This window comes from Haliotis cracherodii, unplaced genomic scaffold (assembly GCF_022045235.1).
Source record: "Haliotis cracherodii isolate W230 unplaced genomic scaffold, xgHalCrac1.p SCAF_14, whole genome shotgun sequence".
In the NCBI taxonomy this organism is placed as follows: domain Eukaryota; kingdom Metazoa; phylum Mollusca; class Gastropoda; order Lepetellida; family Haliotidae; genus Haliotis; species Haliotis cracherodii.
This window is the reverse complement of record NW_027266269.1, coordinates 27,931,155-28,075,333: the sequence shown is the minus strand read 5'-3', so window position 1 is coordinate 28,075,333 and position 144,179 is coordinate 27,931,155. Positions and strand designations below refer to the sequence as shown.

Here is a 144,179-nt window from a genome sequence, read left to right as displayed (position 1 = left end):
TAATTTATGCACATAACTTGACAAGCCTACACAGTCAGTAGCCAATCAACGGAGAGCAGGATCAAAACAATGTTCATTGGACCTGTCAATAAAGGCAAGAGGCGAAAAGAACTGCAACAGTCAGACTGTAACGAACCGGAAGAAATATGACCGGGAGAAGGTGGCTGTTTCAAATTACATGGTCAGTTACCGCCAGATTCTAATGTTACTTCCCTGATTACGGTAAAACACAGTTGGAAAAATGCTAGTTAGAAATGAAACCCGAAGACATGAAAGTTGAAGCGGAAAAAACAGGCGAGCGAGCCTACACGCATGCTGTTTCATTCATTCTCGGCCTTCGGTTTCAAAGGGTCGTTTGGACAATGAATATGCATGAAAGTCGCTAAATGACGGTACACGTGAGCAGAAAGGGAATTCCCTCGACTGTAATATTGGGATTCCCCGATATTCCGAAGTAATAAAGGTAGTGCGCCTCGGTGACGCCCACCGAGGTGCACTGCTTTTATTACTTCGGAATGTAATTTTTTACATTCATTGTGAAATTCATTCATTGTGCAATAACACGTGACCAATTCAGCTAATCAGAATACAGGAATTTCAATGAACACAACAAAAATTTAATTATAACCGCTTGATCGAAGAAATGGATAACTTAATGATATGAACATTTCTTCAGAATCTGGTGTCTGCAGATCTACTGGCAATCGGACAAGCGATCGACCTGGTGTGTGCAGATCTACTGGCAATCGGACAAGAGATCGACCTGGTGTGTGCAGATCACCTGGCAATCGGGCAAGAGATCGACCTGGTGTGTGCAGATCTACTGGCAATCGGGCAAGCGGTGGACCTGGTGTGTGCAGATCTATTGGCAATCGGGCAAGAGATCGACTTGGTGTGTGCAGATCACCTGGCAATCAGGCAAGAGATCGACCTGGTGTGTGCAGATCTACTGGCAATCGGGCAAGAGATCGACCTGGTGTGTGCAGATGTATTGGCAATCAGGCAAGAGATCGACCTGGTGTGTGCAGATCTACTGGCAATCAGGCAAGAGATCGACCTGGTGTGTGCAGATCTACTGGCAGTCGGGCAAGAGATCGACCTGGTGTGTGCAGATCTACTGGCAATGGGGCAAGATATCGACCTGGTGTGTGCAGATCTACTGGCAATCCGTCAAGAGATCGACCTGGTTTGTGCAGATCTACTAGCAATCGGACAAGAGATCGACCTGGTGTGTGCAGATCTACTAGCAATCGGACGAGAGATCGACCTGGTGTGTGCAGATCTACTCGCAATCAGGAAAGCATCTAACAGTGAGCTGATGATCAGAAACGTAGACTGACATTGTTGTCCCATCATCTTTGACATTGACCAGAATGTGAGTTGGGCTTGTGATGACTTAAGTGATCTGCTATTCTGAGGAACGATAAGTCAGTTTACAGCTTCTTGATATATCACCATTATAATATCCTGTTCTGCCGAATACAGACTACATGTTCAATGCTAGATTATACCAGTACATACATACAAGGCGATAACCTGCAAGACAATAGATCAACCTTTCAAGATAAAAGATAAACCTGCAAGACAATAGATAAACCTGCAAGACAATAGATAAACCTGCAAGACAATAGATAAACCTGCAAGACAATAGATAAACCTGCAAGAGAATATATCAACCTGCAAGACAATAGATCAACCTGCAAGACAATAGATCAACCTCCAAGACAATAGATCAACCTTCAAGACAATAGATCAACCTCCAAGACAATAGATCAACCTTCTAGAAAATAGATCAACCTTCAAGACAATAGATCAACCCGCAATACCATGGGATAACCTGCACCACAATAGGTAACCTGGAAGACAATATATCAACTTGCAAGACAATAGATAAACCTGCAAGACAATAGATAAACCTGCAAGACAATAGATCAAACTGCAAGACAATAGATCAACCTGCAAGACAATATATCAAACTGCAAGACAATATATCAACCTGCAAGACAATAGATCAAACTGCAAGACAATATATCAACCTGCAAGACAATAGATGAACCTGGAAGACAATAGATCAACCTGCAAGACAATAGATCAAACTGCAAGACAATAGATCAAACTGCAAGACAATAGATCAACCTGCAAGACAATAGATCAACCTGCAAGACAATATATCAAACTGCAAGACAATAGATCAACCTGCAAGACAATATATCAAACTGCAAGACAATAGATCAACCTGCAAGACAATATATCAACCTGCAAGACAATATATCAACCTGCAAGACAATATATCAACCTGCAAGACAATACAATATATCAACCTGCAAGACAATATATCAACCTGCAAGACAATATATCAACCTGCAAGACAATATATCAACCTGCAAGACAATAGATCAAACTGCAAGACAATAGATCAACCTGCAAGACAATAGATCAACCTGCAAGACAATATATCAACCTGCAAGACAATATATCAACTTGCAAGACAATATATCAAACTGCAAGACAATAGATCAACCTGCAAGACAATATATCAACCTGCAAGACAATAGATCAAACCGCAAGACAATAGATCAACCTGCAAGACAATAGATCAACCTGCAAGACAATAGATCAACCTGCAAGACAACAGATCAACCTGCAAGACAATAGATCAACCTGCAAGACAATAGATCAAACTGCAAGACAATATATCAACCTGCAAGACAATAGATCAACCTGCAAGACAATAGATCAAACTGCAAGACAATATATCAACCTGCAAGACAATAGGTTAACCTGGAAGACAAAACGTTGGCCTCAAGACAATAAACCAACCTCCAAGACAATAGATCAAACTGCAAGACAATAGGTTAACCTGGAAGACAATAAGTTATACTGCAAGACAATAGATCAACCTGCAACCCAATAGATCAACCAGCAAGACAATGGGTTAACCTGGAAGACAATAGGTTAACCTGAAAGGCCATAGGTTACCCTGAAAGACAATACGTGGGCCTCAAGACCACAGGGACTCAAGTTACCTCCTGAGATTTATAAGAACGTAAAACAGAATCAGTCTTCTCCCACTGACAAGGCGTTTTCACAAAACACAGCATGTATATTTCGAACACGAGGAGAATGTAAATAGATATTATTATCTACACGGCATCCTTGCTTTGTCAGCATGTTTATAGGGTTAATCTCTTTGGTCATGGGGATGAGGCATTTGGCATCGGATAAAAAGGTTCGTGGTTCGAATCCCATGAGTTTTTGAACGTTTATGACCAATAAAATGTATTGATTGAAGAAGAGGCAATAAGTATGTACGTAACGGTAATATTTATGGGTGACCAATTTCATTATTACAATTAGAGGCGGGGTAGGTTCTAACACCGTTATCAAGCAAGTGATATACAGAGTGTGCTTGACAAGTATATATATATATGTAAGTATATATACATACATACATACATACATACATACATACATACATACATACATACATACATACATACATACATACATACATACATACATACATACATACATACATACATACATACATACATACATACATACATACATAGGAGGCAGTGTTCATACAGTAGAGTAGATATCAGATGTTACACTGGAGGGGAGAAGCATGTTATGTAAAAAAAAAAAAATATTGACCGGCGGAGTCATTAGTACAAACAAAAGGGTGAAGCCGGTAATATAAACAAAAGGATTGTGACTGATTGGGGTCTTTGATGACTTGATGGTAAGCCGGGGGTGATAGCCTTGCTCGCGGTTGATCGACGGTTGGAGTCTTTTGATGTTGATGGCTTCTTCTGATTTTGAAGTCTTTGAGGTTGGTGGTTTTAAGGCTTTGACTTTATCCTACTGAGTGCTGTGGCTTGGGTTGTCACGGATATGGTCTGATAGAGCTGACATCTTTGGAGACTGAGCTTTGATGTTCTTTAATTCGATTTTTCTCCAATATAAGCTTGTCCACAATGTGGTACTTTACTCCTGATGGTTCTAGTTTGTGGCTTAGTACTCCTAGTACGTCTAAATGCCCATCAAAGAAGAAATAAGTATGTAATCGCTACCTGTAGGAATTTCCTTTCAAGATCAAATCGAGCACACTGCCGCACTGCATGGCCGCGTCCCATGTACTCTAGAAAGGTATTCCCGTTTATGGAAGTAAAAATTAAAGATTTATAAAAGTGGATCCCATGAAGAGAATCTTAGTTTCAGTCTGAAAGTATCTACCATCACTAATACATGTCCCAGACATAGTTCAATTAGTCACTTACAAGAACGATACATTACAGAAGACAATGGAAGTGTGACATTCACATTTTCAATGATTGTTGCTCTGCGACTGAAACAATGCTGATACATTTTGACATACTCGGCGTGTGTTTCAGGATCTTGGTGACTATGGTCATTTCCTATGAAAGATCACTCTAACACAACTCACGTCTCACACACGCAAGGACATGTGAAGATCTTCAGCAACCCATGCTGGCCGTAAAAAGCGACAATGCTTGTCGTAAGAGGCGACTAACGGGATCGGGTGGTCAGGCTCGCTGACTTGGTAAATGCATGTCATTGAATCCCAATTGCGTGGATCGATGCTCATGATGTCAATCACTGGATTGTCTAGTCCAGACACGAGTATTTACAGAGCGCCGTCACATAGCTGGAATATTAGCACGACAAGCAGACACGTAATGTATAATGCAAATGCATTAGAGTCAGGTTGGAATGTTTTTGTTCTGTTTAAGGAAAGCGATATTCAAAATCTCTAATCCCAAATCAGATTTGGAGCCGAGAATATTTCTCTATGAAAACTTAATGTGGGAGAAGGCTCGAAGTGATGCAGGACTCAAACGTTTACCACTTCATTGAAACCCACGAGCACGGATATGGTGCTGACAAAACTAAAAACATAATCGGGGGGAACCAGGATTCGAACCACAATCATAGGTTTCTGTCATCTCCGAGGGATGCAACTCTGCACAGCGAATCACGGCGCCATAACGACTTGGCCACCCGTGCCCCCCTATGTTATCATCTGTGTTACTGCCACTGAGGAAGTAATTTACCCATTAAACGCCTTTTTGGTGCGTAAATGTAGTTTTATGCCGCGGTCAGCATTCCCTTAGCTAAGTCACAGGGAGTGGTACATTATCGAGTCTGCACTCGACAAACACGTGACCGACAGCATAAGCAGCGCCATCGGGTCATATAGTGAGTGAGTGAGTTTGATTTTAGCACTACTCCAGCAATATCACGGCGGGGCGGGTCATATAGACACGCCAGAGTCCCCACGAGGATGTACTTGGAATTGTGTATGGGGTGGTGCAGTTATGCCGCTTACCGACTTTAGTTTTTGTAAGATTCAAGAGTCCCTGCAATATATGAAGTACTGTCATGTTAATTCAGGTTAATTCCACTCGTCTAATAGTTCGTGGTCTTCATCAAAATTGCAACAAATTTTAAATTCCTTTCGACTTTATATCAATTGTACAATAAACTACGTTTATAACGAACACACGTTTAACAAACTTACGGATATAACGAACTGTTTTTTGGCCCAGTCCATTCGCTATAACTATGTTGTATATGTGTTTATGTCGAAATATGGTTATTACGAACTAAATTTAGTGGTCCCTTTAAGTTCGTTATAACCGTAGTTTACTGTAATCACATTCACTGAAAGAATGTGTGGTGAGGTCTGACCAATGATGGGGGCATGGGTGGGCCAGTCGTCTAAGGCGCCGCGATTCGCTGTGCAGAGTTGCGTCCCTTGGGTATGCCAGAAACCTATAATTGTGGGTTCGAATCCCGGTTCGCCCCGATTATGTTTCTAGGTTTGTCAGCACAATACCCGTGCTCGTGGGTTTCACCTCTCAGACCTGCATCAGTTTTTAAACACGTCGCGATATAACTAGAATACTGTTAAAAGCGGCGTTAAGACCAACTCACTCACTCACTCTTATAATTACTAGGATATGTAGTATCACATCAACAAAAGACATTTCGTCCAAAATAAGACTGCAAAGTCACCAGACATTTCAAATTCTTATCTATGCTGAAGAACTGTAGGAAAAAGAATTAAAATGATTTTGGACCATTAGGTGAGTGAGTGAGTAAGTTGGGTTTAACGCCGCTTTTAACAGTATTACAGTTACAGTGACCTACGTAGTATTGGCAAATGGAAATGATCATGTCTGCTGTGGAGTAGATGACAACATATGATGGGTTTTAATGGTTGGTGTCATGAGATGGTGGCGTAATAGGTCGTTAAAGAGGTCGGCGGTCAAATTCGAAATTTTCAGCCAACGTGACTAATATCGGGTAAAAACCTTCGAGGCATGCTTGTGATAAGTCGACGAATGTCAGATTTACGTATGTTGTTCCACTCCCTTTTGGAGCTTGATTTCTTTGGAAATGTTCTTGCCACCTAGATCACGTACTTTCAGAGCCACACATTGGTATATTTTGCTGTAGTTTCACCTCAAGCAAACATCCCCCCTACTTTTATTTCATATGTGCAAAAACCATAAAACATACTCAAGATGACAGACTAGATTTTTATTCACCATGAAAGCGCAATAAAACCATTATCTATTTGTTATTATCTGATATGGAAGTAAAGTACTGGGTAATTATACCTTTATCTTATCTAGAAATAAAGTAGTGGATAATTATATCATTATCTTATCTAGAAGTAGAATACTGGGTAATTATACCATTATCTTATATAGAAGTAAAATACTCGGTAATTATACCATTATCCTACATAGAAGTAAACAATTGTTATTATCCGATATGGAAGTAAAGTACTGGGTAATTATACCTTATCTTATCTAGAAATAAAGTACTGGATAATTATATCATTATCTTATATAGAGGTAGAATACTGGGTAATTATACCATTATCTAAAATAGAAGTAGAATACTGAGCACTTATACCATTATCCCATCTAAAAGTAAAATACTGGGTAATTATACCATTATCTTATATTGAAGTAAACAACTGCTATCAACTGATATGGAAGTAAAGTCCTGGGCAATTATACCATAATTTTATCTAAAAGTAAAGTACTGGGTAACTATACCATTATGCTATATAGAAGTAGGATACTTGATAGTTATGCTATTATCTTATCCAGAAGTAAAGTACTGGGTAATTATACCATTATGTTATATAGAAGTAGGATACCATTAACGTATCCAGAAGTAGTCCTGGGTAATTATACCATTATCTTATCTAGAAACAGAATACTGGGCAGTTATACCTTTATCTTATATAGAAGTAGAATACTGGATAATTATACCATCATCTATAAAAGAATAGAATACTGGATAATTATATCATTATCTGGTCTAAAAGTAAAGTACCTGGCAATAACATCATTTTTTTATCTAGAAGTAAAATACTGGGTAATTATACTGTTATCACATCTAAAAGTAGAATACTGGGTAATTATACCATAATCTTGTATAGAAGAAGAATACTGGATAAATATACCATTATCTTATCTAGAAGTGAAGTACTGGGTAATTAAGCCATTATCTTTTCTGCACGTGGAATACTTTGTCATTATACCATTAGCTCATAGGACATCAGAATCCATACCAAATGTCACATTACCATATTTGTTCCTAATCAAAGGTCATCTCTGCCAAAAGCAGCGTACGTTGTACGATTGCGACTATGACACGGTTTTTTTTATTGTCATGGTGGGGCGGTCGGGTAGCCTAGTGGTTAAAGCGTTCGCTCGTCACGCCGAAGACCCGGGTTCGATTCCCGACATGGGTACAATGTGTGAAGCCCATTTCTGGTTTCCCCCGCCGTGATATTGCTGGAATATTGCTAAAAGCGGCGTAAAACCATACTCACTCACTCACTATTGTCATGGTATTAGAGAAATGATACTCTCATGCGCATTTAGGTCATTACCTGTTTTCAAAGTCTCCGATTTTCGTTTGACAACATTCATGACATGAATATCCATGTCCTCAGCACACGTGTAATACAAAAGTCCAGAATAATATAACATGTCAACCATTCGACACTGGAGTGACACGATCTTAGATACCTTTTCCGTTGTCATCAACATTTGATACATATTTCGTCCCGAGTTATAATACAAGACATTTTCATCCACATCAAACGCTAGTAGACCTTTGCGTGAGGATTCTACACGGACATGTCCAGTAGACCTTCCCGTGTAGCTACCAAAAAAGATCTTATGGGGCATGGCTATAAAAAATCTCTTTCTGGTTGAGTCTACAACCATATCTGAAGTGGTAGCCGATGGGGCAGTGGACACAGCTGCGAATGAACTGCCATCAGTTTTCATCCTAATGATGTCGATCGCTTCGAAAAGATAGAAGACACTGTCCTCGTGTGAGACACCAACTGCAAATATGTACTTGTTGACATCATCAACGGCGATGTGATAATTAAGACGCCCTTGATTTATAATCGTTTCTTCTCCACTGTTTACATTGATAGCAATCAAGTCCCCCTTTCCTTTTGCGACAACGATCGCCTTGAGGCTGGAACTGTAGGCTATATCAAGTATCTCCTCGTTCTCTTCACCCCATAGTGCAAGTCTCTGTCCTGAATTGTTCCTAATGTTGAATTTATAGAATGGGGCTTTCAGGCGCTCGGCAGAGGGAGCCATCAGTAGGCTAGTCCTCACATCCGGGTTCCATTTCCCTGCACCATAGATGCCTAGAACGCCAATAGCAAATCGGTATTATTGCCGTGGTCATAAAAAATAATCTTACAGCAGATTATTTGGTTTCTGTCAGCAATTCGAGACATTTATTTCTAGATATTTAATATACGGAAACGTGCGAGGGTGACAATATATTTAACATATTTCTATATTCTTAAAATATTGGGTGGTTAAGACCTTATTTCACGCAATGAGGTAGCTTTAGAAAGCGCGTATGAATACAGGGTTTGATTAAACCGCCCAACTTATCAAATAGTGCTAAATGACTTGCAGCCATGTTTGTCTACAGACCCACAGCACTGGAAAACCCCTAAACGAGCATATTATGGTTAATTGAGAAAGAAGGCGTGGTTCATAGTGAAGCTTGAAAGTAGTTCCTGGCAGGCGGTTACATATGCATATTTTTCGGGTCCTGACGCCAAGTTTATCGCAGTGGTTTATCGTATTGAGAACGCTATTTATTACATGTCAAAACGTTTTTTGTGCTGTGTAAAACCTGAGGAGTTAAGGATTTTCGTAAAATTTTGTCGGGTTTTTTTTTAATTATAGCCTCCCGATCCCCTTCAGCATAGTGGGAGTGTTGCCTGACCCCCCACTTTGTTAAAAAGGACTTACCGCATTCGACGTAATAAGCGCCCCGCTCTAATAAGCGCCCACGGCGATATTTGTTAATATATTGGCTAGTGAAAATCTTAATTAGCACCCCTTCTGATTCATAAAAGTACACAGGGCTAGTTATTCGTGCATATTACGTTTGTTATATGCACCCTTAATTATGGGCAATTAAATTCTGGAAAGAAATATTCTGATAAGAGCCCCCTATTACTAATTTTGAGAGCGCCCTGGGCGCTTATTATATCGAATACGGTATTTCAAACACATTTAGGGTACAAATATATTTAGGCACCAAAACGCGTTTAAATAACCGGACAAGAACAAAACACTTTTTACTGCGGAGTTACCAATAAGAGCCCCCTATTTCTAATTTTGAGAGCGCCCTGGGCGCTTATTATGTTAAATACGGTATATCTTTCTACTTACGTTCCGCACATTGCAATCCTCTATTCCTGCTGTGTACGAGTCGGGAATACTGCTGGCAGCTGGTGATTGTTGTATCCATAACAGTACCACGCTGGAGGTACAACGTACAACTTCAATACAGTAAACTACGGTTATAACGAACACGCTTATAACGAACTGACCGATATAACGAACTTATCTTTTAGTCCCGGCCATTTGTTGTATATATGCTGTATATATGCTTATAACGAACTACGGTTATAACGAACCAAAATCAGTGTGTGTGTGTGTGGCTGCTTGTGCCAGTCCGGACTGATGCCGATTTATAGTGCTATCTCACTGAGATACCATGCTGCAGTTTAACATGAATACCCCACTCAGACACAGTATACTGACTCCGAGACGACCAAACCTTGTTTTAGCCCCTTAATGCCGAGTGCCAGACAGGGTAACAACAAGTACCATCTTTAAACGCCTTTTGATATGACGCGGCTGGGGATCGAACCCCGGACCTTCCGCTCTCCGGGCCGACGCTCTCCCACTAGACCACGGAGGCCGAACATGACCACCCGGTGAAGTTTAGTCGCTTAATATGACAAGCTTGGGATATTTCACCTGATACCCATCCGTCTCATTATCTGACCAAATACGAAGTATATCTTCCGATTGGGCCAGTTACACGCCAGAAACCTATGTTTGTGGGTTCGAATCCCGGTTCGCCCGATTATGTTTCTAGGTTTGTCAGCACAATACCCATGCTCGTGGGTTTCACCGAAGTGGTAAACGTCTAAGACCTGCATTACTTCGAGCTTTCCTACCACATTAAGCTGACACGCCGCGATATAACTGGAATACTGTTAAAAGCGGCGTTAAACCCAACTCACTCACTCACTCACTCACTCACAATAGAATAGGTCTTGAGCAACCCGTGCTTGCCTTAAGAGGCGACTAACGGATCGGGTAGTCAGGCTCGCTGATTTGGTTGATGCATGTCATCGTATTCCAGCTACGTAGATCGGTGCTCATGATGTCAATTACTGGATTGTCTGGTCAAGACACGATTATTTACAGACCGCCGTCATATAGCTGGAATATTGCTGAGTGAGGCGTTAAACAACAAACAAACAAACAAAACAAACATATTTACCAAGGTTGTAGTTTCAGGGAGAGTCTGTTCATCATCAGCTTTGGTGTAATTTCTGTCATCAGTTACTCGGCAAGATAACTTGTCCGCTGAATAGAAGCACAATGGCTGTCCTTCTATTTGGTTGCAAAACTGTTCACACATTTTTGGTCCGAACGGTTGTTTGTGTATTTCAAGCATAGTGACGACAATTGGCAGAAGGAGCGAGACATACACCTCAAAATACATATTTAATCCTAAATCGGAACCTGAAAAGATATTTAGTTAGACTTAAAGAAGGTTTAGGTTAAGGTTTATCAGCAGTTTTGTCACCTTGATATGTATTTCAATCATGTCGTCACTTATCACGTCAGGGGCGGTCGGGTCGCCTTGTGGTAAAAGGGTTCGCTCGTCACGCCAAAGACATGGGTTCGATTCCCGACATGGGTACAATGTGTGAAGCCCATTTCTGGTGTCCCCCGCCGTGATATTGCTGGAATATTGCTAAAAGCGGCTTAAAACCATACTCACGCACTCATATACGCAACCAATTGTGTCAGTTCTATAAAATTAATATACATATACATCATAATGGTTTTGGCACGGACTTGGGAGCTGACTGATTCTTATCACAGACGAGGGCTGACCGAGAGCTAGGTGCTGTCCTGGAGCCGCTATGAGGTTCGGACAGTGGTCTGCTGACGGGGGCTGCGACCTGAGCTCTGGTGCTCGCTTATTACAAGGAGAGGGAACGACCGAGAGCTAGGCGAGGGTCCTGGGGCCGCTGTGGCGGCTCTGACGGTGGTCTGCGGACCGGGGCTGCGACCTGAGCTCTGGTTTAGACTTGGGGGAAAAGGGACACTCTAGATGAGGGGAAATAGCCCAAAGCAAGTGATTGGAAGGGTACCCCCTTACAAGAGGGAGTGCCCCCGGCAGAAGGCGACGTTCTTTAACACTTGAGTGAAGAAGTAGGAATTATGAAACCCTTTGCTGCGTTGGAGTAGGATATGCTTGGTCAGGCTTGTCCACAAATTCCATTAATTGGCAAAGTTACCATTTAGAAGAAAAACATCTACCCTTTTCACAATCAAATGGCATAAATAAAGCGACAAAACCCTTTCCATATCCAATAGAAATCTTTTCATAACGCGGTGTCGATTGTACGATTCCGATTTTATCATGATCATGTGTTTATGAATCACTATCAAATAGTGATGACACCAGGTGTTTATGAATCACTATCAAATAGTGATGACACCATGTGTTTATGAATCACTATCAAATAGTGATGACGCTAGGTGTTCGCGAAAAGGTGAGCGTATCCTGCTCCACCGGTGCCGCTCGTCACAAACACATGCGAAGGCATGGCTTGTCAACTACACATGGCAACATGAAAGAAGCTTGAAGATGTTTTTGGGTTGTTTTTTTGTCATAAGCAATTCTTTTTTCTGGAAATATATTCGATACCAACTACCGAAGGACAAAATGCAATGAATTGTTTTCAAATGAAGTGCAACAACTAAGTTTAGAAAAGATTGATATTTTATCGACATATACCGGATTTCCTGTCAGAATGATTTCGGGAAATGCGGCTTGATTTAAACATATTTTATTCACAAAAGTGAATGAGATTGGGAACAAGTTCTCCAACTTAGTCCACCTTCTCCCAGATATTTACACTATTGATTTACAGTGTGCACTAAACATGAACGGAACAGAAGCAAAGAATAGAATAGGAACGAACTGTAGGAAGTGAAATGTGAGAAAAATATAGTTTACATAAATGTCTTTGTATTACGCATATAAAACTACAGTCACACAGACAATGCGACCGCGATGCCCCCTCTTGGCGATTGATTTCCTTTGCGACCGACTGGCGATCGCTGAGACCGGTGCAACTACTTCTGCCCATATTTGGAATTAGGGTATGATCGCCGATCAATCAGATATAGGTTTTGCAACTTGTCAGTGATTGATCTGCAACTGTTCACCGCAGATACGGCGAAATGTTTTGCAAATGGTTGAGACCGATCGGTGACGAGTCCGATATTGCAAACCACCTTTACCTCAGTCCAGTATTACACACCAGCTTTAGCTCACTCCAATATTGCAGACCACCTTTACCTCAGTCCAGTATTACACACCACCCTTACCTCAGTCCAGTATTACACACCGCCCTTACCTCAGTCCAGTATTACACACCACCCTTACCTCAGTCCAGTATTACACACCAGCTTTAGCTCACTCCAATATTGCAGACCGCCTTTACCTCAGTCCAGTATTGCACACCAACCTTACCTCACCTCCCTTACCTCAGTCCAGTATTACACACCACCTTGACCTCAGTCCAGTATTACACACCACCTTGACCTCAGTCCAGTATTACACACCACCTTGACCTCAGTCCAGTATTACACACCACCTTGACCTCAGTCCAGTATTACACACCACCTTGACCTCAGTCCAGTATTACACACCACCTTGACCTCAGTCCAGTATTACACACCACCTTGACCTCAGTCCAGTATTACACACCACCTTGACCTCAGTCCAGTATTACACACCACCTTGACCTCAGTCCAGTATTACACACCACCCTTACCTCAGTCCAGTATTACACACCACCTTGACCTCAGTCCAGTTTTACACACCACCTTGACCTCAGTCCAGTATTACACACCACCTTGACCTCAGTCCAATATTGCACACCAACCTTACCTCAGTCCAATATTGCACACCACCCTTACCTCAGTCCAGTGTTACACACCACCCTTACCTCAGTCCAATATTACACACCACCTTGACCTCAGTCCAATATTGCACACCAACCTTACCTCAGTCCAATATTGCACACCACCCTTACCTCAGTCAAGTATTACACACCACCCTTACCTCAGTCCAATATTGCACACCACCCTTACCTCAGTCCAATATTGCACACCACCTTTACCTCACTCCAATATTGCACACCACCTTTACCTCACTCCAATATTGCACACCACCTTTACCTCACTCCAATATTGCACACCACCTTTACCTCACTCCAATATTGCACACCACCTTTACCTCACTCCAATATTGCAAACCGCCTTTACCTCAGTCCAATATTGCACACCACCATTACCTCAGTCCAATATTACACACCTCCTTTACTTCTCTCCAATATTGCACACCACCCTTACCTCAGTCCAATATTACATACCTCCTTTACCTCAGTCCAATATTACACACCACCTTTACCTCAGTCCAATATTGCACACCACCCTTACCTCAGTCCAATATTGCACACCACCCTTACCTCAGTCCAATATTACACACCACCTTTACCTCAGTCCAATATCACACACCACCTTTACCTCAGTCCAATATCACACACCACCTTGACCTCAGTCCAGTATTACACACCACCTTGACCTCAGTCCAGTATTACACACCACCCTTACCTCAGTCCAGTATTACACACCACCTTGACCTCAGTCCAGTATTACACACCACCTTGACCTCAGTCCAGTATTACACACCACCTTGACCTCAGTCCAATATTGCACACCAACCTTACCTCAGTCCAATATTGCACACCACCCTTACCTCAGTCCAGTGTTACACACCACCATTACCTCAGTCCAATATTACACACCACCTTGACCTCAGTCCAATATTGCACACCAACCTTACCTCAGTCCAATATTGCACACCACCCTTACCTCAGTCAAGTATTACACACCACCCTTACCTCAGTCCAATATTGCACACCACCTTTACCTCAGTCCAATATTGCACACCACCTTTACCTCACTCCAATATTGCACACCACCTTTACCTCACTCCAATATTGCACACCACCTTTACCTCACTCCAATATTGCACACCACCTTTACCTCACTCCAATATTGCACACCACCTTTACCTCACTCCAATATTGCAAACCGCCTTTACCTCAGTCCAATATTGCACACCACCATTACCTCATATAGAATACTAAACGAGCTCCCGTGTAATACCAATTTTATGAAACGAGTGAATAGTTCTGGTATCTGACGAGCGAAAGCGAGTCAGATACCACAACTATTCACGAGTTTCATAAAATTGGTTTTACACGAGAGCGAGTTTAGTATTTTATTTATTACTTGTCATTTATAATGTTTTTAGACTTATACTGTTGAGTGTAAATAGGCCGACACCTACACGATCCATGGCATAATCCAATTGAGTTTAACAGAATAATACTTCAAACACGTCAAAAGTTGAAACGTATGAATTTAATATCATACAATGGTCCACCTTTAGAATTCAGGCGTTCGTCCCACAAAATTATCGTAGTGCTAAGGCTATCACAACTCACATAATTTAACTTAGACTAAAGATTCTCGTTGCGCTAGAGTACGATCGCCTTGTGGAACGGGGCCTTGCAGCTCAAAGTTTACAATGACGTCACAATACCCGATGACGTAATTTGTTGAATTTTGTTGCAAGATCCATCGGCGGGTCAAAGCAATGTGACGTCAGCCTAGCAACAAGGTTGCTGGGGTCATCGAGTGTCCATAAGCTCCTCCCAGTGATCTATCATCTCCACACGCAATGTCGTTGAATACGCCAAGGGATGTTGAGAGCTTTCAATATTTGTTCGTGAAACGTGTTCCGAGAGTACATAAGCACGCGTTTTGGTATTACACAATGTGTAATAAAGCTGTATGTTTATTAAACGGGTGATCTCTTCACGGGCAAGTAATAAAGTCCAATATTACACACCTCCTTTACTTCTCTCCAATATTGCACACCACCCTTACCTCAGTCCAATATTACATACCTCCTTTACCTCAGTCCAATATTACACACCACCTTTACCTCAGTCCAATATTGCACACCACCCTTACCTCAGTCCAATATTGCACACCACCCTTACCTCAGTCCAATATTACACACCACCTTTACCTCAGTCCAATATCACACACCACCTTTACCTCAGTCCAATATCACACACCACCTTTACCTCAGTCCAATATTACACACCACCTTTACCTCAGTCCAATATTACACACCACCTTTACCTCACTCCAATATTGCAAACCGCCTTTACCTCAGTCCAATATTGCACACCACCCTTACCTCACTCCAATATTACACACCTCCTTTACTTCTCTCCAATATTGCAAACCACCCTTACCTCAGTCCAATATTACACACCACCTTTACCTCAGTCCAATATCAAACACCACCTTTACCTCAGTCCAATATCACACACCACCTTTACCTCAGTCCGATGTTGCATCCCAGCTTTCTTCTCGTCAAGTGACACTGCGACAGACTGGATGTTGTTGGTGTACATTTTCCAGTAATGTATACATTATGCATTATGCTAAGATACTTTTCTGATCACACCTTTTAGCCACATATCGTGTTACTGAGAGTGACACTGCACAATTAGGATGAGTGTCTTGGTCGGTGTTAAATGACCTGCAATGTACATGGAGAAGGGATTCCACTTCTGTGTCTACTTCTCTTGTAAAATATACATGAATATCTGAACGTCTTAACACACCACCTAATTGCAATCTTCAGACAGGTAAGCACTTCTTATTTATGTCATCAACAGACAGGTAAGCACTTCCTTGTTTTCATTAACAGACAGGTAGGCACTTCTTATTTATGTCATCAACAGACAAGTAAACACTTCCTTGTTGCCATCAACAGACAGGTAAGCCCTTCCTTGCTGTCATCAACAGACAGGTAAGCACTTCTTTGTTATTTCATCAACAGACAGGTAAGCACTTCCTTGTTGCCATCAACAGACATGTAACCACCTCCTTGTGTTGTCATCACAGACAGGTAAGCACTTCCTTGTTGTCATCAACAGACAGGTGAGCACTTCCTTGCTGTCATCAACAGACAGGTAAGCACCTCCTTGTGTTGTCATCAACAGACAGGTAAGCACTTCCTTGCTGTCATCAACAGACAGGTAAGCCATGCATCAACCAAGTCGGCGAGCCTGACCACCCAATCCCGTTATAGTCGCCTCTTGCGACGAGCACAGTCGCCTTTTACGGCAAGCATGGGTTGCTTAAGACCTATTCTACCCCGGATCTTTACGGGTCATTTGGCTGATGAAAACGGTTGTGAAGATAATATAAAGGTTTATCTCACACTGCCACACCCACATGCATGAAATCCGAATTTGTCGTAGAAGACACAACATGAAGCTATTCCTCATTACTTAATGCCCCAAATAAGTAACTTACGTTTATAAAAGAAATTAGTGTTGTGTGGATGTAGTTTGTAATATGAAATTCGTATGATGACTTGACTTGTCTTATATGTTCCCGTGACGAGTATTGGCAGTTGGCTCACCAGGTTCACGGCCCATATATATAACTTTAGTCGCCGTTCTATCAGATATGCGACCGCCTCCGTGGCCTAATGGTAGTGCGTTTGCCCGGAGAGCGGAAGGTCCGGGATTCGATCCCCAGCCGCGTCATACCAAAAGACGTTAAAAGATGGTACTTGTTGTTACCCTGTCTGGCGCTTGACATTATTTATACTGGTCGGCTCGGAGTCAGTATACTGTGTCTGAGTGGGGTATTCCTGTTAAACCGCGGCATGGTATCTCAGTGTGCTAGCACTATAAATCGGCATCAGTCCGGACTAGTACAAGCAGCCACACACACATACACGTGCATGCACGTCGCTATATAAGTGCAATAATCTTGGACACGACGTTAAACCCCATTTCACCTCACCTATCAGATATGCATACTTTGGCATGGCTTTGTCCCAATGGGGGCGGTCGGGTAGTCTAATGGTAAAAGCGTTCGTTCGTCACGCCGAAGACCCGGGTTCGATTCCCGACATGGGTATTATGTGTGAAGGCCATTTCTGGTGTCCCCCGCCGTGATATTGCTGGAATATTTCTAAAAGCGGCGAAAAACCATACTCACTCACTCATTTTGTCCCAATGCTGCGTCATTTACTCCTGGTATTTCCGGCCACACTAGTTCGCACGCTCAAGAAGTGAGGACTTAAGTTGATACGTCCAGGATATTCTTGGATGGGTTCTGTGCCTCCCACTGGAGCAAGTCCCGTCTCCGGCTTGGTAAGTTTGTGTCCCAGGGTAGCCTGACTGGGCTGCGGAGTTGAACGATCATTTTCTTTGATCTTTTTCAATTGATCTTTAACCCAGAAGTAAACCAACTTCGGGGGTTCAGCCCTACCTGGGTGATGTAACGTATTGTTCAGGGGACTAAATCCTCCCTGTCTAGGCGCACCACGGAGAGGCGTACATCAGTAGGCCATTATTATTATTATTATTTTTTATTATATTTATTTATTTTTATTTTTTTATTATTATTGTTGTTGTTGTTATGAATTACATATTAATATAGAAAATGAAGCAAAGATGGATTGGATGATCCTGGCACAGTCAGGCTGGTTAGGCTCATCATCAGCTCAGGGCCCTTGGCCCCTTTACTCACAGACCAGATCAGCGAGTGGGACTTCTTCCAGGAAGCGCTGCCTAGTCGAATCCACTTTCGGAGAATTCCTGAACACTGCAGCCTTCTGCATTACCCAGATTGTCAGAAGGGCTGTATTCCTGGTAGCAAACCCGGGTACTCTCCCAAATGTCAGTCAACAGATACCAGACCTAAGGCACCGAGACCAATGGGGAGTCGGGCAACTTGCTACTAGGGATGCAAGCGTGACGTTTCGAAAGCGAGGTCCGCATATATGCCATGTTTTTCAATGATATATATGATTTCATTGGAGTTATCAAAAACGACAAGTCCAGATCCATTGGCCTGGATAGGTCTGTATTTTTCCATAATGCCCCAAATATATAGGCGTGTGGGCGTGTGGGCGTGCGGGCGTGAAAGGAAAGCCCAAAATTGCGTAAGTCTTGGACGTTTTCTTAACACCTTGGTGAAATCAACCAACTCGGGTATGGTGCTGACAAACGTAAAATCATCACCAGGTGAAATCTGAAGCTCGAATCCCCGGATCCTGGAAAGACAAGGGGATACAACTCTACACAGGACTATTTCATCTGCGCTTTGAATGTTTAAAGATTGTATACCTTTCGCTGCAATACCAACCAATTCATGTCGGTTTCGATAAATACTTAGCCGGAAAATTTCAATTCAGTTTATTATTCAGATTATTCTATAATGTAACCGATGCAATGGTAATTTAAGCTTAAATATACATTAACTATTCAGTAAAAACACATATATAAATAGTTCTTCCCAGTTCACAAATACACAACAGATTTTGAATAAAAACAATAATTATTTCATTTACTTATCCAAAATGTAGGCTTTCCTTACCACTATCAGAAAACCACTTAAATATTTCGAATAATTTCAGTAAAACATGTTGTTTATGCCATTCCTGTTTCCACGCCCATTATCGACAGCCATCGTCGTTGGTACGGCGTGTCACAGTCTCCTCACCCGCATCACCATCGTCGTGGACGGTGGCGTAATGGTCGGCAGGGGTGTCACTGAAACACGTCAACGATACTCGTAACGTTACGTCCTCGTAGTCACAGCATTAATTATCGGGTTAGCCATGCTATAAGCACAATTGTGCCACAATACACGTCTTAAAAATATGCACAATGCATTTCCTATTTAAGAGTCAGTGAGTGAGTTGGGTTTACCGCCGCTTTTAACAGTAATCCAGTCATATCACGGCGTGTCAGCTTAATATGGGAGGAAAGCCCGAAGTGATGCATGTCTCAGACTTCGGTGAAGCCCACGAGCACGGGTATGGTGCTGACAAACCTAGAAACATAATCGTGGCGAACCGGGATCGAATCCCGGTTCGCCCCGATTTTGTTTCTAGGTTTGTCAATCATAGGTTTCTGGCGTGCCTAAGGGACACAACTCTGCACAGCGAATCGCGGCGCCTTAGACGACTGGGCCACCCGTGCCCCCTCCTATTCAAGAAATGACTTGGGGCGGTCGAGTAGCCTAGTGGTTAAAGCGTTCGCTCGTCACGCCGAAGACCTGGGTTCGATTCCCGACATGGGTACGATGTGTGAAGCCCATTCCTGGTGTCCCCCACTGTAATATTGCTGGAATAATGCTGGCGTAAAACCTCACTCACTCACTCACTCACTCACACTTGTTTGTACGTCTATTTAAGAACTAAACGACTCGTGGTCGTGCGGATATGAATTCTTCGTTAATGGTCAATTCATTACACTTCTAGATCCGGGGTAGAATAGGTCTCCAGCCATCCTTCCTTGCTAGCGGGATATGGCGGTCAGGCTCGCTGACTTGGTTGATGCATGTCATCGTATCCCAATTGTGTGGATCGATGCTCATGATGTCAATTACTGGATTGTCTGGTCCAGACTCGATTATTTACAGACCGCCGTCATATAGCTGGAATATTGCTGCGTGCGGCGTTAAACAACAAACAAACAAACATTACACTTCTCTTTCGTCCGGAGGAGGTGATTTTCCGCTAGTCACACATGTAACTTTCTAACCTGTGGTACAGACACACCCTGGGCAGGCGTCGGACCCGAGTTTGAATCCCAATTGACAGTGGATGAGACACATCACCCCAAAACATGACTTGCTCTTCTCAACCGGTGCAGCTGAAACAAAGTCCCATTTGACACTTTGTGGAAGTTCCCTAGAGAAACCCAAACAATCGGCCAAATTGTTTGGGCTTCGTAACAACAAAACCAAAATGTGTCCCACGAAACTGCATAGTATCAACGACACGTGGTGTAGCTGTCTTATGTCACCTGCATAGGGAGATGTCAGCACGATCTCCAAGGTACTGGAAGATGTTTTGAGTATATATTATGTCTCTTCTATTTTGCAGGTGCTCTTGTTACCTCTGTCAAGGTTAATGAGGTACTTAACATTGTTGTTAGCTCTGTCAAGGTTAATGAGGTTCACAACATTGTTGTTAGCTCTGTCAAGGTTAATGAGGTACATAACATTGTTGTTAGCCATGTCAAGGTTAATGAGGTACTTAACATTGTTGTTACCTCTGTCAAGGTTAATGAGGTACTTAACATTGTTGTTAGCTCTGTCAAGGTTAATGAGGTACTTAACATTGTTGTTAGCTATGTCAAGGTTAATGAGGTACATAACATTGTTGTTAGCCATGTCAAGGTTAATGAGGTACATAACATTGTTGTTAGCCATGTCAAGGTTAATGAGGTACATAACATTGTTGTTAGCTCTGTCAAGGTTAATGAGGTACATAACATTGTTGTTAGCCCTGTCAAGGTTAATGAGGTACATAACATTGTTGTTAGCCATGTCAAGGTTAATGAGGTACATAACATTATTGTTAGCCATGTCAAGGTTAATGAGGTACTTAACATTGTTGTTAGCCCTGTCAAGGTTAATGAGGTACATAACATTGTTGTTAGCTCTGTCAAGGTTCATGAGGTAAATAACATTGTTGTTAGCCATGTCAATGTTAATGAGGTGCATAACATTGTTGTTAGCTCTGTCAAGGTTAATGAGGTACATAACATTGTTGTTAGCCATATCAAGGTTAATGAGGTACATAACATTGTTGTTAGCTCTGTCAAGGTTAATGAGGTACATAACATTGTTGTTAGCCATGTCAAGGTTAATGAGGTACTTAACATTGTTGTTAGCCCTGTCAAGGTTAATGAGGTACATAACATTGTTGTTAGCCATGTCAAGGTTAATGAGATACATAACATTGTTGTTAGCTCTGTCAAGGTTAATGAGGTACATAACATTGTTGTTAGCCATATCAAGGTTAATGAGGTAGTTAACATTGTTGTTAGCTCTGTCAAGGTTAATGAGGTACATAACATTGTTGTTAGCCATATCAAGGTTAATGAGGTACATACTATTGTTGTTAGCTCTGTCAAGGTTAATGAGGTACATAACATTGTTGTTAGCTCTGTCAAGGTTAATGAGGTTCATAACATTGTTGTTAGCCATGTCAAGGTTAATGAGGTACATAACATTGTTGTTAGCTCTGTCAAGGTTCATGAGGTACATAACATTGTTGTTAGCTCTGTCAAGGTTAATGAAGTACACAACATTGTTGTTAGCTCTGTCAAGGTTAATGAGGTACATAACATTGTTGTTAGCTCTGTCAAGGTTAATGAGGTACATAACATTGTTGTTAGCTCTGTCAAGGTTAATGAGGTACATAACATTGTTGTTAGCTCTGTCAAGGTTAATGAAGTACACAACATTGTTGTTAGCTCTGTCAAGGTTAATGAGGTACATAACATTGTTGTTAGCTCTGTCAAGGTTAATGAGGTACATAACATTGTTGTTAGCTCTGTCAAGGTTAATGAAGTACACAACACGTACCATACACTGCCGCCGTCAGGAGCACGACCAACATCACCAGTGCCGACATTTTTTTGGACGACCTGTACTGGAACACCTGTGTATTCGCTTTAGATAGAGCTGCACCGCCTATCTGTGGACTGCACCTTGTGTGCTAGTCACGTAATATTAACTATAAACATGAGGTTAAGAACCAATCTGTCAGTCCCACGGCAGATACATGTCAGCTTTTCTATAAACAATCGGCTTGTTGATACCTGTACTTTAAAAATAAGCGGCGCTTAAACCTCAAAGATGCATTATATTCACAATACAAAATTCAAGGCAAGGCTAAACTTGAATATGACATATTCAGTCTGATATTTGACAAAGTGGCAATTGCTTTTGGGATGGGAGATTGTGTGTTTGATGGATTGGGTGACTATATGCATGATGGATTGTGTGACTGTGTGTGTGATTGATTGGGTGACTGTGTGTGTGATGGATTTGGTGACTGTGTGTGTGATGGACTGGTTGACTCTGTGTGATGGATTAGGTGACTGTGTGTGTGATGGATTGGGTGACTATATGCATGATGGATTGGGTGACTGTGTGTGATGGATTTGGTGACTGTATGGTCAATGGATTGGGTGACTGCGTTTGTGATGGATTTGGTGACTGTATGGTCAATGGATTGGGTGACTGCGTTTGTGATGGATTAGATGAAGATGTGTGTGATGGATTGGGTGACTGTGTGTGTGATGGATTGGTTGACTCTGTATGATGGATTGGGTGACTGTGCGTGTGATGGATTGGTTGACACTGTATGATGGATTGGGTGAGTGTGTGTGTGATGAATTGGATGAAGATGTGTGTGTTGGATTGGGTGACTGTGTGTGTGATGGATTGGGTGACTGTGTGTGTGATGGATTGGTTGACTCTGTATGATGGATTGGGTGACTGTGTGTGTGATGGATTGGGTGACTGTGTGTGTGATGGATTGGTTGACTCTGTATGATGGATTGGGTGAGTGTGTGTGTGATGGATTGGATGAAGATGTGTGTGATGGATTGGGTGACTGTGTGTGATGGGTTAAATGAAGATGTGTGTGATGAATTGGGTGACTGCGTGTGTGACGATCCCGGGTAGAATAGGTCTTCAGCAAGCCAAGCTTGCCGTAGAAGTTGACTTTGCTTGTCGTAAGAAGCGACTAACGGGATCGGTTGGTCAGGCTCGCTGACCTGGTTGATGCATGTCATCGATCAAAATTACATCGATCGATGCTCATGATGTCAATCACTGGATTGTCTGGTTTCGATTATTTACAGACCGCCGTCATATAGTTGGAATATTGCCGAGTGCGGCGTTAAATAACAAACATATCAATAATAATGTGCATAATTTTAATGCGCACCATCCTCAAACTAAAGCATGCTCAAATTGCTACATTATTAGGGCTGTCAATTGATCAGTGTGCTCATTCTCAATTCCTGGGAAATATACAAGCCAAGCTGCCTCATGTGTCACATGACCATCTTAACTCATTCTACTGGGTACCCATTCACCAGCATATACTCACAGTTGCAACTGCAGGTGGGGCAGCCGTTGCTGTCAAGGACGTTGCCGAAAGGGCAGTAGATCATACAGAAAGGGCCGCACGCAGCCCGATCACTCGGGGCGGCTGAAAGTAAAAATAGGAAGCAATAGTGACTTCTCTAAGAGGCATTTAGAAGTTGGAGCACTAAGTAAGGATAAGAGATACGGGTGAACAACTTCTATATTACATCTAGGAGCGACGTTTTTGGTGTAGGCTTTAACACCGTTATCACGCAACTTGCTTGATTACCCCAGATCAATTTGTCATCCTGCTTGATAACAGTGTTAGAACCCGCACCGAATCGTCACTCCTGACTGTCGTAAAGTTCATCATCACTGCATCTTATTCTTACTTAACAAAGTAACTTTTGTGTAAGATATTGACAATTTACCATTGTGTGAGTAGGAATGCAATAAAAGAAATTGGTGTTTTCAGAACGTGCAATGTCATTTTTGGGTTAAACCTGAGGCTGAGGTTTCCAAAAATTCCAAACAAAACCAATAGTTACTACAACCTCACACATGTGTGTAACCTCGCTTACGCACATAACCCCCTACAACCCCCGACTCTCCCCAATGCAATTCGCCATGCAGAGTTGTATCCCTTTGACGAACCAGGATCCAAACAAACAAACATATCATTGGACAGTGGGCGTTGTTATACAACCAGTCCTGGTATTACTTGTTCCCGTATTTAGGAAATCATTCCTTCCCAAAGAGTAATATCATTTATATGAAAATTTATCATATATCTACAACACTTTCATCTCATAAAAAGTGTGGGTTGTTTTCTGGATTCCCAGCCATGGAGGTATCATGTCTTCCTATCTATGTTTATAGAGAAAGCATTATCGGAATAAATGTAAACTTTGTCGTTTGTATAGCTACCAAGTGCGAGACCCCTGGAGATTCCGGGGTAGAATTGGTCTTCAGCAACCTATGCTTGTCGTAAGAGGCGACTAACGGGATCGGTTGGTCAGGCTCGCTGACTTGGTTGATGCATGTCGCTTCACAATTGCGTAGATCGATGTTCATGATGTGAATCACTGGATTGTCTTGTCCAGACTCCATTATTTACAGACCGCCGTCATATTGCTGGAATATTGACCCGTTAAACAACAAACAAACCAAGTGCGAAGGGATAATTTCCTATGCGATATAATGATATGCAGTAACTATCGTCGTAAGAGCGATCGCATTGAAATCACCACACAGCCGCTATTGGAACCAAAAGCATCGTTACCGAACACATTCGGTCATATCCGTTAAATTCCAAATTTCAAAACAACATTTATGTGGGAAACATGGTTGATAGTATCACAGAAGAGAAACGGGAAAGAGTTTTCATCAACGCTTGTTTCCTGAGAATGGAATTCTAATTCAGAGGTTAATGCGCATTGAACGTAAATTATAATTCCCCTTTGATTCAAATTATTCGTTTTCAGCATTTTGTATTGCATTATCTACGGTGGCCCATAAGGGACATAATATTTCCACCGCGGTGTAGATAGTTTTCACCGTGGTGGGAACATTATGACCGCGGTGGAAATTCTTTTTCTGTATTTTCATTTTAGTTTTTGACATTTTCGCCTTTGTTTATGACATTTTCGTTTTTGATTTGGACATTTTCATTTTAGTTTTTGACCTTTTCGTTTTGGTTTTGGACATTTTCATTTTAGTTTTTGACATTTTCGCTTCACTTTTCAGCTATTCAATATCTACTTTATACATGATTTATCACATATTTGTATGACAAATTGTGTTAATTTGCAAAAGGTTGCGATAAAAGTAAGTGAAATATCAAAATATTGACTTCATGTCCCTTATGGGCCACCGTACAGCAACAGTAGGCAATTCGTGTGTGGCTGAATGGTGCTGAAAAAATAATATTAATTAATACATATACTTATTTATTTTATTATAAACATATACCATTACCAGATCCCGATTGCTGGGATAGTAATAATGCCCCTTTATTTGGATAACTGATGCAAGAAGACACGTCTCCAACTTTAGATAACAAAATTCTTGCTCAATATCGCTCAATATCGTGGCTTTTATGCTTTATAGTCAAGACTTCGAGAATGACTGACCAAAAGACGTATTTGTTTACCGCCGCCATTTTTCACAGACAGTGTTTTCGGAAAAGGTGTCAATGTACAGGGGTCGGCTTTGGGCGGATACAGCGGAGGGTAACGGATACAGTTGGCCTCAACCTTGATGTTTCTGCCCATCCCTGTCCCGCTCTGACAGGTGGCCCTCTCTCGTGACAATCCCTGGCCAAGAAGATAAGACCAAAAAGTATAATGGTTTTGAAAACGTTTTAAATATCTATAAAGATATCTAATATTTTAATTTAAAAATGTGTTGAGAAAATATTAATGTAATTCTATCTTTCAGACATGAATACATAGCCTCTCCTCAAAATATATTTCTACTTTTTGACTATTATTCTTTACATGTGTGATACAATGAGAGACAGACATTCTTTATTTCCTCCAATAATTGAAGAGTACATGTGAAAGTAAATTAGATCAGATCATAAATGACATGTTATTAACCAAAAGAATATAACAAAAAAATATACATACAATGCCCTTCTAGGTAGGTGCTAGTGAACAGTAAAGGTTATACATGTAACCTGCTTTATTTGATGTTCAGTAAACTACGGTTATAACGAACACGCTTATAACGAACTGACGGATATAACGAACTTCCTTTTTGGGTCCCGACTATTTGCTGTAGTTATGCTGTATATATGCTTATAACGAACTACGGTTATAACGAACTAAAATTAGTAGTCCCTTTGAGTTCGTTATAACCGTAGTTTACTGTTTAACCTGCAAATATGTACTTTGAAACAGCCAACACAAATTGTATCCAAGTGCTGAACTCAACACAACATAAAATGTTGTGATCTCATCCAAGCAATCAGTTCAACATTGCAGTGTCATCCTGGTCACACAAAAATAATGTCGTTTGTGTGCAGAACTGAAGAAAGTCTGTCGCACATCTGATTTCTCTGTTGCAAGAGTCCTTCACAGTCAATGATGACATGTTTTCTACAGCCCCGTTCTATGGTGTGGGATAGTGAACGTACAACATCACCAGGTTTGATTGATACCAGATATATCATGGATTATATGTACAGTTTGTGTGGAACGTATGCTATTTTCCATAAGTGATGCATACGCACTGTCGGGTGAATTTCATTCAAAGTTTGTTGTCCTGGTTTGTTTTGAGGCATGCTGGAGTTTAATACCTGTTCATATTGATAAAGAATCTGCTTGACAACAGGGGCTGTCGGTAAGCCAAGTGTTTAAAGCGTTGGCTCATCACGCCGAAGATGCGGGTTCGATTCCCGATATGGGTACAATGTATGAAGCCCATTTGTGGTGTCCCCCGCCGTGATATTGCTGGAATATTGCGTAAAAGCGACGTAAAATCAAACTTACTCACTCACTCTTGACCACAGAGCACCATCTCTGTCCGTCAAGGTGCCGCATTCAGATAAGCAACCAGTATTTCTATTATATTTTCTAAACAGTAGTAAAACTGTCTCTTGTATAAAACTACTGTCAATATTGACACCTGCCTAATAGCCGTGAGAAAAGTTTCTTCGATAACATGAATTATTCTGTCAACATAGTCAACCAAAGAATAACAGTTTTCCTTTGTCTTTATATGTATGCATTGACCACAGTCCAACTGCTATTATGGTAGTTACAAAAGGTAACCTCCCATTTGTTAGACAGCCAGAGGGGCGGCCGGGTAGCCTAGTGGCTAAAGCGTTCGCTCGTCACGCCGAAGACCCGGGTTCCATTCCCGACATGGGTACAATGTGTGAAGCCCGTTTCTGGTGTCCCCCGCTGTGATATTGCTGGAATATTGCTAAAGCGGCGTAAAACCATACTCACTCACTTAGACAGCCAGTTGGTAAACACCTTAAAACAATAACTTTCTGGTTGAGTTCAAAGCAAGGCATCATACTGTTACCTCAGATGAATAATGGAATGACCCATAGGCATATACATAACAAAGAAGTGTTAAATATTCTTTATATTTGATAAGTCCCATCTCATTAGAAAATGTTAATATCATCCATAGCACTACAAAATGTACAGAATATAAATATTACTATTTACTCCGCTGAGTAGGACTGTTCCATTATATTTGTGGGTATTGCCCTTAATTAACCTTCGACTCCACTGTCTAACAACTGGCTGTCCAACAAAAGGGAGCTGGCAACCTTTCTCTGGGTGGTTTCCAGTTTGGGGTATGAAGCCTCAGATATGTTGGTGAAAAGGAGAACCTCACTCACTCACTCACTCACCATAGGCATGGAACAGTGTGAGTAGATTCAGGTGTTCTGTCAGTGTACACGTGAAGTTGCATGGTATATCATTATGGCATTTTAACGATGGAGAGTTTGCTATGTTATTGCAGTTGACCAAAGAATACAAAACATTCGTTTAAAAGTGCAAATTTGTCACTTGATATTACAGGGGGTACATCTTCCCGAGGCAAGGGAGCTAACTGACTATAAAAGTCCAGTTTCCACCCTTTCCGAACTAGGCTGCAATTGTGGAGTTACATTTTGGCTGGACTAGCGAGTCTATGCATAGCCCAATCAAAAGCGCGCAACGAAATCGAAATCCGGTTAGTAGACTGTCATGCAGATTTCGGTCGATTGCAGGATTTGCAAAGCATGCGCACCGCCAACTCGTTGTCAACAGGTATTTTCTAAATCTTTTCATGTTTGTAATCAAGGTGCTCACGTGATTTGATGCACTTCACGATGTAAGACTCGTTTTATCACAATATAGATCTTGATTATCGATCAGATCATCTTGACTGGGCGCCGCCATTTTGTTTGAAGCTAATGCAAGTGATACGAGAGTTGGAATCTGATTGGTCCATAGGAGAGGCATAGAAGGGACATAAATCGTAACAGCCACAGGTGGTGCAACGATCAGTCACTTATACAAATTCCAGCCTAGTTCGGCAAGGGTGGAAACTGGACTTTTAAAGTCAGTTAACTCACTTACCTCGGGAAGATGCAGGGGGTAAAGTGATGAAGTGAATAACAATTTTGAACAGTTGGGTCCGTAATATCCTTTGACTGTAGTTGCGTTTCATTTGTTCTTGAGTATAGTTTATTTTTTTCTGCTAAAATAAGATCGCCAAGAGCCTTATATGCAAGAATGGTTTATCTCAATAGAAGATGTTCTATGGCAAGGTGACAGTGGGAGCACACTTGCAAATGGGACAACCCCGATCGTCGTTAGCATATTTCAAATTGGGACACGTCAAGTCACACAAAGTCAAATGAGGGTCAACGCAGATGATTGCCTTCTTTTCCAGCGCAGGGGCGTCCGATCCTGTAGGCCCTGGAAATAAATAAAGTTTGTTTGTTTGTTTGTTTGTTTACCCATGCTTGCCGAAAAGTTGACTATGCTTGTCGTAGGAGGCGACTAACGGGATCGGGTGGTCAGGCTCGCTGACCTGGTTGATGCATGTCATCGATCAAAATTGCGTAGATCGATGCTCATGATGTCAATTACTGGATTGTCTGGTAGAGACTCGATTATTTACAGACCGCCGTCATATAGCTGGAATATTGCTGAGTGCGGCGTTAAACAACAAACATATCAATAATAATGTGCATAATTTTAATGCGCACCATCCTCAAACTAAAGCATGCTCAAAAAGTTACATTATTAGGGCTGTCAATTGATCAGTGTGCACTCGAAATTCAGTCTCAATTCCTGGTAAATATACAAGCCAAGCTGCCATATGTGTCACATGACCATCTTAACTCATTCTACCGGGTACCCATTCACCAGCATATACTCACAGTTGCAACTGCAGGTGGGGCAGCCGTTGCTGTCGAGGACGTTGCCGAAAGGGCAGTAGATAAAACAGACAGGGCCGCACACAGCCCGATCACTCGGGGCGGCTGGAAGCAAAAATAGGAAGCAATAGTGACTTCTCTAAGAGGCATTTAGAAGTTGGAGCACTAAGTAAGGATAAGAGATACGGGTGAACAACTTCTATATTACATCTAGGAGCGACGTTTTGGTGTAGGCTTTAACACCGTTATCACGCAACTTGCTTGATTACTCCAGATCAATTGGTCATCCTGCTTGATAACAGTGTTAGAACCCGCACCGAAACGTCACTCCTGACTGTCGTAAAGTTCATCATCACTACATCTTATTCTTACTTAACAAAGTAACTTTTGTGTAAGATATTGACAATCTACCATTGTGTGAGTCGGAATGCAATAAAAGAAATTGGTGTTTTCAGAACGTGCAATGTCATTTGGGGGTTAAAACTGAGGCTGAAGTTTCCAACAATCCAAACAAAACCAATTGTTACTACAACCTCACACATCTGATACCAGTATATGTGAAGTTGAATGTTCTGTTTTCTCGCCTATATATCAACTTACACATAAACTTCTACAACCCCCGTCTCCCCCCCCCCCCCCCCCCCCCTACTACTGGGGGCACGGGTGGCCCAGTCGTCTAAGGCGCCGCGATTCGCTGTGCAGAGTTGCGTCCCTTGGGCACGCCAGAAACCTATGTTTGTGGGTTCGAATCCCAGTTCGCCCCGATTATGTTTCTAGGTTTGTCAGCACAATACCCGTGCTCGTGGGTTTCACCGAAGTTGTAAACGTCTGAGACCTGCATCACTTCGGGCTTCCCTCCCACATTAAGCTGACACGCCGTGATATGACTGGAATACTGTTAAAAGCGGCGTTAAACCCAACTCACTCACTCATACACTACTCTATCCCCATCACGCCCTCTCTCCCTATTTACCATACGCCACGGACACGGCCAGGAGGAGACAGACAGCGACCTTCATGATTCTCCGGCGTCAGGGTTACAATTGCGGACACGACGAGGAGGCGACGATAAAGGCCCACAGAGATTAGAGTATAGCACATATAATAGTTACGCTTATGACACTAACATCATTGCAGAACGCCGGTTGTCAAACATGCATTTTTTAAAGTTTTTAGATTCTTTTCGAAAGAAATCATATCTTAAACGCTGATTCACAAACATATATATATGCAGATATCATCGCACTCAAAAGAACAAAGGGGCAAGTTGCTGCAATTCGACGTGCAGAGTTGTGTCCCTTTGACGAACCAGGATCCAAACAAACAAACATATCATTGGACAGTGGACGTTGTTGAACAACCATTCCTTGTATATCTTGTTCCCGTATTTCAGAAACCATTCCTTCCCAAGAGTAATGTCATCTATATGAAAATTTATCACCAATATTCTCTCATACATCTACAACACTTTCGTCTCATAAAAAGTGGGGGGGGGTTTCCGGATACCCAGCCATGGAAGTATCATGCCCTCCCATCTATTTTTATAAAGAAAGCATTATCGGAATAAATGTAAATATTACCGTGGGTATAGCTACCAAGTGCGAGATCCGTGAATATTCCGGGGTAGAATAGGTCTTCAGCAACCCATGCTTGCCGTAAAAGGTGACTATGCTTGTCGACTAACGGGATCGGTGGGTCAGGCTGGCTGACTTGGTTGATGCATGTCATCGTATCCCAATTGCGTAGATCGACGCTCATGATATCAATCACAGGATTGTCTGGTCCAGACTCGATTATTTACAGACTGCCATCATATTGCTGGAATATTGCGGCGTTAAACAACAAACAAACAAACAAACCAAGCGCGGAGGAATAATTTCCTATGCGATATAATGTATATGCAGTAACTATTGTCGTGACAGCGGTCGCATTTGAATCACCACACAGCCGCTGTTAAAACCGAAAGCATCGGTCATATACGTTCAATTCCAAATTTCAAAATAACATTTATGTCGTCACAGCGCGGGAAACATGGTTGATGGAACACAGAAGAGAAACGGGGAAGTGTTTTAATCAACGCTTGTTTACTGAGAATGGAATTCTAATTCAAGGTTAATGCGCATTTAAAGTAAATTATAATTCCTTTCGATTCAGATTATTCGTTTTCAGCAAAGATGCAGTTTGTATGCATTATCGATGTATTGTAATGGGAATCGAAAGGAACTCTTATCAGTCATAGAGCTGGATAAATGACTTCACCCATAATTTCATTCACTGTTTACATCATAGAGCTAGGTCTAGTATTGCCAAATAATTGTTGATATAAACAGGGCTAAAAAAAAGTAAGTCAATGTCAACAATAGGCGATTCGTCTGTGGCTGATTGATACTGAAACAATAATATTGATTTATACATATACTTATGTATTTTATTATAAACATATACCATTACCAGATCCCGATTGCTGGGTTCTGGTGTAGGGGTGGCATTCGTCACCATTCGACCCCTTTCCGTAACCTGCAGGAAGTCATTCGTCACCCCTCGCCCCTTTCCGTAACCTGCAGGAAGTCATTCGTCACCATTCGCCCCTTTCCGTAACCTGCATGAAGACTCGTCCCCCCTATGGATGAATGTTATGTGCGAAAATACGACAAACCAATCAGACTGCGCGTATGAATTCAAGTTCTTCATACTTCAAATGTGTTCGATCATACTGTATAATTCCGCACGTCCTGGTGTGCTTTAAATTGCATCTGAAATGTATATGAACCATTACGCAACGAGTTGACAATTATTTTAGGTATGCCCGTTAGCGCTGAGACGGAAACCGGTCGCAAAAATGGCCACGAGATGGGCACGAGTCGCTATTCGGCTTGTCCCGGAATAACACGAGTTGGTCACGAATGGTACGGATGGGCGTGGTGACGGACATCTTCAACGTATGAGGAGACCATACCTGCCCATTTATTTGGATAACTCATGCAAGAAGACACGTCTCCAACTTTAGGTAACAAAATTCTTGCTCAATATCGTGGCTTTTATGCTTTATAGTCAAGACTTCGAGCATGACTGACCAAAAGACATTACTTCGCTTGTCACTCATTTGTTTATCGCCGCAGGCTGAGTTTTCAGAAAAGGTGTTGTCAATGTACCGGGGTCGGCTTTGGGCGGATACAGCGGAAGTTAACGGATACAGTTGGCCTCAACCTTGTAGTTTCTGCCCATCCCTGTCCCGCTCTCTGGGACGGGTGGCCCTCTCTCGTGACAATCCCTGGCAAAGCAGATAAGACCAAAAAGTATAATGGTTTTGAAAACGTTTAAAATATCTATAAAGCTATCTACTATTTTAATTTAAAAATGTGTTGAGAAAATATTAATGTAATTCTATCTTTCAGATATTGAATACATAGCCACTCCTCAAAACATATTTCTACTTTTTGACTGGTATTCTTTACGTGTGTGATACATTGACAGGCAGACATTCTTTATTTCCTCCAAAACATGTACATGAAGAGTACATGTGAAAGTAAATTAGGTCAAATCATAAATGACCTGTAATTAACCAAAAGAAGATAACAAAAATATAAACATGCAAAGCCGTTCTAGGCAGATGCTAGTGAACAATAACGGTTATAAAATGCTTTGTTTGACCTGCAAATATGTACAAACTCTGAGACAACCAACACAAATAGCATTCAAGGCTAAAATCAACACGACATAAAGTGTTGTGATCTCATCCAAGCAAACAGTTCAACATTGCAGTGTCATCCTGGTCTCAAAACATAATAAAGCCGTTCATGTGCAGCACTGAAGAAAGAGTCCTTCACAGTCAATGATGACATGTTTTCTACAGCCCGTACTATGGTGTGGAATAGTGAACGTATAAAATCAGCAGGTTTTACTGATGCGAGATTTATCATGCATGATATGTACAGTTAATGCGTTAGAAAAACGTATGCTATTTTCCATAAGTGATGCATACGCACTGTCGGGTGAATTTCTTTCAAAGTTTGTTGTCCTGGTTTGTTTTTAGGCACGCTGTAGTTACCTGTTCATAAGAATCTTGTTGACCACAGAGATGGTGCTCACTCACTCACCCACTCACTCACTCACTCACTCACTCACTCACTCACTCACTCCACATCATGGACCACCATCGTCATGGAACAGTGTGAGTAGATTCAGGTGTTTTGTCAGAGTACACGTGAAGTTGCATGGTTTATCAGAATTGTATTTTAACGCAGAGGAGTATGTTATGTTATGGCAGTCACCCAAAGAATAGAAATCACTCGTTTAAATATGAAGATCTGTTTTGCAAGTATGTCGCTTGATATTACAGGAAAATATTTGTTGAAGTGTTTACCAATTTTGTATAAAACTGATAAACTATGTCCGAAATATCCTGGTGACTGGGGCGGTCGGGTAGCCTAGCCGTTAAAGCGTTCGCTCGTCACGCCGAAAACCCGGGTTCGATTCCCGACATGGGTACAATTTGTGAAGCCCATTTCTGGTGCCCCCGTTGTGATATTGCAGGAATATTCCTTAAAGCGGCGTAAAACCTCACTCACTCCTGGTGACTGTAGATGCGTTAAATTAGCTCTTGAGTATAGTTCCACTTTTGCTGAATCAAGATCAACAAGAAGAGCCTTGTATGTAGGAATGGTTTATCTAAAAAAACATTGGTGTTAGGTGTCTTGTGGCAGAAGACTGTGTATCAGTTATCAGTCAGGTAGGATGATGGTGTTATCACACTTGCAGAGGGGGCAGCCGTTGGCGTCGTGAGCCATCCTCCCCGAAGGACACCACAAGTCACACAGGGCCATTTGGGCGTTAAAGCAGAGAGCCTTCTTTTCCACCGAGGGGGCGTTGGATGTTGGCCCTGGAAATAGATTTCAATAAAGGATCGTCGTCATCATTATTATCATCATGATCATCATCGTCGTCGTCGTCGTCGTCATCGTAGTCGTCGAAGTGTGTGTGTGCGGATGCGTGCTTGCGTGTATCTGTGTGTGTCTGTGTCTGCTTGTGTCTTTACTTGCGTGTGTATGTGTTTCTGCGTCTTCCTGTGTGTGTGTGCGTGTCTGTGTGAGTGTATGTCTCTGTGTGTGTCTGTGTCTGCTTCTGCGTTTACGTGTGTGTGTATGTGTCTCTACGTCTGCCGTGTGTGTGTGTGTGTGTGTGTGTGTGTGTCTGTGTGTGTCTGTGTGTGTCTGTGTGTGTCTGTGTGAGTGTATGTCTCTGTGTGTGTCTGTGTCTGCCTGCGCGTTTACGTGCGTGTGTATGTGTCTCTACGTCTGCCGTGTGTGTGTGTGGTGGTGGTAGTGGTAGTGGTAGTAGTTGTAGTAGTAGTAGAAGTAGTAGTAGTAGTAGCAGTAGTAGTAGTAGTAGTAGTAGTAGTAGTAGTAGTAGTAGTAGTAATAGTTCTCAATATTATTAATTTACCATCTCCTCTCACTTACTCTTCATATCTATTAGCAACTACATATTTATAAATAACAACAATCATCAGCATCATCATATCATCATCATCATCATCATCATCATCATCATCTTCATCGTCATCCTCCAATATTATTAGCCCGGTCAATTGATCAGTGTGCACTCGAAATTCTTTCGGAAATATACAACCCCAGGTGCCTTTGGATGTACATCTCGTTCTACCGGGTACCCATTCACCAGCATATACTCACAGTTGCAACTGCAGGTGGGGCAGCCGTTGCTGTCGAGGACGTTGCCGAAAGGGCAGTAGATCATACAGACAGGGCCGCAGAGGGCCTGGTCTCTCGGGGCGGCTGTGGGAACCAGAGAAGAAGTGTAACGTCCATCGCAGTGTGGAAGATATCGATCATATAACATTATGTGTCGGAAGGAGGGGATAGGGAAGAAAGAGAGAGAGAGAGGGGGGGGGGGGGGGGGGCATACAAGAAATCCTAATGTTTTGGTTTGTTGTTTTGGGGGTTTTTTCAGAAAATGCAATTTTATTTTGGGAGTCACAGACGCAAAACTGATCGTAACTACAACCTTACACATCTGGTTCAAATATTTCCAAGTACATGTTCCATGTATTCTCGCCTATATATCAACTTCCACCCCTAACCCCCGTCTCCCCCCCATTCTGTGCCCCGTCACTCCACCTATCCCCCCCCCCCCCCCCTCCTTCTCTCTCTCCAAGTTTCTGTCACACCTCCCCTTATAGACAAACATTTAGTCTATGAAATCTTATATTACACAATATCCTTCTTGACTCTAAAAATAAAAATAAAAATTCCCTATGCTAGGTTATGTTTTTTCATAAAATAAATATATTCCACGGTCATGATGCAGGTCTACTCCCCTTACTCTCTCCCTACTTACCATACGCCACGGCCACGACCACGGCTAGGAGGAGACAGACAGCGACCTTCATGATTCTCCGATGTCAGGGTTACAATTGCGCTCACAACGAGGAGGCGTCGGTTTTCACCCACATTGATTAGAGTGCAGCACATAAAAAGGTTACACTTAAATCACCCACATCATCCACTTTTTAGTTTGGATATTACTTTCGAAAGAAATTTTATCGTTAACACGGAATCCATAAACATATATACATGTAGGCGTTATCGCGCCCAGAGGGACAAAGTGACAGGTTCCTGCAGTTCGCCGTGAATAGTTGCGTCCCTTTGACGCTCCAGGATCCTGTTATCGTGAGTTCGACCATAGATTCCTTGGTATGTCATAAATGTGTTCGTGGGAGTCACCACATGAAGTTGACACGTCCTGATATACCTTAACTATTATTCCACACGGGTTAAAACATAACCCAGTTACATACCCACTATCGCACTTACAGATCAACATGAATAAAAGTGATAAAACCTTTCCATATTCGTTAGAGATTTCTGCTAAAAGCAGAGTCGATTGGACGACCATATCATGATCAAGTTTCTTTCACCCATCTACGACACAAACATCTCATAAACAGTAGAGGTTTTTTCCGGATTCCTAGCCTGGAGGTTTTTTGTCGGCCTCACAGCGTCGCGGGGTTGGGTCAGGTTGTTTCTGCCCAGCCCTGTACCGCCTCCACGAAGCAGGTGGCCTCTCTCATGACAAGCCCTGGCCAGGAAGATAAGACCAAAAAGGAAAATGGTTTTAAATACGTTTTAAATATCTATAAAGCTGTCTATTATTTTCTTCTAAAAATATGTTAAGAAAATATTAATATACTTCCATCTTTTCCAACATAAATACATAGCCTCTTCTCAGCATGCATTAGGTGAGGTGAGGTGAAATGGGATTTAACGTCGCGTCCAAGATTATTGCACTTATATAGCGACCTGCATGTACGTGTGTGTGTTTGTGTGGCTGCTTGTACTAGTCCGGACTGATGCCGATTTATAGTGCTAGCTCACTGAGATACCATGTCGCAGTTTAACATGAATACCCCACTCAGACACAGTATACTGACTCCGAGCCGACCAGTCCTTGTTTTAGCCCCTTAATGCCGAGCGCCAGACAGGATAATAACAAGTACCATATTTTAACGTCTTTTGGTATGACGCGGCCGGGGATCGAACCCCGACCTTCCGCTCTCCCAGCATGCATTAAACGTAAGTGTTACTTAATCACAATTATATTGGCCACTCTTCTGTCACAATACGTATAAATCATATATGTATGTTTCTTACATTTTTTATACTTCTTACATGTGTAATATAGTGTATACTTCCTACATATGTGACACTCTATACTTCTTACATGTGTGACACTGTGTATATTTCTTACATGTGTGATACAGTGTAAACTTCTTACATGTGTGACACTGTGTATATTTCTTACATGTGTGACACAGTGTAAACTTCTTACATGTGTGATACTGTGTATACTTCTTACATGTGTTACACTCTGTATACTTCTTACATGTGTTACACTCTGTATACTTCTTACATGTGTTACACTCTGTATACTACTTACATGTTTTACACTCTGTATACTTCTTACATGTGTTACACTCTGTATACTTCTTACATGTGTTACACTCTGTATACTTCTTACATGTGTTACACTCTGTATACTACTTACATGTGTTACACTCTGTATACTTCTTACATGTGTTACACTCTGTATACTTCTTACATGTGTTACACTCTGTATACTTCTTACATGTGTGATACAGTGTATACTTCTTACATGTGTTACACTCTGTATACTTCTTACATGTGTTACACTCTGTATACTTCTTACATGTGTTACACTCTGTATACTTCTTACATGTGTGATACAGTGTATACTTCTTACATGTGTGATACAGTGTATACTTCTTACAGTTGTGATACAGTGTATACTTCTTACATGTGTGATACAGTGTATACTTCTTACATGTGTTACACTCTGTATACATCTTACATGTGTTACACTCTGTATACTACTTACATGTGTTACACTCTGTATACATCTTACATGTGTTACACTCTGTATAGTTCTTACATGTGTTACACTCTGTATAGTTCTTACATGTGTTACGCTCTGTATACTTCTTACATGTTTGATACTGTATACACTTCTTACACGTGTGATACTGTCTATACTTCTTACATGTGTGATAATGTGTACACTTCTTACATGTGTTACACTCTGTATACTTCTTACATGTGTTACGCTCTCTATACTTCTTACATGTTTGATACTGTATACACTTCTTACACGTGTGATACTGTCTATACTTCTTACATGTGTGATACTGTGTATACATCTTACATGTGTTACACTCTGTATACTTCTTACATGTGTTACACTCTCTATACTTCTTACATGTGTTACACTCTGTATACTTCTTACATGTGTTACACTCTGTATACTTCTTACATGTGTGACACTGTTTATACTTCTTACATGTGTGATAACGTGTATACATCTTTTATGTTACACTCTGTATACTTCTAATATGTGTTACACTCTGTATACTTCTTACATGTGTTACACTCTGTATACATCTTACATGTGTTACACTCTGTATACTTCTTACATGTGTTACACTCTGTATACTTCTTACATGTGTGACACTGTTTATACTTCTTACATGTGTGATAATGTGTGTACATCTTACATGTGTTACACTCTGTATACATCTTACATGTTTTACACTCTGTATACATCTTACATGTGTGACACTGTTTATACTTCTTACATGTGTGATAATGTGTATACATCTTACATGTGTTACACTCTGTATACTTCTTACATGTGTTACACTCTCTATACTTCTTACATGTGTTACACTCTGTATACTTCTTACATGTGTTACACTCTGTATACATCTTACATGTGTGATAATGTGTATACATCTTACATGTGTTACACTCTGTATACTTCTTACATCTCTTACACTCTGTATACTTCTTACATGTGTTACACTCTGTATCCTTCTTCCATGTGTGACACTGTTTATACTTCTTACATGTGTGATAATGTGTGTACATCTTACATGTGTTACACTCTTTATACTTCTTACATCTCTTACACTCTGTATACTTCTTACATGAGTTACACTCTGTATACTTCTTACATGTGTTACACTCTGTATACTTCTTACATGTGTTACACTCTGTATACAACTTACATGTGTTAAACTCTGTATACTTCTTACATGTGTTACACTCTGTATACTTCTTACATGTGTTACACTCTGTATACAACTTACATGTGTTACACTCTGTATACTTCTTACATGTGTTACACTCTGTATACATCTTACATGTGTTACACTCTGTATACAACTTACATGTGTTACACTCTGTATACTTCTTACATGTGTTACACTCTGTATACTTCTTACATCTCTTACACTCTGTATACTTATTACATGCGTGATACTGTATACACTTCTTACATGTGTGATACTGTGTATACTTCTTACATTTGTGATACTCTGTATACTTCTTACATGTGTGATACTGTGTATACTTCTTACATTTGTGATACTGTGTATACTTCTTACATGTGTTACACTCTGTATACTTTTTACATGTGTTACACTCTGTATACTTCTTACATGTGTTACACTCTGTATAGTTCTTACATGTGTGACACTGTTTATACTTCTTACATGTGTGATAATGTGTGTACATCTTACACGTTTTACACTCTGTATACATCTTACCTGTTGGATACAGTTTGTACTTGGTACATGTGTGGACCACTGCTGTGGTCTTGTGGGATAGAGCGTCTCAGTGCCCGGAGAGTGGACTTTCGGTGTTTCAATCCCCAGCCACGTCATACAACAAGATGCTACTTTTTGTTACCCTGCCTGGCGCTCGACCTCAAGAGTAAAAAGCCAGGACTACTTGTCTCGGAATCAGTGGCCATGAAAATAGAAGGACACGTACTTGCAATAATCGTGTTCCATTTCTTGGTAGTAAATACATGTAAACAACGCGTGGGCTTCAGTGAACATTGTTTATTATACAAAATAAACACCCACAATAAACTCCGACTAGTTTCCCCTGGTTTTATCGTTTGTTGTCACGCGACAAGATGGAGCAACACGGCGCTGTTCCCAAAGAAGCGTCCCGCAAACAATCACCTTCAATGGAAAGCCGTCAGGCCAGTGTCGGTAGTCTGAAACACCATGTTTCCCACAGAAGATACCATATCAACTACCCCTTTGAGACATCACGTCACGCTGAGTCCAGCAGCTAGGTACGAACAAAATGTCCCGAATAAAATCACCAACGTAATCCAACTTTGTATCTGTGCACGTCATCACGAGAACCAGCTCAGTTCAGTTAGCGGAATTAACCAAGTGCACCCGAGTGATTACGTAATAACTCCGGTTTCAAGGGAGACTGGAGGGTCGATGAGGATGTCCGCACAGTATAAACATGTCGATGTCCTCATCACAAGCACAAGATGCAGCGACAGTTACCATGGAGACAGGTATGTGTTATGTCTAAGATACTGCACACCAACTCGGCCATAATACCAATATACACTAGCCCAGGAGCCGTTATGAGATTCATCTGCAACGAGGGATAACAATGTGCCTTTTATGACTACATGTACCACATATATACACATTATTCACAGGTCCATTCTATGTATTGTACAGTACAGACATCTGCATAACCCCAGCAACGTTTCAAGTCTGTACACCAATAGAAGTTTTCAATACCGTCTTATTTTTCAGTACCGTCTGTACAACCACCATTTTTTTCACAATACCGTCTGGATAACATGTCTTCAATGCCATAATACATGATGTTCTCATGACTGCGTTTGTTAAGACAACTTGGACATAAGTACATTTTTGTCAATGATGTGTTCAATGGCGTCTGTTCTTAAGAACAACCTAACATCAGGTTCCCATCGTGATACGTTCTCGCCTCCGAAATGTGAATACCAAAAATAACAGTAAAAATACATAAATTTAACAAATGATAAAATTCACACTTCCAAAAAACGAAAATACAAAATTGAAATATTTTTAAAGCAAAATTCACATCAGAAAGAATATAATAAAATATACATATGTTCAAAAATACATGTATTTATGAATCCGTCCCTCACGGACTTCAGTCCGTTGAAATGTGAATGTGCGCCAAAACACGATAGTAAAAAAAATATAAATTTAAAATATGATAAAATTCACATCACTAAAATATGAAAAAACAGAATTCATTTTTTTTCAAAACAAATTGCACATCAGTAAAAGAATGATAATACAAAAATACACATTTTCAGAAATGACGAACAGCGTCAGCCCGTTGAACAAGACAGCAAAACCGACTATCACCACGAGTTCATTCCAACAACCATCAAGTTCCCATGTTGAAAGGTGTGATGGTGGCGTTTCTGAACATAAACAGCTTGTCATTGGTCCCCCTGAGGAAGGCTCCCCTGATGCTGAAGTTACTTGCTGAGACAACTAGCACGTGACATTTGGTCAGGATCAGCTGTTCCAAGATGGCCGTCTCGAAGCCATCACACGCCGACCCGCTCTTTCTCTGTCTGTCAATGTGGATGATGGTTCCCCCACTGTCCAGTGTTTTCTTTCCGAATCTCTTCCTAGCAAGCGCTCTAACCTCCATTGAGTCAGTTGCTATGAACATTCGCGTGGCATTCTTCACATAAGGGGCGAGAAAATCCCATAATGCATCTACTGACTCAATCGAGTTCCGGTTCGGGGAGTCGTTCGTCAGCTGCGCGTTTTTACCGATCCGCACATGCGCGCACACCAGGTCACCCTGTTTCAAGAGATCAACGCCTTTCAGAAGAGCGTTGAGGCGTTTGGTCATGTGATTTGTTGGTGTCATTAATTTTTCCCAGCCGTTCTTGAAGGCCCTGTGACGATATGTTTTTGCCCAGTCTGGGATTTTTTTCTTATATAGAGGATTTGATTTGATAATATTTAACAAGTCACTGTTGGATCGAAGATATATGACGTCGTAGTTATAAATTTTATTGAAATCCTGGAAGCGAGCAACCTTATGGTAGTCTGTTGCACGAACACCGCCAACCGTAATGGCAGACTTTCCCGCCAATTCTGAATCGGGGATTTCCCAGTGGTACTTGTGTGGCTTAAGAAAGTTGCGAACTGGACATGGTGACGTCATATTAAGAACAAACACTCTATTGGTGACAATGGCAAGCAAATACGCAGCGACCACGCCCCTTTGTCTGTCGCCCCAACCAGCGCATGCGCGAGTACTGTCACATAAATGAACGATATAACGTTTTTTGCTTGCGTCTGAACGAATAGACGTGATCTCGTGAGATGATTTATTTTTTTCCAAGCTCGTGAAGGGTTTTTTCCGTTTTTCTTCGGACTCTTCACGAAGAACATTATCGTTCTGTATTTTTGGCTTAGATTGACTCTGTTTTTCAGGAGACAAATATCTTTCTTCTGCATGAATCTGTTCCTTGATTAGCTGTTTAAGTTCGCGCAAGCTCAGCTCTCTCTGAACGGCAACGGGGTCTTTTTTGGTCACGTGGTTTATGAACACCACGACGACGAAGGCGGACAGCACCATCAACAGCAACACCTGCCCCTCGAGTCTCTTCATACTGACGCCTGAAAAGTAGAAACAAATATCAATTAAATAAATACACGTGACGGCAAAGAACTGTGCGTTCATTCCAAACCCAAAACGAGGCGTACAGTATCTAAATACTGTAGCGTTCTAATAAACTGTTGGTACGCGACACAAGCTTACTGGTTTTCGCCAACACACGATGTCCAGAAAGTGGTACAAACGTGTACCATATCCGGTAATAGGTGCGCATGCGTAGCGTCCTTAGAATCGATGCTGAGTTTCTGAGAAGTGAACGTCTTGCACCTGTTGTGAACTTATCTGCTTATGTGCACTTTACTTCACAAACAAACTTCACGTTGTCCGCCATTTGTTTTCATTCGAGACCGAGGACCAATGAATGCTCTGCTTAGTATCGTCCAATCGTAGCCTACGACAAATCGGTTGCCGTCTGTCTACTAGTTTAGGTCGACAGGACCAAAACATAAAGTTTAAGATCTAACTTGCCGCTACTGCACTTGTGTCGTGTGCGAAAGAGGAATTTCAACATGGCATATTTAGGTCACATGTGGGTGTCAATCCTCTGAGAGTGGGTCGATGATTACCTTTCATGGGCATGAGTAGTTTGGCTTAAAGTCGATTCCGAACACATGGTCAATGCGACGTGAAATCAAACGGAGAAGAAGAAGAAGAAGAAGAAGAAGAAAAAGATCAAATGAATCAGTTTAACATGCAAATAAATGCAACCAATCGCAGTGAAAGGTATCGGTAACAGTTGTGGTCTATATCTGGCAACCGCAGCCCCGAGGAACCATGGCTGGGGGATTACAATAATAACGTACATGGCAAAATAAAGTCATCATTCTTGTGCTTATTACGCCCGATTGCCTGAAAAGGGTAATTAAAAATGCCCAAATATAAGAAGGCGCTAGGGTCTGATGGTATTTGAAATCGGTTTGGGAAATTGTTCCCCTGTGTCCAAACACCATTACTCTACTGTGTAAAATTTGTGCAAAGGGTCGAACAATACTTCTCCGAAAGAATGGTGATTTGACTGAACCTAAACACGTTTCGCCCTATTACTTGTCTGAATAGACAGAACAATATATTTACAGGGTGTCTCACAGATCTCGTGTCATCATACTGCACTTCCAATGACATTATTTACATGGAGCTAAAAAGAGTCAGAAAGAGATGTTTGGGTTGTTAGGATGCTAGTTCAGAGTGAGTGAGTATGGTTTTACGCCGATTTTAGTAATATTCCAGCAATATAACGGCGGGTACACCCGAAATGTGCCTCACACAGTGTAACCATGTCGGGAATCGAACCCGGGTCTTCGGCGTGACGAGCGAACGCTTTAACCACTAGGCTACCCGACCGCCCTACTAGTTCAGAAAATGATCCTTGAAGAGGCCCAAACATACCACAATAACCTCTCAGTATGTTGGATAGACTACAGAAAATCTTATGATTCTGTATCTCACGAATGGATTTTGAAGTCACTGGAATGTATTGACCTCCCCTTGGGAACATTTCAGGGCGATTCTTTTAGTCCTTTGCTTTTCTGGACAAGATTCGCAATAAAGTCAAAGCCACAAATACTTATGCTGTATCCGTCCTTCCGTATCTTTTGGTGGTGTTGATTGGGCGAAACGAGAAATTGACATCCTCCCATGGAGAATCATGTCAGCGCATGTCTAGAAAAACAACATGATGTCCCCACAACCCATCCATACTATTGAATCACTGTACATAAAGCTATTGTATGGGTGTGGGAGTGGTTCTCTGTGCCTCATGTCACGGATAGCGGGGTAGACAGCCCGGGTAGACCGCCGCGTAGGACAGCGACTATATATACTACATATACACAGATTATACAGCCTAAATACACCAATCATATGGCCTAAATACACTGATTATATGACCTATACACATTGATTATATTACCTATAAACACGCCGATTATATGACCTATACACACCGATTATATTACCTATACACGCTGATTATATGACCTAAACACACCGATTATATGACCTATAAACACCGATTATATGACCTAAACACGCCGATTATATGACCTATACACACCGATTATATGACCTACATACACCGGTGGGGGGTGGCTGGGTTTTTAGTTTGTGACAGAAAATTATTTTTGAACGGTGGACCTGAAGAAAATTAGTTTCTTCAAAACGTTTTCTTGAAGACATACAGCGAAAGATATTATTTTTCCAAAAGGTGCGACAAAATATTTTTTTCAGTGTTTTCGGGAATGAATTAGGTTTTAAATACATCCAAGAATATATTTATTAAAGTTATCTAGGTATCGATAAAACTAAAAACCACGCGAGTTATATTTGACCTTATCCCAATGGGGAATATATTTATTAAGGTTATTTAGGTATCGATGAAACTAAAAACCACGCGAGTAATATCTGACCTTATCCCAATGGGGAATATATTTATTAAAGTTTTTTAGGTATCGATAAAACTAAAAACCACGCGAGTAATATTTGACCTTATCCCAATGGGGAATATATTTATTAAGGTTATTTAGGTATCGATGAAACTAAAAACCACGCGAGTAATATCTGACCTTATCCCAATGGGGAATATATTTATTAAGGTTATTTAGGTATCGATGAAACTAAAAACCACGCGAGTAATATCTGACCTTATCCCAATGGGGAATATATTTATTAAGGTTATTTAGGTATCGATAAAACTTAAAAAACACGCGAGAAACATTTGACCTTATCCCAATGGTGAGGTACGAACTTGAATATTATTTTTGCCGTCATAAGTGACAAATATAATCGGGGAAGCCATTATGTGACCATAATTATCACAGACACAATATTCTCTACTCGTTTGGGGTAGGTATGTGCACAGCAATCTCTAAGTATGACGGCGGTCTGTAAATAATCGAGTCTGGACAAACAATCCAGTGATTGACATCATGAGCATCGATCTACGCAATTGGGATCGATGACATGCATCAACCAACCAAGTCAGTGAGCCTGACCACCCGATCCCGTTAGTCGCCTCTTACGACAAGCATAGTCACCTTTTACGGCAAGCATGGGTTGCTGAAGACCTATTCCACCCCGCATCTTCACGGGTCTCATTTTTTTGTAAAATGTCCTTAGACATTGGTATTAACGAAGTCTGTTAACGATATAAGAGGTCACGGAGTGCTCACTCGTACAGCCATGGCAGATGTCCTACAATCAGGGCGTGTCAAGCTTGACGTGTCTCCGCAGAGTAAAAGCATATGGTCATGTTTAACAGTGCGTTTCCCACGACTGTAAACCTTCGCTTGTGACCTAGATAATTCACTGACATCCAGTGTCTGTTTATTTGTTTGTTGTTTTACGCCGCACTCATCAATACTCCTGCTTTATGACGCCGGTCTGTAAATAATCGAAGCTGGGTCAGATAATCCAGTGATTGACATCATGAGCATCGATCCTTGCAATTGGGATACGATGAAATGCATCAACCAAATCAGCGAGCCTGACCCCCCGATCCCGTTAGTCGCCTCTGACAAGCAAAGTTGCCTCTGAAGGTCAAGCATGGGTTGTTGAAAACCTATACTAACCCGGATCTTCACGGGTCCTGTTTAGTTGTACAGCATATGCAAGGGTAGTGAATGAGTCGGGTGGGACTACCAACATCCTAAGACTACCCGTTGATCGGGTACCCTACTCGCCGTCAATTACCCGGTGTACCCGTGCGTCAGAAACATTACATTGACATATATAAACGGAACAAGACCCCACTCTACCCGTATGTTGGGGGGTCCACCCGGTGAACCCGAGCGGCGTTGCGATACAGTACTGTTGACATATATAAGCGGAACAAGACCACATTCTACCCATATGCCATATAGCGACGAGACCAAGTTTAATGTATTCACAATTGAGTCATGTATGCAAAGTTATATTTAAAAACAATTTATGAAACATATTTGAGCATAACAATATCATGTAGACAGTTTTAAAACAAGGGCTATAGGTCACCAGTAACCAAAGCTAGGCCACCTCGCTGGGGATCATGGGAACTTACAGTACCTCGGCATATATAAGTGAAACACTGTACCTGTGTCTTTGGGGAACACTGTCAACGGGGTAGACGATCGTGAATCAAGTAGGTCGGGTAGCCTATCCCACATACCCCGGGTATACCAATACACACACGAGGACTGCAAAAATCTAAAACCTATATAAGGACAATGTGTACCTGTGTGTGTTAGGGGGACGACCTGTACGGGATAGACGCTCGTGAATCAAGTTGGTCGGGTAGCCTACCCTGGGTGTGCCGTTCGACACAAATACTGCAAAATTATAGCACCTATATAGACGGGACAATGTGTACCTTTGTGTTTGGGGGACGATCTGTTGGGGGTAGACGTTCGTGAATCAAGTAGGTCGGGTAGCCTACCTGGGTGGGTCGGACGACACGAGGGCTACACAGTTGTTTAAAGTATCTATGGAACACTACCTGAGTGTGTGATTCTTCCGCGTTTCTCCCAATCAAGTATCCATGACCTCATAGGTCGATGTTGGAATTAGTTCGTCTGTATCACAAGTCCTGTCCCCACTCCGAGTACTATCATGACCTGTGACCCGCCATCCATCCAATGAAAACAGCCGTACTGTGCGTGTTGGGCGTGCCTGGCTGCAAATCAACCACGCGAGTCGTTTGAGCGTCTCGAGTATGGAAACCTGTTTGTGTCACCATCAAAGCTGACAATGAACTGAGACTAATTGGATATGTACGGAAGCAGTGTTTAGAGGCGTGTAAACAACGGTAATACCCTTACCCCACGGCCATTGTTTGTGGATATTGATAAACCTCACATTAATTAGATCTCATTGGAGCGTACGTGACAAGTGACTGGCTGTTGACACAGCTTGTTAGTGTTGAGAGGCTTTTCTCTGACGCGGTTACATCTGGTGTTTGAAATAATACGTTGTGAAGTTATTGTTTCAGTAAAGTTGCTCTATTGTTGCCTAAGACATGAGTTAAACTACAACACAACACATTAGTTTTCATAATGTTAATGGGCATCGTCGCGTTACGCTACTTGCGTCTCTCTCTCTCTCTCTCTCTCTCTCTCTCTCTCTCTCTCTCTCTCTCTCTCTCTCTCTCTCTCTCTCTCTCTCTCTCTCTCTCTACCTGCTCCTTTAAGTACATTAAGTGCAGAGCACGGCATTCTTCAAAATTCCAAATTTTCCCAAAATTGAATAAACAACCCTAAAGTCCCCAAGGTTGACCTTCCTTTTCGGACATACCCTCCTCGTCAGAGGGGCGGTAGGGTAGCCTAGTGGTTAAAGCGTTCGTTCGTCACGCCGAAGACCCGGGTTCGATTCCTGACATGGGTACAATGTGTGAAGCCCATTTCCCGTGTTCCCCGCCGTGATATTGCTGGACTATTGCTAAAAGTGGCGTAAAACCATACTCACTCACTCACTCCTCGGCAGAACCACTAAATGGCCTGGCGGGACCGTGTGCGAACTACTCACAAAGTCGGAAAGCGAACGTAAAACTCGTAAAACACGTTTAAAATTTAACAATAGTTCTTTCAATTTCCGATTTCACACACAAACAAACACGGCATACTTTTTATTGTCCTCAGTTTATAATACCTGTATCATATACATCCCCATCGAATAACCGTTTCATATTTTGTTACATTTTAGCCACCATCAAACATGGGTGTATATTTTCTTTTTCCCCCGGGAGTTTTTTTAGCTTTCATTTTTCGCACAGCTTATTCAGTGTTTCGAAGTCTTTAAGCGTTCATGAAATTTTTGTCTTGATGAAAAGCTGCACACAATGTCTAGTCGCTACAACAAAATTTCATATTTTCGATTTCGGGTTAGATAAAATAGAATCACAAGATGACCCCAACCATTACTATGGCCTCGCTAACACAACAACAACAGGGCCAATACCCTATACAGCTGGCGGATGACTCACATTCAAGAACAAAGAAAACAGTTGAGAAAAGTGTTTGTCATTCCAAATAGCTGTAGATATTTGTCGATCTGAGGTCACGAGTGAAAGTATCAACTGTTTCAAGTCACGAGTGAATGTGTCAACTATCTTATGTCACGAGTGAAACTCAACTATCCCAGGTCACGAGTGAAAGCTTCAACTGTTTCAAGTCACGAGTGAAAGTGTCAACTGTCTCAGTTTTCACGAGTGAAACTGTCAACTATCTTATGTCACGAGTGAAACTGTCAACTATCTTATGTCACGAGCGAAAGTATCAACTGTCTTATGTCACGAGTGAAACTCAACTATCTCAGGTCACGAGTGAAAGTATCAACTATCTCAGGTCACGAGTGAAAGTATCAACTGTTTCAAGTCACGAGTGAAACTGTCAACTATCTTATGTCACGAGTGAAAGTATCAACTATCTCAGGTCATGAGTGAAAGTGTCAACTGTCTCAGGTCATGAGTGAAAGTTTCAACTATATCAGGTCACGAGTGAAAGCTTCAACTATCTCAGGTCACGAGTGAAAGTATCAACTGTTTCAAGTCACGAGTGAAAGTGTCAACTGTCTCAGGTCACGTGTGAAAGCTTCAACTATCTCAGGTCACGAGTGAAAGTATCAACTGTTTCAAGTCACGAGTGAAACAGTCAACTGTCTCAGGTCAAGAGTGAAAGCTTCAACTATCTCAGGTCACGAGTGAAAGTATCAACTGTTTCAAGTCACGAGTGAAACAGTCAACTGTCTCAGGTCAAGAGTGAAAGCTTCAACTGTCTCAGGTCACGAGTGAAAGGTTCAACTATCCCAGGTCACGAGATGACACAAACATGTTATTTGACAAGAAGATTCAAAGAATCTAAAAAAGCATGATCTCCATGCTCGTTCCCCCGTGACCCTGAAAACCATACTATCATTGAGACAGTGAGTGAGTATTTTTTTAAGCCGCTTTTAGCAATATATCAGCAATATCACGACGGGAGACACCAGAAATGGGTTTAACACACTGTACCCATGTCGGGAATCGAACCCGGGTCTTCGGCGTGACGAGTGAGTGCTTTGTCCACTAGGCTACCCGACCGCCCGTTGAGACGGACTGGAAGTAGTTCCGACAGAGCATGTTATTTCACTCGAGTGACATTATATTGTGTCAATTTTATAATTTCAGATAAAACCATAATAAAGTGAGGGGCATTGGAAAGTACATCGAGATTTTGTTTATTTAATTGAAACTTGAAAGAGATGTTGTTAAATTGAATTACGTCAAAGTCAAATCACGTGATGTCATTGCTGGTAGAAATTCACGGGCCACAGGGGTATAAAACTGCACAGTAGCAATGTCAAACATCCACATTGTAAAAGAAAAAACCCAAAACTTGAAATACACTCTTAGTCATTTCTTTCAGGTTTTCGGCACATTTACACATACTTGGAATAGAGTAGTCACTGCAGTGATGCCGGTCCCCAAATCGACTGTTGCAATCAGAGGTGACTATAAAGATTTGATACCTCTTGACCGACCAGTCAGAATTGAGAAATGTCCAAATTTGCTCGGATCTGAGAGATTGTTGAGCTTCAGGTTACAAAATTACGTTCCGTTCACGGGCTCTGTGTTGGTCCTAATGCAGAGAGTGAGTATGGTTTTACGCCACTTTTAGCAATATTCCAGCAATATCACGGTGGGGGACACCGGAAATGGGCTTCACACATTGTACCCATGTCGGGAATCGAACCCTGGTCTTCGGCGTGACGAGTGAGTGCTTTAACCACTAGGCTTCCCGACCGCCTCCCCCCTAATGCAGAGAGGGCTGGGGAGGGTTTATCTTGAAGACAGATATCGGGGATCATATAACTATACAAAACACACCGTGAAACAAAATCAAAATTCAAGGTAGAATTTTTGATCACTTGCTTTCAGAACTCCGCTTCTTGGCGTAAGTCTGTGTGACACAGATGAGGTCTGGACCGCACAAACCAGTGACTGACATCATGAGCATTGATCCACGCAATTGGGATACGAAGACATGCATCAACCAAGTCAGCGAGCCCGACCCCCCGATCCCATTAGTGGCCTCTTACGACAAGCATGGGTTGCTGAAGACTTTTTCCGCAGTTTAACATGGATACACCAGTAAGACACAATATACAGACTCAGAGCCGACCAGTCCTTGTTTTAGCTCTGTAATGCCAAGCGATAGGTATGGCGCTGCCTGGGATTGATTCCCTACCTTCCACTCTCTGGGCAGACGCTCTATCCACAATACCACGGAAGCGCTCGTTAAATCACCAACACCATGGAGGACCATGTCATTCAAAGTATTTTCATATCTGTTGGTTATTCTAATCGCAGTGTATTTATGATTTGTAATTTGGATTGTTGGCTCAACTTGTAAATCCAGCTGCGATGATACCCAGGAAGCAGAGGTATGTATCAGAGTGAGTGAGTGAGTTGGGTTTAACGCCGCTTTTAACAGTATTCCAGTTATATGTCATCTTAATGTGGGAGGAAGCCTCAGGCCTTAGGCTTTTACCACTTCGGTGAAACCCACGAGCACGGGTATTGTGCTGACAAACCTACAAACATAATCGGCGCGAACCGGGATTCGAACCCACAATCATAGGTTTCTGGCGTGTCCAAGGGACGCAACTCTGCACAGCGAATCGCGGCGCCTTATACGACTGGGCCACCCGTGCCCCCGAGGGGTATCAGAAGTCCCCATAGTCCCCAATTTATTGTACTAACTGTGGTTGCTAGCGACTTGTATCCCAAGTTTTATACATACTAGTGGGGGGAAATAACTATGCTTTGTATTAGAAAATTTATACAGAAATTAAATAATGCACTTTTTAAAATATATTCGTGAGGACATCTCTAGTCCAAGGTCATGATTCACAATTTGCAACTGCATGTTCATGCATGGCGCACATTTTGGATTTTGACGTGTTTGTCGTGAGCATGATACGTGTTTTTTCAATGTGAACAGAACAATGATTGTTTAGCTATCAGATGCTCATAAAGAAACAATATTGTTTAACCGTAGCCACGGCTTGCTAAAGGTCTCTGTCATATTCGGTTGGTGCATCAAGGGAATCGATACCAAACTGCAACATTAACAGCTTGGACAAGTCCTGGGTTGAGACCAATTAGTGGCAAAACCGTATGCAACCAGCTGAGTGAGTGAGTGAGTGAGTGAGTGAGTGAGTGAGTGAGTGAGTTGCGTTTAACGCCGCTTTTAACAGTATTCCAGTCATATCGCGGCGTGTCAGCTTAATGTGGGAGGAAAGCCCGAAGTGATGCAGGTCTCAGACGTTTACCACTTCGGTGAAACCCACGAGCACGGGTATGGTGCTGACAAACCTAGAAACATAATCGGGGCGAACCAGGATTCGAACCCACAATCATAGGTTTCTGGCGTGCCCAAGGGACGCAACCCTGCACAGCGAATCGCGGCGCCTTAGACGACTGGGCCACCCGTGCCCCCCTGAGAGAGCAAAGCATCCGGCCCCGACGTCCAGCGATACGTCGAATTATGCTTCTACTTCAACAGTCTAGTTTGAGTGAGTGAGTATGCAATATTCCAGCAATATCACGGCGGGGGACACCGGAAAATCAAGGTACAAACATTGTACCCATATGGGGAAACCTACCCGGGCCTTCGACGTGACGAGGCAACGCTTTAACCACTAGGCTACCCCAGCGTCCCGCCTAGCTTGAAGAAGACACTATCGGAATTTCAGAAGACTGAAACAGTATACTGTTCACATATGAGTTCAGGGTCCACTTGCACACAGTGATCTTAGCACTACGACTATTGTAAGTCTGTGATAGATTATGGGCGTAACGATCATCGTAGCGCTATGATCGTTTTCAACCCCGGACCTTCCGCTCTCCGGGCAAATAAGTAAGAATAAGATATAAAGATATGATAACGGTAGTAGAACCTACACATCGCTCCTAATTGTAATCAAGAAATTGTTGATCCATATATCTTATCCTTACTTAGTACTCTAACTTCTAGGGGCGGTCGGGTAGCCTAGTGGTTAAAGCGTTCGCTCGTCACGCCGAAGACCCGGGTTCGATTCCCGACATGGGTACAATGTGTGAAGCCCATTTCTGGTGTCTCCCGCCGTGATATTGCTGGAATATAGCTAAAAGCGGCGTAAAACCATACTCACTCACTACTCCAACTTCTATGATGATGATGATGTTGTTGTAGATTTAACGAGCGCTTCCGGTGTTGCCGATTTCGGACTCGGATTTCCAACTTCTAAAGGCCTCTCAAGGGATTGATGTGTTATAAGGCTGAATGATTGACTTTCAGACTCAAAAAGACAACAAAACAAGTGACTGTGTACGTGAGTATTCCTTTAATACAGGAACTTCTGTCTGCCGGTAAAAACAGGAGGGGTGAGCAGAGGAGAGGCTAATCACACACAGTCATAGCCACGCCCCCACCCGCTTCAGTCCTGCCCTCACCGGTAACTTTCACCTTCTTACGACTACCAATTGAAGTCAGTCGCGTCCGTCCGTCCGTCCGTCAGCCAAGGTGCAGCAGATCAGCTCCTGCTGCATGCTTGAGGTACAGGTTTGCAGAAATTACACTGAAACAATGGCTTCCCAACTTGAACACAAGCTGAGTTATCTCCCCCTTGTAATAAAGGACGAAGGATTGAAGATCCAGCTTGTTTTTATAGTTTGCTGATTTCTTAGGTAACGTAACGCTGGAAATGTATCACTGAACGATTTCAAATAAACGCTGAAATACGTTGAGAAAAATTCAGATTTCGGTCCTGAAATATCCAAGGGAGATAACCCACCAATTAGAACACATATTTCAGCCTTTTATGGAGGAGCCAATAAGGAAGCTGGAAGTTAGCTTTCTGTGGAGTGAGTGAGGGGCATATATTACATTCATACCAGTGTTATAGTCTTAAGGAATCTATAAACAAACATTTGCCTTAATAAATGTCATTTAACATTTCAAAAACATAAGGCTGTAGACAATATTACTGATAATTGTCAAAAGGTTTATTTTTGTCTGTATAAACTAAGTCATTTGTTGTGGTTTCATGTTCATTTTCGAACATTTTATTTTGAAATGTTCTGCTTCAGGATAAACAGCCTGGGTGGTTGATGGCAAGTCACACCGATTAAAAACCAGTTGACATAAATTGTATTCAGTATTGAAGTATCCCCACCCCATCCCCTTTGATCACAAAATCTACCCGGTCAGGTCATCAGTCTGGCATACCCAACTTAATGTTCTTGTATAAATACCTTATATGACTTACCCTACCACAGAACAATATAGGACAAGGTTCCCTACCTGCCCAAACAGGCCATTATCCATGATCCCATCCCAAAAGCAGCAAATGCTCCAGCCCTTAACTTTATCAGTGTATGTGTGGTTAAACCAAATAGTTACAATCAGGAGGAGGTAGTGGTTAGACACAACACTGATACAGTCAAGAGCAGAGCAAACCCTTCCCTTACTCACTCCACAGTAGCCCCAAAATAATCTGTTTGGCAAAATTTCAATTAAACATAACTATAGCACTAGAAATTAAGCAGCAGTCCACAAGGCAATACAAGGTCGATAACTAATGTATCACACCAGTGGTTCTACTCCTTAAGGTGTTGCATCTCCTACAGAGAAGAAAGCAGGTTACAGATCCAGCAGTATTGTTCACAGGGACATAATTTAAGGATGACACACATGGCCTTTGAATATTTCAGTGTATGCTTTGCTGGCGACTTTCAACAAGACAAAAGTTAACATGGAAGAATTTGAGGAAGAATTCACTGGAATACTATCAGTAGGCATACACACATTGTTCAACAATGCAACCTTTCCTGCTCTCCTCTCTGCAAGACATCAACAATATGGCACATGGTATTCTCTAGCAAACATCAATCTTCAAATGGTTTCTTTTGCTAAATGGATTGGAGAGTTGTAGAGGTTAGACATACTCCTCAACATTTGCTAAGGGCTAAAATAGTCCTGTTTAGTCAAAGTTGTGGTCCTTAGCTAATGTTGGGAAGCATACTTCGCCAGCAGAGGTAAGATACCGAGTCCAGTCAAAGTCAAGAATCTGGCTTCCCGAATCAAAACAAAATAAAATACCAGTATTTAATAGAGGTAGTATCACATTTGTCCAAACGTGTTGTCCAGCTGATTGTTGTAAGTCTGTCCACACAAAGAGTAAATGCTCTTTTGTTTCAAAAATAGTCACACAAAAATGCAGTTATTTAGTCAAAACCTGTACTACCGATTCAAAATCCATTAGTAACCTTGGCATTGTAGAACCAGATAAGGGAGACAACTCTGACCATATCAATTGTCAATACTTGTTACAATAACATAGACACTAGCTAGACAGTTTTATCTTAGCTCAACAATATCGTCCTGAAGACAAATATCAACAATAACTTCACAAAATCAATCAGTCCAAAGGACCTTGGGAACAATAGTTAAAAAGGTTCCATAATATAATATCAACATAATAGTTTAAAACTATTACTCGTATAAGTTAAATATCTATAGCACTATGTTTTGATGATCTGAGTAACCGTGTTCCACATTGAAAACAACTGGATCAGTCCACAATTTCCGTAGGCAGAGCCAAGTGGCTCCAACGAAGAACAGGTACCCTGCAGGTTCCGCTCAATGCCAAAACATCCCGTACAAATGCATGTGTATATAAAATAAGCCCGAATAAGAGGGCAACCGTTAAAACGCTAAAATCAGTTAAAAAGAGATTTTAAAATTGAATTCATAGTCATCCTTGGACAGGTTTTCAATGTTGCTATTTTCTGTTTCAAAAAATGTATTCGCTAAACCGTAACCATGGCAATAGGTAACATAATAGAGCTGAATTTCATGCATGTAAGGTTTCCTCAGAGCATATAGTGTAGTAGGGTGGGGTAGCCAAGACGCTGGTTGACAGATAAATACACTTCCAGATTTTGATATAATTGTTTTTGAGGGTATTAAATCCAATTGTCAAAAATGGACACCTGTGAAATTTTCTTATTGTCAAATAAAAGATACAAAATCACACATTATTATTATTACTATTCCTGGTATGAGACTTTAGTAAAATTAAGTTCTTTGAATCGCTGTAATTTTTTGTTCTTTGCAATATGATGTACCCGTATCAATTTTACTAACGCGCAATGAAGACGCAAGATGTCTTTTTCTGCTCGATTATTTCATGCCAAACAAACTGAATTTCTTTATTGTGGCCATTTTGCCAAATATCTAAAAAAGTGGAACATACATTTTCATGAGCCAGTTAACATTTCTGCGTTACAAATCGTTGCTCTTCTGACTTTTTTGTCACCATTAATTCTTCAGATTGGAAGGAACTATTACACCATACACTCTGAAGAAACTGTACCCTTCCGCAGAGAGCAGGTCTTGTTACTATGGCAACAAACCAAGTAAACTCTCTAAGCCACCAACAGGGTGTGCACCAACAGCTAGCCCTGCAGGTGGCAGCACCAAACTTGAGGTACCGTCACAGCCACTAATTGTAGAATACAAGTCCTTCCTTATATGGTCAACACGCTGGTGGCAAGACAATTATGGGATATTTTCCACCGGGGGTTAACTTACAACAACCATCTCCTGAAGTACGACTATAGCGACCACACTGAGAACAACCCATCGCTTGTTCAAATACACATCCATCAGATGCAGAAACGTTAACTACATTTGTTGTCCAAAGAAAATAGTACAGAGATTTCACCGGTCTCACAAAGTTATCACAAACAATAAGACAGAGGGGAAACAGTAAGAATGTATACATTACTAAATTGTCTTGCCACGTACATCATTCAATATTATTGTTATTGTTATTATTATTATAAATCAGCTTAGCAAGTGCCTGTACAATACGTTAAAACACCGTACACGCTTTACATAGAAATCCTACAACAGACACATTTAAAAATCGATTCTCAAGCTCCTTCCCAGCGAGTGACACCTTCGTTACACTCTCGGTAACATCGCTGCCACCAGTGTTGGCGCGGCCATTACAAGAATCTTGAAATATGCCCTCTAACCCCAAATGTAGTAACGTTGATACTTTTGTATGTCTTTGGGGATGCCATCATATTTCATTTTGAAAAGGTTTACGACTGACCGTATTTTCCAGATGAATTTTCTTTGTTGTTTGCATAATCAGACTGGTTCGAGATTGCAGACTAACGGAAAATCAACCAACTTCTCCCTTACATTCTTACTATATCAACAACACGAATGTTTTAATGAAACAGAAATTCAAATTGACAGATGAAGAAAGTAATTTAGCAGCGATAAATGTATTCGGCGTCACGACAGTCATCACTTGTTTGTAAACATAACGGTCATTCGGTTGCGAGTTCAACTCCAAGCATGGTTGTGGCCACCTATTCAGAGTGGGGAGTTTTGACTGGTGGCAGCGATAGTATAGAGAGCTCCGCAAATGGGCTATCGCTGTGAGGAGCTTGATCGATTCTCTGGCGGGGGAGGCAACTGCATCTAATCAACCAACATTCGTCAGATTGGAATAATATGCTTGGACAAAACTGGAGGTAACACAAATCGAAGAAGATATTGGCATATTTTCATACAACATGTACATTTTCAGTTTATATAGAGTTGCCTCCCTTTCCCAGCTGAGGTTTGAATGGCGGCAGTCCCTCCCCATTCCTCCACCACCTACTCTTGGGGGCGAGTAGTGTGGGCGAGGAAGAGAGCGGGAGACACACCCACTCGACAATCCTTGCTGCTGAACAGTGAACACAAGACATGCATATCAAGTGCATCTCCGTTGTCACAAGGAGGACAAGGTTATTTACAGAATCACACGATGGGGGAGCCAGGGATCGCTGATGTGAAATCATAAAACTAATGAAAATAACCAACAATTCCTGCCATGAGTTACCTGTCACCCCTCTATGTTGGAGTGTACGCTCCCTCTTATATTCCAGGACTGTACCAATAACATAGCTAAGGGGTGAAGGGTTATGAAACCCGAGTTGTGATGAGGTATATAATGGTAAACATATTGGAAAATTATCAGTTTTCTAAAAAAATTAAAAACTGCATCGCCATTTGGTTTAAAACACAGACCTGAAGATGAGAAATGCTGCCATGTTTAAGTAACACTGAGAGCCAAATATGGCTATGTCTGTCTGTGTGTCATCAGCTTGAATTTCTTGCTGTTGCTACTTTTTCCCAGGGAAAGATTCCTTCCCCCCCTAAAGTACAGTTGCCATAGAAACTAGAAAATTGTTTTCTATAAAATAAATTTGGATTTGAGTTTCTCATAATCTAATATAAAGACACTAATGGTGGTTTTTCTTGAGCGTGAAAGATCCTTGCGGAACACGAAACAACTCAGCCCACAACAGCAAGTCTTGCCATCAGCTAGTGACAACACAAACACACCCTCCCCCCTCCCCCTGATGCAGCTGTGACTCCCCCCCCCCTTCTCACCGACTACGCTAAACCAACATGGTGAGGTTGGTCTGTGTTGAGTTATGTTGGGTTCTATAGTGAGTTTTGCATGTGGTTTTTAGCATGCATACCATGGTTGTAAATAAACCGGTAGGTACGTCAGAGGTAGTTGCTTCAGACCGGATCCCAACCCCACCCTGGCTCCGACCACGTGTTTGTCCCCTCCGTGAAGACTACGCTGATATAGATTGGTATGACAGTAACCATGGAAACTAACATTCCGCCCCCTCCCGAGGTATAGTTAGCAGATTCTGACCCACTCTAGTTAAATCAGCAGACGGTTGACATTGACATCCCGCAACAGCGTCAGCCGGAGATGTTGCTGTTGTAGTCGTCCGTCATGGTCGGCCACCAGATGCAGGTCAGTCTCTTCGAGGTACGCACCGGCTATTAGTCGACCTTCACCTTCATCGGGTGCAAGGTGACTAATCAGCCAAGTTGCTATGGCGACGACCTGTGGCAGCTGCAGCTGTGGACAAAGTGAGGCGTCAGTTTTTGACTCGCGGTTTATAGTGACTTAGATACTCCCTGAGATAGACCGAGTTCAAGACAACGCCCACCATGTCACCATCTCTGCTTCCCCTCCATGCTCGCCCACAGCACATCGCCGCCACTGCAGAAGTGAGGTAGATACTTATGAGGTAACTAGCATGTCCCACTGGAGGAAGTGACATCATACACATAAAACAGCTTCCACACAGGAAGTCATGACATCATACACAAAAAGTAGTACCAGTTCCAAACAGGAAGTGACATCATACACAAAACACAATGATGGCTCCAATGTCGACGAGTCCTCACACGCGACGACACAGAGCAGGATCGTTCCTGACAGGAGCAGCGACAACTAGACCTTATTTGACCGTAACATGATTTGTTTAGTAAAATACTGTCATATAGCAAAAATGGAATACACTACAACTATGAGTTGAGTTCCCCAATGAGCTGCCGTCTGTCTGGAGGAGGAGGAGCAATGGCAGCAGCCTCTTCCTGCAACCGTTGACGAAATACACATAGGATACGACACCGCTAGCTGCCGCCGTACGTCCCTTGCAGGTCTTTTGCAGCAGTGGTTTGAGTCCGATGGTAGTGTGGCATGGGAACACCGTAGTCCTGGTGGTGATTGTGTAGTGTGGACCACACCACAGGCCCTGAAAATCCTGTGGCCTTGACCACAGGCCCTGAAGATCCCGTGACCTCGACCACAGGCCCTGAAGATCCCGTGGCCTCAACCACGGGCAATGCTGATCCTGAAGTTCAAAAGCTCTGTATACATACATAGCCGTATCGAGGTAGAAGGAGCTGCCCTTTCCCCATCCTCGTGCATCACATAGTCCACACTATACCTTCAGTCTCCATGGCAACAGTTGACCTGAGCTTAGCAACACCCATCATGTCCATAGCAACACCATTGGCAACATTACCCTTTGCACCTCAGTCCAAATGAATTGCTGTTGGCCGCCCCATGACATATCGCCATGGAAACAGCTGAAGAGGTACAATATAAAACAAGTCTCTGAGGAGATGATCTGTTTCCACAGCAACAGTTCCAGAAGTTGTTGGTAGTTAAAAATGAGGTATCATCTGTTCACGTTTGCCACTTGATCACTCTTAAAAGGAGAAGTAAAAAAGTGTGTATATATAATACCCGCATCACAGGAAGATAGTAGTACATCGCATCGTGGCCGCGGGCACCACACCCACCTTCTGTGGCTCTGTTCGTCTGTTCATGTATCCTGCCACTGCAGGTGACAGAGAGACAGAAGATGGGTGAGTGGGCGGCTGCCACGTTATGAATGAGGTCGGTCTGTAGACAACACAAGTTTATCATTAGCCAGGGTGGTGCAACACCACTACACCACGGAGTCAGATTGCTCTAAACCTGCCCATGTCCCATCACGTACAAACATATGAGGTAATATCCCTGCCCCGACTCTTGGGGGCAGACTGTCAACATGTGTCCCCGGGGCCTCCGGACATTCCTGAGTAGAGGTACTGCTCTGGGTGCTGCTTGCGAGAGGTGGAGGAGGGGTGGGAGGTAGGTCCTCGTGACCTTGACCTTGATCCCGACTCAAGGTTGTGTTGCTGCTTGGCAGGTGAGATGAGGTAGTGCTGTCAGCTGCGTTGCTGCTGCCGCCGCCGCCGCTGCCGTTGTTCCTGAGTGTTGGGGATGAAGATGCTGCCTGAGCTGCCCCTGTGCCGCCGTTGCCGCGGCGAGATGGAGAGATACGGGGTCTGTCTCCCCCTTCACTGGCGGTCACCTTCAACATGGCTGCCTCCCCATTGGGTGCCGTGACAACAGATGTCAATTGACTCTCGTCCTCCAGACTCCCGTCAATCTCCTCCAGACTTTCCCCCGCGTACGTGGACATCTCCCGGCCCGTGGATCCAGGGCTACTCTCAGACGAGGCCTGGATGGCAGCAATGAGCCCATGATGCTCCTGAAAGGAAAACACAGACGTCTTGTAGAAACAAACAAGTCGACATTGCATCATCTTAGGGAAACACTTACATCAAACCTGGGTCCTGGGTCCTGGGACGATCTAACACCAATTAATAACATTACCTGGGGTCATTTCACAGTGTAATCTTAGTGCTAAGACGATCGTAGCTTGCAGTTCTAACATTACCTCTGGCCCATTCCACAAAGTGATCTTAGTGCTAAGACGATCGTAACTTGCAGTTCTAACATTACCTGCGGCCCATTCCACAAAGTGATCTTAGTGCTAAGACGATCGTAACTTGCAGTTCTAACATTACCTGGGGCCCATTCCACAAAGTGATCTTAGTGGTAAGACGATCGTAACTAGCAGTTCTAACATTACCTCTGGCCCATTCCACAAAGTGAACTTAGTGCTAAGACGATCGTAGCTAGCAGTTCTAACATTACCTTTGGGCCCATTCTACAAAGTGATCTTAAAGCTAAGACGATCGTAACTTGCAGTTCTAACATTACCTCTGGCCCATTCCACAAAGTGAACTTAGTGCTTAGACGATCGTAACTTGCAGTTCTAACATTACCTCTGGCCCATTCCACAAAGTGATCTTAGTGCTAAGACGATCGTAACTAGCAGTTCTAACATTACCTCTGGCCCATTCCACAAAGTGAACTTAGTGCTAAGACGATCGTAACTTGCAGTTTTAACATTACCTCTGGCCCATTCCACAAAGTGATCTTAGTGCTAAGACGATCGTAACTTGCAGTTCCAACCTGGGGCCCATTCCACAAAGTAATCTTAGTGCTAAGTAACGCTGCTTTGAACAGTATTCCAGTTATATCACGATATGCCCGCTTGACGTGGGAGGTGCAGAGTCATGGAGGTTGTAGACGTTTACGACTTTGGTGAAACCCACGAACATGGTTACGGTGCTGATAAACGAACAAATATAATCAGGGAGACCACAATCAAAGGGGTGAAACTCTGCCTGGCAAATAGAGGCATCTTAGATATTTGGAGCAACATGCTCCATAACCATAGTAACAGAACCCCTGCAAGTAACCATAGCAACAGTCCTTACCTCTGAGCTGCCCCGGTTGCCAAGATGCACATTACCCTCTCGCCTGGTCACATGACCATTGGGCACATGTCCGTTCTGCAAACTCTGACTGATCCCGTTCATTCGCACGCCATTCGGCGTCACGATCAGTGTTCCACCCCCCTGAAACAAAACACAGAAGGCGATGAGTGGGGTCTTTACAATCAGCGTACCATCCCCAAATTTTCAAAATGTGCCTGCCTGGAGGCCCTTGGGAGGTGGATCTTGTGTCTCCGGGCACAGCGGAACTGCACTTGAAGCCTCAAGTCTCCCCCAACAGCGTCATCACCTCCTACGTTATCTTCTACAACAAAAAGGTCCCCGACACCATGCGGCCCAACCTCACCCAGACAGATAAGACCCTCGCCCAAACCTCACCCAGACAGATAAGACCCTCACCCAAACAGATAAGACACTCTCCCAAACCTCACCCAGACAGATAAGACCCTCGCCCAAACCTCACCCAGACAGATAAGACCCTCACCCAAACAGATAAGACACTCTCCCAAACCTCACCCAGACAGATAAGACACTCTCCTAAACCTCTCCCAGACATTGGTTAAAAATAGTGGATTAAAAAATATTTTTGTCAAAACTGGTTTTAATAAGTATTCATTTGTACCCATGATTCTATTGACTAGTGCATCAATACATGTGAAAATCCGGGTTAGATTCCACACAATGGTAGTGTGTGTGAAACAGTGTTCATGGCAGGTAGATGTTATGACTGGTCCGTAGCTTAAAATTTGTATGGGTCCTTATGGGTCTTTACGTGTTGATTTATATGTCACAATAAGCTGCAGTTTTTTTAAACAACAGCCTGAAGAGTTTGGTCAGGGCCTGCAGGTTTTAAAGATCATGGGTCCTGATGGCAGTCAGACAATATTTCTTATTTCTAACACTGCGACCTCCCTGAAACAGAACATGTGTCGACGTCACAACCAGTGCACCAACCCCATGAAATACATCTTCCCCAGGCAAGGGAGTAAACTGACTATAGAAGCCAAACTAGGCTGGTATTATGGAGTTACATTCTGACTGGACAAAGAAGTCTATGCATAGTCCAATCAAAATCGCGCAACGAAATCGAAATCCGGTTCATGGACTGTAATACAGATTTTGGTCGATTGCAGGATTTGCAAAGCCTGTGCACTGCCAACTCGTTGTCAGAAGGTATTCTTTAGATCTTTTCATGTTTTTAATCAAGGTGTTCACATGATTTGACACCCTTCGGGATGTAAGACTCATTTGATCACAAAATAGATCTTGATTATCGATCAGATCATATTGACTGGGCGTGGCCATTTTGTTTTAAACAAATGCAAGTGATACGAGAGGTTGATTGGTCCTAGAAGAGGCGTGGAAGGCGTAATAGCCACAGGTGGTGCAATGATCGAGGCCAGGAATTCCAGCCTACTTCAGCAAGGGTGGAAACTGGACTTTTCAAGTCAGTGAACACTCTTGCCTCGGGAAGATGCATGAAATATGATTGTACATATTCCCCTAGATCAATGTCCCAAACCTTCTGGTTTTGATGACACAAAAAAACAAACAACCTTGTCCACCTGATCCAAAAGTTGTGACTAGAAATACAGTTTTGGGAGCCTATTCAAACCAATTTTCTGATTAAATATCTTAAAGAACCGACAGAATGACTTGTTCATGTGGCGGATAACACACCCAACTTTCTGTTCGTACCTTAGAATCCGACTCAGTGTTCTCTTGCAGTGAGTTTAACATAGGCGTGAGAGCCTCGATATCCGAGCTCGGCACCGAGAGGCGGTTGGTCGTCACGTGGACAGCATGACCATTGCCATGGCCTGGAAGGTGGCCGTTGCCATGGTAAATAGGCGGAGGTTCGCGGGATCTGAAACATCTTTAAAGAAATACATCCAATCAGCAATGCCAATCGCCCAAAGTTCCGACACACAGAAAGGTGGCATGACACCAGGAAAATGGTCAAGCATACTGACAAATCTCACTGTAATCGGGAAAACAAGAGCAAACTAATAAATTGTTCTTTTCATATTTTTTTCTTTCAAAAGTGCAGAGAGGAACGATTGCTCGTGAGTGAGTGAATGTTGTTATAAGACACAGTGATGTGCAACATTCCAGCTGTGTCATCATCACAAACCAGTGCTCCACTGTCATACAGAATGGGGGAGGCACGGGAGGCCCAGTCGTCTAAGGCACCATGAATCGCTGTGCAGATTGCGTCCCTTGGGCACATCAGAAACCTATGATTGTGTGTTCCAATCCCGGTTCGCCCCGATTACATTTCTAGGTTTGTCAGCACCATACCCGTGCTTGTGGGTTTCAACAAAGTGGTAAACATCTAAGACCTGCATCACTTCGAGCTTTCCTTCCACATTAAGCTGACACGCCGCGAATGGAATACTGTTAAAAGTGGCGTTAAACCCAACCCACTCACTCACTAATACAGAATGAGTACTTGTAAGGGTTTCGATGTCACACAGGGAGTGAATCTTGTTAACACCAGCTTGCAACAATGAGGCTGCATCATCGCAGACAAGTGCTTGACCATGATACAGCACAAGCACTGATCCATATTGTTGGGCATGATGATACACAGTGTCTTTTTGTTGTTTAACGCCGCACTCAGATATATTCCAGCTTTAACGGCAGTGTGTAAACAACCACATCAGGACCGGACAATCCAGTGATTGACATCATGAGACTCAATCTACATACAATTGGGATACAGTGACATGCATCAACCAAGTCGAGCCTGACAATCCGATCCCGTAATTCGGTTCAAACAACAAGCATTGTCGCCTTTTACGGTAAGCAGTCTTGCTAAAGACCTATTCTAACCCGCATCTTCACGGGTAAAGACTTTGAAACCCACAAGCACACATATGGTGTTGATAAACTTACAAAATTGATTCACACTCACAAATATAGGTCTGTGGAACACCAAAGGGAAGCAACTCTGACTCCCTACAGTAAGTGAGTATGGTTTTACGCTGGTTTTAGCTATATAACGGCGGGTACACCAGAAATGGCCTTCACACATTGAACCCATTTTGGGAATCGAAACCCAGGTCTTTGGCGTGACGAGCGAACACTTTAAACACTGGGCTACCCCACAGCCCCTGCTCCCTACAGAGAGACTCCCACACCTACCTGTTGCGAAAAACAATGACGACAATGCAGATGACGATGCAGACAATGCCGATGGTGACACCAACAATTATTCCCAGCTGTTTGTCTCGTCGACCTGAAATAACAATTTCACATCAATCAAATCTCAACATTGGTTTCACACCCTATCTTATCCAGACAGCACATTGCATATCCATTCTCTTATGACCAGTACCACTGTCCCATTTCCACCATTGCTCCATTCCAGAAGTAAAGTCACCATCTTTCTATTCACTAACTGGGTACAGAATTTCGCTCGCTATTTTTAGCCCCAAGTCATTCAGTGAAGTGGAGTTAAATTGGGCCTCCACCACTTTAACGTCGCGTGCAAGATTATTGCACTTATAAAGTGACGTGCATGCACTTGTGTGTGGCTGCTTATACTAGTCCGGCTTAATGCCGATTTTTAGTGCTAGCTCACTGAGATACTATGCTGTAGTCCATAGGAATACCCCACTCGGTCACAATATCGTTTGAGCCGATGAGTCCTTATTTTAGCCCCTTAGGCAGAGTAAAAACAGGTACCATCTTTTTAACGTTTTTTTGGAATGACGCAGCTGGGGATCGAACCCACAGAGGTGGTCTAGAAATTAGGACAATGAACAGATGCAACTTTTGTGGATCACAACTTCTTAATTGTTTGTAACAACATTTCAGGATACTGAAGTTTCGTGTCTTCAAGGATTATTGCGTCGACACACTACCACTGACCTGTGTTTGCACCAGGTCCGACGATGGTGTCCGGTCGGCATCGCTCCTGCTGCTGAGTCTGGCTGGTGCATTTGATGTTCGGGTAGACCACGACGATCTGTGACGGACGACCTTGACCTGCTCGGGTACACGCTCGGAGTTTGAAGAAGTAGGAGGCGGCAGTCAGTTCGTCCACGGTAGCCTGCGTCAGCCCCCCTGCACACAAACATCAGGGGTCAAGGTCATTTCTATTGCAACAAGTTATTGACTTTTAAAAGGACTCTTCTTGATACTGACCAGCTGGTCTTCTTGGATCGTTTCGTCTAATTGGGTTAGTTTGTTTTTGTGTACTTGGGCAAGATTGTTTTTAGTTTCTATCAAGATAAACAGGGAGGACACAAGGGCTTTACGACAGAACTTGAAATAAGCAAAATTGTCTGGCTGCCATCAGGACCCACAGACGTTAGAGGCTGCAGGCCCTGACTAAACTCTTAAGATCCTCATTCTAAAAAACTGCAGCTTATTGTGACATATAAATTGACACAAAATGATATTTATCAAAAGATTTTGCTGAACAGATTTCAAACAAAATATTTTTTAATGCACTGTTTCTAACTACTGTCTGGTCAAGGTTTGGGCGAGGGTCTTACCTGTCTGGGTGAGGTATGGGCGAGGGTCTTACCTGTCTGGGTGAGGTTTGGGCGAGGGTCTTACCTGTCTGGGTGAGGTTTGGGCGAGGGTCTTACCTGTATGGGTGAGGTTTGGGCGAGGGTCTTACCTGTCTGGATAAGGTATGGGCGAGGGTCTTACCTGTCTAGGTGAGGTTTGGGAGAGGTTCTTACCCTGTCTGGGTGAGGTTTGGGTGAGGATCTAACTACTGTCTGGGTGAGGTTTGGGCAAGGGTCTTACCTGTCTGGGTGAGGTTGCGCCACATGGTGTCAGGAACCTTGTTGTTGTTGTTGTAGAAGATGATGTAGGAGGTGATGACGCCGTTGGGAGAGGCTGGAGGCTTCCAGTGAAGCTCCACGGTGCCCGGAGACACCACGATCCACGTGATGTTGGTGGGTGCACTGGGGACTGGCGGAGAGACACACAGTTATCTCCCTTGCATTACATTCATTTAACTTGCATTTAGAAGCTGTAGCGTAAAGACTGAGTTGACAGAGAGGGCGACCCGCCATTTAATACTTGACGACAAGAAGCCTGTGAGTTTTGTTAGAGAGAATATTTTTCACTGACTACTAAAGTGAACAAGGGCAAAAGTGAGCGTGGCTCACTAATACCCCCGACCCGCCTAGTTAAATAATGGATAGGGTTAGGGTTTGAAAAATTCATAAAAAAATGGAAAATTAATAAAAACAATTTTTTTTCTTTTGACTGCGCCCCTCCATATGACACAGATTATATGTAGTAAGTTTGAGATGAATCCACTGAATTGTTTAAAAGAAATCGCGAGGACAAAGTTTTCGGACGGACGGACGGACGGACAGACAGAACCTTGGTCTAACTATATACCCCTGACCTTAAAGGTATAAAAACAAATGCTGTGCCCAACGAAGATATAACAGGCAGAACCCAAACAACTTAATGTTTTTCACAACAAATTAGGGTATCCAGCATGAAACCAAAGGTCAAATTACATTCATCTACATTATAATGGAACAAATAATACGTTTAAAAAAAAAACAGGTACCTCTTCTTCCCTACAAAAAAAAAAAATGGATAGTCCCTCAAAGGTTTACGAACTGAAGAACTTGAAATCCCTGAGCCAATCTGACTTCATATTTGACCAAACAAAATCTGGCTTCTAACAATAAAAATATGTAATCTATCTATACTAAAAACAAATAAGAGTTGAGGACCGTGAATATTTATGGGGATATGAAACTGTGTCTTCACTACCAAATCATATTCCCAAAACTATTCATTATCCCTAACATTATTTGTTCAGGGCATGGGAAACTTTGTACATTGATATAAATACTTTTGTGTTCGTTTGTTTGTTTGTTTGTTTGTTGTGTAGTGCCGCACTCAGCAATATTCCAGCTATATGACGGCAGTCTGTAAATAATCGAGTCTGGACCAGACAATCCAGGGACTGATATCATGAGCATTGATCTAGGAAATGGGGATACAATGACACGCATCAACCAAGTCAGCATGCCTGACCACCCGATCACATTAGTCGCCTCTTAAGACAAGCATAGTCACCTCTAGGGCAGAGCTCCAGATAAGCTGCGTATCTGCGTAAAATACGCATCAGAAATGCAGAAATATGCAGTAAAATAATATCCAGTGTATTAAATACGCAACGAACATTACAGATACGCTACAAAAATAAAGCTTGTGGGTATCATCAAAATGTTGTGAGGTAACCCTGCGTATTCGATTGGCAAATCAGCAACTTATTTTGAAATTATAAACGGGCATTCCGTCAACCTTGCCAAACTCCACGATGATCATTTGCCATCACACTTTCTTGTGGAAGTATCGTGGTATTTTTAGTCCTATAAAGCTCTCGAACCCACACAACACCAGTTTGCAGGGACTAGATGAATAGTGGTTTTAAATATTTAACTTAAATACCCACATGTGTAAAAACTATTGGGTAACAGAAATGTGAATACCCAGATAGAATTACTGATACCAAGTGATTTTAAAATGCATGGGTAAAATACCCACAACACCAAAAGCTTATCTGGAGCTCTGCTCTAGGGACGAGCATGTGTTGCTAAAGACTCTTGGTAATAAACTTTAGTGATCCCGGGCATTAAAATGGGGATGTGACCATTATATCCACAACCAATATGTCATAAAGTACGTCGCCTGAAGTTACTTGTCTAACTCGCAACTTGGAGTAAAGAAAATCTGTCTGCACATTGACTTTATTTCTTCTAAGAACCGAAATACCAGACAGGTGGGGCGAGACTAGGGCAGCAACGAATACTTTATAAGGCGAATACGATTCGTATAATGAATATAGGGTAACAAATACAAACAGTTATTCGCGAATACAATAACAAGTCAGCAGTAGATGTATTATTTATGATATTCAGTGAAACAATAACAAAATAAATTATTTGACATGGCTTGTAAATTATTAATTTATTATACATTAATATACTTCACTTATCCAGGTACTAGTGTCTGTTCAAATGCGACAATGACCAGTGACTAAAATTAGGTCACTCAAGAAATCTATGCATATAACATGTTCTTATGGATATTTTAAGGGTCAGGATATGTAAATGCATATGACTGCATATTCATTATTAAATCGATTCTAGTGACCACGAATAACGAATTCAATTCATGAATGGATACGGTTCGATTCACCAAATACGGGAGTGAATCGTAACCATGGTAACAGCCCTAGGCAAAATACTTACTGTCTTCCTGAGTCTGAGCAATGAGCGGGCTGCTGACCTTGACATCGTTGTTCTGGAAGTGCGTACGTACAGTGAACTTGTACTTGGTGAACGGCTTCAGTCCGGCAATGCTGACACTTGGGGACAGGCTGGAAACAACAGAGGGGGGAGTGAGATGTTTTATTTGTTTTGTTTTTCTTGTTTAACACCGCACTCAGCAATATTCCAGCTATATGATTTTTTGTGGTCTGTAATTAATCGAGTCTGGACCAGACAATTCAGTGACTGACATCATGAGCATCGATCCACGCAATTCGGACACGATGACATGCATCAACCAAATCAGCGACCCTGACCACCCGATCCCGTTAGTCGCCTCGTATGACAAGCATAATCGCCTTTAACGGCAAGTATGGGTAACTGAAAACCTATTCTACCCCGTATCTTCACGGTTGGAGTGAAATGTGACACCACAGCATCATAATCCATGCACTTCTTACACGACTGCACAGTGCATTGTGGCAACTTTGACAACTAGGCCACACAATCCCCTATTAAAAACATAATTTTGCAACTCAACATTGTTCAACAAACAAAGATTTACTCTTTTGTTTGATTTAATTGTTGTTTAACGACGCACTTAGCAGTATTCCTGCTATATGACAGCAACCTGTAAATGATCTGGACCAGACAATCTTGTGATCGATATTATGATACTTTCAACACATCGTTACTCCCATACTTTAACATAGGCTTTCAACACATCGTGACTGCCATACTTTAACATAGGCTTTGAACACATGACTCCCATACTTTAACATAGGCTTTCGACACATCATGACTCCCATACTTTAACATAGGCTTTCGACACATCGTGACTGCCATACTTTAACATGGCTTTCGACACATCATGACTCCCATACTTTAACATAGGCTTTCAACACATCATGACTCCCATACTTTAACATAGGCTTTCGACACATCATGACTCCCATACTTTAACATAGGCTTTCAACACATCATGACTCCCATACTTTAACATAGGCTTTCAACACATCATGACTCCCATACTTTAACATAGGCTTTCGACACATCGTGACTCGCATACTTTAACATAGGCTTTCGACACATTGTGACTCCCATACTTTAACATAGGCTTTTGACACATTGTGACTGCCATACTTTAACATAGGCTTTCGACACATTGTGACTCCCATACTTTAACATAGGCTTTCGACACATCGTGACTCCCATACTTTAACATAGGCTTTCAACACATCATGACTGCCATACTTTAACATAGGCTTTCGACACATTGTGACTCCCATACTTTAACATAGGCTTTCAACACATCGTTACTCCCATACTTTAACATAGGCTTTAGACACATCGTGACTGCCATATTTTAACATAGGCTTTCAAAACATCGTGACTGCCATACTTTAACATAGGCTTTCGACAAATCGTGACTGCCATACTTTAACATAGGCTTTCGACACATTGTGACTCCCATACTTTAACATAGGCTTTCGACACATCGTTACTCCCATACTTTAACATAGGCTTTCAACACATCGTTACTCCCATACTTTAACATAGGCTTTCGACACATCGTGACTGCCATACTTTAACATAGGCTTTCAACACATCGTTACTCCCATACTTTAACATAGGCTTTCGACACATCGTGACTGCCATACTTTAACATAGGCTTTCAACACATCGTTACTCCCATACTTTAACATAGGCTTTCGACACATCGTGACTGCCATACTTTAACATAGGCTTTCAACACATCGTGACTCCCATACTTTAACATAGGCTTTCAACACATTGTGACTCCCATACTTTAACATAGGCTTTCGACACATCATGACTCCCATACTTTAACATAGGCTTTCGACACATCATGACTCCACTACTTTAACATAGGCTTTCGACACATCGTGACTCCCATTACTAAACATAGGCTTTCGACACATTGTGACTCCACTACTTTAACATAGACTTTCAACACATTGTGACTCCCATACTTTAACATAGGCTTTCGACACATCGTGACTCCCATTACTAAACATAGGCTTTCGACACATCGTGACTGCCATACTTTAACATAGGCTTTCAACACATCGTTACTCCCATACTTTAACATAGGCTTTCGACACATCGTGACTGCCATACTTTAACATAGGCTTTCAACACATCGTGACTCCCATACTTTAACATAGGCTTTCAACACATTGTGACTCCCATACTTTAACATAGGCTTTCGACACATCATGACTCCCATACTTTAACATAGGCTTTCGACACATCATGACTCCACTACTTTAACATAGGCTTTCGACACATCGTGACTCCCATTACTAAACATAGGCTTTCGACACATTGTGACTCCACTACTTTAACATAGACTTTCAACACATTGTGACTCCCATACTTTAACATAGGCTTTCGACACATCGTGACTCCCATTACTAAACATAGGCTTTCGACACATCGTGACTCCCATTACTAAACTTAGGCTTTCAACACATCGTGACTGCCATACTTTAACATAGGCTTTTGACACATCGTGACTGCCATACTTTAACATAGGCTTTCGACACATCGTGACTCCACTACTTTAACATAGGCTTTCGACACATCGTGACTGCCATACTTTAACATAGGCTTTCGACACATCGTGACTGCCATACTTTAACATAGGCTTTCGACACATCGTGACTGCCATACTTAAACATAGGCTTTCGACACATCGTGACTCCCATTACTAAACAAAGGCTTTCGACACATCGTGACTCCACTACTTTAACATAGACTTTCAACACATTGTGACTCCCATACTTTAACATAGGCTTTCGACACATCGTGACTCCCATTACTAAACATAGGCTTTCGACACATCGTGACTGCCATATTTTAACATAGGCTTTCAACACATCGTTACTCCCATACTTTAACATAGGCTTTCGACACATCGTGACTGCCATACTTTAACATAGGCTTTCGACACATCGTGACTGCCATACTTTAACATAGGCTTTCGACACATCGTGACTGCCATACTTAAACATAGGCTTTCAACACATCGTTACTCCCATACTTTAACATAGGCTTTCGACAGTCGTAACTCAAAGTGATCGTTACTCCCATATGTTAACAAAGACATATGACAGTCTAACGCCATTATCGCTTTAAGGAAGGGGCTGGGCAATATTACAGGAATGAAAGATAAACACACCTCTTCTTGCAAGTCTGGGTTTTTCCCATCTCTATCTGGTAACACACGTCAAACTGCTTGATTCGGTGCGGTGAGCCGGGCTGCATCCAAGTCAACAAGATAGTTGCCGCGTTCAGCGTCCTTGCGTTGAGAACCTTGGCTGCAAATACAGGGCCATCTTCCGTTGTCCGGAACTCCATGGCAACGGGGCCAGATGATTCTCCATTTCCCCTTGCGGTGATCGTCACTTCGTACTCTGTGCTGTTGTCTGAAACAACGACGGTATCAACATTGAGTGAGAGAGGTTTGTTTTACTTTGCTATTAGCAATATTCCAATAATATCAGGGCTGGGGTTTGAATGAAATGGGATTCACATTGTGCACCCATGTAGAGAATCAAGCACAGGTATTGTCCATGTACCACCTACGTCAGTGAGGACATGCCAAGGTCAGTGAGGACGTATTGTCTGTGAGTGAGTGAGTGAGTTGGGTTTAACGCCGCTTTTAACAGTATTCCAGTTATATCGCGGCGTGTCAGCTTAATGTGGGAGGTAAGCCCGAAGTGATGCAGGTCTCAGACGTTTTACCACTTCGGTGAAACCCACGAGCACGGGTATGGTGCTGACAAACCTAGAAACATAATCGGGGTGAACCGGGATTCGAACCCACAATCAAAGGTTTCTGGCGTGTCCAGGGGATGCAACTCTGCACAGCGAATCGTGGCGCCTTAGAGGACTGGGCCACCCGTGCCCCCTATTGTCTGTGAACCTACCTAGGTCAGTGAGTATGTATTGTCTGTGAACCTACCTAGGTCAGTGAGGACGTATTATCCATGTAGCTACGGAGATCAGTGACGACGTATTGTCTGTGAACCTACCTAGGTCAGTGAGTATGTATTGTCTGTGTACCTACCTAGGTCAGTGAGGACGTATTATCCGTGTAGCTACGGAGATCAGTGACGACATATTGTCTGTGAACCTACCTAGGTCAGTGAGGACGTATTGTCCGTGTAGCTACGGAGGTCAGTGACGACATATTGTCTGGGAACCTACCTAGGTCAGTGAGGACGTATTGTCCGTGTAGCTATGGAGATCAGTGACGACGTACTGTCTGTGAACCTACCTAGGTCAGTGAGGACGTATTATCCGTGTAGCTACAGAGATCAGTGACGACGTATTGTCTGTGAACCTACCTAGGTCAGTGAGGACGTATTGTCCGTGTAGCTACGGAGGTCAGTGAGGACGTACTGTCTGTGAACCTACCTAGGTCTGTAAGGACATATTGTTCTGCTGGTCCCGTGATGGTGTCGGTATGTAGAACAGTGCCCTTATCCTGCAGGTTCTTCAACTGAATCTGGTACGTCTCCACCTTGCCCTGCTGGTCGTCAATGGCCCACTTGACAACAACCACGGAGGCGTTCTTACGCACAATGTGGAGGTGGGGCATCGGGACTGTAACAATGGAAAAGGATTGCAAGTGAGTTATGTTGAACAATGCTTTGAGTGAGTGAGTGAGTATGGTTTTACGCCGTTTTTAGCACTATTCCAGCAATATCACGGCGGGGGACACCAGAAATGGGCTTCACATATTGTATCCATGTCAGGAATCGAACCCGGGTTTTCGGCTTGACGAGCGAACGCTTTAACCACTAGGCTACCCGACCGCCCCAACAATGCTTTGACAAGAATTTAGTCATATCACAGCTTGTCACCTAGGGAGGAAGGCCCAAGGTGGTACAGGTCTTCGACACTTAGAATGGTGAAACCCAAATCCAAGCTATCAAACCACATTTCTAGTTAACCTGTTCAAAAGGTCCATGAAACGGCTTAAGGAGGCAGCTCACATGTGGCTAATTATGCTTTTGATTGACTGTATGTTGTTCCACACCGCACTCAGCAATATTCCAGCTATGTGAAGGAAGTTGGTAAATAAGTCTGGGCCAGACAATCCAGTGACTGACATCATAAGTATTTGGGATACGATGACATGCATCAACCATGTCAGCGATCCTGACCACCTGATCCCATCAGTTGCCTTTTATGACAAGCGTAGTCGCCTTTTACGACAAGCATAGTCGCCTTTTACGACAAGCGTAGTCACCTTTTACGACAAGCGTAGTCGCCTTTTATGAAAAGTGTAGTCGCCTTTTACGACAAGCGTAGTCGCCTTTTACGACAAGCGTAGTCGCCTTTTACGACAAGCACGGGTTGCTGAAGACCAAGTCTGACTCAGATCTTCATGGCCGCTGCTTACAACACAAAACACCTTCTAACAAGTGAATGTAACATCACAGTGAGAACGAAGCAAACAGTTTGGTAGTAGACTGGTTATTACTCTACTACTTGCTCAGGACAAAAATATTCATCTTAGTCAAAGGTGTGACCTTAATAAATGTTTAGTATATTTCTGTAGTCTTTCAAGAAAAGGTTTGTTTCCATCAAACATACAACCCTTTCAAGCACTTTGTTCATGTCTTGATCAATAAACTTACAATTGAGGTGAGGTGATGTGAAATGGGTTTAACATCGCGTCCAAGATTATTGCACTTATGTAGCGACGTGCATGCACGTGTATGTGTGTGTGTGTGTGTGGCTGCTTGTACTAGTCTGGACTGATGCCGATTTATAGTGCTAGCTCACTGAGATACCATGCCACAGTTTTAACATGAATACCCCACTCAGACACAGTATACTGACTCCGAGCTGACCAGTCCTTGTTTTAGCCCCTTAATGCCGAGCGCCAGACAGGGTAACAACAAGTACCATCTTTTAACGTCTTTTGGTATGACGCGGCTGGGGATCGAACCCCGGACCTTCCGCTATCCGGGTGGACGCTCTTCCATTAGACCACGGAGGCAGTCTACTTACAATTGAACAGTGTTCAATTTGAAGAAATTTCAAGTTTGTGCAAACATTGTTGAAAGATTGTCAACATTTGTATATGAATGGCGGCCATGAGACTTACAGGAGGAGATGAGTCTGGACGTCCGGATGGGGACCCAAGGCCATTGGGCATCGGACAAAACAGGATAGCCCTTCTTCGTCCTTGCCAAAACGCGAACATTGTACTCCTCGTCTGGCTGTACATCTGCAACAGTAATATGTCACATCACCATAGAGATATCCCATTAAGTTTCCATAGTAACACATCTACAGTCCTTTTAGTTTCCATAGTAACATCTACAATCCATCCAGTTAGCATCGTATCTCCAGTACCTACAGTTTCCACAGAAACATCGACATCCCCTTCGGTTTCCACAGTAATGTCAGTATTCTCTTCAGTTTCCATAGTAAAATCAACATTCTATTCAGTTTACATAGAAATATCAGCATCCCCTGATGTTTGCACACAAACTTCAACATCCCTTCAGTTTCAAGATAAACATCAACATCCCCTTCATTTTCCATAGAAACATCAGTATCCCCTTACGTTTCCAAAGAAACATCAACGTCCCCTTTAGTTTCCATAGTAACATCAATATCTCCTTCAGTTTCAATAGTAACATCAGTATTCCCCTTCAGTTTCCATAGTAACATCTACATCTCCTTCAGTTTCAATAGTAACATCAGTATTCCCCTTCAGTTTCCATAGTAACATCTGAATACCCTTCAGTTCCCATAGTAAAATCAACATTCCATTCAGTTACCAAAGTAACATCTACAGTTGCTACGGTTTCCCAAGTAAGATAAATATTCCCCAGTAATCAGGACAAATTAATGAGTAAGTGAAGTATCAAGTTAAAATTTAAAGTCGCACACAACAAATTCATCACAAACCTCTGATTGTGTAGAAGGACTTGGAGCCGTCGACTGCATCAACCATCTCCACCGCATCCTTTGTCTTGTAGTGCACCTCATACTCTGTGATGATGCCGTTGCGCAGAGACGGCAGCATCTCCTTCCACTCAACCTGGATGGTGTTGGGCGTGTTGGTCGACAGGATGATCTCGGGGCAGGCCACCGGAACTAAAGCAAGCAGCACAAAAGTGTGAGATCAACTCATCACGCTTCTCTTAAACTAGGAAATAAATATTTTACACTACTTAAATAACAGGTATCAAATTCATGTTAATGTACCTCACATGGCGTCTGTCTGGACTACTGGAGTACTAGTTTGACACGAGTGGGAAGAACTCTTGACCCCAGCAGTGATAACTCTCTGGATGCATATTGTGTAAATCCTATTCTTGAATGACTTGGTTATACACTTGTTACTGCTGCTCAATAAACCGCGTTCTATTTAAATTCATATTCAAGTTGGTATTTCTGCTACCGTGAGGCTGTCTTATTGTTGATAGTCATTTTGGAGCTACAGATACAAAGTTTCATTATTACCAAAAAAGACCACTCGCATTTTTCGCATTTAATTCACGCTCACGTTCATTTCAAAATTTGCAGTATGCATCACTGTAACAGTAAGAAATGATGAGAATTTCTTAGTCCTAATAGTCAAAATATACCTTACGGGGTTAGACACAGCCACTATTCTGTTAGTCCGAGACTAGTCAAAGTCTGGAGGGACTAGTTGATTTTCGTAAAATATATATCTCACATTTACGAAATGAGCTGTGGTCTAGCTGTATAGGACCAACAATCACTGCATTAAATTGTGCAAGAAAAATAGTCCGAATTAAAAACACATTTTAATCATCGTAGAATGGATATAAACCCATATCTCACATGAGATTGCACTACACAACTGTGTAAAACTAGGACTGAGTGAGTGAGTGAGTGAGTGAGGTTTTACGTCACTTCTAGCAATATTCCCGCAATATTCTAGCACACCAGAAATGAGCTTCAAACATTTTGCCCATGTGGAGAACCCAGGTCTTCGGCGTGACGAACAAACACTTTAACCACAAGGCTACCCCACTGCCCCTAACTAGGATTGAATAAGGAGTCGACTCACTATCCTCAAGTGTCTGGACTCGGACGTTGACGGAGCGTGGGCTGGCTCCCTTCTTGTTGAAGGCCTTGACGTACACGGAGTAGTTGGTGAACGGCTTCAGCTGGTCCATGGTTGTGTTCAGGATGGCCTCCTCCCCGATCACAAAGTCCGTGTCCAGCGCCTCCGCTCCTGCACAACACAATGTACACTGTAACACAAACCTGGCCCCGCCCCACAAGGCGATCATAGCACGATGACCGTCGTAAGTCTACATCAAAGTACGGGAGTTACGATCACCTTAGCACAACAACTGTCATAAGTCTCAGTCAAAGTACGGGAGTTACGATCACCTTAGCACAACAACTGTGGTAAGTCTATGTCAAAGTAATGGAGATATGATCATCTTAGTGCAACAACAGTCGTAAGTCTCTGTCAAAGTATTGGTGTTACGATCACCTTAGCACAACAACTGTGGTAAGTCTATGTCAAAGTAATGGAGATATGATCATCTTAGTGCAACAGTCGTAAGTCTCTGTCAAAGTATTGGTGTTACGATCACCTTAGCACAACGACTGTCATAAGTCTCAGTCAAAGTATTGGAGTAACGATCTCCTTAGCACAACGACTGTCGTAAGCCTATGTCAAACTATGGGAGTTACAATCACCTTAGCACAACGACTGTGGTAAGTCTATGTCAAAGTATTGGAGTAACGATCTCCTTAGCACAACGACTGTCGTAAGCCTATGTCAAACTATGGGAGTTACGATTACCTTAGCACAACGACTGTGGTAAGTCTATGTCAAAGTATGCAAGCTACGATCACCTTAGCACAACGACTGTGGTAAGTCTATGTCAAAGTATGCAAGCTACGATCACCTTAGCACAACGACTGTGGTATGTCTATGTCAAAGTATGCAAGCTACGATCACCTTAGCACAACGACTGTGGTAAGTCTACATCAAAGTATGCAAGCTACGATCACCTTAGCACAACGACTGTGGTAAGTCTATGTCATAGTATGCAAGCTACGATCACCTTAAAGTAAAGGAGAAATGATCACCTTAGCACAACTGTCTTAAGTCTGTCAAAGTATTGGAGTTACGATCACCTTAGTGCAAGAACTGTTGTAAGTCTATTGCAAACTATTGGAGTTATGATCACATTAGCACTACGATAGCTTTGTGGAACAGACCCCTGAACGTCATGAACACATGTCCTTAGCACTTCTCATGAGAGTTACTGGGTATTATTCACTCTGCCGATAAGAAGCCGATTACAAGACAGTAGGGATGATCTGAGGACCAAGACCTCTCAATCGTAGTAAAATCGTAGTAAGAAGCCAAGATGCTCTAAGTACCAAGACCTTTCACTGGCATGTAGAAGTTCAAGAAGACTGCGACAGGAAGGATGACTACGTACCATTGAAGGCTACAACAGACACGACGTAGGTGAGGATCGGCAGTTCGGGCGGTGACTCCGACTTGTTCCACTGGACGAAGATCTTCTTGCTGGTGAGTGCGTGAGCCTTCAAGCCTTGTGGAGGCTTAGGGGAACCGTCTGCAAAACATCAGACAGACATCACACTCAGTACCACTCATGCTGTCAAGTTATTAGATTTACAAACCTTCAGTCTCCTATGTGAGGTGGGGTGAAATGGGGTTTAACGTCTCATCCAAGATTATTGCACTTATAGAGCGATGTGAATGTACGTGTGTTTGTTTGTGTGGCTGCTTGTACTAGTCCGGACTGATGCCGATTTATAGTGCTAGCGAACTGACCACGGGAGGCGGTCATCTCCCATGTGAAGTTTTATATATAAACCAGCCAGGGTCAGATAGTCAGCATTCTGTGCCACATAACCAAAATTCAATATTCTTGCTATTCTGTCCCAATGATTCCCTCATCAGCTCAGTGGCCAATCTACACTTGATATTCCCTCAGGGATTCAGTGGAAATACACTTGATATTCCCTCATGGGTTTAGGGCTAATCTACACTTGATATTCCCTCAGGGATTCAGCGGAAATACACTTGATATTCCCTCATGGGTTTAGGGCTAATCTACACTTGATATTCCCTCAGGGATTCAGTGGAAATACACTTGATATTCCCTCATGGGTTTAGAGCTAATCTACACTTGATATTCCCTCAGGGATTCAGTGGAAATACACTTGATATTCCCTCATGGGTTTAGGGCTAATCTACACTTGATATTCCCTCAGGGATTCAGTGGAAATACACTTGATATTCCCTCATGGGTTTAGGGCTAATCTACACTTGACATTCCCTCAGAGTGTCAGTATTCTTCCTCCTCTTCTACTTACTGTTTTCGAAGATCTCGAGTCGGGCGAAGGCCGTGTCCCGCCCGACACTATTCTCTGCGATACACTGGTAGTACCCATCATGCTTCAGCTCCACGTTGTAGATGACCAAAGAACTCGAACGGAACTGAAGCAGAATAAAAGAGGATAACTTATGCACAGAATACACATGTTTCTAGGACTGCGGCGGTTACTGGTACACAGCAATATGCTTTTGAACAATACTTATTGCATTTTTTTTTCTAGGGCTCACCTGAATTAGTAATATTTGTTTGTTTGTTTGTTGTTTAACAACGCACTCAGCAATATTCCAGCTATATGACGGCGGTCTGTAAATAATCGAGTCTGGACAAGACAATCCAGTGATGGACATCATGTGCATCAATCCGCGCAAATGGGATCGATGACATGCATCAACCGAGTCAGCGAGTCTGACCACCTGATCCTGTTAGTCGCCTCTTACAAGCATAGTCGCTTTTTACGGCAAGCATGAGGTGCTGAAGACCTATTCTATTCTGGAATCTTCACGGGTCGAATTACTAAGAAATCATTTATGATGCCTGTTGCGGTGCAGTCATTTGGAGTAGATTCAGGTGCACCGACAAGTATCCCCCTACTCTATGACGAAACTCACCTCAAAGGGTTGGCCAGGCTTGATCAACTCTCCGTCCCTGTACCAACGGACCATCGCCTCGGGTACGGCATCCACCTCACATTTGAGGATGACAGTCCTCGCCCGTGGCCATCGTTGGGTCTGCGGTGGTGTTGTGATGATTGGGGACACTGAAAGGTCAAGGTCAAGGTCACTTGCAGAGTCTGTCCGCAGCCATACACAGATCTAGCACCAGGGCAGCTATGTACCTTACTGATACATTCAGGAATGATACAGGATATTTGGCGTACTTACAGTAAAGAATAACAACACAAGGACTAACTCGGTGAATGTTTTCAAGAATATTACATAACTGACCATGAATTGCTGTATCACAAAATGCACCAATTATTAGTTATATACTCTTTAAAAAAAGTTGAGGATCATGAAATATAAACCTTAATACCAAGTATTAGAAAAACGATAACTGTTGACCGTTTGGGAAATGTTCAGTTATTTCTGAGCATCTCCTACTTTTTTTAAGGGTATACCGTATTCGACGTAATAAGCGCCCAGGGCGCTCTCAAAATTAGAAATGGGGGGCTCTTATTAGAATATAATTTTGCTGAAATTATAAACAGAGTTGAAAGATCGTCAATTTCATGGTTTATACTGACAGCCTGAAATGTTTATATGACTGATATACTTTTCCAGAATTTAATTGCCCATAATTAAGAATGCATATAACACACGAGTGCGTATCATACACGAATACATACGCCTTGTGTACACTGATCAATCGGAAGGGGTGTTACCGTATTCAACGTAATAAGCGCCCCGCTCTAATAAGCGCCCACGGTGATATTTGCTAATATATTGGCGAGTGAACAATCCCAATCAGCACCCCTTCCGATTGATCAATGTACACAAGACTTATTTTTTCGTGAATAATACGCACTCTTGTGTTATATCACCCTTAATTATGGGCAATTATGGGGGGGGTGGGGGGGGGGAGACAGAGATGGTAATGATGACTTACTGTTGACAGTAAGAGTCACATAGACACTGACATCCTTGAAGCCCCGACTACTGGCAGTGCAGACGTACGTCCCTGCATCCTCCTTTTGGACAGAGCGGATCTTGAGGTTCTTGTGTCCAACATAGGAGACATACTGACTGAGGGATTTACGATCTGAAACACGGCAACAATTAGGTGAGTTTTTCACATTATTCCAACAAATTAACGACTGGAACACCAAATATGGGCCCACGTAGTAGAAATGACGGATTTACGATCTGAAACACGTCAACAATTAGGTGAGCCAGGGATCTTAAGTTTTGCACAATATTCCAGCGAATTAACGACTGGAACACCAAATATGGGCCCCCATAGCAGAAATGAGGGATTTTCCATCTGAAACATGTCAACATTTAGGTGAGTTAGGGTTTTCAAGCTTTTGGCAATATTCCAGCAAATTAATGACTGGAACACCAAATATGGGCCCATGTAGTAGAAATGACGGATTTACGATCTGAAACATGTCAACAATTAGGTGAGCCAGGGATCTTAAGTTTTGCACAATATTCCAGCGAATTAACGACTGGAACACCAAATATGGGCCCCCATAGTAGAAATGAGGTATTTTCCATCTGAAACATGTCAACATTTAGGTGAGTTAGGGTTTTCAAGCTTTTGGCAATATTCCAGAAAATTAATGACGGGAACACCAAATATTGGCTCCACACATTGGCTCCAAATATTGGCTCTACACATTGGCTTCAAATATTGGCTCTACACATTGGCTCCAAATATTGGCTCCATACATTGGCTCCAAATATTGGCTCCACACATTGGCTCCAAATATTGGCTCCATACATTGGCTCCAAATATTGGCTCCATACATTGGCTCCATACATTGTACAAATGTGAAAATTGAACATTCAACATGATGCGTGAACTCGAGGACACATGACGATGTCACATCAACAATCATATTATGATGATATCCTTACAGGCAGCTGTCTTTATGGGTTTTTACAAACAAGCGACTGGAATCAGACAGCTAGATTTTTATAGCTGAATTACAAATTTGTTATACATTTCTGGTCGTATATATTCCCCTAATTTTGCTTTCAACGCGAGCAGTGACTCACCCTGTCGATGCCAGGTGACATTGGGCAGTGGAGAGCCATCGACCAGGCACTCAAGGATGGCCGTCTCTCCCGTCTTCGTTGTCACATTTAAGTTGCCGTCAATAATTCTTGGTTTACGTCTTGCTTCGCCTGAAATCACACCATGCCCTTATGAGGCTAATCATAGATGACACAAGTAAAAATTGCTACAATAGATTTCGATGCACGATTTTGATTGGACTATATATAGACTCTTTAGTCCAGCCAAAATGTAACTCCATAATACGAGTCAAATTGAATTTATAATCGAAACATTTTCCTAAAATGTACAATCAACACAGACAAGTTTAAAACAATATCAACAGTTTTTTTACTCCCTTGCAGACTGAATTTGATAAGCACAGTCTTTACAGTGGCAACGAAAGTATAGTAAGCTCTGCGAACAGGATATCTCTGTGAGGAGCTTGGTGTGAATACAACCCACAAAGCCTAGAGTTACCTCCCTTCACCTATGTATCAGTGGCAAATACAACCCACAATGTCCAGAGTTACCTCCCTTAACCTGAGTATCAGTGGCGAATACAACCCACAATGTCCAGAGTTACCTCCCTTTACCTGTGTATCAGTGGTGAATACAAGCCACAATGTCCAGAGTCACCTCCCTTTACCTGTGTATCAGTGGCGAATACAACCCACAATGTCCAGAGTTACCTCCCTTTACCTGTGTATTAGTGGTGAATACAAGCCACAATGTCAAGAGTCGTCTCCCTTTAAACTTACCCGTTTTGACTGTGAGAGCAGCTTCTCGACTGTGGCGCCAGCGTATGGTGTCGATGACGTCGGGGAGCGTATGTAGTTCCCCATGAGAGGTAATGCATCGGTAAAGACCCGTATCTTCTAGTGTGAGGTTGTTTATGTGAAGAACTCCAGAGCGGAATAGAATATATCTGAAACACAATGAGTGAGTGAGTGAGTACGGTTTTATGCCGCTTTTAGCAATATTCCAGCAACATCACGGCAGGGGACACCAGGAATGGGCAACACACATTGTACCCATGTCGGGAATAGAACCCTAGTCTTTGGTGTGACCAGCAAACGCTTTCACCACTAGGCTACCCGACCGCCCGTCTGAAACACAATGTGACACCCAACAGATCTTTTACATATACCGCTGCTAACAACCGCCGGGCCACATGGATGAGGGGATCACAGCTAACACGGGGATCACTGCTAACAACCGCTGGGCCACATGGATCAGGGGATCACAGCTAACAAGGGGATCACAGCTAACAAGGGGATCTCAGCTAACAAGGGGATCGCAGCTAACAAGGGGGTCACAGCTAACAAGGGGATCACAGCTAACAAGGGGATCACAGCTAACAAGGGGATCACAGCTAACAAGGGGTTCACAGCTAACAAGGGTGTCACAGCTAACAAGGGGGTCACAGCTAACAACCGCTGGGATCCTCCTGCAAAGATACTTACTTTTCACTATCTTGAGGTAGATCTGTGCGAGCTTTCTCCCATTTAAAGATTGGGGCAGGGAAAGCGTCTATGCGGCATTCAAATCGAGCGGAGCCTCCTACAAAAGCTTCCTGAGAGAGTGGCTCGCGTGTAAAGTTCTTTGCAACATCTGAAATGAGAAGAGAAAACAAACAATAAACCTAATGTTGACAAAACAGTTATATCATATACCATTTGGTACGGCTCATTATACGCATCTGAAAATATGGAGAACATTTATAAACTGTCATAACATGGCATAACCACTCCAAACTATTCAGTATGGTGTCTCTGTTGTTATCATATACCTGAGCCAACATCGAAATGGTCATATCACAGGGGGGTAATAACCAGACCCGTACTGCACCCCCTTCCAGCGCTAATATGGTTTGAGGATCAGCACCATATTTGTGTAAAATACTCAAATATTCCATATTCCAAAGCCAATTACTTTCAAATAACTTGCGTACAGAAACACATGCATTAAACTCAAACGTATAAAAACAGCTTGCCTAAATACCCAATGGAGCTTTTCCAGCATGCGTACATAGGAGCTAATTTCAAAACGCAATTACGAGATGATTTACTGTCCGAGTCAAGCCTATATATTTAAAACAGTTTTATACATCAAAAACATTATTTCAGTGTTTTTTAAATCTTAAAAAGTTCACTAATTTGGGAGAAAACTCAATAGAGTGATGAATAGATGAGTGAAAAAATATTGGTTACCCAATGAAAACAGAAACCCTAGAGTAAAAACTCCACTGCTCAAAGGTTATCTGGAGCCCTGTTGTGGTATATGATAAAATAGGATATGATAGGAATATGACCTGTATCCCCTGACCAGCAATGGCACAATAGCCAGGAATATGACCTGTATCCCCTGACAAGCAATGGCACAATAACCAGGAATATGACCTGTATCCCCTGACAAGCAATGGCACAATAGCCAGGAATATGACCTGTATCCCCTGACAAGCAATGGCACAATAGCCAGAAATATGACCTGTATCCCCTGACCAGCAATGGCACAATAGCCAGGAATATGACCTGTATCCCCTGACAAGCAATGGCACAATAGCCAGGAATATGACCTGTATCCCCTGACAAGCAATGGCACAATAGCCAGGAATATTACCTGTATCCCCTGACAAGCAATGGCACAATAGCCAGAAATATGACCTGTATCCCCTGACCAGCAATGGCACAATAGCCAGGAATATGACCTGTATCCCCTGACAAGCAATGGAACAATAGCCAGGAATATGACCTGTATCCCCTGACAAGCAATGGTACAATAGCTTGGAATATGACCTGTATCCCCTGACCAGCATTGGAACAATAGCCAGGAATATGACCTGTATCCCCTGACAAGCAATGGCACAATAGCCAGGAATATGACCTGTATCCCCTGACAAGCAATGGCACAATAGCCAGGAATATGACCTGTATCCCCTGACAAGCAATGGTACAATAGCTTGGAATATGACCTGTATCCCCTGACCGGCATTGGAACAATAGCCAGGAATATGACCTGTATCCCCTGACAAGCAATGGCACAATAGCCAGGAATATGACCTGTATCCCCTGACAAGCAATGGCACAATAGCCAGGAATATGAACTGTATCCCCTGACAAGCAATGGCACAATAGCCAGGAATATGACCTGTATCCCCTGACAAGCAATGGCACAATAGCCAGGAATATGACCTGTATCCCCTGACCAGCAATGGCACAATAGCCAGGAATATGACCTGTATCTCCTGACCAGCAATGGCACAAAAGCCAGGAATATTGTTCTTAAGGTTTCCTCAAATAGTGGAAAGTCCACAAACAAGTTGCTTGTACTCTGAGAGAGTGCCCTTGACTTTCTAACTTACATGAAGAGTGTTACATCACCAAAGATTTAAAATCATTCTATAAATATGTCTCTAACACTGATTTTAGTCTGGCTGAAAGTAACAATTTATTTCACATGAAAATTCCACGACGAGAATCAAACCTGCAACCTCGCATATCATGTTTAGTATTGTAACCCACTGATCCACAAGGGCAGGAGATAAAAGGGTCTTCAATCTGACATGCCACTGGCTTCAGTTGTCTGCATGCTGCACATCATATTTCTCTTGCATCACTGTCATACTGTGACTAATGTATTGTTTCACCTTAAGGCATCCCAATGATGTTATTCTTTCCAGTATTTCCACACATAACTCCAATTCCCAAGCTCATGGCTTTACATTTTCAACCAAACCCTGAGTCATGTCACAACTTTAACATTAAGACCTTTTCAAACTTAAGCCTTTTTCAAGCCTGAGCCTACTATGCCTTGAACCTCCTAGAATCTTTGAATAAGTGATCTTGCATTCATAGCTAATGTTGCCCTTGTCTGTTGTGTTGACACCCAGTGCATGTGCACTGGGTCAAGACCACGGCCTGCCTCGGTGTGTTTGGGAGTATCAGTTCCTGGAGAGCTCACCAAATTGTGAAACGTCCACAACAGAGAACTGTGAAAGATGTCTCTTAACTGAATCAATACCGCATTCATTCGAGCAATGGCGGGAAGCAGGAGAAACAGGAGATGGTACACACTATCCAACATCCCACAGTGGAGACTGACTCAGTGCACTGATACACCAAACCAGCATTCCCCCAGTTTGTATGTTTGTTGTTTAACGCCGCTCTCAGCACTATTCCAGCTATATGATGCTGGTGTGCAAATAATAGAGTCTGGACTGACAATCCAGTGATTGACGGTGAGGTGAGGTGAGGTGAAATGGGGTTTAACGTCGCGTCCAAGATTATTGCACTTATATAGTGACGTGCATGTACGTGTGTGTGTTTGTGTGGCTGCTTGTACTAGTCCGGACTGATGCCGATTTATAGTGCTAGCTCACTGAGATACCATGCCGCAGTTAAACATGAATACCCCACTCAGACACAGTATACTGACTCCGAGACGACCAGTCCTTGTTTAAGTCCCTTAATGCCGAGCGCCAGACAGGGTAACAACAAGTACCATCTTTTAACGTCTTTTGGTATGACGCGGCCGGGGATCGAACCCCGGACCTCTCCGGGCGGATGCTCTACCACTAGACCACGGAGGCGGTCTCCAGTGATTTACATCATGAATATTGATCGACGCAATTGTGATGCATAAACCATGTCAGCAAGCCTGTTTGTTTGTTTGTTTTACACTCCACAATATTTCAGCTACATTATTGTGTTCTGCAAATAATCGTGTCTGGACCAGACAATCCAGTGATCATGGTGATAGAAATCATAAGCATTGATCTACGCAATTGGGACATGATGACATGCAGCAACCAAGTCAGCGAGCCTGACCACCCTATCCCGCCTTTCACAGCATGCATGGGTTGCTTCCAAAAAAAGGGGATCAGAAGCCATTAGGGGTGGAACAAAAAACTAGTATTGATCATGCATCACTTGGGTAGGGATCATGTGACCAAATTCTGGCGATCACAGATGGTGACATGTGATCACAGAGTATGGTCACATGATCACTGAGGTGTACATGTGATCACTGTGACTACAAGCATCATGTGACCAAACTCTGAGATCACATGTGAACATCTGTGACAACATGCACTGCTGTCATTATGTGAACAAAAGTGATCACATGTGCACCACAACAATCATGTGACCAAACTCTGCGATCACGTGCACCTCTGTGATCGTATGTTTGAGTATCTCAGCCTGTCTGTGATCAATATTCCATCTATATATAGCCCACGTAGGCAGCAAATCCAAACATAGCACTTCCTCATCTCACTGGCCTTCCTGGAAACAACCTCCCATAGAGCACACCATCGCTAGCAAGGCCCCGTCTTATACACCACGTTATTGATTTTCACCTCACCATAACAAAAAATACTGTTGATGATTTGCTCTGTAGTATTTCTGCATCGTAATAACAGAGGACTTAATCCTGTGGCTGAGAAAAGCCGGACACAACAGCGATGACACCAGATGTAATAACAGAGGACTTAATCCTGTGGTTGAGGGAGGCCGGACACAACAGCGATGACACCATATGTAATAACAGAGGACTTAATCCTGTGGCTGAGGGAGGCCGGACACAACAGCTATGACACCATATGTAATAACAGAGGACTTAATCCTGTGGTTGAGGGAGGCTGGTCACAACAGCGATGACACCAGATGTAATAACAGAGGACTTAATCCTGTGGCTGAGGGAGGCCGGACACAACAGCGATGACACCATATGTAATAACAGAGGACTTAATCCTGTGGCTGAGGGAGGCCGGACACAACAGCGATGACACCAGATGTAATAACAGAGGACTTAATCCTGTGGTTGAGGGAGGCTGGTCACAACAGTGACAACACCAGATGTAATAACAGAGGACTTAATCCTGTGGCTGAGAAAAGCCGGACACAACAGCGATGACACCAGATGTAGTAACAGAGGACTTAATCCTGTGGTTGAGGGAGGCCGGACACAATAGTGACAACACCAGATGTAATAACAGAGGACTTAATCCTGTGGCTGAGGGAGGCCGGACACAACAGCGATGACACCAGATGTAATAACAGAGGACTTAATCCTGTGGTTGAGGGAAGCCGGACACAACAGTGACAACACCATATGTAATAACAGAGGACTTAATCCTGTGGTTGAGGGAGGCCGGACACAACAGTGACGACACCAGATGTAATAACAGAGGACTTAATCCTGTGGTTGAGGGAGGCCGGACACAACAGTGACGACACCATATGTAATAACAGAGGACTTAATCCTGTGGTTGAGGGAAGCCGGACACAACAGTGACAACACCATATGTAATAACAGAGGACTTAATCCTGTGGCTGAGGGAGGCCGGACACAACAGCGATGACACCAGATGTAATAACAGAGGACTTAATCCTGTGGTTGAGGGAAGCCGGACACAACAGTGACAACACCAGATGTAATAACAGAGGACTTAATCCTGTGGTTGAGGGAGGCCGGACACAACAGTGACGACACCAGATGTAATAACAGAGGACTTAATCCTGTGGCTGAGGGAGGCCGGACACAACAGCGATGACACCATATGTAGTAACAGAGGACTTAATCCTGTGGTTGAGGGAAGCCGGACACAACAGTGACAACACCAGATGTAATAACAGAGGACTTAATCCTGTGGTTGAGGGAGGCTGGACACAACAGTGACGACACCAGATGTAGTAACAGAGGACTTAATCCTGTGGTTGAGGGAGGCCGGACACAACAGTGACGACACCAGATGTAATAACAGAGGACCTAATCCTGTGGTTGAGGGAGGCCAGACACAACAGTGACAACACCAGATGTAATAACAGAGGACCTAATCCTGTGGTTGAGGGAAGCCGGACACAACAGCGATGACACCAGATGTAATAACAGAGGACTTAATCCTGTGGTTGAGGGAGGCCAGACACAACAGTGATGACACCAGATGTAATAACAGAAGACTTAATCCTGTGGCTGGGAAAAGCCGGACACAACAGCGATGACACCAGATGTAATAACAGAGGACTTAATCCTGTGGCTGAGGGAGGCCAGACACAACAGTGATGACACCAGATGTAATAACAGAGGACTTAATCCTGTGGCTGAGGGAGGCCGGACACAACAGCGATGACACCATATGTAATAACAGAGGACTTAATCCTGTGGCTGAGGGAGGCCGGACACAACAGCGATGACACCATATGTAATAACAGAGGACTTAATCCTGTGGCTGAAGAAGGCCAGACACAACAGTGACAACACCAGATGTAATAACAGAGGACTTAATCCTGTGGCTGAGGGAAGCCGGACACAACAGTGACGACACCAGATGTAATAACAGAGGACTTAATCCTGTGGTTGAGGGAAGCCGGACACAACAGCGATGACATCAGATGTAATAACAGAGGACTTAATCCTGTGGTTGAGGGAGGCTGGACACAACAGTGATGACACCAGATGTAATAACAGAGGACTTAATCCTGTGGTTGAGGGAGGCTGGTCACAACAGTGACGACACCAGATGTAATAACAGAGGACTTAATCCTGTGGTTGAGGGAGGCCGGACACAACAGCGATGACACCAGATGTAATAACAGAGGACTTAATCCTGTGGTTGAGGGAGGCCAGACACAACAGTGATGACACCAGATGTAATAACAGAAGACTTAATCCTGTGGCTGGGAAAAGCCGGACACAACAGCGATGACATCAGATGTAATAACAGAGGACTTAATCCTGTGGTTGAGGGAGGCTGGACACAACAGTGATGACACCAGATGTAATAACAGAAGACTTAATCCTGTGGCTGGGAAAAGCCGGACACAACAGCGATGACATCAGATGTAATAACAGAGGACTTAATCCTGTGGTTGAGGGAGGCTGGACACAACAGTGATGACACCAGATGTAATAACAGAGGACTTAATCCTGTGGTTGAGGGAGGCTGGTCACAACAGTGACGACACCAGATGTAATAACAGAGGACTTAATCCTGTGGTTGAGGGAGGCCGGACACAACAGCGATGACACTAGATGTAGTAACAGAGGACCTAATCCTGTGGTTGAGGGAGGCCGGACACAATAGTGACAACACCAGATGTAATAACAGAGGACTTAATCCTGTGGCTGAGGGAGGCCGGACACAACAGCGATGACACCAGATGTAATAACAGAGGACTTAATCCTGTGGTTGAGGGAAGCCGGACACAACAGTGACAACACCATATGTAATAACAGAGGACTTAATCCTGTGGTTGAGGGAGGCCGGACACAACAGTGACGACACCAGATGTAATAACAGAGGACTTAATCCTGTGGTTGAGGGAGGCCGGACACAACAGTGACGACACCAGATGTAATAACAGAGGACTTAATCCTGTGGTTGAGGGAAGCCGGACACAACAGTGACAACACCATATGTAATAACAGAGGACTTAATCCTGTGGCTGAGGGAGGCCGGACACAACAGTGACGACACCAGATGTAATAACAGAGGACTTAATCCTGTGGCTGAGGGAGGCCGGACACAACAGCGATGACACCATATGTAGTAACAGAGGACTTAATCCTGTGGTTGAGGGAAGCCGGACACAACAGTGACAACACCAGATGTAATAACAGAGGACTTAATCCTGTGGTTGAGGGAGGCTGGACACAACAGTGACGACACCAGATGTAGTAACAGAGGACTTAATCCTGTGGTTGAGGGAGGCCGGACACAACAGTGACGACACCAGATGTAATAACAGAGGACCTAATCCTGTGGTTGAGGGAGGCCAGACACAACAGTGACAACACCAGATGTAATAACAGAGGACCTAATCCTGTGGTTGAGGGAAGCCGGACACAACAGCGATGACACCAGATGTAATAACAGAGGACTTAATCCTGTGGTTGAGGGAGGCCAGACACAACAGTGATGACACCAGATGTAATAACAGAAGACTTAATCCTGTGGCTGGGAAAAGCCGGACACAACAGCGATGACACCAGATGTAATAACAGAGGACTTAATCCTGTGGCTGAGGGAGGCCAGACACAACAGTGATGACACCAGATGTAATAACAGAGGACTTAATCCTGTGGCTGAGGGAGGCCGGACACAACAGCGATGACACCATATGTAATAACAGAGGACTTAATCCTGTGGCTGAGGGAGGCCGGACACAACAGCGATGACACCATATGTAATAACAGAGGACTTAATCCTGTGGCTGAAGAAGGCCAGACACAACAGTGACAACACCAGATGTAATAACAGAGGACTTAATCCTGTGGCTGAGGGAAGCCGGACACAACAGTGACGACACCAGATGTAATAACAGAGGACTTAATCCTGTGGTTGAGGGAAGCCGGACACAACAGCGATGACATCAGATGTAATAACAGAGGACTTAATCCTGTGGTTGAGGGAGGCTGGACACAACAGTGATGACACCAGATGTAATAACAGAGGACTTAATCCTGTGGTTGAGGGAGGCTGGTCACAACAGTGACGACACCAGATGTAATAACAGAGGACTTAATCCTGTGGTTGAGGGAGGCCGGACACAACAGCGATGACACCAGATGTAATAACAGAGGACTTAATCCTGTGGTTGAGGGAGGCCAGACACAACAGTGATGACACCAGATGTAATAACAGAAGACTTAATCCTGTGGCTGGGAAAAGCCGGACACAACAGCGATGACATCAGATGTAATAACAGAGGACTTAATCCTGTGGTTGAGGGAGGCTGGACACAACAGTGATGACACCAGATGTAATAACAGAAGACTTAATCCTGTGGCTGGGAAAAGCCGGACACAACAGCGATGACATCAGATGTAATAACAGAGGACTTAATCCTGTGGTTGAGGGAGGCTGGACACAACAGTGATGACACCAGATGTAATAACAGAGGACTTAATCCTGTGGTTGAGGGAGGCTGGTCACAACAGTGACGACACCAGATGTAATAACAGAGGACTTAATCCTGTGGTTGAGGGAGGCCGGACACAACAGCGATGACACTAGATGTAGTAACAGAGGACCTAATCCTGTGGTTGAGGGAGGCCGGACACAATAGTGACAACACCAGATGTAATAACAGAGGACTTAATCCTGTGGTTGAGGGAGGCTGGACACAACAGTGATGACACCAGATGTAATAACAGAGGACTTAATCCTGTGGTTGAGGGAGGCTGGTCACAACAGTGACGACACCAGAGGTAATAACAGAAGACTTAATCCTGTGGTTGAGGGAGGCTGGTCACAACAGTGACGACACCAGATGTAATAACAGAGGACTTAATCCTGTGGTTGAGGGAAGCCGGACACAACAGTGACAACACCAGATGTAATAACAGAGGACTTAATCCTGTGGTTGAGGGAGGCCGGACACAACAGCGATGACACCAGATGTAATAACAGAGGACTTAATCCTGTGGTTGAGGGAAGCCAGACACAACAGCGATGACACCAGATGTAATAACAGAGGACTTAATCCTGTGGCTGAGGGAAGCCAGACACAACAGCGATGACACCAGATGTAATAACAGAGGACTTAATCCTGTGGCTGAGGGAAGCCGGACACAACAGCGATGACACCAGATGTAATAACAGAGGACTTAATCATGTGGCTGAGGGAAGCCGGACACAACAGTGATGACACCAGATGTAATAACAGAGGACTTAATCCTGTGGTTGAGGGAAGCCGGACACAACAGCGATGACACCATATGTAATAACAGAGGACTTAATCCTGTGGTTGAGGGAGGCTGGTCACAACAGTGACGACACCAGATGTAATAACAGAGGACTTAATCCTGTGGCTGAGGGAGGCCGGACACAACAGCGATGACACCAGATGTAATAACAGAGGACTTAATCCTGTGGCTGAGGGAGGCCGGACACAACAGTGACAACACCAGATGTAATAACAGAGGACTTAATCCTGTGGCTGAGGGAGGCCGGACACAACAGCGATGACACCAGATGTAATAACAGAGGACTTAATCCTGTGGCTGAGGGAGGCCGGACACAACAGCGATGACACCAGATGTAATAACAGAGGACTTAATCCTGTGGCTGAGGGAGGCCGGACACAACAGTGATGACACCAGATGTAATAACAGAGGACTTAATCCTGTGGCTGAGGGAGGCCGGACACAACAGCGATGACACCAGATGTAATGACAGAGGACTTAATCCTGTGGTTTAGGGAAGGCCGGATACAACAGTGACAACACCAGATGTAATGACAGAGGACTTAATCCTGTGGTTTAGGGAAGGCCGGATACAACAGTGACAACAGTGACAACACCAGATGTAATAACAGAGGACTTACTCCTGTGGCTGAGGGAGGCCGGACACAACAGTGACGACACCAGATGTAATGACAGAGGACTTAATCCTGTGGTTGAGGGAGGCCGGACACAACAGTGATGACACCAGATGTAATGACAGAGGACTTAATCCTGTGGTTTAGGGAAGGCCGGATACAACAGTGACAACACCAGATGTAATGACAGAGGACTTAATCCTGTGGTTTAGGGAAGACCGGATACAACAGTGACAACAGTGACAACACCAGATGTAATAACAGAGGACTTAATCCTGTGGCTGAGGGAGGCCGGACACAACAGTGACGACACCAGATGTAATGACAGAGGACTTAATCCTGTGGCTGAGGGAGGCCGGACACAACAGCGATGACACCAGATGTAATAACAGAGGACTTAATCCTGTGGTAGAGGGAGGCCGGTCACAACAGTGACGACACCAGATGTAATAACAGAGGACCTAATCCTGTGGTTGAGGGAGGCCGGACACAACAGTGACAACACCAGATGTAATAACAGAGGACTTAATCCTGTGGTAGAGGGAGGCTGGTCACAACAGTGACGACACCAGATGTAATAACAGAGGACTTAATCCTGTGGTTGAGGGAGGCCAGACACAACAGTGACGACACCAGATGTAATAACAGAGGACTTAATCCTGTGGTTGAGGGAGGCCGGACACAACAGCGATGACACCATATGTAGTAACAGAGGACTTAATCCTGTGGCTGAGGGAGGCCAGACACAACAGCGATGACACCAGATGTAATAACAGAGGACTTAATCCTGTGGTTGAGAGAAGCCGGACACAACAGCGATGACACCAGATGTAGTAACAGAGGACTTAATCCTGTGGTTGAGGGAAGTCCGGATACAACAGTGACAACACCAGATGTAATAACAGAGGACCTAATCCTGTGGTAGAGGGAAGCCGGACACAACAGTGACGACACAGATGTAATAACAGAGGACTTAATCCTGTGGTTGAGGGAGGCCGGACACAACAGCGATGACACCAGATGTAATAACAGAGGACTTAATCCTGTGGTTGAGGGAGGCTGGTCACAACAGTGACAACACCAGATGTAATAACAGAGGACTTAATCCTGTGGCTGAGGGAGGCTGGTCACAACAGTGACGACACCAGATGTAATAACAGAGGACTTAATCCTGTGGCTGAGGGAGGCTGGTCACAACAGTGACGACACCAGATGTAATAACAGAGGACTTAATCCTGTGGTTGAGGGAGGCTGGTCACAACAGTGACGACACCAGATGTAATAACAGAGGACTTAATCCTGTGGCTGAGGGAGGCTGGTCACAACAGTGACAACACCAGATGTAATAACAGAGGACTTAATCCTGTGGTTGAGGGAAGCCGGACACAACAGTGACAACACCAGATGTAATAACAGAGGACTTAATCCTGTGGTTGAGGGAGGCCGGACACAACAGCGATGACACCAGATGTAATAACAGAGGACCTAATCCTGTGGTTGAGGGAGGCTGGTCACAACAGCGATGACACCAGATGTAATAACAGAGGACTTAATCCTGTGGCTGAGGGAGGCTGGTCACAACAGTGACGACACCAGATGTAATAACAGAGGACCTAATCCTGTGGCTGAGGGAGGCTGGTCACAACAGTGACGACACCAGATGTAATAACAGAGGACCTAATCCTGTGGCTGAGGGAGGCTGGTCACAACAGCGATGACACCAGATGTAATGACAGAGGACTTAATCCTGTGGCTGAGAAAAGCCGGACACAACAGCGATGACACCAGATGTAATAACAGAGGACTTAATCCTGTGGCTGAGGGAGGCTGGTCACAACAGTGACAACACCAGATGTAATAACAGAGGACTTAATCCTGTGGTTGAGGGAGGCTGGTCACAACAGTGACAACACCAGATGTAATAACAGAGGACTTAATCCTGTGGTTGAGGGAGGCCGGACACAACAGTGACGACACCAGATGTAGTAACACAGGCACCAGGTGTCTGACAAGATTATCTCCAGGTCCTGATAAGAACATCTCCTAAACAGAGGCTGAAAGGAACATCTCCTAAACAGAGGCTGACAAGAACATCTCCTAAACAGAGGCTGAAAGGAACATCTCCTAAACAGGCTGAAAGGAACATCTCCTAAACAGAAGCTGAAAGGAACATCTAAACCGGGTCTGACAGGAACATCTCAACAGAGGCTGAAAGGAACATCTCCTAAACAGATCCTGACAAGAACATCTCCTACACGGAGGCTGACAAGAACATCTCCACAGGGTCTGACAAGAACATCCAAAAGGCTAACAAGAACATCTCTCAAACAGAGGCTGACAAGAAAATCTCATGATTTTTTTTATTCCTCGTATGTAATTTACATCGTTTACAACGATTGTCGCTCAGAAATACAATTACAACAGCATAAGACAGCTGAATAGTCTGAAGCCCGAGTCTATTAAAAGTGTCTTTGGTCTCGTAAGCAACTAATAAACAATGATGAAATAGTCAAAATACATCCAATCTATAACTACAATGCTGATCAACATTTAGCACACCTTTGACTAATGATGACTAATTTGTTCCCTAGTAAAGTTGGGTAGTATAGAAATAAGCCTGCGAAAAACAATCACAATCCCTGCTTTCCACATAAAATTCAAAATACATCAAAGGCATCGATCCCTCTATATTCAAAATGAGATTATCCTGTACAATGATTATTGAGATGTAACGTAAAACTGTATATTTGTGCTGCCCGACCAAGCGCAAACAACCATCGATGTATCATTTGTACTGCTGCCACATAAACATCTCCCCTTGTCAAACATAAACAGTCTGCCACGTTAGCCACTTGTCCAAAGCCCGAGTCTAGTACAACAGCCTGTCGGACAAGTGGAGCATCTCTTGCGGTAGTTCAACAAGTCCAGTAAAGTTTTTCTCCCATAAATCTGTCATCAAACAGATGAAACTAATTTAGCGAATGTGCAAAATATATTTTTTTTTATCTAAGCAACATTGAGCACCTGCTGGACCATTCATGTAACATCACTTAAATTGAGTATTTGTAAATTGATGCAAACTTAATGTGTATAAACAAGACACAGAACATTACAATGATTTTTAAACCGTATTACCAAAAAATATTTGCAACCTGTGTCTAACTTAAGATATATGCATTCCTAAATTATGTAAATGATTTGACCTCATACTCTCAAGTCCTGGGGGCTGTTCCAAAGAGCAACTTTAGCGCCATAACGGTGGCCATAAGTCTGTGTTAACGTATGGGAAGTTGCTCAACGAGTGTTATTATCTCCCACAACAATACACTGCTACCCATATTTCCAACTGGGCTATATTTGTGTTATTCACCAAGTGTTACAATCTCCCACAACAATACACTGCTACCCTTATTTCCAACTATATCTGTATCCGTGTTATTCCCCGAGTGTTACAATCTCCCACAACAATACACTGCTACCCATATTTCCAACAATATCTGTATCTGTGTTATTCACCAAGTGTTACAATCTCCCACAACAATACACTGCTACCCTTATTTCAAACAATATCTGTATCTGTGTTATTCACTGAGTGTTACAATCTCCCACAACAATACACTGCTACCCTTATTTCCAACAATATCTGTATCTGTGTTATTCACCAAGTGTTACAATCTCCCACAACAATACACTGCTACCCATATTTCCAACTATATCTATATTTGTGTTATTCACTAAGTGTTACAATTTCCCACAACAAAACACTTCTACCCTTTTTTCCAACTATATCTATATTTGTGTCATTCACCAAGTGTTACAATTTCCCACAACAAAACACTTCTACCCTTTTTTCCAACAATATCTGTATCTGTGTTATTCACCAAGTGCTACAATGTCACACAACACACTTCTACCCTTATTTCCAACTAGGCCATATTTGTGTTATTCACCGAATGTTACAATTTCCCACAACAAAACACTTCTACCCTTATTTCAAACAATATCTGTATCTGTGTTATTCACCAAGTGCTACAATGTCACACAACAATACACTGCTACCCATATTTCCAACAATATCTGTATCTGTGTTATTCACAGAGTGTTACAATCTCCCACAACAATACACTGCTACCCATATTTCCAACTATATTTGTATCTGTGTTATTCACCAAGTGTTACAATCTCCCACAACAATACACTGCTACCCATATTTCCAACTATATTTGTATCTGTGTTATTCACCAAGTGTTACAATCTCCCACAACAATACACTGCTACCCATATTTCCAACTGGGCTATATTTGTGTTATTCACCTAGTGTTACAATCTCCCACAACAATACACTGCTACCCATATTTCCAACTATATTTGTATCTGTGTTATTCACCAAGTGTTACAATCTCCCACAACAATACACTGCTACCCATATTTCCAACTATATTTGTATCTGTGTTCACCAAGTGTTACAATCTCCCACAACAATACACTGCTACCCATATTTCCAACTGGGCTATATTTGTGTTATTCACCAAGTGTTACAATCTCCCACAACAATACACTGCTACCCATATTTCCAACTATATTTGTATCTGTGTTCACCAAGTGTTACAATCTCCCACAACAATACACTGCTACCCATATTTCCAACTATATTTGTATCTGTGTTATTCACCAAGTGTTACAATCTCCCACAACAATACACTGCTACCCATATTTCCAACAATATCTGTATCTGTGTTATTCACCAAGTGCTACAATGTCACACAACAACACACTGCTACCCATATTTCCAACTATATCTATATTTGTGTTATTCACTGAGTGTTACAATCTCCCACAACAATACACTGCTACCCATATTTCCAACAATATCTGTATCTGTGTTATTCACTGAGTGCTACAATGTCACACAACAATACACTGCTACCCATATTTCCAACAATATCTGTATCTGTGTTATTCACCAAGTGCTACAATGTCACACAACAACACACTGCTACCCTATTTCCAACTGGGCTGTAAATGTTATTTATGGCAGAGGAAACACAGTTGTAATGAGTGCCCTGTGGCCTGGGGTGTGACATACCAGGCAAGGTTGAGTGTTTATTGACTGTTCTATACAGGAGGCATTGACAGGAGTGATAACACCATCTGCCCTGTTCCCAGTCCCCTCAGGGGGGCATGGCTGAGTGAGTGAGTAGATAGTTTCTTTGCTACTTTAGCAACATTCCAGATTTGTTTGTTTGTTGTTTATCGCTGCGCTCAGCAATATTCCAGCTATATAAAAGCAGTCTGTACATAATCGAGTCTGGACCAGACAATCCTGTGATTGACATCCAGAGCATCGATCCACGCAATTGGGATTGATGACATGCATCAACCAAGTCAGCAAGCCTGACCACCTGATCCTGTTAGTTGCCTCCTACATCAAGCATAGTCGCCTTTTATGGCAAGCATGGGTTGCTGAAGACCTATTCTACCCCGGATCTTCAGGGGCCCAACATTCCAGAAATGTCATATTTTTTTATTTATTTTTTTATATTTTTTTTATTTATTTTTTTTTTGGGGGGGAGGTGGTACCAGACATGGGCTTCCAACATTGTACCCATGTGGGAGAATACAACCAAAGCATGCAGCAAGAAGAGCTAACGCCTTAACCACTAAGTTACCTCACCACCCAATAAATCAGGGTTTAATTAATTTTCTTATTTTCATTGGTTTATGGATCCTAAATTTCAGAAATGCTAAGTTAAAAAACCAATGAGGACACATAAGGAGTCTCTTAGTATATTTCACGAAAAAATTAAATAGTAATGATTGGGCCAATTTCTGTTGCCTGTAGCACAAATGGTTTACAGAAGTTTATTTGTGTGTGAGGTGCATCTTCCCGAAGCAAGTGAGTTAACTGACTTTAAAAGTCCAGTTTCCAACCTTGCCAAACCAGGATGGAATTACTGGGCTCTATAGTACTGCCACCAGAGGCTATCACCAGTTATGTCCCTTCTAAGTCTCTACTATGGACCAATCAGATTGCACCTCTCGTATCACTATGGACTATGCATAGACTCTTTAGTCCAGCCAAAATGTAACTCCATAATACCAGCCTAGTTCGGCAAGGGTGGACACTGGACTTTTATAGTCAGTTAACTCTCTTGCCTCAGGAAGATGGTGAGGTGAGGTGAGGTGAGGTGAGGTGAGGTGAGGTGAGGTGAGGTTTAACTTGCATCCAAGATTATTGCACTTCTATACGATGTGCATGCACGTGAGTGTGTGGCTGTTTGTACTAGTCCAGACTGATGCGAATTTATGTAAAAGACCCCTGCCGAACTAGGCTGGAATTTCTGGGCTCAATCAGTGGCTGTTATGAGTTATGTCCCTGTTATCACCTGCATTTGCTCTAAACAAAATGGCGGCACCCAGTCAAAACAATCTGATCAATTATCAAAATCTATAATGTGATATAACGTGTCTTATTCACGAAGTACATCAAATAACGTGAGCACCTTGATAAAAAACACGAAAAGATTTGAAAAGTATCTGTTGCTGCTGAGGATGTCCATTTATGGTCAGTTAACTCCCTTACCTCAGGAAGATGTATCAGGGATTCAAACACACAAGTAAAGTAAACCATTTATGGCATGCCCAAGGGCACAACTCTGCACAGCAACTGCCCCAAAGCTGTCTGTAAAGCACATCACACATAATCTGGTTTGGAAACCCTTTGCCTATCTGTCTCCAAGACCCTAGGCTAATCAAAATCTATTCCAAATCAAGTCCATAATGCTTTGGCAAGTCTAGATTGCCTTAGCTCTGGGCCACAATTACTCACTGACAACGAAAAAAATGGATTTTAAATAGTGAGTGACTGAGTGCGTTGGGTTTAATGCCGCTTTTAACATTATTCCAGTTATATCACAGCATGTCAGCTTCATGTTTGAGGAAAGCCCAAAGTGATGCAGGTCTCAGACGTTTACCACTTCGGTGAAACCCACGGGCACTGGTATGGTGCTAACAAACCTAGATACATAATCGGGGCGATTCAAACCTACAATCATAGGTTTCTGGCGTGCCCAAGGGACACAACTCTGCACAGTGAATCGCGCCGCCTTAAACAACTGGGCCATCCATGGCCCCCTGCAGTTAGAAATTAAAATGACTTAAAACGTTGTCGTAAACAGGTTTTCAGCACGGAACTACAACCCAATAAATACAATAATTAAAGTACATGATTGATGGATATATTTATTTTATAATAACAGTGTAAAAAATATTGTTCTTGGATTTGGATTTTACTCTTTTTTATATATTTTTAAAGGAGGGAACTATGTCTGTGAGTAAGTGCCAGCCTACTTCTCCCAGCAGGCTGTCATGCAATGACTGTCATGGTTCTCATTTTCACAAAGGTTAATTCCTCCATAAATTTCAGGTTTGTTTCTTTGTAAACCTGTGTGGGCTGACTCACGTTTCACATGTGGAATGTCCCCCCAAAAGACTATTTGCAAATATAAAAGAAAGAACAAGATCAACAAAGATTCCTGTCAGTAGGACTTTGTCAATGGTATGCAATAAGTCTTGAATGACTTGAAGAAGGCACCAGCACCAGCTGTACAACCCACATGCAGTGTTCATTCCAGTCGTGATGAACAAATCAGTAGGCTCCTTTGGCAGGGTGTATTTAATTATTAGTTAATTTTCCTGAAATGAACCTGACACGGGGACAGGAGACTCGAGATCGAGAAAAATAGAGAGAGAGAGAGAGAGAGAGAGAGAGAGAGAGAGAGAGGAGGGGGGAGAGAGAGGAGGGGGAGAGACAGACAGAGAGAGTGAGAGAGAGAGAGAGAGAGGAGGGGGAGAGAGAAAGAGAGAGAGAGAGAGAGGAGGGGGAGAGAGAGAGGAGGGGAGAGAGAGAGAGAGAGTCAAGTCAAAATTACTGGAGTTTCTGAAAATGAGTTTCTCTGGGCTCCTTTTCATCATATTTGCTTAAGATAAGATAAGGACATTTTTTTTCTGAAAAATCTTTCCATTTCATAAACTTAATGTTAGTCCAGCGAAGGATAACAATGATACTAATGATGTCAATACCACAGAGGATTGGTATCCACATGTGTTTATCAATAGGGCAATCAAGGCCCAAACTAAATGAGGGAGTGAGTGAGTGAGTGAGTTGGGTTTAACTCCGCTTTTAACAGTATTCCACTAATATCACGGCATGTCAGCTTAAAGTGGGAGGAAAGCCAGAAGGTCTCAGATGTTTACCACTTCGGTGAAACCCACGAGCACAGGTATGGTACTGACAAACCTAGAAGCATAATCGTGGCAAACCGGAATTCGAATCCACAATCATAGGCTTCTGGCGTGCCCAAGGGACACAACTCTGCACAGTGAATATCAGTGCCTTAGACGACTGGGCCACCCGTATCCCCCCAACCTAAAGGAGAAAGCAACCTATTGTCATATTTTACAGATGAATTACCATCTATTTTTGCAAAAGTATTAAAGTTTCAAAAATAACTTGCAAATATTTAAAAAGAGTTGGCTCTAGCTTTACAACAACAAAATAGTTCGCCAAGAATGCTGGATGCTCTGTAAATAATCCTATTGTTAAACACAAATTGTGAGTTTCCTATTTTCAGAGAGAAAATGCATGTCTTGAAACAATGAGAGAAGCAAAATACGCTGAGGCTAAGAAATCCCCACCCATCCACCCCTCCCGGCACTCTGCTCCTTACGCTCTTTCAGATGTTCTTATTCCATCTCAGATATCGACAACAGGTAATCCTTAGATTATTAACATTGCCAAATGTTGGCAGCATAAATCAGAACAGGTGACCCAACCCAAATCAAGCCACTCTTTGATCGACTGCAACCAACATGTGACTGTACTAATGGGTGAACAGCTTACAAACAAGTCAAGTACTCAGCACAGATGCGAGTCTGTTTAAGGCTGTCAGTATGAAACATTCATGAAACTGTGTCATCCCAGGCCAGTGGATCAGTAGGCTGCCAGCTGGGGGATACAAGCCAGTATATAACTACATACTACATGGCTAAAGATGAGATACGGTGTGTTAACAAACAAGTGTTACACTGTGGCTGGACCAGGTATCAAGCATCAAGCATCAAGCATCAAGCACTGGCCAGTGTGAGCTCCACACAACTCAGGGGTCAGTGGAGGGGAGAAAGAAATAGTCCCCGTGTAAAGCAGGATTCCTACATCCCCCCTCAGCTCCCTCCTCCCAACTGCCCACTGCAGCAGCAGCATAACATCATGATCACTGTTTTCTCATTGATCTAGTGGGCAGAATCAGCCCCTTATTGGCTGGCCAGCTGGTCATGTGACCCCAGCACTACTTTCCGCCTGCTGCAGTAGAGAAGCTGTCTTTGTTCTCAGTACCAGAAAAAAATAGGTCACGATGGGTTACTGAAGTCCAAAATAGGGCGGGCAGCAAGCAGGCCGAGATCAGCTTCCACAGTCAGTCAGTCAGTTGGTAGGACGGGGATGTGGGATGAAGCTGTCAGCAGGGGGGAGGGGGGGGGGCTATAAAACAGACTGACTCACTAGGATATAACACATAGTTTATTGTTTACCAACACTGGCTAGTAGAAGCATGGCCCCCTGGACATGGGAGGTGTTGGGTGGGAGATAAAACACTATACTGACTGGAACATAACCCACTTATACTACAGATGACCATGAGAGCGAGTAAGTGGAATCAAGATGGGGGGAGTTGTGTGGGTTGGGTGGGAGATAAAACACTATAATGACTGGAACATAACCCACTTATACTACAGCTGACCATGAGAGGGAGTAAGTGGAATCAAGATGGGGGCGTTGTGGGTTGGGTGGGAGAAAAAACACTATAATGACTGGAACATAACCCACTTATACTACAGATGACCATGAGAGGGAGTAAGTGGAATCAAGATGGGGGCGTTGTGGGTTGGGTGGGAGAAAAAACACTATAATGACTGGAACATAACCCACTTATACTACAGCTGACCATGAGAGGGAGTAAGTGGAATCAAGATGGGGGGAGTTGTGTGGGTTGGGAGGGAGATAAAACACTATAATGACTGGAACATAACCCACTTATACTACAGCTGACCACGAGTGGGAGTAAGTGGAATCAAGATGGGGGGAGTTATGTGGGTTGGGTAGGAAATAAAACACTATAATGACTGGAACATAACCACTTAAACTACAGCTGACCATGAGAGGGAGTAAGTGGAATCAAGATGGGGGGAGTTATGTGGGTTGGGTGGGAGATAAAACACTATAATGACCGGAACATAACCACTTATACTACAGCTGACCATGAGAGGGAGTAAGTGGAATCAAGATGGGAGGAGTTGTGGGTTGGGTGGGAGATAAAACACAAAACTGACTGGATTATAACCGACTTATACTACCACTTATCATGGGAAAATGACCCAGCTATTTATTTCTTTATATCTAAACTTCTGTCTGTGAATTGAAGATAGGGAGTGTGCGGGCCTGTGAGATTAGGGGGTGGTGATGGGTGGGCCTTAACCTGTTTGTTTTGGGGGTTGTTGTTTTGTTGTTGTTGTTTTTTTTGGGGGGGGTGAAAAAATGTGTTAAATAAAATTGGGGGGGGGTGGGGGGGTGAATCATAGGGGGCTGTAAAATATGATACGGTCCTAAGAGGCAATCCCATCCACCTTATTATTATTGACCAATCCCTTATGCTACAAAAAAATCAACTTAATAAATCTTGAAAAATACACAACAATTCTCTTATAAGGGAAGAGAATTTATGGATGTCATTTTTTTTATTACGACAACATTTCGGAGCATATGTTTACTCATTAATCAGTAACCATGTACTCCAAAATGTTGTGTTCCTCGTAATAAAGAAGTTGACATCCATAACCTCTCTTCCTTATGTGTATCACTTCTAAATGCCTTTTAAAGACTTAATTCTCAGAAAATTGAAAATTAATCCTTAGTGGTATAAACAAGGGTGTTCGCACATCAATCTCTGTACTCTTGTGAGACTTCTAGGTTAGAATATAGGTCCCAACAAACCCATGCTTGACACAAGAGGTGACAATATGGGGCTGGTGGCAAGCCTCGGTGTCTTGGTTGATTGTCATCGTAACCCCGACAGCTCATATCAATCACTGGAATCATTACGCACATTCCTCCTTCATACGGCTGGAAAATTCACTTTTATAATGCAACAGTGACATTACCAACCTTCGGTAAAATATTCTTATGTAACAATTAGATCTGGCCCATAGCACACCCTTGGTGGACTGCCACTAGAGTGAGGGGACCCAGACTGTCACTAGAGTGAGGGGACCCAGACTGCCACCAGAGTGAGGGGACCCCAGATTGTCACCAGAGTGAGGGGACCCAGACTGCCACCAGAGTGAGGGGACCCAGACTGCCACCAGAGTTAGGGGACCCAGAGTGCCACCAGAGTGAGAGGACCCCAGAGTGCCACCAGAGTGAGGGGACCCAGACTGCCACCAGAGTGAGGGGACCCAGACTGCCACCAGAGTGAGGGGACCCCAGATTGTCACTAGAGTGAGGGGACCCAGACTGCCACCAGAGTGAGGGGACCCAGACTGCCACTAGAGTGAGGGGACCCAGACGGCCACCAGAGTGACTGTATTGGTCCCAGACTGCCACCAGAGTGAGGGGACCCAGACTGCCACTAGAGTGAGGGGACCCAGACTGCCACCAGAGTGAGGGGACCCAGACTGCCACTAGAGAGACTGTATTGGTCCCAGACTCCCACCATAGTGATATATACAGCACAAGCTTGAAATACAACAATACACAGTATAACAGTAAAAATAATATTAGTCTAGTTCAAAGACATCATGTAACTATTAAATGTGCGGAAGCTACATGATTTACATAATTGTTGCAGTGAGTGCAACAACGCAAGGGTTCATGACGAGAGACTGTATAATGCAGGTGTAGGCTTGGAAATGGAGCATAACTTAAGCACCAGTAAAATGCACAATGGGTGTTATGCAACCAGTATTTGTTTTCCCAAGCTGAAGGAGTGTATATGGTGTCATCTCCAAAGCAAGGCGCACATATGATATCATCCAATTTTCTAGGTGTACGTATAGCGTTATCCCCAGCTTCAGGTGTGCATATGGTGTTATCTTCACCGCTAGGTGGATATATGGTGTTATCGCCGCTTCTATGAGTATATATGATATTATTAGTCTGTAAGTGTATACATGGTAGTGTCCCCAGCTGTAGGTGTATATATGGTATTATCCTCCGGCTCGTTTTATTAAACCTAATGCAGAGCATGTACAGGCCCGTGTACCCCGAGTGATCCTGCTTCAAGGAATTTATCTCTGGACATGTTTCAAAGTGACATTGTAAAAGAATTAACACAAATTCAAAATTGATAGAAAACAGCTGTTTGATTGAGCTGAGGTTAACTTGCACTATGTCATGTGACTTCCATTGATTCGGATAAAGAGTACAGCTTTTTGCTTTGAAGCTGGGTATAAAGGATTTCTTCTGCCTCTCAGAAATTCCTGTGCAGCTTGTATTGCTCGTGGCGGGGTATATGGGATTTATTATCTCCCCTGCGAAATCTACTACCCTCCAAGGCGGGTTACACAGTATTTTATCAAGATCATGTGGACCAATCAGATCTCATCATTCTGACAAGGAGGTATTATACCTGCCTGAAAGTGTATATGGTGTTATCTCCAGCTGTTGGTGTATATCTAATAATATCCCCAGCTGTAGGTGTATATACCATGTTATCCCCAGCTGTAGGTGTATATACCATGTTATCCCCAGCTGTAGGAGTATATTTAATGTTATCCCCAGCTGTAGGTGTATATACCTTGTTATACCCAGCTGTTGGTGAATATACCATGTTATCCCCAGCTGTATATGGTGTTATCCCCAGCTGTAGGTCTACATCTAATATTATCCCAAGCTGTTGGTGTATACATGATGGTATCCTCAGGGGGAGGTGTATATACAATTTTATCCCCAGCTGTTGGTGTATATACAATGTTATTCCCAGCTGTAGGTGTATATACCATGTTATCCCCAGCTGTAGGTGCATATACCATGTTATCCCCAGCTGTAGGTGTATATACCATGTTATCCCCAGCTGTAGGTGTATATACCATGTTATCCCCAGCTGTAGGTGTATACACCATGTTATCCCCAGCAGTAGGTGTAAATATGTTGTTATCCCCAGCTGTTGGTGTATATGTGATGTTATTCCCAGCTGTTGGTGTATATATGGTGTTATCCCCAGCTGTAGGTCTACATCTAATATTATCCCAAGCTGTTGGTGTATACATGATGGTATCCTCAGGGGGAGGTGTATATACGATTTTATCCCCAGCTGTTGGTACATATACAATGTTATCCCCAGCTGTAGGTGTGTAGATGGTGTTATCCGCCAGTCGGGCAGGGCAGCCATCTAACGAGATAGGACAACACCGTGGTACAAGTCACTGCCTCTGCTTCACCAATCTGCTACAGGAACTTTATTGATTTTCCCTCCGCCTCCTGAACAAATAGATGCCAGGAATCTCTTGACCTCATTCTCAAGTCATTTATATTAATGAGCCATAGCAATGTGGACGAAAGACAAGTTTTCCCGTATTTACCTCGTCTCACTTGTTTCAGGTCAACACTACAACAATCCTCGGACATAGATGCTGACTGCTCGTCCCTCGTGTTTTATTGATTTACATTTAAGTCCAAAATGCAGCTCCTATTTCTGAGTTGATTAAATAAAAACATTGGCTGACATATTGTTGTCATTTGGGGACTCGGCTTCAGGCATTAGCATAACAATGACTTAGGATTTTTTTCACATTGAATTACAACAGGGATCATTAACTGACCTGTCCACACAACAAGAAGAAATGTGATGAGCAAATCAATCATTTCCATTTGTCTAAATGTTCTTGAGTCTTGGAAATAGTTTTTAATACTACTGCTGATTAGGGTACACCAAAATGAATATGTTAGCCTGAAACACGAAGACGGAATACACAGGAATGATTAATTCAGGAACAGAGTATTGCATGTCACAGAATATTGTATATTGTATATCAGAGAATATTGTATATTGTATATCTGGGAACATTGTATATTGTACAACAGAGAATTTTGTATTTTGTATAACAGAGAATATTGTATGTTGTATATCAGAGAATATTGTATATCAGGGAATATTGTATATTGTATATCAGAGAATATTGTATATTGTATATCAGGGAATATTGTATATTGTATATCAGAGAATATTGTATATTGTATATCTGGGAACATTGTATATTGTACAACAGAGAATTTTGTATTTTGTATAACAGAGAATATTGTATGTTGTATATCAGAGAATATTGTATATCAGGGAATATTGTATATTGTATATCAGAGAATATTGTATATTGTATATCAGGGAATATTGTATATTGTATATCATAGAATATTGTATATAGTATATCAGAGAACACTGCTCGAGAAGTATTCAAGTTAAATGAAGGTATGTCAGCTTCAATGAGACATTTACCGCTTTGGTAAAACCCACCACAACAGGTATGGTGTTAACAAACCTAGGACATAATAGACTGAACCAGGATTCGAACCCATGTCCAGAGTTTCTGGCATCCCCAAGGGATGCAACTCTGCACAGTGAATTGCAGCACCTTAGACAACTGGGTCACCTTAAACCCCTGTTCTGGTACGGAAGGACAGTTGTACCATCAGATGCCTTCAGAAAGGACAATGGAAAGGGAAATATGTTGCAAGAATCCTGTTTCATTTCAACAAAGTGATAGAACACTGTTTTGACAGACGTAATGCTACTGGGAAGCCTCATTTTGTAGTTGATCATACAGCATTAGAGGCTTCGTGCAAGCTCATTCGTCATCATTACAGTCCCCGGTTTTTTTTAATGCTGTAATTCAGGTGGAGAGGGAGTGCCATTAATTCAAAATTGTCTATTTCCATTTCAATAATAATTATTAAAATTTGTCTTCAACGACATAAAAATCAATCATTGACAGTATCAACTGTTGGTGCAACTTCTGGTGGGATGGCCAAGAATCATCAGTGTTTTACAGGGATTGTTCAGTATCCTGGTGCTCCATGGATGCAGTGACGCGTATTGGCCAGGCTTTCATACTGCAATTTTTGTAATAATGATTATGCATTGTGATTCATACCACAATATATTGAATGCATTCTCTCATCTGTAATTTGTTTTACACCTGAATAAGTGAGTGAGTTGGGTTTAACACCACTTTTAACAGTAGCACCTGAATAAGTGAGTGAGTGAGTGAGTATGGTTTACGCCCCTTTTAGCAATATTCCAGCAATATCACGGCGGGGGACACCAGAAATGGGCTTCACACATTGTACCCATGTCTGGAATCGAACCCAGGTCTTCAGCGTGACGAGCGAACGCTTTAACCACTAGGCTACCCAACTGCCCAGCACCTGAATAAGAATAACCCAGACTGGCCCGTACATCCAACCCTCCACAACGTTTTGGACGCTTAGTCGTCCGCCATTTTGTTGGATGTTGCTATGGTCAGAACATATGCGCAATAGGCATCATATACTGGAAGCTAGTCACAAATAGTTTTTCTTTTTCAATCACAGGAATCAGTTGCTATTTTCTGAATTTCCATAATTTCATTTTGACGTGTGATTTACCTAAAACCTTGCCAACAAGATGAAAATATGAATGATTTTAAAAAAAAAACAATATACAGTAAACTATGTTTATTACGAAAATGCTTATAACGAACTGACCAATATAACAAACTTATTTTTTAGTCCCGGTCATGCTGTATATATGCTAATAATCAACTACGGTTATTACGAACTAAAATTAGTGGTCCGTTTGAGTTCGTTATAACCATCGTTTACTGTACCAGTATTTTCCAAATGTATTGTGATGTGTATTCATTATTATTTCAAGTATTGCACACCTCTAACTGAAGGGTACTTATTTCAACATAACTATCTTTCCTTCCTTCCCCACCTACGATCCGATATTGATAGGTCAGCTGCTATTCTCAGTCCTCACACAAAACATAAGCCAGCTCGGGTTAACATTCGCTATAACTGACCTCATTCAAAACCAGAATCAAGAGACTAATATTGAGTTTTTATTATAGTGATGACAATAAGCCTTGTGCTTGTGAGGCAATGTACTGCTCCAACTAGCACCAATAGATTTCAGAAGACTGGACCCTAGCTTGGTGTATTCAACTCCTGTGTCCTAAATCTCCCATCTCCCGGTTGCGGCCTAAATCCTACATAGCCTGCTGGCTTGGGAGGCCGACCTGGCCATAACTGCGCAGTACCACACAGTGACCTTCAGGCAGTGTCCTGATCACTGATTGGTCAGCCTCTACTGACCACTCACCCTGGTATGAAGTTGACCTCAATAGCCACTACACCAGTGCATTATGGGAGTATACATTGTCAGTGGGCAGCTGGCAGGCTGCCAGGGATATTAGGTGGTCACCTGCCCAGCTATAACACAAGGTTATAACACAGCTTGTTTCCCATCTCTCTACTGGCATTCTGAAGCAGTGCATCCATAAGTCTTTGTTCAACATTGTAATAGCACCTGGGTATATACGGCCATTATCATCCCATGACTTCCCTCTACCCCAAACAATGCAATGCAGCGTGACTTACATTTCTTTACAGGATACATATTCACACATACAACAGCTACATCGGGTTCTCACTGTTGATTCCTTGGTCAATACTTGTCCCAGTAAAATAACAGCAACAACGCTTGGAGAAAATGACAATACGGGGACAGAGCTCGTATTTGCGTAAAATATGCATTAAATAAACTGAAATACGCAGATAAATCAAATCCCAGCGTATTAAATACACAACAAAAAATATAATTACGCTATTGAAAAGAAAAAATGATTGTGTATCAGCCTATCGCCAAATTCATTACCAACAGTTACATTTGGAAAAGCTTCTGCCACAAACATACTGATAGATGCCATTTTAAAAGCACATCGTGCCTAGTCAATGTACATGTTGAATCTTAAGTAGTCGCTTATTGGTGATTAAAGAAATAAACAAATTAACAAAAGATGGAGTGGGAGCCGCAAGCAGACGCATGTATACTCACTATTCACATATTTTTAAATGATTTACAGGGACTCTGCGGAACAGGTTCTAACTTAAATACCCAAATGTGAAGAAACAGGGGGGGTAAAAAAAATTAAATACCCTCTAAAACTTGTGGATGCCCAATCAAAATCAAACCCTTGGGTAAATTACCCAAATAACCAAAAACGTATCTATAGCTCTGCAGGGAGGTTTCAATGATCCAATACCTAAAGTACCATGTTCATATGATACACCAGTACTAGACATGACAGAAACATTCTTCTACACTCAATAACTGAAAAAGGTGGACAATGTATATGCATGTAACTCCTGGCAGTGTTAGCTGATATATTTAGATGTAATCATTGTATTGTTAGCTGATATATTGATCAAATGATTATGTTGTTAGCTTATATATAAATCAAACTTAACTATGACATTGTTAGCTCATTTACATTCGTGTAACTCATAAAGCTAGTTTATACAGACATAAATCAGTATTTGTACATGCAAAGACATGTTATCATTGAACGAACCGAGTCTGAAATGGTTGGTTAGTGAGTGAGTTGCTCTCTCTCTCTCTCTCTCTCTCTCTCTCTCTCTCTCTCTCTCTCTCTCTCTCTCTCTCTCTCTCTCTCTCTCTCTCTCTCTCTCTCTCTCTCTCTCTCTCTCTCTCATCACACACCTGCAACTAGTGGACCATAATCACACACCTGCAACTTGTGGATCACATCACACACCTGCAACTAGTGGACCATATCACACACCTACAACAAGAGGATCATATCAGACACCTGCAACAAGTGGATCATATCACACACCTGCAACTAGTGGATCATATCACACCTGCAACTAGTGGATCATATCACACACCTGCAACTAGTGGGTTATATGGTGCGAAACTAACATAAACTTTCTGAGACGAGAATTCCAGTGTGTTATTATCGGCCAATGGCAGTGCAGGACAGAGAGGAATTCCATTTGAAGCTAACGCAAAATGATATATTCCCGTTTAAGTGGAGTGTATTGCCCGTTTGATAAATTGAAGTTTAACACTGTTTTGAAGAACATATTGGGGAATAAATAGACAAAGTACGACAACAAATAATTAAGAGACAGTGTAGTATTGTTTGCCTGAATATTTGGTACGGTTGCAATTTACAATCCATTCGTATTTGACTACTTTTTATCCTTACAATACACCAATACAATCTATCTACATTGAATCACACTAGAAATAAAAGGGTGTTCAATCTATACCATGTATAACCCCATTTATCATATAATGGGTGTTTCTCGGCAGGATAAAGCCAACGGATAAAAACGGTATCCGTTGGGGTCATATGCGGATAGAGATGCAAATATCAAAGGTCAAGTGGGGACTGCTTTCTCTGTTTATAAACAAACATGGCGTCGCACTTGTCATTCGGCGATCGAGTCAGAATTAACCATCGTGAATCTGGATAAATTACAGGGATAATTGATACAATTATTAAAAAAAACAGTCTTATATACTGAAAGTCAGTGTCGAACTACGACGTAACTAAGGCATTTTATAAGTTTGGGCAACTTTGGAGACATAAATTTCGAAACAATTTTGCGAGGGCACTGGGCCTAGCCAAGCGGGATCAGAAGCCATATCTGTGCTTGTAGACCTCTGCGGCTTGAAACCTTTTCCACAAATAAAAATAGTTGGGTTTAGGCGAAATATGTATCAATTGTTACTTTGTTTCGTTTTGGCGCTGTGTATACATCTGACTACACTTCTTAACGTTATGACAGAACAGGCCGTCTGTGAACAATCACTGGCCGTGATGTCTCATAGACTAGGGTTAGAGTAGCTTCCCTTTGACAAAGGGCAGTTACTCTAGCGGACAGACCGATGGATTGTCGCGAAAGGCAAGTAAAAACAATTGTTGGTTTGCGTATATGTTGCTTCACCACTATATAAGAAACAGATTTCAGTTGGAACTATATTGGCTACTGTCACTGTCCGACTGACACATCACCTACCCTGTGACGTAATAAATATTAATGCGTGCATTCCAGGAAAACTCGCAATGTTTAGGTAATGTTCGTGAGTGAGGGGAAGCGATTTTCAAGCACAGAATTGAAGAATGACATTATATGATAAAGAGGTTATCACGCTTGTGTTTAGGGATGGTAAATATGCTGTATTAGGAATAAACACTATGTATTTAGCTCGCCAAGGCTCGCTAAATACAATGTTTATTCCTAATGCAGGATATTTACCATCCCCAAACACACTCACGTGATAACCTCTATGTACATACTCTGCTGGACTATAACAAAGTTATATCCTGGAGGGCAGATGACCATCTGCTGGGAGTAGGGACTTGGCACAATGCCATGTGGGTTACTTCCAGAGGCTACTGGTCATGTGACCCGACATGAGTCACAGCTGAACAATGACCAGTTGACCGTGTTCACTCCCAACAGGAATATCACATGACTAGTGATGTGATATAGGGGTCATGATATAGGGTGGGGAAGGCGGTGTATGATATATAACATTACTAATGGTACAATTCTTAGTCATGATATAATCATGATAATATAGCACATTCCTAGTGGTATGACACATGGACATGATATGATTTATCACATTCCTAGTGGTATGACACGTGGACATATGATTTATCACATTCCTAGTGGTATGACACGTGGACATGATATGATTTATCACATTCCTAGTGGTATGACATGTGGACATGATATGATTTATCACATTCCTAGTGGTATGACACGTGGACATGATATGATTTTTCACATTATTAGTGGTATGAGTGAGTGAGTGAGTTGGGATTAACACTGCTTTAAGGGGGGGGGGGGGAGTGGAGGGTGGGGGGTGGGTGGAAGTGTGCATGTAGGGTAGAACATCTCACAGTGTTCTACAGCTGTATTACTTTCAGTTTCCACAGAGGATGTCAACCAGCCTCTGATAGTGAGCCTGTCACTGAATACAAAACTATGTTTTTCATCCGTAATATCTGTTCCAAGAACTATTCTTGTATATATACACCAATTGTATCAGACTGCCTTGTTCATACTATCAGTCACTGGATTGTCTGGTCCAGACTCGATTATTTACAGGCCACCGTCATATGGCTGGAATATAGCTGAGTGTGGCGTTAAACATCATGAAACTGAAACTGTTCATACTCTATCTTTTCTGCCAAAGTGGTTTTAAAGACCCTCACCTAGATCTAGATTGTCAACCCAGCTGACACAGTAAAAAAAATCAATATCCGTCAGTAGGGTGCCGGAAGTAAGCATCAGTGGGATCATCTAGAATTATCTGATACACCTTAGTATAACTGTTATTTATATATATATTTCATTTCATGTTTCAATCAATAACTATCTAATTATATGGTTGCATTGAAATACGCAACAATTTGGAAATATAATAACCAATAATGAAATTACAGTTTCTGAACTTGAGACGACGTGATCAATTCACGTAACATAACACGTGATATTTAAGTGGAAAAGCTGAAATCAATTCCCTCTGTTTTTAAAACTATCAGCAAGTGTTGGAGAAGGTGTGTACTGGAGACTGTTGAATAAACATGTTGACGGTTAAACATAACTAAGCCTAGTAAATTAAAAACGTACTTAATTGGGAATTTAATTGCAATGGTTGAGTGAGTGCGTGACTATGGTTTTACGCCGCTTTAAGCAATATTCCAGCAATATCACGGCGAGGGACACCAGAAATGGGCTTCACACATTGTACCCATGTCGGGAATCGAACCCGGGTCTTTGGCATGACGAGCGAACACTTTAACCACAAGGCTACCTGACCACCCCTCATTCACATGAAGCAATACAATATACTTTTTTTCCTGCACATAAAACTCAAAAAAGCATTTTTCCCAAACACCCACATTCCCTGTGGGGGTGCATTATGCTTGGGTGTGTACAATTCAGTACTAGTGGTATAATTGAATGCCAGACAAAATGCCACGGTAATATGTCCCATTAGTACAATACCAATTGGCATTTTTTTCCATTACGTATCCTCATTATATTCCTGAAGTCCTTCAATAATTCACAATCATAATATCATTATGGATGATGCCGAATGATCTTGACTTATTTGTCCACCATTTGTCATACATTGAATGTGTTGTTTGTATCAAGATAAGTATTCGTCTAGTCTGAGTACTAGTTCATATTTTAGACAAAAGTATACATGGCAGAAAATCCCCATATGAGATTTTTAGATGGGGGTACAGATTCTAACTTTAATTTTAATAACATTTTCCTCGCACAGTGATTTTCTGTTGGCCTGTCTTCGTTCCTCTCGACAGACATACCCGTTACATGGAAATGGGTCAACGTCTCACCGTAGCGAAATGCTGTATGGGGAAATAGGTGGGATAGAGCTAGACTGGTACCCTGTCTTTCCCCTCCTAATGGCTGCAGGCGAGGAGCGCAAATGCTCTTGGGAAGGTCTAGGACAGAACGTGTCTCCCTCATATGATTGTGCCAAGGAACACAATGGGTCAACGTCTCACCGTAGCGAAATGCTGTATGGGGAAATAGGTGGGATAGAGCTAGACTGGTACCCTGTCTTTCCCCTCCTAACGACTGCAGGCGAGGAGCGCAAATGCTCTAGGGAAGGTCTAGGACAGAACGTGTCTCCCTCATATGATTGTGCCAAGGAACACAAACATGTTTAGGCAATTAAGTGCAATAAGAAATATTCTTAAAAACATTTTCATATTTTATTGATATATTTTGTATGTACGCATGTCATTACACGTATGTGAGACAAAGATCAAGTTTCTTTTCAAAGATTGTTTATATCTTTCCAACTACTACTCATCCACATGTAACTTTCGCAAACCAAAGACAAATAAAACCTAGTAATGACCTAGAGTTGTCCCACCCAACATTCCTAGTTCTGATTAACCACACAGACACAAATGTACACAGACTCCATCATTTGTCCATGAACAATTGGTACAAAACAATAAAATTGAATAAAATCTAAAAGATAAAAGATAAAACAAATTGCCTCCTGGTATATCATTTTGAAAATCAGATCAACACCACTCCAGCTCGGCAAAAAATGTTCTGGAATATTTTGTCGGTTCAGAAAGATCATGAAGGGCAAGAGAAGGATAACAACAGAAACTGGCATTCTTACAGTACGTTAACTGTCACAACAAATATAACACAACTGGCAAAGAAGAGGGCCAAAAATGAATGTTCAACATGAGTGAGTGCATATCGTTTTCAGCTGCTTTGAGCATTATTGTAGCAATAACCTCTTGGTCAGGAGAGCAGGATGTGCCCCGATGTGAATCTTTCTCTCACTTTGCCTGCATGTTTGTTGATATTTTGCAGTTGTGAAAAGAATTCTTATTTTTCACAACCAAGTGTTCTTTTGTTAATGTTATGTTATAATGCTATGACTTGGACCCCTCCATTTTTGTTTGGGACCCCTAATTTTATGAAGAAGGGGTCCAAGTGACCCCAAGAAAATTTAAGCCAGAGCAGACACTGTACATTGTACCTGTGTTTGGATTCGAACCCGGGTCTTCGGTGTGACTAGCGAACACTTTAACCAGGGGACACTAGAAATGGGCTTCATACATTGTACCTATGAGGGGAATCAAACTCGAGTCTTCTGTGTGACAAACACTTTAACCACAAGATTACTTCACCACCCTAGTTCATCAAGAATACCACTGACGAAAACGTAAATTTATAGCATATAGGCCTTGTTTCAAACGATCAGATGAGATCAGAATTCTGTGAGCTTGTTTCAGACACACCCTAGCTGGAATCATGAATATACAGTTAAGCTTCATAGGCCTCGAAGTTTGAGAAGTACATACAAAAGCTAATGACATACAATGGGCCATGACATATTGGGATTATCATATGAGCTTGTGTGTCATACTGATTTTATGAAACAAGTGTCACAAGTCCTGAGTGAAAGCGAGGGTAATACATGAATTTTTGCATGAGTTTCGTGATATTAGTAAGACACACATGTCAGTGTAATGATTTCTTTATTGCCTATTATTTCTTAATCCTTTTGAGTTCCCCAATACAAAATACACCGATCACGACCAATGTCTTAGAAACCATAATTGTCAAATGACGGCAACAATATTCAGCTGTGATGTCATTTCTAGTGTGACATCATTTCGACCTTAACATTCTGCAGAAGATTTGACTGAGGCCAAACAAATGGATGAAAATGTGATAATCAATTAATTGTGGCCTAACATTGGTACTCTGAACATATACATAAAAAACGGTTCTCAAAGAATACAAAGTAGTACTTACTTGCAACTTGAACGTGTACATGGTTAGCTATAACACTTCCAATGCTGTTCTTGACAATACATGTGTAATCTCCTTCGTCCGTTCGACGTTTTCGTTTCCTGAACTTTTTGAAATATAGTGACCCATTTGAAAGCAGTTTTATTTTGGGGTTGACTTCTTCAAATTCTATAAGTTTGTCATCCTTTAGCCACTCGTATTGGAAAGGTCCAAAGTCTGAAGTGGCTTTGACAGAGCAGTTGAGCAACAACTGTCCGTTCTTCTGTGTAACAACTACATCTACGTCTTGGTACACCCGTATTCCTGCCTCAAACCCTGCAGAGTCCTCCCCATTGGCTGCAACACAGAGAGGGAGATATCAAACATATATCACATGGGGCATTACCAAACATATATCACATGGGGCATTACCAAACATATCACATGGGGCATTACCAAGCATATATCACATGGGGCATTACCAAACATATATCACATGGGGCATTACCAAGCATATATCACATGGGGAATTACCAAACATATATCACATGGGGCATTACCAAGCATATATCACATGGGGCATTACCAAGCATATATCACATGGGGCATTACCAAACATATATCCCAGGGGACATTACCAAATATATATCACATGGGACATTACCAAACATATATCACATGGGGCATTACCAAACATATATCACATGGGGCATTACATAACATATATCACATGGGACTTTACCAAACATATATCACATGGGGCATTACATAACATATATCACATGGTGCATTATCAAACATCACATGGGGCATTATCAAACATCACATGGGGCATTATCAGACATGTATCACACAGCACATAACCAAACATCACATGGTGCATTATCAAACATATATCACATGGGGCATTATGAAACATCACATGGGACATTAACAATAATCACTTGGGGCATTATCAAAAATATATTACATGGGACATTATCAAACATTCTACCATGAATTTGGGAATTACTCGATTCTGAATGGTCAATCAGAGGTTGTCAAATCACAATAAACTCCCTCTGATTGAAATAGCCAATTTGATGGTCGCATCACCATGGAAGCTTATATTTATAAAATAGAACTTCAATTTCAGTTATTTAGTTATTTGCATATTAGAATAATTATATCTACAATTATAACTTACAAAATGAAAAGTTGTGGTTACTAAAATATTCATGGGATGTGTGGCAACACATTTTGTACAGAAAACACGATAGACATCTACAAACAGAATGTATCTTAAGTTTTGAGGACATCAGAGAGCTTAGAATCTGGCTGTGACATCATATCTTTTGTGTCATAATAAGCGATATGATGTCATAATGGTGACATGCGGTGTGGAACGAAAGCTTTGCAAAGCTGGCTAAGTTTTCTTTAGGGGTGCCCACTTCATGTAAGCTTACCAAGTTGCTGTGCTTATATGCTTTCAATGCCTGTCATGTTCGAGTGAAGTATTACGGTGTAAACAAACTGCTTGAGCATATACAGCGACATATTTTGTTTAAAGGCTGTTGTTGGTGATTCCGTAATTCAGATCGACAGCCCTCTCAAAACACTGGACTCAACCAATGCCGATTCACTCAATATATTTGCTAGCTCCAAAGACTTCACGTTTTATTTAGTCATGGTAGAATGGAGATAAACATACTGTGTTTTCAATGTTGAGCTAGTTTACCTGTAGTTTTAACATAACAAAGGATCATCAGTTACAATAAAAAATATATCTCTTAAGGCATTATCAACCATATCACATGGGGCATTGTCAAACATGTCACATAGGGCATTATCAAACATGTCACATAGGGCATTATCAAACATGTCACATAGGCAGGCCTCAAGGTCATTTGGCTACCTCTGAATTTTAGACAGTAGACAAACTGAAATTCAGGTCGCATTGGCTACCATTTTAGTCGCAACTTTGAGGCCTGATAGGGCATTATCAAACATGTCACATTGGTCATTATCAAACATATATCACATCAAGCATTATCAAACTTGTCACCAAGGCATTATCAAACATGTGACATTGCCTTCTACTGTGTCCATCTGTCCTAGATACAGCACCAGATTCAGAAGCTTGACCAGGTGTGGTGTGTGCACCCTGTTGAGGTTGTTTCAGCTGCTACAGTAGGTGACATACTGACAGCGACATCCTCCCGCTCACTGTCCATCTGCTCACATTACAACCATATCACACACACCGGTCATCTAGCTAGGCTCAGCCACAATAACCATGATAACTAGTGGTTGACAGCATGAGCAACGATCAGTGCGAGAAGTTTCATTGTTATTCCCATTATATTTAAGCATGAAGTATTAAGGACAATTTTGAACAAGAATCTCCATGGTAAGGCAAGCATTAAGTTTGCTTGTTTGTTGTTTAACGCTGCACACAGCAATATTCCAGCTATATGACAGCGGTCTGCAAATAATCGAGTCTGGACCAGATAATCCAGTGATCTACACAACTGTCATATGATGACATGCATCAAACCAAGTCAGCAAGCCTGACCACCCGATCCGGCTAATCACCTCTTATGACAAGCAAATGGAAGCCAAGATGAAATCTCAGAATGCAGAAATGATGGTAGTGAGTTCTAAAATCTTTGGGGGTGGTCGGGTAGCCTGGTGGTTAAAGTGTTCGCTCGTCACGCCAAAGACCCGGGTTCGATTCCCGACATGGGTACAATGTGTGAAACCCATTTCTTGAGTTTCCCGCCGTGATATTGCTGGAATATTGCTAAAAGCGGCGTAAAATCAAACTCACTCACTCACTCACTCTAAAATCAGTTGTGGCCTCCAAGTCTAACATTTATTTCTGGTACAATTATTTCAGAAGTGCCAGTAACTTTAAAAAGGAGCACACCCTGCTAGCTACACACAAATTTGTTGCTAAATCTACCCCTGATGTCACCTAACCGAATCATCCGACCGCCCCTATGACATCGGTGAATTTGCTATGCTTTCATCTCGTAACTCTTATTTAGTATCCAGACAATAATTCGTCATCTTATTTCATTGGAATACAGCATGTGTTTCAAGAATAAGTCTACTAAAGGACAAGAATAGTGAACAAAGTAACTTTGGTCCTTCAAGATTATGTTAGCCTAGTGTTTTTAAGCGTTCACTCATCACACAGAAGACCCGGGCTCGATTCCCGATATGGGTACATTGTGTGAAGCCCATTTCTGGTGTCTCCCGCCGTGATACTGCTGGAATATTACAAAAAGCGGCATGAAATCAAATATGTACATTTTACATCGATACATCATTAATTTATGTAAAATTGTGACACAGTCATCAGAGATCTAAGATTGTGTTCATTTAAACTATTTTATGCATCTATGCCTCAACCTCGATACATTTATGGGACAAGAGTAAAACTTGGTTTTGAGTCAAATTGCATCTGGTGAAAGTTAAATCAAGTTCTTTAAATTTGAGGCATGTAAAAATCATAATTCGAATTCATACCAAAATGAGGTCAATACTAAGGCTGGGATGGGTCCAAATTTACTACCCGGGTAACCAACCCCCTATTGCCCAATGCTACCTGGGTAGTATATACTACCTCCTGATTGTTGTAAGTATGGGAACACTCTTTTTTGAACCATTGGAAAGAAATGAAACTGCACTTCAATGACATTGAGTCTATTTTTATATAAAAGCTTTCATTGATCTCAGTCAACATATTGCAGCGCAATCCACGTAATGATACTCCACGTAATGAAATCAGCGTGAATCAGACCCGTTAAGATGCCGGGTAGAATGGGCCTTTAGCAATCCATGCTTGCCGTAAGAAGCGACTATGCTTGTCTTTAGAGGCAACTAACAAACAACAGCAACGGTTTTTATGAACTCATCCCCTACCTTCATAGATTATGACCCGTGAAGGTTCCAGGGTAGAATAGGTCTTCAGCAACCAATGCTTGCTGTAAAAGGTGACTATGCTTGTTGTAAAAGGCGACTAAAGGGATCGGGTGGTCAGGCTCGCTGACTTGGTTGATGCATGTCGTTGATCCCAATTGCATGGGTCGATGCTCATGATGTCAATCACTGGGTTGTCTTGTCCAGACTCGATTATTTACAGACCACCGTCATAGAGCTGGAATATTGCTGAGTGCGGAATTAAACAACATACAGTGTGAATCATATGAACCAGATGTTGTTAATCAATGTGGTTTTTTTAAGTCATTCAGGTGTAGTTTAATCGGTGTACAAGTTTCCACAAGTTTTATACAAGCATGTGAATGATCTGTAGATAATCCCAAATGTTGTGCGACATGTGACATGGATCTTCACAGGGAACAAGCATAGGTTGCTGAAGACCAATTCCAACATGGATCTTCCCAGGGAACAAGCATAGGTTGCTGAAGACCAATTCAGACATGGATCTTCACGGGAACAAGTCTGAGTTGCTGAAGACCAATTCAAACCTGGATCTTCACAGGGAACAAGCATGGGTTGCTGAAGACCAATTCCAACATGGATCTTCCCGGGTAACAAGCATAGGTTGCTGAAGACCAATTCAAACATGGATCTTCCCAGGGAAAAAGCATGGGTTGCTGAAGACCAATTCAAATCTGGATATTCCCGGGGAACAAGCATAGGTTGCTGAGGACCAATTCAAACATGGATCTTCACGGGGAACAAGCATGGGTTGCTGATGACCAATTCAAACCTGGATCTTCACAGGGAACAAGCATGGGTTGCTGATGACCAATTCCAACCTGGATCTTCCCGGGGAACAAGCATGGGTTGCTGAGGACCAATTCAAACCTGGATCTTCACAGGGAACAAGCATGGGTTGCTGAGGACCAATTCCAACATGGATCTTCCCGGGGAACAAGCATGGGTTGCTGAGGACCAATTCAAACCTGGATCCTCCCAGGGAACAAGCATGGATAGCTGAAGACCAATTCAAACCTGGATCTTCACGGGGGAAACATGGGTTGCTGGAGACCTTTCCAACCTGGTTCTCACAATGTGAGGCAGTGTTTTGGTGGTGAGGAACGAAGGGATAAACATCTAATAATTTCTTACAGCTTGACTGTTCAAGATTTGCAGTCAACTACAATAACAAGCAAGGATATATTTATATAAATTTCCAGACTGGGCGACCCGCCGCCCCCCCCCCCCCCCCCCCCCCCCTTTATTTGTGGTCAAGAGCTGCCGGATACAATGAATATTATTGTGCATCCCATGGGATGCAAAATACTTTTTTTTCCCCGCTTCCATTCCTCACATTTGTGTGTACTTGACACATGCTTCTGTATTATTTATCGCCATGCCAGAAAACATGCTACAAGGTCAGTAAGAATCGTTCAACATGACCGGTCATTTCATTATGAACCTTGAAATTGTTGCAATTGGAGAATTTTGTCAATACCAAGTACAAAAGGATCAATGACGTCCTTGATCCTTAACATTTGTAACACACTGCACTAGAAATCATGTGGAAGATGTAGTGTGCCCTGTATGTAAGTATTCCCTGCATGTGAGTATTCCCTGCATGTTAGTATTACCGGCATGTAAGTATTCCCTGCATGTAAGTATTCCCTGCATGTGAGTATTCCCTGCATGTGAGTATTCCCTGCATGTGAGTATTCCCTGTATGTAAGTATTCCCTGTATGTAAGTATTCCCCGTATGTAGTAAAAATCTTTTAATAGAGCGCCAATGGCGCAGTTGAAATTCCTTGTAGTAGAGTGTCAATGGCGCAGTTGAAATTCTTTTCATAGAGCGCCAATGGCACAGTTGAAATTCCTTGTAATAGAGCGCCAATGGCACAGTTGAAATTCCTTGTAATAGAGCGCCAATGGCACAGTTGAAATTCCTTGTAATAGAGTGTCAATGGCGCAGTTGAAATTCCTTGTAATAGAGCGCCAATGGTACAGTTGAAATTCCTTGTAATAGAGCGCCAATGGCACAGTTGAAATTCCTTGTAATAGAGTGTCAATGGCACAGTTGAAATTCCTTGTAATAGAGCGCCAATGGCACAGTTGAAATTCCTTGTAATAGAGCACCTATGGCACAGATGAAATTCTTTTAACAGAGCGCCAATGGCACAGTTGAAATTCCTTGTAATAGAGCACCTATGGCACAGATGAAATTCTTTTAATAGAGTGTCAATGGCACAGATGAAATTCCTTGTAATTGAGTGTCAATGGCACAGTTGAAATTCCTTGTAATAGAGTGTCAATGGCACAGTTGATATTCCTTGTAATAGAGCGTCAATGGCACAGTTGAAATTCCTTGTAATTGAGTGTCAATGGCACAGTTGAAATTCCTTGTAATAGAGTGTCAATGGCACAGTTGATATTCCTTGTAATAGAGCGTCAATGGCACAGTTGAAATTCCTTGTAATAGAGTGTCAATGGCACAGTTGAAATTCCTTGTAATAGAGAGTTAATGGCACAGTTGAAATTCTCTTCATAGAGCACCAATGGCACAGTTGAAATTCCTTGTAACAGAGCATCCACGGCACAGTTGAAATTCTTTGTAATTGAGCACCTATGGCACAGTGGAAATCCCTTGTAAAGGACTAATGTCGATTTTATTGTGCAAGCCCACAGAGATATCATTAATCAGTTTAACACGGATACCAAACCGACACTTCTGGGCTGTCCAGTCCTTGTTTTCTGCCCTCAGTGTCGAGTGTCAGACCCATCTTTGGGTATGATTCAGACAAGTGAACAAGTACATACCACAGAGGGCAAGGGTGTCACGAATACTTCATGTTTCAATGGTAGTTGGTACAGAGGGGACAGTGGGGACACTGGGCCCCCACACCCCCACCCCCACCCCCACCTCCATCCCCATCCCCAACCCGAACCCTGAACAACCAACCCTCAACCCCACTCTGCCTCGACCACAAAGAGTCCAAAACGTCCAAAAGAGATTTAGATTCACAGACAGAAAAGTACAAGTATATCTCTGACCCTATCACAGGTAATAATCAAATTGCAAATGATTCCATGGCATTTGATTGGCTAAGCAAGCTTTCTTTTTAGCGTCTGTTTCCAGAAACCAAGAGACAAAATAGGCCACATCCACTAACAGACAACTGGTTCCTGATTGAATATTAATGGAATAGATGCAGCTTGTCTTTCATTACTGCGCTGAACGATGTGTTTTTCCATTTATGGAGATACTCAACGTCTATTAACACACTATGCATACCAGTTTGTATGTTTACACCTCCATAAACACAGAAATGATTGAAGTCAATTCATAATTAAATAAATATTCATATTGCACCAGGAAGGTAGACACAATTTATGGATAACAACTTCTTTAATACTGTACAAAGCGACGTTTCTGTATAGATCCTTATACCGTTGTCAAGCAAGACTGAATGAGGGACATAGTACAAAATATATATACCGTATTCGACGTAATAAGGGCCCAGGGCGCTCTCAAAATTAGGAATAGGGGGCTCTTATTAGAATATTATTTTGGTGAAAAAAACAGTTGAAAGATAAATTTCGTGGCTTATGCTGACAGCCTGAAATGTTTATGTACGACAGATATATTTTTCCAGAATTTAATTCCCCATAATTAAGGGTGCATATAACACACGAGTGTGTATCATACACTAATAAATAAGTCTTGTGTATATTGATTAACCGGAAGGGGTGCTAAATGGGATTGTTCACTAGCCAATATATTAGCAAATATCGCCATGGGCGCTTATTAAAGCAGGGCGCTTATTAAAGCAGGGCGCTTATTCCATCGAATACGGTAAATAAATATTCATATTGCACCAGGAAGGTAGACACAATTTATGGATAACAACTTCTTTAATGCTGTACAAAGCGACGTTTCTGTATAGATCCTTATACCATTGTCAAGCAAGACTGAATGAGGGACATAGTACAAAATATATATAGTAGGTGGAGGATTAACAGTAGAGGAATAACAGTAACAATTGCATACATCAGTGGGATAACATGAGCAAGTGCTGACAACAGAGGGATAATACTGTCACAACACGATGGACAGAGAACACATAGGTGGAAGCCAGTACATGTTCCTCATTCAGTATTGCTTGACAACAGTATACATGTTATAAGGATCTATATCGAAACATCGCTTTTAACAGTATTAAGGAAGTTGCTTATCCATAAATTGTGTCTACCTTATCATCCGTCATTCTAAGGAATGCCTATCAAACAATTGCACCAGGAAGTTATCAAAATGTTTTGAAACCCTTGAAGGCCAATGTTTTAGGGGTTAACTACTGCTATGATATACCGTATTCGACGGAATAAGCGCCCAGGGCGCTCTCAAATTTAGAAATAGGGGGCTCTTATTAGAATATTATTTTGGTGTAAAAAACAGATAAATTTCGTGGTTTATGCATACAGCCTGAAATGTTTATATACGACAGATATATTTTTCCAGAATTTAACTGCCCATAATTGAGGGTGCATATTACACATGAGTGCGTATTATACACGAATATATAGGTCTTGTGTACATTGATCAACCGGAAGGGGTGCTAATTGGGGTTGTTCACTAGCCAATATATTAGCAAATATCGCCTTGGGCACTTATTAAAGCAGGGCGCTTATTACGTCGAATACGGTAGCTGGAATACAGCTGCTACACATTATGCCATGCTGGCACTAAGATGAAACCGACTTCTGCATTGCAATGTACTACAGTGATGATTCATGCAAACCAGTGACTGAAACCGTGACCAACGTTCAATATAAGTGAGTGAGTTGGATTTAACGCTGCTTTTAACAGCATTCCAGTCATATCACGGTGTGTCAGCTTAATGTGGGAGGAAAGCCCGAAGTGATGCAGGGCTCAGACGTTTACCTCTTCCGTGAAACCCACGAGCATGGGTATGGTGCTGACAAACCTAGAAACATAATTGGGTCCAACCGAGATTCGAACCCACAATCATAGGTTTCTGGCGTGTCCAAGGGACACAACTCTGCACAGTGAATAGCGGCGCCTTAGACGACTGGGCCACCCGTGCCCCCACGTTCGATATAAACAGGAGACAAAGACACACAGTGAAGTCACAATAGCCTGATTATCTGGGTCTCTTACACCCTTATTCTTCTTGAAACATTCACAGGGTCATGAGTGTGCTTGGGTTAACACCCCTGTGAACAGTATTTAAGTAATGTGGGCGTATTTCAGTAATATCACAGCGTGTCCACTTCATGTGGGAGTATTTCAGTTATAATAATATTATCATGGCGAATTTTAGTTATATCACGGCATGACAGCTTGATGTGGAAGTATTCTAGTTATAATAATATTATCAGAGTGTGTCACGTTATATCATGACATGTCCACTTGATGTGGGAGTATTTCAGTTATATTATGGCGTGTCCACTTGATGTGGGAGTATTTCAGTTATATCATGGATTGTCATTTGATGTGGGAGTATTTCAGTTATATCATGGCATGTCCACTTGATGTGGGAGTATTTCAGTTATATCATGGCATGTCCACTTGATGTGGGAGTATTTCAGTTATATCATGGCATGTCCATTTGATGTGTGAGTATTTCAGTTATATCACGGCATGTCCACTTGATGTGGGAGTATTTCAGTTATATCACGGCATGTCACGTTGATGTGGGAGTATTTCAGTTATATCACGGCATGTCCACTTGATGTGGGAGTATTTCAGTTACCTCATGGCGTGTCCACTTGATGTGGGAGTATTTCAGTTATATCACGGCATGTCAGCTTGATGTGGGAGTATTTCAGTTATATCACGGCATGTCAGCTTGATGTGGGAGTATTTCAGTTATATCACGGCATGTCAGCTTGATGTGGGAGTATTTCAGTTATATCACGGCATGTCAGCTTGATGTGGGAGTATTTCAGTTATATCACGGCATGTCAGCTTGATGTGGGTGTATTTCAGTTATATCACGGCATGTCACTTTGATGTGGGAGTATTTCAGTTATATCACGGCATGTCACTTTGATGTGGGAGTATTTCAGGCATATCACGGCATGTCACTTTGATGTGGGAGTATTTCAGGCATATCACGGCATGTCACTTTGATGTGGGAGTATTTCAGTTATATCACGGCATGTCACTTTGATGTGGGAGTATTTCAGTTATATCACGGCATGTCACTTTGATGTGGGAGTATTTCAGTTATATCACGGCATGTCACTTTGATGTGGGAGTATTTCAGTTATATCACAGCATGTCAGCTTGATGTGGGAGTATTTCAGTTATATCACAGCATGTCAGCTTGATGTGGGTGTATTTCAGTTATATCACGGCATGTCACCTTGATGTGGGAGTTTTTCAGGTATATTAGGCTCCAAGTGCTCCAAGTACATGAGAGCAGGGTGTCTAGCATATGTTTATTTATTCAGTAGTTAATTCACCATTACAAGAGACTGGTCATCGAGGCCACACACACAGTTACAACCTTTGAACAAACACTAAACAGAGTGCTCCACGCTATCAGGAGTTCCATTCATTGCCTCAAAAGGGAAATAAATGTCATCATTATCATCCAATAAAACATTTACTGATTCCGGCTGAGCCTGTATACCATGAATATTTATTTCTAAGCTTCACAGTTTTTTCTGTGTTATGAGATCATGAGATAAGCTGTCACCTTACATCATACAACTTACGACTGTGCTTCTCCATCCCAAGATTATCGATGAATAAAATTGCTTTAATAATAATAATAATAATAATAATAATAATAATAATAATCCAGATCACCCAAACCCTCTTTGCTGCATTTTTCATATTAATCTGTAAATAATTATATAAACATGTGAATGATAATAATAATAATAATAATAATAATAATAATAATAATAATAATGATGATGATGATAAAAAGTATAAAAAATTAAAATAATAATAATAATAACAACAACAACATGTTTACTTTTTCTGTCCATTATATTCAGTTCCAGTTTGTATCAAAATTATAGCATTGGAAACTGGTTCAATATTACAGCAATCAACACCTACTAATCACATCGACTACGATCATTGGATATTTACTTGTCCTCAGCACAAGTTAGAAGACTCAGGCTAGCACACTAGCGGCAATTTGGATGACTGTAACAAATGGTTATGATGTCTTATCAACACCTTACATTAAGAACATACAAGCTTTTTAAGTTGTCTGTTAGCAGGGAATATACCTCACAAAAGATCTATTTTCAAAAGCAGGTGCCCCTGGCAGTCAAATTGTGGAAGAAAACATTCTTTTGTTCAATATTGAAAAATTCATAGCCGTTTAACATTATAATCATTGCATGGAATAATCTAAAAGTGAGCCATACACATGACACAACCTCCTCCTCCTGACCATTTTGATTGGTCTCCATAAGGCCATAACATTAGTTATAAGTAGGTTATCATGACTATTGAAGGTTTATATTATGGTATTTCCAATTTGGGTTGGTTGGTTGGTTTGTTATATCATGAGTATCGATCCACGCAATTTGGATCGATGACATGCATCAACCAAGTCAGCGAGCCAGACCACCCGATCCCATTAGTCGCCTTTTACGACAAGCATAGTCACCTTTTACGGCAAGTATGGGTTGCTGAAGACCTATTCTAACCCGGCGTCTTCACGGGCTTCCAACTTTTAGAATGCCAAGTTACTAAGAGTGTCAGCGTGTAGATGCTTTGTCACCATGCATGAGGGAGATTGTTTTAGCGCCTGCAGTATCACAAGGGAGACACCAGAAATGGACTTCACTCATTGTACCCATGTGGGGAATCAAACCCGAGCCTTCGACGAGGTGAGCAAACGCTTTAACCACTAGGCTGCCCAACCACTCTTATCTTCACAGTCTATATAGATCAGGGACTCTAAGATCTGCGGATAATAGTAAGTTGGTTACAAAAGGCAGTGAACATGACAATGTCATCTTACACTCCACACATGCAGGAATGGCAGAGAGGGGACTTACTTTTTCAAAATTCTGGAGAATATATTACAATGGTAAAATCCATGGCCAAGATGAATATTACATCACAGCTTTGTAGATACACTTATCTTCCACACAAAACAATTTGTGTGAACGATTGTTCAATCATTAGTGAGTGGGTTGGGTTTTAATGCCGCTTTTAACAGTATTCCAGTTATATCACGGCGTGTCAGCTTAATGTGGGAGGAAAGCCCGAAGTGATGCAGGTCTCAGACGTTTACCACTTAAGTCAAACCCACGAACACGGGTATGGTGCTGATAAACGTAGAAACATTATCAGGGCGAACCGGGATTCAAACCTACAATCATAGGTTTCTGGCCTGTCCAAGGGACGCAACTCTGTACAGCGAATTGCACCACCTTAGACGACTGGGCCACCAGTGCCCCTTCAATCCTTAGAAACATGTTGTTACCAAACACCTCAAATTTGAACCTTGTGATACACCTTCGGTATTGGTATAAATCCAAACACGCAAGAGTTGATCACAAGAAAGTCTCTCACTATATATACTATTCCACTTCTGATGGGGATACCTTTATCATTGCATGATACACAAAACTGCAATATTCCAGCTATATGACGGCGGTCTGTAAATAATCGAGTCTGGACAAGACAATCCAGTGATTGACCCCTTCTTAAAGTTGAGGAGTATAGTATAAAAAAAATCCTCATGTTAATGTTGCAGATTTAGTGGTCTACATCATAAAATATCCTTTCATTTCCTCAAGAAACAGTCCTCAATAATGTCAACAATAATTCACTTAAGGAAAAAATGAAGAAACACACAACTTCAATAAACAAAAAAAAATCAGAAAACAATAAAACTTCTAAAAGGAAAAAAGAAAAGATTGTTGTTTATTATTGCAACTGCTACCACTGAAAGGGTTTATCTGGACTAGGTCAGGCCAATATTCAGCCATTGGTCTGCAGAAAATGTCCGTAAAAATTCTTCAGTGGAACTGAAAGTACTCCCAATTCATGTCAATCTGATCATATCTAATTTTATGGCTTTGTATAGGTGACTTTTTTATCACTAACAACAGAACCAACAAAAAAGAACAGGCTTTAATGCTTATGTTTACATTAATGCACTGAACATGCTGAATGCAATGTTAAAATAACTCAGAATTTATGAAGATAATAACTTTACAAAAATCCAAACGTTGAACAAAACAATGCTTTTTCCCCAATTTGCCTGCCAAGGGCACTTACTTTAGAGTACTAGATAATTCCTGCCCTGATTTCATTCATGAAACATTGAACCAACGGCCTGATTGTACACAAAGAGGTGTATTTCCTGGTTTCATTGATAACCACAACAGTCCTGTTTCCTGGTGTATATATCTGGTATCCCATGCTGTACACACTTTAAACACTATTATCACATGTGTCAATGGGTTACAAGTGCTTACTCTGTTACACATTACACAACACTGCATATGAATGAAGCCATTGTAATGGATGCAATTGTAAACAATGTTGACACTGAGTGCAACTATGTGATACAATGTCAATACCAGCGGCAGGCAGTTTAAATGCAATGTTTACACTACAGCCACACATTGATGAACACTGGTAATTATCCCCTAATCAAAGTGTAATGATTACATGACGACAGAAAGCAAGATATTGTTGATAACATCGCCACAAAGGGCCATTATCAGCTCCAAGTAGTGGAGGGGTGGATGATAACAACAATATCAAAGCACGCCTCCACAAAATCAGGTCAACGGTGAAATTCACTTCCATTCCTCCCTGACATATATTTGTTTGTTAGTAGTCACACACCTCCCCACCACAGAGGTCCACCACGTCGGGCAAAGCTTGCTCCCCCTCCCCACCGCTATATGACGGGTTATACACAGACCTATTTTTTAATCAATTCCGTGCCCTATGGCCTGTCAAAGCTGGAGAAGGAACGAAATCCATGTTGGCTGGCTGATATTGTTATTGAGGCGTATTCAACGCCGTCGATCGGAAATTTCTTAGGTGCTGCACCCTAGAGTAGCCCTGGCTTACCACCAACCTGCCTGACCCAACTGGCCAACGATACCATTCAGTTAGCCCGTGACCTTGTAAGACTCACCACGTCAAACCAGCACGAAAAAAAACCCAAAACAAACGTATCTGACAGTAACATGCCGTCTTGTAACAGAGCACGGAGAACTCCGCCGTGTGTTTTGTCGGTACATATAATTGATATTGGTCGGGGTGGGGTGATAAATGGGTCGTATATCCTCCCGATTGTTGGTCAGTAACCCCGGGCATGGACAGAACAGGCAGCGATCGAGAAGCACGGCTGGGAGGGAGCGAGCGAGCACCATCTTCGCCTAGCATTGTTAAACTGAGATACCGCGCGTGCAACTGAACGCCCCAGACTGTGATATGATTATATGATGATATGAGAACATGAAACACTGGGGATGGTGAGGGGGGTATCGGGGACGACGGTGATTGAGCCGAGTGAGCTACATACACACGGCCATGTTGTTTTTGCAATTGAGGTCATGGGTGAAGCTGATGTTAGGAAAAAATCAACGACCTACCTCTGACGACGGCGATCAGCACGACTACCGCCACGGGTAGACTCCCGCCTAGGATTGAGGACGGCGCCATGGACATACAACCATTGGGGAATTCCGCACCCAAAATCCCACTACAAATTTGGCCTCCTTCTCTTAGTAGTGGGCATGAATTTGCGGCTATTCAACCGTAGCACAACCTTCTAATCTTTTAGCCTTGCGCCAGCTGTTCTATCAACCTCGGCCCCTCCCTGTTCTGCAATTGGTATATGACACGCCCGATGTTTTGGAGAGGTACACACTGGTCCTGTTTGATCCTGAGATCGGTTGTCATTGTTCGAGTGTAGGATTTCGTTCACATGCGTTGGCAGAGTCATTTGATAATTTATTCAATATTTGCATTCGTCTATACGGGGGCGGGATCCAGCTCGATGGAAGAGCAGTGGTTAGTTGAGGTCAACATCTCTAGCAGTTTTCTTTCCCGCGAAAATGCCACAAGGAAAAAAATGTCAAATATGTGCTCTAGTTTACGGCTTTGATTTGACGTCTCGCGACCTGCACGTGCAACTGCAGCACGATGTGAGTCGAGACTGGTGACAGAACGCGCACAATTCTCGAGATCCCTTACTGAAGCTGTAAAGGGACTGTCAGATGAACGATCCTCCCGAGCACGCGCTATAGCGAGGGCTTCTTGCAGTACAGCACGGAAGCGTGTTCTAACGGGATTTCGAGAATATTGCGAAAACAAAAAAATATCCAGGAACAATACAGTGCAATGCGCGTTGTTATAACGGGGCTTTAGGGGTGGTCGTTGACAGAATTAGGTACTGATGATAACAAAAGGCGGAGGCTGGCCCTATACTAAATCACATTATGTATCTTATAAATTATCATTTTCCGTAAGTTGGTCTTTGGGTTCAACAACGAAGCTCCTAACAGTCAGCTGAGAGAGACGGATTTCAGCTCTTGTTGACGGAACCGACAACATCGCTGTGATTAATTCACCAACACTCGTGCTTCCATCGACCCAGTTAATGCTGTGTGGATATGTCCAAAGAAACGGCTGTTCTCGATGTGGGCAGTCGAACGGCGATGCCCCAGAGCGAACCCACGCCAACGTTTTATTTTCATCGGAATATTTAATGCCCATATTTAATATTCTTATCAATTTTTTACAAATAATAACCCTGTAAAAGACGTTTTATTTATTGCCTTTCTCCCTGTAAAAGATATTTGTTTATAAACATGACCATATTTTACATGCTAATGAAATATTTAAAAATATAAACCTAATTTATTTGTTGTGCTCTTTCTTTGAAGTGTTTCATTTCTAAATATGTAATGATTATATTCAAAATACTTACGAACTATTTACAAATAAATGATTTTGTTTAATATTTGTAAATGATTTGTAAATGATTGATATCCATTTTTAATATAATTATCAAATATTTATTATTAAAAACATTTTAAGCCGTTTTATTTGTGGCGCTTTGTAAAAGTATTTATTTGTACATTTAATGATCATATTTAATATCTACAAATGTGAAACTTTAAGAAACCTCTTGATTTATTGTGCATTTCTTTTGTGATTTAATATATTTGTAAATGATTGATGACCATATTTAAATTTTAATATTCTTTTACAAATGTTTACAAAAATATTTTTTTCTGATTTTAAAAAAATTATTTTGCCTGTACTGTAAAACTATTAGATTTGTAAACAATTGAAAACGAAAGAGTAGTTAACGCCAACTCACCCACTCACCGTTAACTCTTCTTTAAGCAGTATGTATAGTTCCATCACCGTCTGTCAGTGAGTGAGTTGGGTTTTACGCCGCATTTAGCAATGTCCCAGCAAACTCCCGGCGGTGTATACGCGTGTATATGGGGATTAACGTCACCGTTCAAGATTATTGCACCATATAGCCAAATTCTTGTATGCGTGTTTGTTCGTGGCTGCTTGTACTAATCCGGAGTGAGTGAGTTGGGTCTAACGACGCCGGACAGTTTTCCAGTTATATCACGGCGTGTCCGTTTGATTGATGCATGTCTTCGACGTTTATCACTTTGTTGAAACCCACGAGCACGGGTATGGTGCTGACACACCTGGAAACATAATCGGTACGAATTGGGATTCGAACCCACAATGATAGGTTTATGGGCCCAAGGGACACAACTCTGCAAAGCAAAAGTCGGCGTCTTGGGCGACTGGGCCACCCGTCAAGACCGACATTTGATGTTTTCAGAGTTCACTCAGTCTGGCGTTAAACAACCAAAAAAATCAAACAAACACGCAGTTTTTTCCATCATCATTGGGGGCGGTCGGGTAGCCTAGTGGTTAAAGCGTTCGCTCGTCACGCCGAAGACCCGCGTTCGATTCCCGACATGGGTACAATGTGTGAAGCCCATTTCTGGTGTGCCCCGCCGTGATATTGCTGGAATATTGCCAAAAGCGGCGTAAAACCAAAGTCACTCACTCACTCACTCCATCATCATTGTCTGCAGATGGCAGGGGCATAAAGTTAGCAGCGGGTTCGTTATTCGTTTTTCGAATAACGCAAAACAAGCCAGCACCGGGTTCGTTATTCAAAGGCTGTATATTAAACAACCACAGTAATGTAGTAAAATACATTGAAACCCATTTAATACTTGACAGCAGGTTCGTCTTACATCATCATCCAAAAACTGTTTAGTTATTCAGTACTTTTGAATAACGAAAAACAAGCCAGCACCGGGTTCGTTATTCAAAGGCTGTAAATTAAACAACGACATTTATGTGGTGAATTATACTGAAACTCATTTAATATTTGACAGCAGGTTCGTCTTACATCGTCCAAAGGATGTTTAGTTATTCAGTACTTTTGAATAACGAAAAATAAATCAGCCCTGGATTCGTTATTAAGACTTGGTATAACAAATATAAGATACCGTATTTCCAGCGGGTTCGTTATTCGTCATTCGTTTTTCGAATAACAAAAAACAAGCTAGCACCGGGTTCGTCCTTCAAACCTGCTGTCAAGTATTAAATGAGTTTCAGTATATTTCACCACATAACTGCAGTTGTTTAATATACAGCCTTTGAATAACGAACCCGGTGCTGGCTTGATTTTCGTTATTCAAAAGTACTGAATAACTAACCAGTTTTTGGATGATGGTGTAAGACGAACCTGCTGTCAAGTATTAAATGAGTTTCAGTATAATTCACCACATTACTTTGGTTGTTTATTTTAAAGCCTTTGAATAACGAACCCGGTGCTGACTTGTTTTTCGTTATTCAAAAGTACTGAATAACTAAACAGTTTTTGGACAATGTAAGACGAACCTGCTGTCAAGTATTAAATGAGTTTCAGTATATTTCACCACATAACTGTGGTTGTTTAATATACAGCCTTTGAATAACGAACCCGGTGCTGACTTGTTTTTCGTTATTCAAAAGTACTGAATAACTAAACAGTTTTTGGACAATGTAAGACGAACCAGCTGTCAAGTATTAAATGAGTTTCAGTATATTTCACCACATTACTATAGTTGTTTAATATAAGGCCTTTGAATAACGAACCCGCTGCTAACGTCTGGCCCCTGCAGATGGCGCGGTACTTAAATGTAACTGACATCAGAATCTGCAATAATCAACAGGCTTCTGACGAGCCATTCGCTCGAATGCACGTCACGTGGTCCCAATTTTCTACCGACCAGGAAGTATTATCACGGACGTATATTTACGTGATAAAAATATTGCGCACATCTGTTTTCACTTAATGATTTCAATAACACTGCCCACTGATAACGTTGGTATCTGATCGTTTGGTTATATACGGCGGTGAGGCTTTCACGTGCTGTCCTGAGGTCGGACCTTTTCATAACATACAGTAAACTACGTTTATAACGAACACGCTTATAACGAACTGACGGATATAACGAACTGTTTTTTGGCCCCGTCCATTTGCTGTATATATGCTGTATATGTGCTTATATCGAACTACGGTTATTACGAACTAAATCTTGTGGTCCCTTTCAGTTCGCAATAACCGTAGTTGACTGCAGTTTACGAATCATCCGACTCGCCAAATAATAAATGTGGAAAAACATGAAAAGCAGTGGGGTTTTTTATTCCGCCGACCAGAAATAATTTAAATGTTAAAACACAACTCATTTACAGTCGCTATCGACACAAATAAGATAGTTTAAATAATATGATTAAAATCTGTAGAAAATGTATCACACACAAAAGAAAACGAATTATGACGAAGGGCGAGAGGAAATACATAACTGAAATCGGAATTTTCTATTTAAATATATTTGACCTGATTCCTTTGGGACAAAAGTACATGAACCAAAATATAAAGAAATTTTACCGGATAATCAGGGTAGCTCAGACGCATGCCGTTAAAAGATACGAAATTTTAGAAGTTTACAGCCTAGGATATCTTACTGTTCATATTGATCAGTGGATGAGAGGTTGTGGTTGGTAGATGAGGGGTTGAGAAAGGTAGTTGAGTGGATGAGGGGTTGAGAAAGGTAGTTGAGGGGTTGTGGGTGGTAGCTGAGGGGTTGTGGTTGGTAGTTGAGTGGATGAGGGTTGTTGATGGTAGTGGGGTGGATGAGGGGTTGTGGGTGGTAGTTGAGTAGATTAGGCGGGTGTGGGTGGTAGCTGAGTAGATTAGGGGTTGTGGGTGGTAGTTGAGTAGATTAGGGGGGTGTGGGTGGTAGCTGAGTAGATTAGGGGTGTGTGGGTGGTAGCTGAGTAGATTAGGCGGGTGTGGGTGGTAGCTGAGTAGATTAGGGGTTGTGGGTGGTAGTTGAGTAGATTAGGGGGGTGTGGGTGGTAGCTGAGTAGATTAGGGGGGTGTGGGTGGTAGCTGAGTAGATTAGGCGGGTGTGGGTGGTAGCTGAGTAGATTAGGGGTTGTGGGTGGTAGTTGAGTAGATTAGGGGGGTGTGGGTGGTAGTTGAGTAGATTAGGGGGGTGTGGGTGGTAGTTGAGTAGATTAGGGGGGTGTGGGTGGTAGCTGAGTAGATTAGGGGGGTGTGGGTGGTAGCTGAGTAGATTAGGCGGGTGTGGGTGGTAGCTGAGTAGATTAGGGGTTGTGGGTGGTAGTTGAGTAGATTAGGGGGGTGTGGGTGGTAGTTGAGTGGATGAGGAGTTGTGGGTGGTAGTTGAGTAGATTAGGGGTGTGTGGGTGGTAGCTGAGTAGATTAGGCGGGTGTGGGTGGTAGCTGAGTAGATTAGGGGTTGTGGGTGGTAGTTGAGTAGATTAGGGGGTTGTGGGTGGTAGTTGAGTAGATTAGGGGTGTGTGGGTGGTAGTTGAGTAGATTAGGGGGGTGTGGGTGGTAGCTGAGTAGATGAGGGGGTGTGGGTGGTAGATGAGGGGGTGTGGGTGGTAGTTGAGTAGATTAGGGGGTGTGGGTGGTAGTTGAGTAGATCAGGGGGGTGTGGGTGGTAGCTGAGTAGATCAGGGGGGTGTGGGTGGTAGTTGAGTAGATTAGGGGGGTGTGGGTGGTAGCTGAGTAGATCAGGGGGGTGTGGGTGGTAGTTGAGTAGATGAGGAGTTGTGGGTGGTAGCTGAGTAGATCAGGGGGGTGTGGGTGGTAGTTGAGTAGATGAGGAGTTGTGGGTGGTAGTTGAGTAGATGAGGAGTTGTGGGTGGTAGCTGAGTAGATGAGGGGGTGTGGGTGGTAGTTGAGTAGATGAGGAGTTGTGGGTGGTAGCTGAGTAGATGAGGGGGTGTGGGTGGTAGATGAGTAGATGATGAGTTGTGGGTGGTAGTTGAGTAGATGATGAGTTGTGGGTGGTAGCTGAGTAGATGAGGGGGTGTGGGTGGTAGTTGAGTAGATGAGGAGTTGTGGGTGGTAGTTGAGTAGATCAGGGGTGTGTGGGTGGTAGTTGAGTAGATGAGGAGTTGTGGGTGGTAGTTGAGTAGATGAGGAGCTGTGGGTGGTAGCTGAGTAGATGAGGGGGTGTGGGTGGTAGTTGAGTAGATGAGGAGTTGTGGGTGGTAGCTGAGTAGATGAGGGGGTGTGGGTGGTAGCTGAGTAGATGAGGAGTTGTGGGTGGTAGTTGAGTAGATGAGGAGTTGTGGGTGGTAGTTGAGTAGATTAGGGGGTTGTGGGTGGTAGCTGAGTAGATTAGGGGGGTGTGGGTGGTAGTTGAGTAGATGAGGAGTTGTGGGTGGTAGTTGAGTAGATGAGGAGTTGTGGGTGGTAGTTGAGTAGATGAGGAGTTGTGGGTGGTAGTTGAGTAGATGAGGGGTTGTGGGTGGTAGTTGAGTAGATTAGGGGGGTGTGGGTGGTAGTTGAGTAGATTAGGGGTTGTGGGTGGTAGTTGAGTAGATTAGGGGTGTGTGGGTGGTAGTTGAGTAGATGAGGAGTTGTGGGTGGAAGTTGAGTAGATGAGGGGTTGTGGGTGGTAGTTGAGTAGATTAGGGGGGTGTGGGTGGTAGTTGAGTAGATTAGGGGGTTGTGGGTGGTAGTTGAGTAGATTAGGGGTTGTGGGTGGTAGTTGAGTAGATTAGGGGGGTGTGGGTGGTAGTTGAGTAGATTAGGGGGTTGTGGGTGGTAGTTGAGTAGATTAGGGGGGTGTGGGTGGTAGTTGAGTAGATTAGGGGGGTGTGGGTGGTAGTTGAGTAGATTAGGGGGGTGTGGGTGGTAGCTGAGTAGATGAGGGGTTGTGGGTGGTAGTTGAGTAGATTAGGGGGGTGTGGGTGGTAGTTGAGTAGATTAGGGGGGTGTGGGTGGTAGTTGAGTAGATTAGGGGTTGTGGGTGGTAGTTGAGTAGATTAGGGGTTGTGGGTGGTAGTTGAGTGGATGAGGAGTTGTGGGTTGTAGCTGAGTGGATGGGGGTTGTGGGTGGTAGTTGAGGGGTTGTGGGTGGTAGTGAGTGGATGAGGGGTTGTGGGTTGTAGCTGAGTGGATGGGGGGTTGTGGGTGGTAGCTGAGTGGATGGGGGGTTGTGGGTTGTAGCTGAGTGGATGGGGGGTTGTGGGTTGTAGCTGAGTGGATGGGGGGTTGTGGGTGGTAGCTGAGTGGATGGGGGGTTGTGGGTTGTAGCTGAGTGGATGGGGGGGTTGTGGGTGGTAGCTGAGTGGATGGGGGGTTGTGGGTGGTAGTGAGTGGATGGGGGGTTGTGGGTGGTAGTTGAGGGGTTGTGGGTGGTATTTTTAGTAGTTGAGGGGTTGTGGGTGGTAGTTGAGTGGATGAGGGGTTGTGGTTGGTAGTTGAGGGGTTGTGGGTGGTAGTTGAGTGGATGAGGGGTTGTGGTTGGTAGTTGAGGGGTTGTGGGTGGTAGATGAGGGGTTGTGGGTGGTAGTTGAGTGGATGAGGGGTTGTGGTTGGTAGTTGAGGGGTTGTGGGTGGTAGTTGAGGGGTTGTGGGTGGTAGTTGAGGGGTTGTGGGTGGTAGTTGAGTGGATGAGGGGTTGTGGGTGGTAGTTGAGTGGATGAGGGGTTGTGGGTGGTAGTTGAGGGGTTGTGGTTGGTAGTTGAGGGGTTGTGGGTGGTAGTTGAGGGGTTGTGGGTGGTAGTTGAGGGGTTGTGGGTGGTAGTTGAGGGGTTGTGGGTGGTAGTTGAGGGGTTGTGGGTGGTAGTTGAGGTGTTGTGGGTGGTAGTGAGTGGATGGGGGGTTGTGGGTGGTAGTTGAGGGGTTGTGGGTGGTAGTTGAGGGGTTGTGTGTGGTAGTGAGTGGATGGGGGGTTGTGTGTGGTAGTTGAGGGGTTGTGTGTGGTAGTTGAGGGGTTGTGTGTGGTAGTGAGTGGATAGGGGGTTGTGTGTGGTAGTTGAGTGGATGAGGGGTTGTGGTTGGTAGTTGAGGGGTTGTGGGTGGTAGTTGAGGTGTTGTGGGTGGTAGTTGAGGGGTTGTGGGTGGTAGTTGAGTGGATGAGGGGTTGTGGGTGGTAGTTGAGTGGATGAGGGGTTGTGTGTGGTAGTTGAGGGGTTGTGTGTGGTAGTTGAGGGGTTGTGTGTGGTAGTGAGTGGATGGGGGGTTGTGGGTGGTAGTTGAGTGGATGAGGGGTTGTGGTTGGTAGTTGAGTAGATGAGGGGTTGTGGTTGGTAGTTGAGGTGTTGTGGTTGGTAGTTGAGGGGTTGTGGGTGGTAGTTTAGTGGATGAGGGGTTGTGGGTGGTAGTTGATGTGTTACAGGTGTCAGACAAGTGACAGTATTTAAGAATCATCAAAACAGTAACAGCCCGCAGAAATTAATGGCGCACGTCTGATGTCATGAAACATATACTGAGAATAAAAAGAAACTATACCCCTCTGGTGATTTTATCATATATTTGTTTTTTAATTGAAAATATCTTAATGCAACGATATAACATAAAAGCAATTAACTGTACTAGCGCTTTGTCAGCACCCAAAGAATATTTCTACTTGGTTAAATTTTCTATTTTTGTTTCATGTGACACTTTTAAAAAAGTAAGAAAATTCCGCATAATACACAAATGCTGGTGGGTGTCTTCGAGATCTAATCTTTGAAAAATCAATACATTTACTTTTCTCCACAAAAATTATCAACATGGTAGGTGTCCCGTGGTTGCAGATTCATTTCTTACCCATGTCTCCATGTGGCCACCCCCCGCCACAGACTACTATAAATAAAAATACTGGTGCAGGAATGAGTGATGGTTATATAGACATAATCATATATTATAATAATAACAATAATTATTATTATTTTTTACATGGATGACCTTGAACTTATTGCCAATGGAGGATCTACACACAAAAAATGACAGATTCTGCTTTTCGAGTCTTGTTTTCTAATGATATCGGCATGTCCTTTGGACTCGACAAATGCAACATTCTTCATTTGAAACGTGGCACGGTAGAAGAGGGAGGATCAGTCAGTTTACTTGGAGGAGGAGTTATTGACAATCTTGTGGAAGGTCAGGCCTATACGTACTTAGGGATGCAGATTAGGGACAAACTCCAGAATGCTCATATTAAGGGCAAACTTCGGGCAGAGTACAAATGTAGACTAAAGAAAATCTGGAGTTCAGAGCTGAACGCTCGCAATAAAGTCAAAGCCACAAATACTTATGCTGTACCCGTCCTTTCGTATTATTTTGGTGTTGTTGATTGGACGAAACATGAAATTCAGGGTACTGACACCCTCAAACGAAGAATCATGTCAGACAATAGATCCCACCACCCTCGCTCTTCCCTCAATCGCTTATGTATACCAATCCTAATGGGAGGGCGTGGTTTGATTAACGTGGATGCTCTTCATGATGAAATTGTTTTGTGCACTTTTGCACACATTTATTTGTCTGATGATCCTCTTGTGAAGCATGTCAAGGCTCATGATGAAAACCAGGCATTCCACAGTTTTCTAAAACGAGCCAATGATGTGGGACATAATCGCAATGTCGGTGTTGATTTTGTTGATGGTTCTGTACTGAAATGAGTGCCAACCAAGCGAAGTGCCATATCAAATCGGCCCAGACTCAGTTTTTCAAGGAGAGGCTTTCTGAACGACCACTGCATCAATTTTATGTGCAGTGTGTTGAGAAGATCAGCAATCGCGCAGAGTCCTTCACTTGGATGAAGTCGTCTGTCCTGAAAGTAAAACAGAAGGCTTTCTGTTTGCTGCTCAGGACCAGTCACTTCCAACTCGAAACCGTCAATGTGTGATTTTGCATCAAAATGTGAATATGAAATGTAGATTATGTCATTTATTATCGTCTTCGCCATGCTTGTGGTTTTGACACAGAGGTCAATTCACGGTACGACCTGGAATATGTAGAGGGCGTCATGGAAAATGATAAATACAAAATCCTTTGGAATAGGCCCGTATACAGCCTCAGACATATCCAGGCCAACAAACCCGATCTTGTCCTTTTTGATAAATCCAATGAAATCATTTATATCATTGAATTTTCTGTCCCTTTTGACAGCAATGTGATTGATAAGATTTAGGAAAAACATGGCAAATATGCAGACCCCGCTTTCGAAATGTCACGCTTGCATCCCAAGTACCAAGTTGTCCGACTCCCCATTGTTCTCGGTTCCGTAGGTTTGGTACCTCCCAATCTGTTGACTGACATCGGGAGAGTACCCGGGCTTGCTAACAGGAATACAGCCCTTCTGACAATCTGGGTAATGCAGAAGGCTGTAGTGTTGGGGAGTCTTCACATTCTCCGGAAAGTTCTGGGTGGGTTTGACTAGGTAGCGCTTCCTGAGAGAAGTCTCATTCGCTGTCTGGGCTGCGTGTAGAGGGGGCAAGGGCCCCGAGCTGATGATGAGCCTAAACAGCCTGACTGTACCAGGATCACCCAAACCCTCTTTGCTGCATTTTTTATTTTTAATAATAATAATAATAATGATAATGATAATAACAACATCAACAACAATTATAATAACAACAACATTTATAATAATAATAATTATTATTATCATCATCATTATCATCATCATCATCATCATCATCATTATTATTATTATTATTATTATTACCCCGGTCAATGGATCAGTGAGCACTCTATTTTCATTCTCAGCTCCCTGTGGTTCATACAACCCAAGTTGCCTATCACAATTTTGAGTTACTTGTGGAACCTTTTACGAGCATACTTATTTCACGATTGTCATCTTTGACTGATGACAATAACATCCTGTTTCCCGCGCAGGTTGGAAATAGAAAAAACCCTTCTCATTAGTAGACAACATGTTTATCATCAATATGATAATGGAGAGCCTTAAGCATAACAACCAAAAGTTGCATTGTGCTTTTTATAGATTTCACCAAGGCTATTGACAAACAGGTCTTTGGGACAAATTGCTGAAAAGTGGCGTCAGAGGGATTTTTTTTTATTCAAATAAATATAATGTACAACGGTATTAAATCATGTCTTGTAGTAAATAATTTTGTCCCAAGCCTTTCGGAGTTAGGGGCGGTCGGGTAGCCTAGTGGTTAAAGCGTTCGCTCGTCACGAGGAAGACCCGGGTTCGATTCCCGATATGGGTACATTGTGTGAAGTCCATTTCTGGTGTCCCCCGCCGTGATATTGCTGGTATATTGCTAAAGCGGCGTAAAACCATATTCACTCACTCACTCACTTTCGGAGTTAGACAATTAGCCCACCTATCCCCATTACTATTTTCATTGCATATAAATAACCTCGAGCAAGCCCTATTGTAAATGTTGATTATAATCTTTGTAATGATGCAACCTTATTGTTATAGTTTATAATTTGACTCTATGTTGATGATATATACAGTCTTATTTAGTAGATGCCCTGTCGATTTACAGAAAACCAATAGCTCGTTAAGACCATACTGCACTAAATGAAATTTAGATGTTAACACTTCAACAACAAAACGTTATATTTGGCAGTGGCCCTGCTTAGCGAAGTTAACTCCAGTTCATGTTTGGTGGAGGGGGCACGGGTGGCCCAGTCGTCTAAGGCGTCGCGATTCGCTGTGCAGAGTTGGGTCCCTCGGGCACACCAGAAACCTATCATTGTGGGTTCGAATCCCGGTTCGCCCTGATTATGTTTCTAGGTTTGTCAGCACCATACCCGTGCTCGTGGGTTTCACCGAAGTGGTAAACGTCTGAGACCTGCATCACTTCGGGCTTTCCTCCCACATTAAGTTGACACGCCGCGATATAACTGGAATATTGTTAAAAGCGGCGTTAAACCCAACTCACTCACTCACTCACTCATGTTTGGTGGAGAACACCCCGAGATGGTAGATAGCTATGTTTACCTTTACGAATGATGATAAGCGCAATTAAATATATTGCCTCTCATGCCAAGAAAGCTATGTTCTGTCTTCTGAAGAGAGCAAAGAAATATTAATTTACCTCTCGATTGCCTAATCTCGGCTTTCGATTCTATGGCATCACCTATCTTGTTATATGGTTCAGAAATATGGACATAAGAAAAATTACAAATTATTGAGCGTGTTCATTTAAAATTTCAAAACTCTGCTGCTGGATTAGGCGCTATCAACTCCAAACTTTACGGTTTACGGGGAATTAGGCAGGGAACCTCCACACGTTACTGTTTCAAAACGTGTAATTACATTCTGGCATAACGTCGCAAAACCTATACGTGTGATAAACTTACACAAATGATTTATCACTTTGTTGAACGGAATCATGATTTAAGTAATACCTGTCTAGTATGAATTAAGGCGAACTTCAGGTTGCATGGTTGGTTGGTTTGTTGTTTAACGCCGCACTCAGCAATATACCAGCTATATGACGGCGGTCTGTAAATAATCGAGGCTGGACCAGACAATGCAGTGATTGATATCATGAGCATCGATCCACGCAATTGGGAACCATGACATGCATCAACCAAGTCAGCGAGCGAGACCACACGATCCCGTTAGTCGCCTTTTACGACAAGCATAGTCACCTTTTTACGGCAAGCATGGGTTGCTGAAGACCTATTCTACCCCGGAATCTTCATGAGTCGGATCAATTCGTACAAGAATGGAGATGTAACATGACAAAGAGGAGTAGAGGTTTACATTTATCGGTATCTGACCGAAAAGCCAATATTTAAATGATACAACTCAATGACAAAAATTATGTATATCTCCATATTAAAATTCAGAACATGTAATCAAATTTACCTATTGATACCGGTCCTTGGAATAATTTAAAGAAAGATCGTGTTTTTTAACTGTGCCACTCTCCTTCAGAATTTCATTATCTGTTTAGATGCCAGGCTCCGTTAAAACATAAACCTGTAGACTTACCAATTGAGTACCAGGATAAATGGTCTAATTTGTATACATTAAAGAGGTTATTGTCCTGTCAAAACGCTGAAGAGATTAAGAACTTGGCGAGATTTATCGATGAAATATTTTTAAAGCAGTACGAAAACACAAAACAGAAAAGATATGA

At 42.4% G+C, this 144,179-nt stretch overlaps 5 protein-coding genes across 6 annotated transcripts; all 5 read right to left on the bottom strand.

The window, feature by feature from the left end:
• Window positions 1-7,835: 7,835 nt before the first annotated feature.
• On the bottom strand, window positions 7,836-11,206 carry LOC139460670 (uncharacterized). Its single transcript, XM_071242150.1, has 3 exons — window positions 10,897-11,206; window positions 9,771-9,861; window positions 7,836-8,722 (listed from the first exon to the last, which is right to left on the bottom strand). The coding sequence occupies exons 1-3, from the start codon at window positions 11,119-11,121 to the stop codon at window positions 7,896-7,898; spliced, it is 1,143 nt and encodes a 380-aa protein (XP_071098251.1). The 5' UTR covers window positions 11,122-11,206; the 3' UTR covers window positions 7,836-7,895.
• Window positions 11,207-19,022: 7,816 nt separating this feature from the next.
• LOC139460668 (antistasin-like) lies at window positions 19,023-23,827 on the bottom strand. The gene is made up of 3 exons (XM_071242149.1): window positions 23,731-23,827; window positions 20,360-20,470; window positions 19,023-19,363 (listed from the first exon to the last, which is right to left on the bottom strand). The coding sequence occupies exons 1-3, from the start codon at window positions 23,792-23,794 to the stop codon at window positions 19,299-19,301; spliced, it is 240 nt and encodes a 79-aa protein (XP_071098250.1). The 5' UTR covers window positions 23,795-23,827; the 3' UTR covers window positions 19,023-19,298.
• Window positions 23,828-34,175: 10,348 nt separating this feature from the next.
• On the bottom strand, window positions 34,176-36,062 carry LOC139460667 (BPTI/Kunitz domain-containing protein 4-like). Its single transcript, XM_071242148.1, has 3 exons — window positions 35,956-36,062; window positions 35,292-35,393; window positions 34,176-34,480 (listed from the first exon to the last, which is right to left on the bottom strand). The coding sequence occupies exons 1-3, from the start codon at window positions 36,005-36,007 to the stop codon at window positions 34,323-34,325; spliced, it is 312 nt and encodes a 103-aa protein (XP_071098249.1). The 5' UTR covers window positions 36,008-36,062; the 3' UTR covers window positions 34,176-34,322.
• A 3,997-nt stretch (window positions 36,063-40,059) lies between these two features.
• Window positions 40,060-47,239, bottom strand: LOC139460666 (uncharacterized). 2 transcript variants are annotated; one of them, XM_071242146.1, is made up of 2 exons: window positions 47,116-47,239; window positions 40,060-42,649 (listed from the first exon to the last, which is right to left on the bottom strand). In XM_071242146.1, the coding sequence occupies exons 1-2, from the start codon at window positions 47,165-47,167 to the stop codon at window positions 41,394-41,396; spliced, it is 1,308 nt and encodes a 435-aa protein (XP_071098247.1). In that variant the 5' UTR covers window positions 47,168-47,239; the 3' UTR covers window positions 40,060-41,393. The 2 variants fall into 2 exon arrangements, with proteins under 2 accessions (XP_071098247.1, XP_071098248.1); XM_071242147.1 differs by lacking the exon at window positions 47,116-47,239 and adding an exon at window positions 46,990-47,091.
• Window positions 47,240-58,099: 10,860 nt separating this feature from the next.
• LOC139461158 (protogenin-like) lies at window positions 58,100-131,529 on the bottom strand. The gene is made up of 21 exons (XM_071242721.1): window positions 131,350-131,529; window positions 116,832-117,164; window positions 83,519-83,666; window positions 82,814-82,980; window positions 82,055-82,183; window positions 80,940-81,092; window positions 79,943-80,091; window positions 79,312-79,435; window positions 78,408-78,545; window positions 77,009-77,176; window positions 75,877-76,065; window positions 75,065-75,187; window positions 73,363-73,551; window positions 72,122-72,368; window positions 68,899-69,026; window positions 66,419-66,586; window positions 65,531-65,725; window positions 64,802-64,895; window positions 63,353-63,530; window positions 61,637-61,777; window positions 58,100-60,558 (listed from the first exon to the last, which is right to left on the bottom strand). Exons 1-21 carry the CDS (start codon window positions 131,423-131,425, stop codon window positions 59,971-59,973), a joined length of 3,825 nt encoding a protein of 1,274 aa, XP_071098822.1. The 5' UTR covers window positions 131,426-131,529; the 3' UTR covers window positions 58,100-59,970.
• Between the last annotated feature and the right edge of the window lie 12,650 nt (window positions 131,530-144,179).

Excerpts from the sequence above, each read along its gene's own strand:
- LOC139460667 (XM_071242148.1), bottom strand. The coding sequence starts at position 36,007 with ATGAAGGTCGCTGTCTGTCTCCTCCTAGCCGTGGTCGTGGCCGTGGCG. Across the intron at positions 35,394-35,955 it reads GGTCGTGGCCGTGGCGTATG|CCGCCCCGAGAGACCAGGCC; the intron begins GTAAGTAGGGAG and ends TGGTTCCCACAG. Across the intron at positions 34,481-35,291 it reads CCCCACCTGCAGTTGCAACT|GGCCAACATCCAACGCCCCC; the intron begins GTGAGTATATGC and ends ATCTATTTCCAG.
- LOC139460670 (XM_071242150.1), bottom strand. The coding sequence starts at position 11,121 with ATGTATTTTGAGGTGTATGTCTCGCTCCTTCTGCCAATTGTCGTCACT. Across the intron at positions 9,862-10,896 it reads TCCCTGAAACTACAACCTTG|CGTGGTACTGTTATGGATAC; the intron begins GTAAATATGTTT and ends TTGTACCTCCAG. Across the intron at positions 8,723-9,770 it reads AGGATTGCAATGTGCGGAAC|GCATCTATGGTGCAGGGAAA; the intron begins GTAAGTAGAAAG and ends TTGGCGTTCTAG.
- LOC139460666 (XM_071242146.1), bottom strand. The coding sequence starts at position 47,167 with ATGAGGTCATGGATACTTGATTGGGAGAAACGCGGAAGAATCACACAC. Across the intron at positions 42,650-47,115 it reads CGGAAGAATCACACACTCAG|GCGTCAGTATGAAGAGACTC; the intron begins GTAGTGTTCCAT and ends TCTACTTTTCAG.
- LOC139461158 (XM_071242721.1), bottom strand. The coding sequence starts at position 131,425 with ATGTCCATGGCGCCGTCCTCAATCCTAGGCGGGAGTCTACCCGTGGCG. Across the intron at positions 75,188-75,876 it reads GTCCTTCTACACAATCAGAG|ATGTACAGCCAGACGAGGAG; the intron begins GTTTGTGATGAA and ends TTACTGTTGCAG. Across the intron at positions 72,369-73,362 it reads ATATGTCCTTACAGACCTAG|ACAACAGCACAGAGTACGAA; the intron begins GTAGGTTCACAG and ends TCGTTGTTTCAG.
- LOC139460668 (XM_071242149.1), bottom strand. The coding sequence starts at position 23,794 with ATGATCTACTGCCCTTTCGGCAACGTCCTTGACAGCAACGGCTGCCCC. Across the intron at positions 20,471-23,730 it reads CCCCACCTGCAGTTGCAACT|CTGCACCGGTTGAGAAGAGC; the intron begins GTGAGTATATGC and ends ACTTTGTTTCAG. Across the intron at positions 19,364-20,359 it reads AGGGTGTGTCTGTACCACAG|TGACACCCCTGCCGACCATT; the intron begins GTTAGAAAGTTA and ends GACGTGTTTCAG.